The 106,878-nt window shown below is 38.5% G+C and overlaps 12 protein-coding genes across 18 annotated transcripts in view; 7 read left to right on the top strand and 5 right to left on the bottom strand.

Moving 5' to 3' along the window:
• The first annotated feature begins 3,160 nt into the window (after nucleotides 1-3,160).
• LOC116307731 (glutamate receptor ionotropic, NMDA 1-like) lies at nucleotides 3,161-11,673 on the top strand. The gene is made up of 6 exons (XM_031718033.2): nucleotides 3,161-4,100; nucleotides 5,688-6,153; nucleotides 6,721-6,874; nucleotides 7,933-8,932; nucleotides 9,126-9,289; nucleotides 9,674-11,673. The coding sequence occupies exons 1-6, from the start codon at nucleotides 3,690-3,692 to the stop codon at nucleotides 10,224-10,226; spliced, it is 2,748 nt and encodes a 915-aa protein (XP_031573893.2). The 5' UTR covers nucleotides 3,161-3,689; the 3' UTR covers nucleotides 10,227-11,673.
• A 410-nt stretch (nucleotides 11,674-12,083) lies between these two features.
• Nucleotides 12,084-25,398, bottom strand: LOC116307732 (nonsense-mediated mRNA decay factor SMG7). The gene is made up of 25 exons (XM_031718034.2): nucleotides 25,333-25,398; nucleotides 25,201-25,232; nucleotides 24,143-24,194; nucleotides 23,912-23,986; nucleotides 23,405-23,465; nucleotides 22,561-22,632; nucleotides 22,120-22,198; nucleotides 21,358-21,447; nucleotides 19,302-19,373; nucleotides 19,116-19,194; nucleotides 18,710-18,793; nucleotides 17,895-17,974; nucleotides 17,555-17,604; nucleotides 17,241-17,378; nucleotides 16,700-16,730; nucleotides 16,374-16,530; nucleotides 16,061-16,128; nucleotides 15,490-15,550; nucleotides 15,094-15,198; nucleotides 14,838-14,916; nucleotides 14,600-14,704; nucleotides 14,171-14,205; nucleotides 13,720-13,859; nucleotides 13,191-13,495; nucleotides 12,084-12,676 (listed from the first exon to the last, which is right to left on the bottom strand). Exons 1-25 carry the CDS (start codon nucleotides 25,368-25,370, stop codon nucleotides 12,581-12,583), a joined length of 2,184 nt encoding a protein of 727 aa, XP_031573894.2. The 5' UTR covers nucleotides 25,371-25,398; the 3' UTR covers nucleotides 12,084-12,580.
• Nucleotides 25,399-27,272: 1,874 nt separating this feature from the next.
• On the top strand, nucleotides 27,273-29,061 carry LOC116307736 (endophilin-A3-like). Its single transcript, XM_089025274.1, has one exon. The coding sequence runs from the start codon at nucleotides 27,493-27,495 to the stop codon at nucleotides 28,636-28,638; it is 1,146 nt and encodes a 381-aa protein (XP_088881400.1). The 5' UTR covers nucleotides 27,273-27,492; the 3' UTR covers nucleotides 28,639-29,061.
• Nucleotides 29,062-31,378: 2,317 nt separating this feature from the next.
• On the top strand, nucleotides 31,379-34,553 carry LOC148904738 (uncharacterized). Its single transcript, XM_089024798.1, has one exon. It carries the CDS (start codon nucleotides 31,486-31,488, stop codon nucleotides 34,378-34,380), a length of 2,895 nt encoding a protein of 964 aa, XP_088880924.1. The 5' UTR covers nucleotides 31,379-31,485; the 3' UTR covers nucleotides 34,381-34,553.
• A 211-nt stretch (nucleotides 34,554-34,764) lies between these two features.
• On the bottom strand, nucleotides 34,765-37,577 carry LOC148904737 (uncharacterized). The gene has a single exon (XM_089024799.1). The coding sequence runs from the start codon at nucleotides 37,466-37,468 to the stop codon at nucleotides 35,900-35,902; it is 1,569 nt and encodes a 522-aa protein (XP_088880925.1). The 5' UTR covers nucleotides 37,469-37,577; the 3' UTR covers nucleotides 34,765-35,899.
• A 1,966-nt stretch (nucleotides 37,578-39,543) lies between these two features.
• Nucleotides 39,544-42,502, bottom strand: LOC116307734 (ankyrin repeat domain-containing protein 45). The gene is made up of 5 exons (XM_089024577.1): nucleotides 42,228-42,502; nucleotides 41,860-42,027; nucleotides 41,309-41,403; nucleotides 40,820-40,964; nucleotides 39,544-40,447 (listed from the first exon to the last, which is right to left on the bottom strand). The coding sequence occupies exons 1-5, from the start codon at nucleotides 42,451-42,453 to the stop codon at nucleotides 40,416-40,418; spliced, it is 666 nt and encodes a 221-aa protein (XP_088880703.1). The 5' UTR covers nucleotides 42,454-42,502; the 3' UTR covers nucleotides 39,544-40,415.
• Nucleotides 42,503-43,854: 1,352 nt separating this feature from the next.
• LOC116307733 (kelch-like protein 20) lies at nucleotides 43,855-48,775 on the bottom strand. Its single transcript, XM_031718035.2, has 3 exons — nucleotides 47,435-48,775; nucleotides 46,226-46,521; nucleotides 43,855-45,314 (listed from the first exon to the last, which is right to left on the bottom strand). Exons 1-3 carry the CDS (start codon nucleotides 48,649-48,651, stop codon nucleotides 45,019-45,021), a joined length of 1,809 nt encoding a protein of 602 aa, XP_031573895.2. The 5' UTR covers nucleotides 48,652-48,775; the 3' UTR covers nucleotides 43,855-45,018.
• A 6,171-nt stretch (nucleotides 48,776-54,946) lies between these two features.
• On the top strand, nucleotides 54,947-62,088 carry LOC148904736 (uncharacterized). Of its 4 annotated transcripts, none has more exons than XM_089025062.1 (15): nucleotides 54,947-55,103; nucleotides 55,361-55,386; nucleotides 55,499-55,546; nucleotides 55,635-55,682; nucleotides 55,921-55,948; nucleotides 56,370-56,404; nucleotides 56,489-56,557; nucleotides 56,711-56,776; nucleotides 56,908-56,973; nucleotides 57,114-57,213; nucleotides 57,674-57,733; nucleotides 58,028-59,015; nucleotides 59,364-59,713; nucleotides 59,892-60,056; nucleotides 60,522-62,088. In XM_089025062.1, exons 1-15 carry the CDS (start codon nucleotides 55,081-55,083, stop codon nucleotides 61,801-61,803), a joined length of 3,354 nt encoding a protein of 1,117 aa, XP_088881188.1. In that variant the 5' UTR covers nucleotides 54,947-55,080; the 3' UTR covers nucleotides 61,804-62,088. The 4 variants fall into 4 exon arrangements, with proteins under 4 accessions (XP_088881188.1, XP_088881187.1, XP_088881186.1 ...); XM_089025061.1 differs by having other exon boundaries at nucleotides 56,905-56,973; XM_089025060.1 differs by having other exon boundaries at nucleotides 56,708-56,776.
• A 20,305-nt stretch (nucleotides 62,089-82,393) lies between these two features.
• LOC148904735 (uncharacterized) lies at nucleotides 82,394-83,985 on the top strand. Its single transcript, XM_089024492.1, has 2 exons — nucleotides 82,394-82,621; nucleotides 83,348-83,985. The coding sequence occupies exons 1-2, from the start codon at nucleotides 82,394-82,396 to the stop codon at nucleotides 83,876-83,878; spliced, it is 759 nt and encodes a 252-aa protein (XP_088880618.1). The 3' UTR covers nucleotides 83,879-83,985.
• A 334-nt stretch (nucleotides 83,986-84,319) lies between these two features.
• LOC148904734 (uncharacterized) lies at nucleotides 84,320-85,690 on the top strand. The gene has a single exon (XM_089024491.1). It carries the CDS (start codon nucleotides 84,320-84,322, stop codon nucleotides 85,688-85,690), a length of 1,371 nt encoding a protein of 456 aa, XP_088880617.1.
• A 17,983-nt stretch (nucleotides 85,691-103,673) lies between these two features.
• Nucleotides 103,674-105,943, top strand: LOC148904733 (uncharacterized). 2 transcript variants are annotated; one of them, XM_089025227.1, is made up of 3 exons: nucleotides 103,674-103,963; nucleotides 104,243-104,389; nucleotides 104,472-105,943. In XM_089025227.1, the coding sequence occupies exons 1-3, from the start codon at nucleotides 103,948-103,950 to the stop codon at nucleotides 105,806-105,808; spliced, it is 1,500 nt and encodes a 499-aa protein (XP_088881353.1). In that variant the 5' UTR covers nucleotides 103,674-103,947; the 3' UTR covers nucleotides 105,809-105,943. The 2 variants fall into 2 exon arrangements, with proteins under 2 accessions (XP_088881353.1, XP_088881352.1); XM_089025226.1 differs by having other exon boundaries at nucleotides 104,164-104,389.
• Nucleotides 105,902-106,878, bottom strand: part of LOC148904732 (uncharacterized) — a 2,592-nt gene continuing 1,615 nt past the window's right edge. For all 3 annotated transcript variants that reach the window (XM_089025223.1, XM_089025224.1, XM_089025225.1), the window contains one exon: nucleotides 105,902-106,878. This exon is cut by the window's right edge and continues 438 nt beyond it. In XM_089025223.1, the coding sequence (XP_088881349.1) occupies nucleotides 106,134-106,878 (745 nt within the window). In that variant the 3' untranslated portion in view covers nucleotides 105,902-106,133.

Genomic DNA, 106,878 nt, shown 5'->3' with positions numbered 1-106,878 from the left:
TACAATACACCTATCCCGAATTCGCTTGACTGACCACGAGACAATGGCTTGAAGTCGAGATTGAACTTGATTCTTTTATTCATCAAGCTCAACCTCGACTTGAAACCATTGTTTCGTGCCCAGCCAGGCGAATTCGGGATATAGTAGATGTACATGTATATCCCAAAATAGCGCATCAACAGCCCAGGCACCCCAACATTAGTTAAGTTACAATGGTTATCCATTGAACAAAGAATTATGTTCAAAGTGCTGTTGCTAGTATATAAAGGGTTGGATGGGTAAGTTCCTAGTTATATATCCGATCTCCTACATTTTCGCACATGCACGCGTTCCCTTCGCTCTAGCAATAAAGGACTGTTAGAAGTCCGTAAGTCTAGGCTTAAGACGTATAGACATCGTCGTTTTTCAGTCGCCCCGCCCTGATTATGGAATACCATACCACTTTCTATTAGGCAGTCGCCCAATATTAATATTTTAAGAAAGAGTTAAAAACTAATTTTTACATACTATTCATTAGAACTTGGACCATTTGTTGAACCGAATTTTTCCGTTATCCCCTTGTCTCTCTATTTTCACCCATAGCAGCCATAAAACGAGTACCCGCGGAATGTACCCCGGGTCGGCAATTGCCTAATTAAGCGCGAAAATCTGTCGTTCCAAGACTTTTCAAAGCATCATGCAGTAGATAGAAAGGAATGCATTACTGACTATGGCTGGTTATGAGTGGGAAAATATTTATTATATATCTATTCAAGTATGTTTAAATATAAATTATAATTTATTTTTTTTTCAAAAACCGAATTGGGTAATTATAAATTTATAAATTTCGAGTCACCCATCCAAATACCAATTCCCTCAAACGTCCTTGACTCAAAGTCTTGGAAGCCCAAGTTTTTTCCACTGAGCCACGATTTCAGGAAATTAGCACAACAATAGCCATGGCAACAAAGAACCAGATAGACTAGATTATTTTCCACTTAAAATGTGCCAGTGGGTGGCAGAGTGCAAGGGATTAGCTGTAGATATTGTCTGGGGGCCGGCTAGTCTCTCCTCTGATGCTTCGGCTAGAACACTATCCTGCGTAATCCGCACACCCAAGGGCAGAGAGCCTTTATCGCCGTCATGTCCGAAGTCCATACGACGACCCAGCGGATGTCTCGGGGTATGGCATGAAGGCACTATTTTTTCTTCTTCTGTATTTTGGAATTAATTATCTAATTAAAGTTCGTAGACGCGGGGTCGATTCTCACCGTATTAAAAGGATTTTTTTCCTCTAGGCTTAAATCTTTTTTTAAATATTTCTTTATCATTTTCTTATGAGCGACTTTCATTAATTATTCAAGAAAATGAGGATTCTTATGTTTTTCTTTATAAAGGATATCTACCTTTTTTGCTAGCATTCAGCAATAACAGTTAAATGATTTTCATCTGTCGAGCTGTCCTTTCCTGGTTTAAAAAACTGCGGGCAGTTGACGGAATAGAGCTTTTACTAAACTTGGATTCTCAGTCTTATAATCTATACACTGAATTAATTTTGTCAGTGTTGGGTTGTGTACACTTGTCAAAATAAAGTTGTAGTGCACTTTGATGGGAAATTTTTTACTGGTCTGGTTAATTATGGGGGACATTATCTTTATCTGGAATAATAATAAGTTAAAGAATATTTCCCGATTTTAAGTTTTATATAGTAATTGTGTCTAAGTGTTAGGTAGTGCTTAAATTTATGTTAGGCTTTAATAACAAACTCCATATCATCTCTGCTCTTCGGTAATCGGTAATCTCCTTGTTGCTTTAAATCTTGTAAAAAATTTATTTTCGAGAAAATAGCACATATTTCTTCTTTTCAACATGGCCCCCATGATGGGATTGCTTATTTTATTAGATCAGGAAATCATGCTTTGTGCGAGAGTCAGATCGCCTAGCAGTTTTCATATACGTGTATAATTTATTGATACTCCCATGAGGATATTTGTATTTTCATACAGAATAGGGCCTCTAGCAGCATTCGATGTCGACATTATCATCATTTAGTAAATTAATTCCCTTCAACAATATCCCTTAACGTAAGATATTAAATATAGATATTAAGATATTAAATACCGTTTTTTCTACAATTAGTATCAGAGTCAACATACTCCGATGAATATATATTTTAGAGAGATATTAAACAATGTATATTATTCGTTGCAGTACAGTACATAGTTTCGACTGCTGATTAGAATACATCCTTTGGTATAATAGATATAAAAAGTAGTTCATCCACTTCATTGCTGTTGAGTCAAAATTAAAGATTCGTTAACTCATTTCCATGCATTTTGAAATTATATTGGAATTCTCTTTCGGCTTACTTTTCCTCATCTTTTCCTTATCTGTAGTCGAAGTCCTTGCTTAGAGTAGCCCTTTGTTATATCGTCATGAGAATAAGTAGATTGCGCGCCCCACTGGGTTGTTTCAATTTCCTTCCGCTTCTTCTGAATATATAGCAGTATTAAAATTCTGAAAAGTAAATCAACAATAGCGATCACATTGCAATGAAATATTTAACAAAATGAGAAAATAAAAGAGAATTCGAAACCGCAATTACACAGTTTTCAAAAATAATTAACAATCAGGTCGCAATCCCATTTTATGCTTTTCTCTTCAGAAATAAAATTTCATTTCATTTCTTTTTAATTGTTCTCTGTCCTTTTCTTTAATAATTTTTGTTTTGTTGCTCACGGTAAGCACAGTCAGGCAAACATAAAGCAGGTGCTTCGGCGAAACTGGGAGGTATTTTACTTTATCTTGGATTTATTTCAAAAGAACCGCGTTGCTAAAGATCAGAAAAGGCTTACCCATTACTGACACGAACTAATAAAATCAATCTAGCAACTCAAACCTATGAATAGTTATAGATAAATGTATGATTGTATACACAAGATACGCATCAACCGCTGCGCTTGTTTCTATTTAAGTCCTGCTGGTCCATAGGATATTACGTTTCACAACAGCAAATCATATCTCACTTTAGCCACAGCAAACCACGAAGAAAACTGCTGTGTCAGTTTTGTTTGCTGTAAAACTCGTTAACCAAAAATTGGATTTGCTCTTTCAGCTTGACAACTTATAGCTGCGTTATAAACGATGATATAACGATACGTAAAGCACTGAATGTCAAAATGTTTTTTTGATTTAAGTAGCTGATTGGCAAAATGTAATTACTACTATTACTCACTTTCTAAACAAACGAGGCGACAAGATCTGAGAAAAAGCGACTCAAAGATATAACGGAAATGAGTGAAAATGGCAGATGATGACAATGAGGGTAAAGATTTGCCGAGACTTAAGTCAGACAAGCGGAATTGAGTTTTGAAACTATCAATTCTTGACAATGAAACATGAATAACTTGACAAAGACAGCAACGCGACGATAAGAAAAGCAAGACAAGAAGAAGAAAATAAGGAAGCATCTATCTAATACTGCTAAGAAGTTGGACCTATTGACGGCTAAGAATTTCTGTCGATTGGGACGTAGTCTCGGAAGTGAATAGAACTTGAAATTTGAGCAAGAACAATTAATGCTTGAACTTTCCCAAAAATCACTTTTTTCGTATCTCAGACCCTTTTTGCAGAGGGTATAAGAGGTTGCGTGAACCGCGGACATTACATCCATCATATCCAAGGAAAGGCCAATTTGTTAATGTCTTAACATGATCAAACTATCTCTATTTTTAACTTGCCTCGTTCTTTCATCAAAATTTTTGAATGGAAGTGCCAAACCATCGGTAGATATGAATAGAACCGTAACTGTTGGAGTAATATACGGAAATCAGCCCATGCAATGGACTCGACAGCAGATGATACGAACAACACTAAACCGACTCAAGTTGAAATCGTCTCTACTCAAAGATACCGAATTTCTTTTCCACTACGTCAACGGGTCGAATTTAAGGTCAATAAACCACTGCCTTAAGCTTATGTGCGAAGAGTTACTTCCACGAGACGTTCAGGCTATTATTATTACACTTGACGATTTTGAAAGTCAACTCCTGAGTCAGTGGGCCAGTTTGATTGGCATTGCCGTTCTTGGAACTTCGAGAAATAGTGATCTTGAGAACAAGGTTAGTTGATGTTTTACCTAAAGGTAGCTTTATAGGTTCAAATATCCCAAGGATTTTTTCCAATGCCTGGGATGAATTTCCTCCATTTAATATGTCGGTATTTTATTTTTCTAATTGCTGGAAAGGAAGTTTTTTGATTATAATTTTCTTTACTCCAGACATGCTAAATGTAAATGGCCTACTTATCATTGTTCTATTATCTGCTTCCTCGAAACAAATCATTTTATGCAGATTTTCATTCCTCTTGTCGTTCTTTCGGTTGATTTTTCCAAGAAATAGTTGGGATCCTTCTTGACTAAGCAAATTTTGCATGGAGTATCTTCGGCAATTATACAGTTATTGAATTAGAGTTTTGTTTTTTTGTTTTTTTTGTGTATGTGTTTTTTTTTTTTTTTGTTTTTCTTTTGTTTTTTTTTTGTTTGTTTGCTTGTTGTTTTTGTTGTTGTTGTCGTTTTTTTTGCAACTAGTTATACTTATTTTTGTCAATATAAAGAAAGTGATTGTTACATATCTTCCAAAAGGTGTTGGTGGTAACCCAGTCTTATCTAGCTACAACTAAACATAGGTCTTGGTATACCCCTTTCAGTAGAATCTTTCTAGAGGAAAAAAAAACCTGTCAGTTTACCGAGAAGCACCCTAGAATCACTAGTTTTACTATTAAAAAAACTTTTGGTATATTGCGATTGCACTCATGAATAGAACTACGGACAAGTATCATCTTATCAAAGTCAACGTCTGGCAAATTAAAGGAATTATGAATGGATAAATGAACTTTAAGAGGGTAACACAAGACAAATATAATTTAAAAATACTTATAACACACTAAGTGGTCCTTGATTATTTCTAGAGGCGTTCAGTAGATTCACAAAGTTATTATCTTATACCTACAGGCAACCATGCTGTTTCTGTCGGTGACTTCATCTTTTGTAAACAGATTATTTCGACAGTTTGGTTTTGTTGTGCTGTAGGCGTTTTGGAGATTTTCTATTTTTTATTTCAATTATTAAAGGCTTATTTTATGATGGCTGGGCAAGCTGTATCCCTTGGGAATTGTTTTAGCTTATTAGTAGTCAATGCATGAACATTTTTTTCTTTTTTTGAAGCTTGAAGTTTTTTTTTTAGGAAGTGTTTGGGAAAACACTTTTCCCAACAAATCCTTATAAATATCTAATATTTAATGTCGCTTCTCCTATAGTCAACACTTTCTCCTTCGTTCTAACATCAAGGTGTTCTTTTCTTTTCTGGTTTAAAAGAAACAAATGCACAAAGGACCGGTGGTTTTTAATGGTTTAATTCATTTCTTTTCCTTTCTTTTCTTACCTTAATATAACTCTTCTAAAGTTTCAAATCTCAGTCTTATTAGCCATTCCAAGGTTGAGGAAACAACTGGGTCGAGTTGGCATTGCAGTGAATTGTGGGACTATTTGAGGAGACGGAATAGACATCCATATTACAAATAAATTAGCCCCACAATGCACTGCAATGCCAACTCGACCCAGTTGCTTCCTCGACATTGGAATGGCTAATACGGCCTACTATTAGATACTATTATTTAACGGTGTATACTTTTTATTCCCTATTTTGCAGAGACAGTACAAAGATTATCATTATCTTTTGCCTTCTTTCAGTGAAGAAAGCACGGTGTTGCTGAGAATTCTCACCATCTTAGGCGTCAATACGTTTGGTGTAATGAGTCGCGATGGGGATCAAGAAAGCTTAATAGCTGCATCTCATCTCAAAAATGAATCAGATAAATCATATTTAAAACCTTTTATTTTCAATCTAAGAGAGCCAAACGAAAAACACTTCAAAGTAGAAGTGATAAAAGAGCTCGTTAAATTGGAGCTCCATCCCATTAAGGTTATCGTCTGTGTATGCGACGATAGAGCCATTAAAACAATCTTGGAAGTAGCGAGAGATCTTGGGTTTCTGTCTGAGAACTACCTTTGGATTTTCACTGAAAGAATAGTAAAACACTTTCACCATATAGCCAGTAACTTGCTTCCCCAAAGAATGATCGGCATACGACTCAACGTGACGGAAGATGTCATAGGTAAGTCAATATTTGGTTAAATTAAAGTCAAATAAGCTTGTTTGCCCATGATCTGACTTGTAACGTCAATGAATAAATTGTTTTTATTGTTCAGTTAATTCTATTTACAGCTTTATCTTCAAATTGGAAAGTATTTTGAATAAAAATTAAAGGCGTTCAATCTCAAAAGTGCCCCTAAAGTGTTATGTCTAAATACCTTCCTCCCTCCGATTGTGGATGCAATGACGAAACAAGTCTACCCTCTATAGGATGTACAAGGCACGATCAAAAAAATGAACAAATAAATAAACGACCTCGCCACTGATTATGCAAAACGAAACCCACAGCAGAGGAAGTTCATACGGAAGCATTTTCCCCTAGGAAATTCTTAACATATTGCTTCCAAATTTGCTATTTCCTTATTTCAAGGCATATTAAAGAGAAAAAGAAGAACAAGAAGAAGAAGAAGAAGAAAAAAGGAATAAATTAGAAATATAAAGCCTGCGACCCCATCGCCCCTTAAATCCGCCCATATGGATAACTAATGACAAAAAATCACTATACGTTTTCGTTTGATTTGATTGCCAGCCTTAAGAGCAGCATGCCTTTTCGTGAAGATTATGGAATTAAAGTTGCAGAACAACTATAGCACAAGCAACACTTTCTTTGCTCCTTTTAGCAGCTGTAAGGAGCACGCTACAGGAAATACTTCAGGAAATGCATCGCATTACAGTGACTTCAGGTACCTACAAAAACTATCAATTGGCAATTTATTAAGCAATTATTGGGTGAGGTTGAGCATGATATCGTAAATTCGAGACCGAGGCAGTGTTATCTGCCGAAGCCGAAGGCTGAGGCAGATAACACAGCCTCGGTCTTGATATTTACGATATTATGCGATAACCGAATTCAATAATTGCTTTATTATACATTTTGTATAACATTAACATGAACATTAAATTGTAGAGACAAGAATTATGAACGCCATGATGTAGCGTGAAAAACGCAAAAATTCAGTTAATTCAAAAATATTTTTGGAATTCTTCATAAAATACATGAAAATAAGTTAAGGATTCCTTAAATAATTGTTTTGTACATAATTCTGGAAATAAATACACATAATGAATAAAATCAAAGCTACCACAGCGTGAGCTTGAATGAACTTGACATGATAAATGTATTATCTGTAGGAAAACCTACAGATAATACATTTATCATGTCGAGTTCACACAATATCGGGGATTGGCTGAGGGCTCTCGACCAATCAGATTTGAGATACTTAGTAAAATGTATAATAATTTTTATTATTACGGAAATAAATATATTCAGGATGAGCGTAGTCTGAATAGTTTTCAGCATATTTTTATTTTTAGGTTAATCTATAGTCTAGATATCTGGAGAGAAAAAAGAAACTTAAATGTTACCAACAATCCTGGGATTATGGGATTTAGTGATTGTGACTATTGACTGAGGTCAGTATGATACTCATTTTGCTCTCTCCTGATTGGCTGACGTCTTTTATATCTTAAATATTGTTTAAGGGGTCCCGGGTAGTGTGTTTATACAGTTATAGGTCAATAATTTCTCACGTTTTTCAATTGCAAATTTCGCGGAAAAGAGTAAATTAAGGAGGGCCTATATTTTCAATTAAATAATTTTCATTTAGTCATAACCCTTAAACGTCCAGTAATCCGCAAAACAATATCTGCTTGAAAAAAAAATTTAAAAATTGTTGTCAAAATTTTTCCCAAGAATTCTAGTTCGAAATGAACTTGAATTGCATTCTTTTCCCATTTGTAGGAACATTGACCAAAACAACTATGACATCATAGGAAGGTCAGCTTATCACATTAATTCAACGTCCTATCAAGTCATTGCAAACTTGTCGCCTGCAAAAGGAATGTCAATTATTGGCAAAACAAGGCTCCTTAAGGAATATCATATGGATGACATGTCAAATTCGTCACAAAACCGACTTCAAATCGTGACGATAGAACACGGCCAATACACCTATCGCGTTCAAAACGTCTATCCAAAATGTCTTTTAAAGAAATCCGATTGCAAGACCTCTGAACAGACTTGTGAAGTAGGTATTCCGTGTACAAAATATATTTCTTCAGGCAACAATACCTATCGTTCAGAAAGAATTTGTGTTGCTGGGTTAATGATTGAGCTCTTAAACCTGCTTCAAAACGACCTTCATTTCACGTTTGATATATACATAGTAAGAGATTCTAAATATGGAGGATATGACAATGCAAGTGGTACTTGGAATGGTATGATTGGTGATATTATTGCAGGTGATGCTGACCTGGCCCTCGCTACCCTCACAACGACAAGCAAACGATCTAGGGTAGTGGATTTTTCATCTCCATATGGCGAAGTTGGAATAGGTCTCCTCACCTCAGCTGTTAACGAAATGGACTCAACTATCAATCTCGACTTTCTACTTCCATTCACTTTATCAATGTGGATTGCTATCCTTGTTACTATTGTAACCGTTTGGACGCTGATTTGGGCCTTTGATAAAATAAGCGCAAAGTGGCATTTGAAAGGCCGAAAGGGTCTTACCAATAACAAGAAAAAGGCTTTGTTTCTAGAGAGCATGTCATTTGCATGGAGTACGTTTGTGCATGTTCAGGCAGGAAGGGGACTTCCTCAGAGTCATAGTGCTCGCTTTGTGGCCTTATTCTTTGCTTTTGCCACACTCATTGTAAGTTCTGGCTACACTGCCGAGCTTGCTGCCCACAAAGTCAAGGAAGAAGTTAAACAAACAATTACTGGCATATTTGATGAAAAAGTAAGTACAAAAAAATTTATGTCAGTAGCTATAGAAAAATATAGGAAATGTCATTTTGCTGTGTTCGTTTTAGCTATCGGCATAAAGTGCTGTTGTTGTTTGCTCGTTACTATGCTTTTTCTGGGACAAAGACGAATTGAGGGGAAAAAAGCGATTTTTTTTCCCGATAATTAATATGTTATGGACATTTTAGATGCTGAATCCACCGGAGAATTTCAAATACGGAACATTAAAGGATAGCAGCACTGAAGCGTTTTTCAAATTCAGCGAGGATCCTAGATTAAGACAGATTTATCAAAACATGAAAGGCAACAACGTCGATAGAGTAGAGGATGGCGTGAAAAAACTTTCGAAAGGGTAAGAAATACGAATAAATATTACTATCTTTGCAGTCTATAGCTAACTATTCATTGGAGCATGCTAGTACTGTTTTAAAAGTCAAAACCACGCCCTGTTTCTATTGTTTGGTGTACGGTTTGAATTTCGATGGAAAACCTACATTTAACCTAGATTTAAAGTTGGGGGCGACATTGATATTAACAGGGGAGAGCGGGGTTGAATTCAAAACCCGGGACAGGTTTTCTATCGAAATTCATATCTTACATAAAACAATAGAAATAGGGCGTGGTTAGATTTTAAACCAGTTAAAACGCACTTGCTCAGCCGCGGCCCTCGGTCTTGAATTTCAATGCAAACCCTCGTCCTAGCCTTTTAAAACCTTATATAATGTTCCCTTTTTAGAGAATTCCAGGTTTATATCGACGATCGGCCATACCTGGAACATTTAGTATCGTCGCGATTGAACTGTTCACTGAGAGTTGTTGATAACTCGCTTGGAATGTCTGGTTACGCTCTTGCTCTAAGGAAAAACTCCAAATGGACATTACCGTTCTCCCTTAGCATCATGAAATTCAACGATAACAATATTCTACGGGACTTGTGGGCCAAATGGTTAAAAAGGAAGTGCATAGCCAAAGAAGAGTTTGATAAAATACCCTCAGGAATGACTATTGCAAATGTCAACGGTCTATTTCTAGCGATAACTATATCGATAGCTATTGGGGTAGTCTTTTTGGTAATAGAAAATGCAATTTGTTATTTCCGAAAAACGAAACAAAAAAGTATTAATGTCATGTGTTGTCAAATGAACAGTGAGCGCAACACGTGGCCGGCGGTAACTGATTCTGTAGCAAGAGACCCATCGGTACGAGGTGTGCAGCTGCTGAGACATTGTACCAACAAAGCATTTGCTGGAAGTACCGTACTTGTTGATAATAACAAAGATAAACGTTAGCAGTTTTTGCGGATACAACATTTGATTTTCGTGGCAACATTTTAAGGAAGAGTATGTCCAAACGATCATTGGTGTCTTCTTACATGCATGCTATCATGCAGCATATATATTGCAAAGTCCATAAGTTGACATTGTAACCTGCAAAACAAATACTTGTCTCAACTTTAAAAAGTGTAATAGTCCAATAGACCCAATAGCTAGAAAATATTTGGAATAAGAGATTATGACGGAAATCAAATTGAGGAAATCTACTATTTCACATGTTGAGTAAAACTACTCCAATACTTGAAATGTTGCCACTGATGCATCAGTTATGGTTGCAAAGATGGTAAAAGATAACAAAGTGCTGCTATACAAGACACTAGGAGGAAAATGAAAGAAAAACAAAAAAATTGCTGCCCCCTCCTTATGCCCTCCCAAACAGTTAACGCATCCTCCCACCGCCAATTACTAGTGCCATACATTTAATTGTACTTAAATAATGGATATAAATCATTTGTTTAAGGTGCCTCACCTACACAGGGGGCAGAGGGAGGACACTTATCTTTCATTTTTATATAACATAACATGAGTAAGCTTGAGCCCGTCAGATACCGCACGCTGGGATGTGCGAGCTGTGCCTAACACCTAACGGTTGCTAGAAGGTCATGCGAGAGGGGAAAATGAGTTGCACTTGTTTGGCGTAATATCATATTATCATAATATCATTACCCCAAGCAACGGCAACCGTTAGGTCTACTAAGACACAGCGCGATCACTTTCCCTCTCACGTGGACGTCAAGCAACTGTTCAGTATGTGCAGGTGGTGTGCGACACGAGACACGGGAAATGATCGTCAATGGAAAAATGGGGTGTCCCGAGCTTATTTTTGAGATGATCGCTCCGGAATGACATGCGTTTGTACAATTTTGGAAGAAAAAATGGCGAAAATTAAGCTCGGTACAAAAAAAAAAAAAATCATAATTCCGAAACTAAGGAAGAAACATCTGATATTACCTATTATTCTGAAAAATATGGAGTCCCGTGCAGAATTTGAGGGTTTTGCCCTCTTGAAGTTCAAAACGTGTATGGTTCTTCAATAAAATGGTGATTATTCAGCGGTTTTTGAGTGTGCGCACATCGTGGGCTCAAATCGAATGTTCAAAAGTAGTCAGCTACCTTAAAGTGCAAATGAACCCTTTGGCAATACATTCAGTACTGGTTCTGCATAAAGTAAATAGCTGATTGGTAAAATATTTCTTGATTTGAGTGATGCGTCTCTAGGTTATGAAGGTTTATACATCCTTGGGAGCAGAGTTCTTTTTATTAACACATCCTCAGCTTTCAAAGCTTCAAAGGTTCATTATTTTCACACACAAAAAGGCGTATAGAGTGGTTATTAAACTTGTGAAATAGATATTGTACACACTTTAGTAGACTCTAAATAAAAGTGCATCTATTTGACTGACACGTTGATTCATAATTTTTATCATATAGTTAGGACAGTATGCGCGCGCTGATTGGCCCAAGACTGTTTTATTAGTGAACGGAGCACAGTGCTGCTAGATCCTGCAACCGTCTTTCTTTTTGCGTAAATAAATTCAATACCGAAATAAAATTAATAAGCATATAATAAAACGAATAAAACGGCTATTTACGTGCTCCGTTCAATATTAAAACACTTAGGAAGCGCCGTAAGCACACAAGAAGTTTGAGAACGATTCATGCTCCTCCTTACACTTCTTTCGTGCTTTAGTCACGTCCTGCGTGCTTTATAACTGAACGGAGCACGTAAAAAGCTGTTTTATTTGTTAAATATTTCACGGGTTAAATGCCTTCACTCTATCAGGAATGGTAAAAAGCAATTCAAACCAGAAATAACAGACAATGCATTTATTGAAGTGAGCTTTCTAACAATATGGCCTCAACAACGGTCACTGACAATTTTAATTCTTATTCTGAATTCTATCAAACTATTCTTTATCATGCTTCGTGGAGGTGCATAATACGAATCATGCTCGTGCTTCATTGTTGATCGTCTTACAAACCAGCGTGAGAATAGCAATAAGAATATCAGTGCTCATTACTCTAACCTGATTCTCAGAACTAGAGCAAAATGCAAACTATTCGACTATTAACAGAAGCACCATCTTGTTCTAACTGCAAATTTGATGTAAATTGAAAATGATCTGCCAAAGTTTTGCATACTTAACAGGCGGAATGAGATATTTCAAGTCAAAATATCATTGCATGGACCTCAGTAAATTTGGATTGGGATAACCCATGAGTTACTGACACCAGGATAGAAACGCCTGTCGGTTCAGTCCAGTTGCTGGTGTACTTGTTTTTAACCTTTGACACGGGCTGGTTTCTCTTCACGTTCCGTTATCTTTACGTTTCTGTTGGTCGTGAAGCAGCTGTTGCAGAGGTGACATTCCTTGGCTGGGTGAGAATTCTTGACCCCACATCGACTGAAATTCAAACAGAGGTATACAAATTACAAATTGATTGGTTTAGAATAATTTTGCTTTTACCCATATACCAGGGATCCTTTTTATGTACTACGGACAGGGAAAAGGTAGGTTTTCAAGCTTTCATTATGTAATACAGCATTCAGTATTCTTAGCATTCCTTAATGCGAAGTCCTGTTTTGTAGCCTTTCATGGAGTGGGCTTTTTACGAACGAATAAGAGTATTTTGTCTTCTTAATACTATCAATTGTTATACTTATTTCGATAAAGCTACAAGGCCGAGGACCGATAAGTATTATGGGTAAATAAATGGTATAGTACACAATTTTGAAATTAATGTGTAACACTGAAAAAAAAAACGTTTCGACTGCTTGTAACACTGAATTAATATTGAGATCTCGAGCTGCCATTTATGACAAAAACTTAACTTGTTAACTTAACTTCCTTTAAGCGATCTCAGTTTTACTTTAACAAAGTTTGTCTTTTCCCACAACTCAATCTCTTGGTCACGTACCTGCACTTGCTGCGTTGGTGCTGGGTTATTATTTGCAGCACCAATTTTCACAGGTCCCCACACTCCAGATCCCCAGTTCTCACTCAACCCAAACCCATCGAGAGGTCCTGGTGATGGTGTTGAATAGCCTGGGGGTCTGGAAGCGTCTGGAAATGTAGGGCCAACACTGCTGATTGGCTGGCATTCTCCCACCGCACCAGGTAAAGTTCCTTGGTTTAGGAATTTATGCCCTACCGGAGACTGGTCAGGATGGGGAGTTCTTTCATTTGTAAAGGGCTTTTCTGTAGGAGAAGGTGATGTCGATCCTAGATCGAGAAAACAGACGAAGAGAATGTTGACAAATATCATTTTTTTTAAACACAGCATGCATATGGCATTTAGGGTCATCAGAGACAATAAGCCTTCAATGGATCAGTTACATATAGAAAAGAAGCTTAACTCTTCTGCCTTTATGTGAAATAGACCTTTTCGGGCGTAATGTTTTCCCATTTCATTCCAGTGATAACAATTAATGTTATATTAAGCTTACCAGTAGTGCCGAAAGCAGAAGTAAGAGGTGCTTTCCAGCCAGACTGAAAAAGAGAATATTGTGGTACTTGCGGTGTAGACAAAGGTGCTCCCTGAACAGGGCCACCAATAACTCCATGACTTGCGTTATTGAAGAGAGAGCTGCAAAAACATCCAATTATTACTAAGAACTTGGTGTCTCTTTAAGTGTATGTGCGTGGCCGGGAGAAGGGGTAAAAGTTGCACAATCTGAGTGCTATACGTGTATAGCCGGATCTTTATTTACGTTTTTTCCTCATCAGCATAAAAAATTCAAGCTACAAGCAAACCGACTCCAGAAATCGAAAGAGAATGTCTTATTTAGTAACTACTGAATATTTGAGTCTTGAAAGTAATTATGTTCAGTAATTTGATTTTCCTGAGTCAAGCCTGCACCTCAGTGTGCACAATACATTGTATATCGCAAAAGTTACCTTGTCTCGGCGAAGGGTGTGGGTGACGATGCTTTCTGTTGGCATTACAAAATAATTGTACGTTAGCGAAAATACTTCATACAACAGCATACATGTATTAGTTGAAAAAGTGGGAAATCTCGAAATTTATTATTTCGTAGAGGCAGTCGTCATATTGGCTTTCCATTGTCTCTCATTTCGATACGACACTTCTCGCAACGAAAAACCTATACGAGCTAGGACAGAGCATATAACAACCAGCTGCAGCTCGATGATGAGCAATTCCTCTTCCCGAAGTACAGAGGATCGAAACTAAATAATTTCCATTTTAAACCATAAGTCATTTCCTTCAGGGAATGTTCGAGTATCAAACAAACTAAGAATCTTATTCCCAAGAAAATGAAATGCACGTGTGAGCATGGGAAGATAACTAAACAGATGAGCGATTACCTGAGGTAAAAACGTAGGGGTTGGGAGAGAGGGCAACTTTTGTCCAGCTATATCCAGATCTACTTCCCCTGGTAACCTTGTTGCGATCTCCTGAAGGCTGAAACTCTGTTAACAGTAAGTGAGTAACAAATTGAGAGCACGATAATTTTACTGAGGTATACGTAATGTCTCTCTTTGGCTTACGCTGAATATGCACTGTAACCTACTGCACTGCCAGGAGCAAAGCATTATTACTCACGTTTTCAGATGTACTTGATTCAATGCGAGGAGAAAATTTGGAAAGTCCTGTTGCTACATCTTCAACTTTGGACAAGATTCTGTGGTTCGGCAAATCGTAATAAATATGTCTTAATTAACAGACTAAATAGATGTGTCAAAATTACCATTATTTCTATACCAATCTTTTCATCACAAAACACTATCATCCAATGATATCAGATATTTTAGTCCATATTTTGTTCCATTTTAAACTAATTAAATATATGTTAGCATACCTGGGTGAATGGCTAGACAGTTTATTACCAAACTGAAGGAGGCGGTATACCCTATGCATATGTTCATTCTCCACCTGTGTTTTCTTCGTTGTATAATTGAGCTTTCTGGGTACAATAAATATAACACAGAACACCTTCAGTTACTGTTTACTTGCCTGGGTGTATGCTTTCATATTGAGCCAGAGGGAAGAAGGCGTGAGCACATAAATTCCATCAAATTACAGTCCTCGTATGGCAATATTGTAGGTTTTATATCCCAGAAGAGAAGCGCGTGCTTTGGAAAGCGGTCTTTGATTTACAGGCTAATGGTTTTTTGGGGTAAGTTTATTACAGGAGAAAGTCCTTCCAATATTATTATACAGTGTAGTATTGTATATTGTAGTATGGTTTTCTTACTTGTGGAATGAGTTCAAGGGAATGAAGGCATGTAATTCCCAGTCTTCATAAAGTGGAGTATCTGAGGAATCAAAGTTACATATAAGAATATAGCTAAGAATCTGGAATAAAACAACAATAACTTGTTGATGGGTGTTCACACAGCTATCCTAAACCAACAGTCCATGGGTAGGGATGCAGGGAGCTGATGGACAGAAACAAACAAACATTAACACAGACAGCAATAATTGCTGAAAGCACACAGACAGGCAGACAGGTTAGCACAGTGAGAGGCGGAGTTACAAAGACTCAGTATTCACTTGATTGACAAGTTCAACTTTTTATTTTATTTTTATTTGAAATGTGATCCATCATTCAATGTTACGAACCCTCAAGTAAGTAAGGGCTCAGCTAACTCATAAATTACATTGATGGAATTTCATGGATATGATGAGTGTTACATAGGGAGGAAAACTGGTCTAATCAAAGAAAACCCTTGAAACAAAAAAAAATCATTGTTTTCAGGAATATTTGTAGGCCTAGTCAAAGCAGAAAGTGGATAAATCATGCACTTAGAACTTTCTTTGCTTACCTGGTATGTCGATATGGAAGTTTTCACAACTCAGTTGGTTCAAAAGCAATGCAAACTTGTCCCATGCACTGAGAAACAAACAAAAAAATGACAGCATAGGTTTAGTTTTTAGTCAATTCTGTTAACTGGAAGTCCCGTAGGTAGGATTACATTTGTTTCAGTTATCACATACAACTAGCAAGATATTGGCCTGCATGCACAGCCACTTCTATTTGCCTGTCTTAACCACAGCTAAAGTTGCAGGCTACAGTACATGACCATTTCCTTCACGGATTGTGATGGGACAGTGTAGTTATCTAGGTACAAAACTTACACTCCAGATTTGATAGTATCCTCTCTCCAGGCACTAGATGCATTACCAGCAATCCATTGGCAAAACACACTAAGGTAGACCAGGGTTTGGCTTGGTAGAGGATGATCATTGTTGGTTTGGTTAGTTAGGTGGGCTAGCACAGCATTGAAGAAATTGACTAGAAGTTAAAAATATATTAAATATACAATGAGTACACACTAATGCAATAATTAAGTGTTTTTTTAATAAAAAGCAAATAATAGTAGTAAATATATATGTACAATAAATTATAGATTACATTTTATGGCTTGAAAATATGAGTTAAATCTATTAGCACTAAAACATACCTGCAAATTCTAGAGCCAGCTGAAAACCATCCTACAAACAACAAGAAGAAAAAAGAAATAATGTCAGAAGATATTAATTTTTTTCACTGTACTTAACAAATTGACATCAGTTAATGTGTCTGTCCTCTTATTGATGATAAATTCTGTCATCACATTGTCAAAGTAGTGTGGATCCACGAGGTGTAGCCAATACATTTACCAAGAAATTCGTAAGTTAAATTGTAAAAAAAACAGAATTGAAGGAATCTGAGACCACAGGGAGACCAATTTAGATAAAAGTACAATAAATTCAATAGAAGCTAACAAGAAAGTCTGCTAAAATAAAATAATAGAAAAGAGCAGAAAAATCAAGCAAAAACTCATTATAGTTTTCATTTTTTTCACACAATTTTGTTGTGCTAATATATAAATCCACAATCCACTTAATTATCAACCACAAAAACAATTCTAAAGTTTAAGTCTACTTGTCATTGTTATTGCTTGATAATCTGTCATGTGTCTTTGTTTAATGGATGTCATGTTTCATGCCTTTTTACTGTACCTCATCATCTTTGCCGATATAATCAAACTCCTCCAAATCATCTACTCCACTTGATTTAATGTGATACAAACTAAACAAAGTAATGGCCGCTAAATGAATGTAATCATCTAGCTTCAATGCATCTTGCTGGAGTAGAAACTAAAAACATTCAAATATGTAAATTTAATATTAGCAAGAATTATACTGTGAGTATTTCAAGTGTAATGCTTCAAAAAAGAAAAGAAAGTGTAATGCTTCAAAAAAGAAAAGAAAAAAAAAAGGAAAGAAAAAAGAAAAGAATGAGAGAATGAAAGAAACTGTGAGAAAAATCTTACTTTGAAACCCTCAACTATGGTATTCTTCAGCTGTCTTGCTTCACTCAAATCTGCAACATAATGAAAAGTTTAAAAAGTTCCAACAATCCCTTATTCCAATGGCAAAAACCAAAGTAAATGTTTAATATTCTAAAAACATATGCCTTTTTGGCTATACAACACTTAAATTGTGCTTCTATTTTGTGTCACACCAGAGCTGTTACAAATTATACACTCAGTAAGATAAATTTTTTTGGTGCTTTGATTATTAATTAAAACAACTTGTACCTCTTATTCATTTTTTAGGAGCTTCTTTGCTTGCAAATCTTAAGCAGTTATAAAGCTTATGGCCATTACTCACCCTGATCAAGATATATGTGTCCATGAAACTTGAGGAACAGGTGGAAAAATTCTGCATTAGAGATGCCATCTGTGCTGGAACTATTTGTAACATCAAGAAGATTTATTACCACAAAAGAATTTAAAACAACAAACAGTTGTTTTTACTTATAATGATGACACAGCTTTATAATCTCTGTTTAATTGAAGCAAAGATAATAATACAATGATGAAGCTATGAAAAGATGCTGTAAAAACTATATTGAATGATCCTGTTCAAAAAACATTTGAAATAAACTTTGTTTTCATGCACAATCAGAATTATAATAATCTTGGCCATAAGGTAAATTAATTGAGACATTTTAAATATAAGCATATTATTGAATGGCATCTTCATGCATTCTCTGTTATGATACTTCATCAATCTTAATTAAGCTAGCTACATAAATATATACATATTTGTCTTTCAAATTCAATAATAAAAATGTCTTAAAAATGTCTGGGCTACAGAGGTGTTGAAGGTGCAAGGGAGTGAAAGCAACCCCTAAGTGCAAGTGTTAATCCTTTGAATTCACCAAATTGATGAGAGGCCTATATTTTATCACAGAACTACAATTTGATCCTGACCTTCTGATTGCATGGCTAAAAAACGAAGACTAGCGTCCAAAACGTCAGTTCATCTTTTCACGGTGTATAATTTACCCTTTTATCATTACTGTTTCATTAGAAATGCCAACGCAGCTCACACTAGTTTTTAGCTGGTTATCTTTTTATAATCGTCTCATTAATATTAGCAACTAAGTGTACATTTATTATTTTGTCCCAATAATACATTACATTGTACTGTTCTTGGAGCATATTTTGGTGAATATCTTGTGAAGATTGGTTGATGCAGCAGGAAACTGGTTTTTTACTGCAATACTACAATTCAAACAAAAAAAAACATTTCATTTCACAATAACTTACAAATTTCTCTCATGCTGATTGGTTATTTTTTTATCATTAATAAGAGGACAGACAGATAAAGCTGATGTAAACGAGAACGAGTGCGGATCCACAAGGCATAGCCAAGTGGATCCACATACTACTTTGACAATGTGATTGATTGATCCTGTATTAAAAAACTGATGTCTATTTGTTAAACTTATGATGAATAAAATTGAGGGGAGAAAAACATATATGTTTTATATAATTATGAAATTATGATAGAATGATTATTTGTAAAAATATTTAAAAAATATACCTTCTACAGTAGAAATAAACAGTCCCAAGTTGGTCTCCTTTGGCACTTGCTAGAATGGCTAGTTGGTTGTATGGCTGACCTAAAAACATGGCATGGTCATAATTAATATTATTCAGAAGCTGACTAATTGCTGTAAATAATAATCAAGCAAATATACTGCTAAATATTTTCAAACAAATAACTCACCATTAGAAGGCACAAGGACCAGTGCATGTCTGTAAAACAATTCAGCCTGACTGGAATCATCACAATACCTGGCTAAAGAAACATTAAAAGACATTTCATTTTTTTCATTTTACTAAATCACCCAAAGACATGTATTTATTTAATTTAATTTATTCATTTATTACATCCATTTTGAAATCACAAGCAAATCCTGCAATCTGATTGGTTCCCTGCAGCAGTGATTTCAGCATAAATTGCACGATTTTGAGCTCTAAATTGCACGATTTTGCACATCAACTGATATGAACCAATCACAGGAGAGACATGTCATTTTCTAGCCAATTATATCAAGGAATCCATCTGAGTATTGAGCTCACCGCTTCTTGCGAAAAAAAAAAAGTCACGGCTCAAAAAAAAATCTTCTAGAGAACGATTTTACCGTCAAAAGCCTTAAAAAAGACTTAAAAAGCCGTAAAAAGGACTTAAAAAGACCAACTGATCACTTAAAATCGTCAAAAGCATCTTTGTAAAGTAACTGCTTAAGTAAGTTGAAGATATTACAGCGAAAAGCAGTGGGAGAAAATGCAGTCGGCATCTTTTGAATGTGACTTCTTGGCGATTGATCGTGGAAAGTGGTTTCCTTTTCAATCTTTAAAGCATAACAACACATTGAAAATACAGTCATTAAAAGAAGCTTTTCTTAAGAGGAAGATTTTTGCTGAGCTACGTGACTTCTTAAGGACAACCGAAGGACTAAACAACCTTTGATTTTTGCTGTTTTGTTGGCACAAGTGTGATCTAAACATGTTGAACAGAAATCGTAAAAATACAAGCAGTGAGCATTGGCTGTATGGACAACAGCCAGTTCATTACAACCCTTTTGGGCAGGATTGTCTTGCTATTTAATGTAAGTAAATGTTTCTTAATTTGTAAACCTTTTGGTCCTATATAAATTCATTTTAGTTTTGGATTGAAAGTGTTGGTTTTCAAAATGAGAATCATTGCTCGATCAGTATAAACAAGTTCTCTTGACAGCATGTTTGGGTCGACTGCTTTTAGATCGTAAGTCATGTCAGTTTAACTGGAAAAAACGTCTTTTTCAAAAAAGATTTCAAAATGGATATAATAAAGTGGTAATTGAACTTCGTGTCGTGCAATTTTGGTCTGAAATCAAACTTGCAATTACAAATCGCACTCCCGCTACACGGTCATGCGATTTTGTAATCGCGCGTTTGATTTCAGACCAAATTGCACTCCACTCAGTTCAATTACCATTATTAATGCATTCAAGACATAATTATAAGCTAATATATTTTCTGCTCAATTTTCTATTTTATTTTTAAGTAGTTGTAAAAAAGATATCAGGTACATTTGATCATATTCACATGAAAATTTGCACCATATAAGTATTAAATTAATAATAATAATGAGTATTAATAATATGAAATAGAAGAATTGTGATACTAATTGATATTTCACTTGTTATCATTAATGCAATTTAATTGTAACTTCTGCATGCATGTTTGATAACTATTTATTAAATACAAAATGATTCGAAGTTGAGGATTAATAAAATCATGCTTTTCAAAAACTTAAAGTTGTCGTTATTTTTTATTAACTACTACAAGATACTAAGGCCCTGTCCACACGTACGTGGAAATTTTTGTATCCACAATTTTTGTTTTCGGATACGAAAATGTTCGCGTCCACACGCAGTGTATTCAAATCGCTTTCAAACCGTTTTTTCTGTCCACATGTATCAAAAAATTTCTTGATCCGCCCTGATGCACCCTATTGCCTAGCCCCTTTGAAGGATAGTTTTTCTATTGAGCATGCGCAAAATCGTGTTTACGTCATGGTATTCGAAAATTGGCAGATACGATCGTCCAAACGTCGGAGCGTATTTGAAAATTTCCACTCTGGAGACCGTTTTCGAAAATTTCCGGATATGGATACAAAAATTTGCGGACACGTGTGGATGCAACCCGTATCCGCAAAAAAAATTGCGGATACAAAAATGTCTGGATACGTGTGGACAGGGCCTAAATAAATCAATAATTAATTTCCTATTCCTTACCTATATCTCCTAAATGAACCAAGCAGTCTTGACACACATAGTAACATGATTGAGTGTGAGGTTTCTTATTTAGATTATCAACATTTCCATCTGAAGTGAAACAAAATATTAATTATTTTACCTAATACATGTATTTTTTCTGGCACTTCACCTGATTTCTCACTACATGTAAATACCAAAATATAAGCAAGCATTTCAGCCTGACTTGGTAAAATAATAGTCATGATTCTTTTATGCAAGTTTTTACTTTAACCCAGCCTCAGTTTTGGTGAATTATGTCTCTTGCTCAATCAATAGATTATTATTAGTATTAATAATATTAAAATTAGTAATTTTACTTAAGTGAATCTAATATACACAGTATGCTTATTGGTTAGAATTTACATCTTATGCTGTTATATTCACCTACAGGTGAATATAACTTGCATGCTTGTTTTTCAATGTGTGCCTCTTGCAGAGATAAATAAAATTAGAAAAAATAAATAAATGAAACTGTCTCTCCGTTATTTATTAAATCCACTAGTTTAAGAAATACTATTTACCTCAGTCGCCTTGCCACTTGAAGGCATCTCAGTAAATATTCCCGGATATTCACTTTGCCTTCAGTGAATAATCATTAAATGCTGTATTATTAATCTTAGCGATAATTTATTGATTGACCAAGACTGAGGCTGGGTTACAGTAATTTTTTTTTTGTCAGAAAGTGCATGTATTTGACATCAACAGTTAACCCTTGGCATACAAGGTGTACCCTTAGTGTACCTTCTAAGATGCCAAGGTGAGAGGACTTTGTGTGTCCCGGAAGATCAAGATTGTAATGAAGGCAAAATTCTTGCAAGAGCTAAAGAAACAATAAACAAAATAAAGAGTACAACATGAGAAAACCAAAACATACAATGTTTAGAAACTTCAGATATATACTGTATATGATAAAAATATCGCATTGTTGTATTCATGGAAATTCTATTAAAAGAGGCTATAATTGGTAAAAAGTTTGCTATAATGAAAGTTACCCATTTCAGTGTTGCCTTCAACGTTATCAAATAAATATAATTAGCAATTTCCAATTTTTACAGTCATGTATGGGCCTGCAGCAATGCAGCAAAAAAAACATATTTCATTGCAAAACAATCAAAATTACAATTTACATATTTTTGATCCCAATTTGAGAAATGTGTAAAGGATTTAATGTATAGTTCATACCTGAATATAAAAGCCACTGGCTGCTTCAAGAAATAACGATAAAACAGCCTGTATCTCACTTGACTTTGAGCCCTGGTCATACAAAATATTTGATACCATCATATGAATCGTATCTGCCTGGGAGCGCGCTCTTAAAAAAACCTTCAGGAAAATGGTGTGAGCAGGGCCGTACGAACCCGTATGGCCCTGCTCGGAGCTGCGCGCTTTCAATCTTTAGCTTTTATTTACTATTTCTTTCTTTTATTTTGTTAATTTTCTTTTCGTGAGGGTCATATGATAAAATGCTTATTGACTGAGTTAGGTTGGCCCGTACGGGAAAATATTTGGCTCTCAGTCATTGGTACAGACCTTGGTCCGTACGGTATCACCTCAAGCCAAATAAATAAATGAATAAATAATGATTCAATAAATAAAAACCTTAGTGGATAAAAGGAAGTGTCCATATCTCTAGATGAGATTAGCATTTCAAACCATCATGTACATAATCATGAACAATAAACAACTTGTTTACAATATGTGAAAAAAATAACAACTTTGAATAATTTCTGACTACTCTCATGACAATTTGTGAGTGTCCTGGTAAATATTTAATGTGCCTGACATTGTTAATAGTTTTTTTTAAAACAAATCGGAGGAATAGGTTTCTATATTTTCTAAATTTATGTTTGTTGGTCACATTGCATAAGCCTAAAGTACAAAAAAACTGTCTTTAGATAAATAGAATTGGTTAAAAATCAATTTGCTTGCAGAAGTGTTGTGAATGAATGCAGGCAAACCTGTACTATATTTTACATTTTATTCTATTTTTTAATATTTAAAAAATCCCCTTAGAATGGTACAGTACCTTATTATCTTTTGTTTGATGTCTTAAGAAATCGATCTGGCTTTTAAATGAATAATTCCATCTAGAAAAAAATATTATGGACATTAAAGAGAATTGTTTAAATTCAACGATGTACTGTACATGTATATTGACTCTACAATTCTGATATAATCATGTATAGTTTAATAAACGGCCAGGAGTGTTTTATCAGCTAGGTTTAAAACCACGAGATGTAGCCGAGTGATTTTAGACCTGATAACACACAATCTGCATGTTGATTAAACAACTTCGAAATTCATGCATAATAATTAAAGAGCATTTAGGGTCCTTATTTGTGACATGCTCTAGTACTCTTTTGGTCCTTTATAAAGATTTCAAAATCTTTGTATAAAGCTTTCCACGTTGATATAAAAATCCATGCATGTTATGGATTTGAAGGGGTCTTAATGCTTATTAATTATTCATTAATTTTGAAATAAATATACAGGTAATAACAAACCATAATTATGTATATAAATAGTTGCTTACAAGTCTTGTTCTACTTTCTTATCCAGGGCAAACTCCAGGTCATTCAACAGGATATTCTTGTATAAATCCTGTAGCCTTTTGGAAAAAATGAAATTATGGATAAATTTTGAAGCTGAATATTTTGTGATTTTAGAACTGATGAATTCACAACTTTTTATAATAAAGCAAGAATTTATCGAAAAAAGGGTCATTGTTGGTTGATAAACTAAAACAGTTCAAACTATGTCATACATCTGCCTTGAAGACCATCCTGAACTGCCCACATTGAAGTCCTCAAAACTACCTGGAAATAAAAGGTTCAGTCTAGCTTTTTGAAGTATATAAAGTATATAAAGTATAAAGTAATATAAAAATATTAAGATTCATTTCAATTTTGTGTACATGTATGTATGATTCTTTACTTCATTCATTCATTTAATCAATTGTACATTTCCTAATTCATTTGTTTAATGTGAATCAGTCATCCATTGTTACAAATACATTTGTTCAATACAGCATGTCATTCATTCATTCATTCACTCATTCATTTGCTCATTCACTCATTCATTTGCTCATTGCTCAATCATCAATAACATTAAATTATTCATTTTTGCTTTGCTGAAAAGAAAGAGAAGAAAGGGGAGGGTAGGGGCAGTTGTTTGCTAAGAATGAAGATCAAATCTATTCAATAGAGGCCTTGCACCATCACATGATGACAGCCATGACAGGAAGCACAACAATAGTCTTTCCCTCCCCCCCTCTCCTGGGGAAACTGAATTTATTGTTATTCAAATCAGAGTAGACCAGATTCATTTGTTCCTGCCCCCTGCCGTGGCTGCCATCACATGATGGTGCTAAGCCTCTTTAGTAACATATATTACTGTAGCTTGTTATATTTATGGGCAATGTAAAGAAACTAGCAAAAACGAAATTGAAATTATTTTAAAGAAAAACACTAAATGTTGTAGGTTACAAAGAAATATTAAAGATGTTAAAAAAAAAACAAGTAGAATTAATTCCAATGAATGAAACAACTCAATCCCCCTAAAATTACAATGGTGACTCAAAATTAGTTAAGCTTATCCTTAACTTTCTTTAAAAACTACCTTACACGAATGGTTGAAGATTACTTATACGCTTATAATGGAGATTATTTCTAAAATGCAAAACTTTCTGTGCCACATCTATGCCTGCAATATTGATTATTCATAGGCTATCCATGGAAGATTGCAGGAGAAATACCAATCCCGAAGTCTATTGTTGACGCAATTCTAGAAAAATTATTTGCAGTCCACTTGTAAACAACTTACCTTTCAAGCTCGCCCGAAGCACTTCTGCTTGTCTACACGAAGAAAAGTAAATCATTAACCCATGTAAGCATTAAATATTCTATTTTAAAGGTTATTTTACTATTTATACCTTCGATTTGAGCATAAACAAACCTTAAAGCTTGAGGTCCCGGACAAACAACAGCCGCCATGATAAAACCTTCATCTTGCTGTATTGTACTCACACTGCGCACCGCTGATCTTGGTATCGCGGGCATAATAGCACAGGTAACCCGCCACATACATACCTAATGACTCTGCCTAATCCCCAGAGGGAACGCCCGCCCCTTTTTGATTGGAGTCCCCAACCCCTAGGGGGAAGGAACTGAATGACTTTTATTTTTGTCACTTAAGCTAATTATAATTAGTTTCTTTTGTATAAAAAGAAATTTGTGAGGACGTGCAAAGCCTGAAAAACGAAGGCAAAGCGAAGTATGATAAGTTTATTTTTCAAAATCGTGTTCCTTATATCGTTGCTCTAAATGAGTACTGTATAGTCATATATATAACAAATACGAATGCAACCAGGTATCGTGAAATATTTCAACTAACTATCGCGTGCCAAAAATACGGAGTTTATGATTCAGCTTTCACGACCCTGCCTCTCCCGTATGTCGCACCTTCACGTACCTTTGACCTCTATGACGTTATCGGTTATCGTATCTCTTTATGCGTGAAAAATACAATTTACACCTTATATTATCGAATCCTAGTAAATGTGTATTCGCTACAAAAAAATAGCTTTCATGAAATTTTCGAGAAGAGTAAAAGGTAAAAAAAGAAAAAGAAAAAATGCAAATTGTTTTAAATAAATTTTGCTGCTCTGTGTATTCCCTTTTTCGTCCAAGGAAAAAAATAATTTCATCATACGGCGGTAGCCTTTAAAATTACTATATATGAAATCACGAATCATTTCAGCCTTTTTCAAACCATCAGTTAGTTAAATATTTGATGTCGTTGTTACTGGTATTCTAATTATTTATTTTTTCTTGGTACATCTATCTATTCAGTTGTGAACAAGAGAATATGAATATCCCTTGGTTGTGAATTGTTTCCATTTTTTTTATGAGCTTCGACGATCTGCCATATACGCCTATGAAGCTCGACAATTCCTCTTTGCTCTGCCCGTAAAAAATACTTTGTTGGAAACTAGCGTGAACTCCACCACAACGGACAACACTCACTTGCCAACAAAGGTGATCAAGCTGAGCTTGCGCACATCATAAACTATACAAATTACCATCTTTATGTGGCGCAGTGACAGAGATCAATATAATCATCAGTTCCAATTGTGGAAATTGTTTTAGACCTAGCAATCTCGACAAAACTAAACAAAAACTACAAATACGCTTTTTATTTCTACTTAATTAGTTTTCCTATTACACCAAACGGAGCTGGCTTAGCCTTCAAAATATTCCTCTATCAATGGGAGAGCTTTCTAAGCCATGATTGAAAGATGCCACAATATGCAAAAATAGTGAGAATCAAAGGCATGAGTATGGCTTTAAATTTTAAATTTTTTAACTTTTCCGCATTACATATAACGTTGAATTCGTCGAATTCGTTGCAAATTGTTCATGGTCTCTTGGCGGTACGAAAGCATAGCTTATTGACTAACTTCATTTCGCCCAGTGTCGGACAATTGAATAAACTCGCCGTTCAAAACAGTACATAAAGATTGATTGAATAATAAGTCTAGTTGTGATTTTAAATACAGGCCCCTCGCACGGTATGTATGAATGATATATAAAAATACGGAAAAATATAACAGTACAGTAACTAAAGTAACGTTTTAATTGACAGAAAAAAATAAAACTGGAACTGCGTAATTTTACGGGGATATACGAGAAATTTTGAGTGAATAGAATCCCTCTCTTGTATTTTCGCCCACTACAGCTGCTGTCTTCAACTGCGGCGTTCGACAAAACAATGAGTGTTCATTGGTTGGTTTAGACAAAGCGTATGGTCGCTTTCCTTAATTCAAATTGGATAAACCTATCTAGAACATCTAAGGGAATGAAAATGAATAATATTTGATGAATTATACATTTATTGTCACTTGAATAACTAGTGAAAGAGTGTACATAATCCAGCTGCAGTGTTTGAGTCGTTTTTAGTTGGACGTAGAATATCACAGAAGAAAACAGTTCAAAGAAGAAAGATCTTTTGTAAGTCCAACGGACGCTCGTATTAAAACAAGAATTGGCCTTGAGGAAGGTAAAAATCAGGGTAAATACTTGAGAACAAATCAAAGGACGGAACCTAAACAACAAAATGTCGCTCGCGGGATTCAAAAAACAAATCAATAAAGCGAACCAGTATGTCAGCGAGAAGATGGGTTCTGTCGAAGGAACCAAAATGGAAGAAGAATTCGTCGAAATGGAGAAAAAGACGGACGCCATCACTACTCTCGTAAGTCAACTAACAGCAAAAACTAAAGAATTCCTTCACCCGAATCCAGCGATTCGTGCCAAGATGTACATGCATATGGGAGCGCCAGGATCGACCTATCCACAAACTGAAGGTCTTTTGGGAGATGTAATGCTGAAAGCAGGCCATGAACTCGACCCCTTTAACTCCGAGTATGCTTCCGCTTTACTTGATGTGGGTAGTGTACTTATCGAGGTCAGCGACAGCCGAAATGCCATGGATTCCCACATCCAAGAAAATTTCTTGATGCCCCTGCACGAGTTAGAAAACGGGGAGTTAAAGGAATTGGCGCTCAACAGGAAGAAGCTTCAAGGAAGAAGACTTGACTATGATTGCAAGAAACGTAAAGGACCTAAGGGCTCCATCGAAGAAGTTAAAATGGCTCAGTACAAATTTGAAGAATCAAAGGTTGTATGTAAAGAAGGCATGACTAAACTCCTAACAAATGAGGTGGAGATGATACACCAGCTCAGCCAACTTGTCTGTGGAATGTTGGAATTTCACAAGAAATCTGCCGATACCCTCGAAAGAGTTGTAATGTTGTTGAACAAGCGGGTTGTAGGTGCAAAGAGTGGTCCAACTTTATCCAAAGCTCAAACAGCATCGGGAAACGAGGCAGCTTCTGCCAAAGGCACGAATCCTTTGGCAGACGACACGGCTACTGTAGCTGAAACCAAACCTTGCTGTCGTGCAAAAACCGATTATGATAAGCAAAAAGACGACGAGTTAAGCATTAAAGAGGGCCAAATAATCATGCTAGTGAGTAAAGACGATGATGGGCAGTGGTATGAAGGAACTCTGGATGGGAAATTTGGAAGATTTCCTTCTTCTGCAGTAAAAATTGTTGTGGATCTCCCTCAAGAAGAAACGGAAACCGAAGATACTCCTGTAGAAAACAAAGAAGACGTAGAAGAAGAAAAAGAGGCCGAAGAAAAAAAAGAGGCCGAAGAAAAAAAAGAGGCCGAAGAAAAAAAAGAGGCCACAAAATAGCTACGTAGATCCTAAATTGAAAATAATTTACACAAGGATGTTTCTTTAGATTTTAATGTATTTTAAAGTGGAACAGTGAGGGTGTACTCTGGGTTTAATAATAAAACACTCAACATGAAAATCGACGGCTTAAAAAACGACTTATAGGAATTTTTTTACATCCAACAGTAGTAATTGAGGAGGTCTCTTTTTGGAAATTCCGATGCTTGAATAATAATAAAGGTTTGTTCCCAAACTGATTTTTATTAGTACATATATTTGTATAGGTCGTGGCCAACACAATAGTTATGCTAAAAATAATTCAGTAATTGTGAAGGCTATAAATATCATACTTTAAGACCGAGAAATGTGAACGATTTGTAGTGGGTAGTTTGGGGTTTCGTTTGAACGAAAAATATAATAAACCAAAAGCTGAATATTAAAGACTCGTCTTCCTTCTCATAAAATACATCTCATTGTATTCATTGTTTTCAGGCGCATCATCCATGAATAGTAAAGCGACATAAATTACTTCTTCCGTATAACACATGAGTATATAACAATAAGTATTAGCGCGACACTTAACCCGCGGCGAATTCAAACGCATGTTTAGCAAAGCTGACGGTAGGATATCCACCTACACCACCAACGACAAACTAAGGCAACTGCATGGTTTCCATTTCAGATATAACAAACTCTCTTCAATCTTACTGGATCAGAATCAGATACCTGTTGACAATATAAACAATACTAGAGTCACTCATATAAAACCAATATCAAAAAAAAAAAAAAGAAAAAACACTGGAAAAATAACAGTAAATTCATGGTGATCCAGCAATAATCGACTTAATATCGTTTTGCACTAGTATACACATTCTTATATTGGTAATAACATACATCCTACTAATGTTAATTTAATTACGACTGATTCTTCTCCACAATCGGTCATAGTCTACTCGTTATTTCTCCTCCTACAAGCAGCTATTGATGAATTACAACCTGAAGGACGCACTCAGAAACGACTAACTAAACTAAAAAGAAGAAAAAACATATTCAGAACGATGTACTGAAAGCCTACAATATAATGCAAATGCAAGATGCTCGAGAAAATCATTGCTAATGAATAATTAAAATCGTGGAAAAAAATTCTGAATACAAATTAGAAATACTGAATGATTAAAAGATCAAAGCCAGTAGCCCAGTTAAAATTAGTTTGTTACCCGATGACTAACTTACTTCAAACTGAGTTTGATGCAGGATTTGTGCGGGGGGGGGGGGGGGGGGGGGGGGGGGTGGGGCGGGGGGGTGGGGCGGGGCAAACCGCCGATATCAGATTTCATGCAAAAAAAAAAAAAAAAAATCGTATTGGGTAGCTGAATTGTTGTGCAGGGGTTTCGGACGAGCCTCTCTCCTCCCTAGATCCACCCATATCATATCCACATCATTTCATGTGAACACGGGCAGTGTTACCAACGAAGCGGAACTGTAGAGCTTCATGCGCATGCGTTATGCCTCTAGCGAAAGAACCAATATTAAAAGCTTCATTAACAGAATTGTTGACGACTACATATTGAAAAATTAAACAATTCCATCTGAAGATATTTTGCCGAGCATTGCTAAATAAATAATTTTTAATTGAACAACGCCTTCTGGCGCCAGCCCTTCAGCCGTTTCCCTTCTCAAATGGTTCTTTTATTTAAAACCTAGCGGTTCTTTCATCTTATTAGATAACATTAATATTTCACATCCAGCCCTAATCATTATCTATTATCACTCGTCATTTAGATCTAGAACTTGAAGCTGTTATAAAAAAAGAAAAAAACATAACGGACTGAAACTTTTTTTTTCCTTACTAGTACCTACATTAATTCCTGTTTAAAAAATATGAAATTATCAAGCAATGCGAAATCTCGGCACTTTGTATAATGGTCAGTCAGTTTATACGCGCAAATACCAGTGGTCATGAACTGAAAACAAGTCATTCAATGGAAGTTATTTGAGCTTCATTTTCGTGCAAATGGGTGGACTAAAACCTTTTTATTTAATGCTCGTTTTACTCCTTCTTTCTTCAGTTCTTTCTGTCTTAAAAATCACCTATATTTTTTTATATTTTTCCCCCTCTCTTTCTTTATTGATAAAGTAGTTCATCTTTAATTCATAACATTCAAAACTAATTTATCACATAAGTAACACGCTCTGATCTCCATTATTAATGAATAAAGGAAAAACCACGAACTATCGACGTTTAAACATAGTCTACAGTTGTTTCCTACCGTCAGAGCACGTCTGACACTTTAAAACGAATGCTTATGTGACAGAGTCAAAAGACACTATTTTGGACAGTAATTATTTAGTCATAAATCTATATTTTTAATTAGGAATGCCTCGTGTACACATAGGAATGTAATTCTTTAGTTAACTGTTTGCGTGGAAAATGCGTAAGCAAGAAATAATTTCCGTACGTAATTACATTACAGTGAGTCATGCCTAGGTTTGGCGCTTGTTTACGTAAGTTCGTGTTTGGGACATCCTGTTTGCGCCTAGGGCGTGCAACATTGCATAGGATGTGTAAGGTCTTAAGAATGCAGGTTTTTCCATAAAAATAGGCCCAAACTAAGCTTAAATCAGTGTAGTAAAAGTTCTTGAAGACGTTGCACATATCAAGACAAGGAATTCTCTACGATGTAAAGGTATGAATCTTTGAAGCCTTTTACACTTATACCTAGGATAGATTTAGGACAAATCTATGTTAATTCTCGGTTTTCACTTTACGTCATAGGGTATCGTATTTCCGGTCGTCGGCCATATTGGTGTACAGACGGCTAATTTGCATATGTCAAATTGCAATGTTTTGGCTTAGGTTTTAGTATGTTTGAAAGTTGTAGCGAGGAATCTGACGAATCTGCTCAAGAAATATTAGAAAAACCCGATGAAAAATATTGCCCTCTTGTTCCTCTGTTATCGGAATACTCTAAAAAGCTAGAAAGTCGTGTAAAACGTCGTTATGTAGAGAAAATTTCAGTGATTGGTATCGACCCGGCTACGCTGTGGAATGCGAAGTTGGATCCGGAATGTTTACCTCCTATCGAAGCTACGGATCTATTATCCTATTTGGTTTTGGATACCAGCTTTTATACAGCTAAGCAGTTCAAAGCCTTTAAGAGTTTGGAAGCGTATAATCAGATGGTTTCTGGATTTATCACCAGCGTACAAGGGAAGGTTATCGCGGGAAAGTACGTGGTCTTAGCAAAGGTGCGACATTCCCAGCGTATGAATGACCCTCCGATCCCCATTTGGATTATTTCAAGTGAAGAAGGAACTGTTATTTCGGCCCACTGCATGGGATGTAAGGCAGGTTTAGCGGAAACGTGTTCCCATGTTGCAAGCGTGCTTTTTTATATCGAAGCATGGACAAGAATCAACGGAAAACTAGCATGTACCCAAGTCAAATGCACGTGGCTTTTGCCGACCTACGTGAATGAAGTTCCCTACGCTAGAGCTCGGGATATCAATTTTAAATCATCTAAGAAGCTAAAAGCTGAGTTGGACTTTAAGATAGATGCCTGTGTGGGGGAGAAACAGTCAGAATCCAGCGCTCAAGCAAGGCCTTGCAAAACATCGAACGTTTTAAGACCACCAAATGAGGATGAAATGAACGCTCAGCTGGAAAAGTTGAATGGTTTGAATGCAAAACCAGTCATCCTAAGTCTATTTAAACCTTATTGTGATAGATTTATATCAAGAAGCCAACATGTTGCTACAATACCAGATTTATATGACCCTGGTTACCTCAACCTCAGCTATCCAGACCTGCTAAAAAAATGTTTCGAAGTCAACTTAAACCTTGATGATAGAGCACTACATGCCATTGAAGCAGACACAAGAAAGCAATCCAAGGGTAACCTCTTCTACCGACATCGGGCTGGCCGCATTGGTGCTTCAGTCAGTTGGTCTGTGGCACACAGTAATGCGACGCAGCCTTCACAGTCTTTGATAAAGTCTCTCTGCTACCCCCACTTGTTTAAAGTCACCTCGAAAGCTGTTACCCATGGCAAGAAACATGAGGCATCTGCTGTTGAGGCATATGTTTCTCTTATGAAGCAGACTCACAAAGACTTTCAAGTTGGGTATTGTGGAATTATTGTGGATAAAGAACATCCCTGGTTGCATGCCACTCCTGACTTCATGCCTTCTTGTTCCTGTTGTGGTGATGGTTGTGGGGAGGTTAAATGTCCCTATGGAATTGAAAATGGTGATTTTAATTCCTACATTTCAAAGAAGACCTCCTGTCTTGAAAAGGTAAATGGTCAATTCAGGATGAAGAGAAACCACCAGTACTATTTCCAAGTCCAGCAGCAGCTGAATATAACTAAGATGAAGTACTGTGACTTTGTTGTCTTTGCCTTCAATGCTAGTAATCAACCAGTGTTTTATCATGAAAGGATATATCCTGATTACATCCTGTGGGAATCACTACAACCAAAGCTGACCAAGTTTTGGAGGATTTGCATTCTCCCAGAAGTTTTGGGTCGATGGTACACAAGAAAATGCCACATGCCAAGTCTAACACAAGTTTCAGTAGTTTGCAATGACATTTCTATTTGTTATTGCAGAAAAGCTACTGAAGAGGAAACCATCACCTGCTCCAACCCCAAGTGCCCTTTTATAAAGTTTCATTCGTCATGTCTGGGAATAAGTGATCAAGTCCCGAGGATTTGGTATTGTCCTACCTGTCGTCTGCTGCCAGAATTCAAAAGAAGTGCAAAAACCAGGAATGCAGCAGAGCAGGATACATGTAACAAAGCACTCAGCCTGGATAGCATCTGCATTTGTAAGTCCAAGCCAAGATTAGATCAAAGGCTTCTTGAATGTCACAGTAAAGACTGTCAAAATGGAAAATTCTTTCATTTAGACTGCCTTAATTATAAAAGGATGCCAAACAACAGCAAGAGTACATGGATTTGCAACAACTGCAAAGGAAAGCCCCACAAAGAAAATAAACCTAAAGCATCCCATGCCACCACCACACCACAAGTTGAATGTAATGGTTCTACATCAACTTCTTCCAAACAATCTACCACTTGTACTTCTTTGAGTCCACAAGATCTTACTTGCAGTGATGATGATAACAGTGTTTATGATCTATCTGACATCATTGATGATGACCTATTTGATGATCCATCTGACAGTGATGATGCTGTAGAGATAACTAATGTTACTCAGGGAAACACTGATAAGACAGCCTCTTTGGGAAATTTAACCCAGGCTGACTATGATACCATTGAATCCCCAACTGGATGGCTAGACTGCACCATCATTCAACAAGCCCACATTGTCCTGAAACAGGTAAATTCAATGATTGATGGTTTTCAAAGAACCACCTTGGGACCAGTAAGGAACTTTGATGTGTTATCAAGCGAATTTGTGCAAATTCTTCATACAGGAAATCAGCATTGGGTATGTACGAGTTCTGTAGGCTGTTTACCTGGCATAGTAAACTTGTATGACAGTTTATTTCATGACGTCATTGTAGATGAAGTAGAACAACAAGTGAAAGATTTAATGGCAGACAAATTTGTAAGAATAGATATTGTACCAGTCCAGCAACAAAGAAACGGCAGTGATTGTGGTGTTTTCTCTGTCGCATTTGCGACATGTATTGTGCATGGTCTCAACCCTGGTACAGCCAAATTTGATATACCACAAATGCGGCCACATTTATCAAGATGTTTAAAAACTGGAGTGATCACCCCATTTCCATAGAGTTGTACAGCTTTTATAAACTGGTATAAATTTTACATTTTAAATAATATTAACCAGAAGTGTAATAGTGTATACAAGTTTATTATTATCAAAATATAATGGAAGAGTACCCTACCACTAGGATCTAAAGGAGTATTCAAATTTTTTCTAGAGGGGGGAATATGAGGATTTTGAGGGGGGGGGGGGGGGGGGGGTACCATTTTTCCCATAAATGATTTTTTGGGAGGGGGTAACAAAAATTTCCCCAGGAATAAAATAACTTTACCTTGATTGATTGACATCTTTTGAAGGGAAAAATAAAAAATTCATAAAACACCCTCTAGATAAAATATGAACACTCCCTAAGGGTGATCAAGTCATCACCTAAAAATGCTTAAAATATAATAACATGTTATTGTTTATTTTAGTTGAGATATAAGATTATTTATTATTCACTCAATGATAATTATTATGCAATGGTGTGATTAATAATTGGAAACTGTAAAATCTTATGAAAATTTTATTAGCAATCAGCCGAGTCATTTTTCAACCTGTGATAAGCTTATTAGTCAGCCACCATCAATGGTGGAATGGTTCAATGTAACATTCTTATTACTGAGTGCATTCCTGATGATGGACACTTAGCTTGAAATCAATTTATTCAAGATCGAAGGAAGAACTCAGCATTGCTAATATCACATCAAGAATCAATGAAACAATTGCTATTTCATATTTAAAATTTTTTTAAATGAAACTATTTTATTAGCATTTGACTGAAAATGCTGTCAGGAAGTACATCAGAACTACAATAATGAAGGAGAAAGTAGAAAAAAATACAGTTTGTAAGTAAACCATGTAGAGAGAAACTGAAATGAAAACTCTGCTGAAATCTACAAATGGAGGCTGTACATAACCATTTAATTTGAATTTTGATTTAAAAACTGCAAGTCCCTGTAATAATCCATTTATAATAGATACAGCATAGCCCCCTCCACTGTGGGTAATATCAAATAATTATGTCTTGTTATTTTTCCTGAACTCTGGAACTCACTTCCAATATCTCTCCGAAATGCATCAAGTCTTGCCTCATTCAAAACTGAACTTAAAACTTATCTCTTCAAATTAGCATATTCTTTGTAAATAATTTTATTTTGTCGTTGTCTTTGTCGTTTGTTTACTAGCGCTTAGAACAGATTTGTATTTGCGCTTTATAAATAAATATTATTATTATTATTATTAATTGTTTCTGTCAGCAGTGCAGGCACTAAAAGGGGGACAATTTTTAAGAGTAAAAAGAAAACAATGCATTCTCAATAATTGTGGAATGTAGGTTCGTGGAAGTGCCTTAAGCTTGGATCTTTTTTTTAATTAAAACATATTTTTGTCAGGATTAACTCCAAGAGCATGATGCTCATCATTGAAGGGAGTCTATGACAAAAATTGAATGCATTTTTTTTTTTTTATATATAAATTCTGATTGCTCATCACTGCCTGAGTGACCCCAACTAGCTTCATTCCACATGAAAATAACTGAAATTGCCTAGTCAAATGGTACTATAGCAGGGCATAAATTAACCAGAGCAGAGCAAACCTTTATGATTCGATCGAGTGCTGGAATTCTATCTTCAGTAGGTCCATGAGGATTGCTCATTAAAAAATCAGTTGACAGTGTTCCCTGTAACATTGTATACTTGCTGCGCAAAAGACCAATGACTCTTTCCACATGGATGCGAACATTGGCAATTCCCCTTGTGGTTTCAACATCAACAGGGTCAAGCTGCTCTTTGCCTTTGATGAAAGCTGGAATTACCAATATTGCCCTCCTGAATGCCACACTCTCATGTATCGTGAAGCCCCGATCAGCCATCACCATGTCACCAGGAACCAACTTGCTCAAAATCCCACAGTTCTCTGTCAAAAACTTATCTGAGGTTCTACCACCCCATGCCTCAGAAACAAATGAAATTGTGCCTTGTGGAGTTATTCCAATCAAGACTTTGATGGTGTTGTGATGTTTGTAGGAGCTAAATGTTTGTGCTCTAGCAAGTAAATTTGTAGGTTTCTCGATAAAAATCTCGAAACAGTCAATTATTACGGTCGTTTTAGTTCCAAAGCTGAACTTAAAACATTGTGGCATTGATCGTATCAAGCTTTCACGGTCTGGCCAGTGGATAAATGGAGATAATCGTATGTCCATAGTTGTCAACCAAGAATGAAATGTTCTAGATACTGTGGGCACTGAGATGTTGAACCTATAAGCAAGGTCTTGATATGGTACATCCAATCTTAACTTTATCAAGACCATTACATATTCTTGAAAAGGACTAAGGGTTTGGGAGCGACGGGAGGCAAACGGTGACACGAGTTCAAACACAAAGTTCAGGATTTCATAAGAGGGAAGGCCAGTATAAAATAGTACTTTATCATCGCTATTTCTAAAATAATCTTCGTTAAAATCGGTGACTTTCTCGTTTGACTTAAATAAATAATCAAACTCGTCTGTCTGTGAAGAGGCATCATAAGACTTAATCTTAGGCGTACGTGCCAACCCTTCGGTCTGAGTGCTCATCTCGGCAAAGCTTTTGACCTCAGTCTGCGATGATTTTTCGTTTTCATCAATGTTTTGTTCCGCGAACGACACATCAATTTCTTCTGTTGTCGAAGATGCAAAAGCGATATTAGAGACTTGAGTCCCTTCATCATTCAACCGAAGTCTTTTCTCTTCGATCGTCCCTTTCGCGTCTTCAAGCTTCTTCTTTCTTCTAGCTTTGGCTCTCTCTGCTCGTTCCTGGACTACTTTCCCCTTGTCTTTGTTGTTAGTTTTCGTGTGCCCAAGGTTGAGTGTAGGCACCCAATCAGCATTATATTTATCCCACGGTTTTGCTGGACGTCCGGAGATAAAATGACGGCTACAAACACGGTCGTTTTTAAGGATTTGTTCCGTCAAGTCATCTCTGCTTATAGCCGCGATCCACTTCGTTCGACGCTTTATTGAAAGCTCTTCTGCCTCTTCACCGTGATTTCTATCAATTACTGGCACTCTGAAGAAGGAAACATCTTTATCTCGACCACTTCTTAAGTGGCAATCCACAAATAAGCACAGAACCATCTTAACTATTATTATTATTATTAACTTTACTTCATACTACGAGCACTTCAAGTGTTTGTTTGTACACCACTATGGCGGATAGCAACGGTTGTCAAGGATTTGGTCACGTGAGTGAAAACCGAGAATATCGTTAACTAGTCGTTATATTTTATAGCTTAGATTATCTATATATTTGTTAAGCATTCGTTTCATGTTGTAGTAATTCTAGTCGCATTAGCGCGTAATTTAGTACAAAGTTATTCACGCAGTAGTAATTTAGTAATCACGCTGAGTGTATCTTGTCTTTTAAACTCTTTAAGACGTTTACTATAGGATCGCTACCGCCTTACTCGCTTGTTTAACCTTTTTACTACGATAAATAGCCTTAACTGCGGGATAAAAGACCTTTTCTTTCCAACCTTTAATTTGTTCGCTACTTAAACTCTACACTCAAGGTCATTGTCGCGACCGCGTGTTCAGTAAACCGTGTAATTCTTAGTTTGTCATAAACAAAGGTTAAAATACTTACCTAAAGCCATAGTTAACCTCTAGTCAATTTTTCCTATTGCTTTTTTCCATTGGTTTAGTTCATTTTAAACGGTTTACCGACTTGTACATTAAACTTTGCAACCTAGTAATTTTCACTCGCGTATTGTAAACACTGCTAATCAGTATGCAATATTCAAATTACCTGTGACGTAATTTACGTATTTCCGTTTCTATTTATATCTAGCAAAACTGTATTTTATTCATAACTTTTTAGCTATTTAGATAAGCTACAAATTTATTTTATCTCATTGTAAATATTTTTCTTGTTTTCATTAGAGATATCCTGTAATCTCGTTCCCGTTTTTTTTTCATGTATTGTAAAGTTGTGTGAATTTTTCAATAAATTCTTTTGTCAAAACCACTTGCAATCTGATTCATAGCTGAGCGCCTTGCCGCCGGTTACACTTATACTCATCAGAAGTAGATATAAAACCGCTAGACTGTTATCTTGAACCATAAACCTTGTGGGCGTGACTATTGATGAAGCACGATTTCAACTGTTTCAAGAAAGATTTGCTTTTATTGTCAAAAAAGCCATTTGCAGGTCGTAAAGACAGTGGTCAGGCGTACACGACAATAGAATAGCCAACTTTCGATGTTCTGGTTGTGTTCAAGCTCAAAACAATCCAAGTCAAGGCTCCAGGAAAACAAAAGAATAATTACGATTGCATAGTTTCGCCAGAGCCTATTGACTCAAAATGTTGTGGGCTTGATATCGAAAGTTGACTATTGAACAATGATTATCTTGGCATTTCTTTTTGCTCTAGCGCTGGAGTACCTTATATTTAAGGGTAAGAAAAAGAGAAAAAGGCGTTGGTTTAGTCGGGTGGGTGTTATCATTCTATTTACGCCAGTTTTGCATTTGGTTTGCAAATCTTAGAGTGAAGTCATTAAACCCGTGAAATAGATATTTGACTAATACATTTTAGTAGACCTTAATTCCACTGTTTTCTTTTGTGTCTATTTGACTATTACACGTTGACTAGTATTTTTTATTTCACGGGTTGAATGACGGATTCTACTGTCGTTCTACTGTAAAAGTCATTTGATTGGTTGACAAACTCGAGTGTTCATACTTAGTCCACTTTAGATCAATCTAGTTAATTTTACTATCTATAACACACGACTCACATTTTTGTTAGGGGAACACAGGGGCGGATGTAGGATTTTTTTCTTAAGGGGTGCGGGGGAGGGGGGTGCTCCATCTAGGATTTTCATTTAAGGCAGGGGGTGCACTATTTGCTTAAAACACCGATAATGCAGTAGACATCAGCTCATCTGGGGGATGCGTTCCCCATGCACCCCTCCCCTAGGTCTGCCTCTGGAACAACACACAACAAAGTCAACTCACATAGGTCCACATATGCAGCAGTGTGTCACCCCCAGCTTTTACGTTGGTAAAACATGCAAGCTTAAACTAAATGGGTCTATTCCATAAAATATGACTCATATTCATAACCCAATTTATTTATTTGGCTTTACAACTAGTGAAGGGAAATTTAAAAAATAATTGAGGGAAAGAACAACAGGACAAGATACTACAAATAAACGGTATTAAAAATACTCATTATAAGAAACACTAAACAGAGTAATGCTGACATATGAGTTTGATAAACTACAAAAAGCAATGAATATTATATGAGCAGCATTTATAACAGTAGGTCTTCCAGGTTCTAGTTCTGTCAATGTCAAAATCAATGTCAAGCTTGGAATAAAAGTGTCTGTAAAGGTGAAGTTTAAAAAAAGTTTTCACAGACGAAAATGTTTGAATAATAATGTACAGTACTTTATAGAGTTAATAATGAAAGGGCTAATTGATTTTTATTAAAATCAATGTCATTAAAATGAAAAACCAGTAAATTTGGAGTTACAGTTTCCATAGCAACTGCAATTTCTAATTTTTCTTAAGCCTTATTATGAACATAGGAATGACTGTATGTAGGTAAACAATGATAATATACAACTTGCTATTCATTTATTTTGTTAAATAAGGTAATGATGGAATGCCCTGCAATATAGATGGGCTATTTTTTAATTTATTGTCACTGAGTACCACAGACCAATCAGTGGACCCCGTCTTATACACTGAAGCAAGAAGTACAGCTGATGAAAATCTATTGTTTCAAGTATTTATCTTGCCTGATATAGGAGGCTATTTCTTGCCATTTTTTGGACCACCTTTTTTTTGATACCATTGAATAAAAGGACCCAGCCTTATACACAAGCAAGAAGTACAGCTGATGAAAATCTATTGTTTCAATTATTTGTCTTGCCTGATATAGGAGACTATTTCTTGCCATTTTTTGGACCACCTTTTTTTGATACCATTGAATAAAAGGACCCAGCCTTATACACAAGCAAGAAGTACAGCTGATGAAAATCTATTGTTTCAATTATTTGTCTTGCCTGGTATAGGAGGCTATTTCTTGCCATTTTTTGAAACATCATTTTCTGAAACCATTGAATAAAAATGTTAGTAAAATATTACAGTGACTAATGTTACAAAATAAAACAGATTCTTTTTCAAGCCACCAGTGATTCTGAGATGATATAATCCCTGCTGGTGTAGTGATTAAATATGAGGTTTACCAAAGTTTCATCCGCCTCCTTTTGCTTTAAAATTGCATGTAAATGATTTTTGATTAAATGAAGACCACTTTCCATCTGCATATTGTAGTATTGTTAAGAATCACTCACCCATTATTCCTTTTTTTTTGGTTCTGTAATTTTTTTTTTGGTTACCTTTTTTAATTTTTGGTTCTGCAATTCATTGCCTGTGCACCTCCCCTGCAAGATCCCTGGTTACGCCCCTGATTTGCTTACCTGTATCTCCTGTAAGCTTGTCTAGTATTGGTTGCAATAATTCATCAAATTCTTTCTTTTGTTTTAAAACCTCTTCTAGTGTTGATGAATTTCTATTTGCTTCGAGCCATTCATTTTTTTCATCACAATACCGATTACCACTTTGCTAAAAAATACAATTAAAAAACATAGCTGTTACATGTAAGTCTAAACCTACTAAAATCATGATCTATCACAAATCTTGTGCTCTATTTGGCTGGGCTACTAGTGCTCTATTTTTGATAGACCACTTGCTATGAAAAGAGCCAGTTTTGATGGTGGCTAACTACCCTTTCATAAAAGTGTGAGAATTAATCAGTGGACTACAATTAGAAGCACACTGATCCTTTCCTTACTTTATTTCATTTTTCATTTTTTCTATTCTTCCCTTTACAGTCTCCTTTCCTGTTCCCTTTGTTTCTCAGACATTTTTTCTTTCCTTTTTGTTCAAAATGAAAATATTGAATCTACCTTGTCATCCCTAGTAAATCTGCCCATGTTTTTTTCTGGATCAGCTATTATTTCTTTAGTGGAAGTTATTAGTTGCTTTAGCTCTTTCTGGGCCTCTGAAATAATAATGGGGCAAAAATATATACTAATCAACAAAACCAGCTGAGTGGTGAACACAAAGCACAAAGCATTCGGAGTGGACAAAATGACCATGCAGCCCTAAGCATTATTGGAACTTGAAAGACCAAAGCAAGTGAAATTGTTTTGAACATTCATTGTTCTTCCTTTCCATATTTCTGCTTCTTGTAGGCTCAAAAGTTGGGTTAGCCTAGGAATAAGGGTTGGACTCAAAGTTGCTAAATGCGCTGTGATTTACTGAAAAAAAATTCACCGATCAGCTGGAAGCAGGTACATTAGAGATATATGGGGTAAGACATTTTTTTTGGAGGGGAAGGCAGGGAGGGTGGCAAAATTGAAAAAAAAGCCCACAAAGTAAAATCTTAGGTACACAGTATGATAGAGAGGCACAAGACATACAATCGCTTAAATATAAGAAAAAATACAGCACTCACCAGCAATATCAAGTAACTCTACACATGAGGTATTGTTATATCGAGCTGCAGATTCCCTGGCTCGTTCACCGTGTATGTTCCTCAACTGTAGGTCAGCATCATTAGCAATGAGAATGCGCAAACAATCCATTCGATTCCAACAAGCAGCTCTGTGCAAAGCTGTATAACCTGTAATAACGTATAACAAATGGAGAAGTAGTGAGAAAAAACCAGCAAGGTCCGGATTTATCAATATGAAAGCAGATGAAAGCATACTGTACATAGCAGCTCTCTACTCGTAACCCGGATTATAAATGTGTCATAAAAAAAAGATTGTGATAATTCACTTTGATATTAAACTACAGAAAACAATAATAAGAGATTTCTACCTTTTTTCGTTCTACTGTTCACATCAGCACCTCGTTCGATCAGTTCTCGAATGACTTCAGCTCGACCCAACATGGCCGCCATGTCCATAGGCGACTTGCCATCTTTATCTCGTTTGTTTAGCACCGTCGCCGGATCTGTGACAAAAATACTTTCTGGATCGTCAAATAACTGTCTGATGCTTTCAATATCACCCTTTATAGCATAATCAAAAAGTTCTTTGCCCATGTTTTACTTCTGATATTACGGTAAATTATTTTTAAACACTTGATTTTTGTTTATCAGCCTTCCTTGGATACACCGCTGACCCGATGAACTATTTGCATACCGCCTTCAGTCTGTGGTCTCTTTGTTTTCCCCTAAATAATGGAAGACTGAATGGAATAATTTATAAAGATATTCAGCACCGCCTTATGGCGATGAAAACAACATTATTTTTTTGTGGAAGATGGTGGAGTCATAAAAAAATTACCCTACCCACCCCCCTCCCCCCCTAAAAATAAGGGCTACAGATTGGTATGGCTAAGGCTTCAATATGGTCGAGAGAATTTTTCGAAGGGGACCCAAGTTCAAAAATTGGCCATTTTGTGTGAGCCCCCAAAACACCAAACCAAAAGAAAGAAAAAAAATTGCAAAAAAATAAGAAACAAATTTGAAAATTGCAATATATAGGAATGAAATTTCCTGACCAGCCTCCCCTTAGGCTTGGCCAAAAATGTCATGACCATCCCCCCCACCCCCTCCCCCCAAGACCTTCCTCCAAAACAAAACTGAAATAAGACCTATCCTTGAACATATATATATATATCCATAGACCATTAATATTCATAGGAAGTACGAGTGTATGAAAAAGTTTTTTATCGATATCAAGCAACATCTTGCCTTTTCATGGTTAAAACCATGAAGGAGTGGTGTTGGTGATGATGATTTCAATAGCAGTGTTACTGTGATGCTGAGCATTGTGTTTTTGCTAGAGAAAAGTTTACATTGTATTGTTTAATAGCTTTTGTTTTGCTTTCATAAACAAACAAATTAATATTGTCTTTCAGTCAAATTCTGATTGTTCAGGGGGATTTTTTCAGAAGGGAACGTTAAGGTAATGAGTGCCGAAAGCGAGAGCATCTATGGGGGATGTGGGTGCATGATTGATGAACCTCAATCCGGAGACAAAATTACTCCTTCTTCACACACATTTTGATTTTGAATTTTAACTTGATATTTTATAATACAAGCCATGTTTTTTATCATTTTCCAACGATATAGTCATCCATCCAGCAAATAGACAAGATAACACATATGACAAACCCCAATAAACTCTGAAATATCTGTGGAAAATATATTTTAAAATACATATATTTCAGTGTGGACACTTGAACCATAAACACCTTTTTCATAACTATCCAATCACAGCACTCTGTAGAAACAAAGGAGTCAAGGATGTAGGTGCCATACAATCACAACAAACAGCGGAAATTCTGTAAATGTTTCATTTTAAGCTCACTCTATGTGAACTTATGAACTGCTTAATCACATATTCAAATGTGTTAGTATGCAAAACTGTGGCACAAAGTGAAAAATTTCTATAGTTTACAGAAATAAAACAAAAATATCATTCACTGACAAGGTAGCTGTTATAAAATAAAACTTTAATGGCAACAACAACACAAGACTCTGGAATTGCTTGAAAAAAGTTGGAACCTCAGTAAAAATCCCTTTTTGGATGATACAAAAAATATTCAAAAAACCTTGAAGTGTTTATGGTTCGAGTGTTCACACAGAAATATGTCATAATAAGAAAACAAATACATGTAATCCTGACAATAAGCACAAATTGTAAAACTTTTTCTGGTACTTGTGTATGACATTTGTCATCTTGTAGTAACATGTTGCTCCAATAATTTGATTGTGCTACGCAACTGAGGAAACCAAAAGAATTACAATATATTTTTGCTTTAATTCAGAATGGAAATTAAAGTAGACCTCAGAGGTTGATTTTCAAAGAATATGGATAAAATAACTGTACTCCAAGTACTGCCTGGACTGCCAAAGCACCAGGAAGCTATAAACAACATTTTGATCAGATTTAGAAATTATATGATATGATAATGGTACACATGCTTAAAAAAAATACCAAAGTACTAATCAAGTAATAAATCAATAAAATAATAAAGTTCAGTTGATGTACAGTACCAAAGATTAATATTAATTATGTCAGTGGTGCAAAGTTCCTATTAATATTTTTCTGCTATTTTTAAATGTCTTTATATCATTCCACTAGAGTGACCACAGTAAATCCGTGAAACTTTAAAAATACTAAATAGCACAATTGCACGCAAATTCCATTGTTTTCTATTGTTTAATTAGCACTATTTTGTACTATTTAGTAATTAGTGTTTCACGGATTAATTGTTTGCACTCTATAATTTTACTATTGCTACATGTAAATATGTTTTTTTCAATAGAGAGCAGTTTTTGTATGAGTGGGAAACATATAGTACTGACTGTATATTATAAGAGCCTTTTATGGGTTCCTAACTTTAAATAAATACTTTAGTGGCAATAAATGGTACATGATTATTGATCAATATATTTTTGGCTTCCATGAAGTAGTTCTTGACAAAAGGAGTGGTTCAATTGCTTAACACATGAAATAATTATTTTATTTCCATGGTTTTTGAGAAATTTCGTTTCACTGGTAAAATAAAATCACTCTACCATGATAAAGCATGTCCATAACCACAATATAATCACTGTGAAATCTACATATATACCATGATAGTACTGATGGTAACCTTAGCAACCAACAGTATCAGTAAGGGATAACTTGACGACCCCTACTCCACCACCAAGTCTACGGTAGTTCATTCCACCAGACATTTTCCACTGATTTGATACAGAGTCAAAAATTTCTATAGTTTTAAGATATGTTGTTCCATCAAATCCTCCTACTGCTAGTAGCTGGCCATTGACTACTGCCAGTCCAACCCCACTCCGTCTAGAGTTCATGGCTACAACAGGTGTCCATTGGTTTGTTTTTGGGTCATATGATTCAGCACTACTGAGTTCTGTAGCATCATCTCTACCTCCAACTGAAGAGAAAAAAAATAACAACAAAAATCTATCAAATATTGACATTGAAATTCTACATTGAATTATATCTGCCAGGCACATACCAGTTATGATTATAATTAAAATCGCACACAAAAGAGGGACTAGTACAAAAATTGTCCAAATTTTAATCCAGCTGAAACTTTACAGAGATAATCCTTAAAAATATTAATAATAATAAAGAAATTATAGTATTTTTTCAATTTTTAACCGAGTCTGTGACGTCATCTTTATGACACTATTAAACATAGCTCCATAGTTTTCTTTGTATTTTGTGAAAACATATCTGCTAGTCTGAAACTAAATTTCGAAGAAAAGAGAAAGAGAGAAAAAAAAAACGATTCTAGCCCAAGTAATTTATATAAGTCCCTCAGAGAAGCTTTAGGCTCAAGAGAAATGAATCAAGTAGTTATTAACAAACAAATGCATGGAGCAATTTTTAGTGTTGGGTAAATCATTGGATTTCCAGATGGTTTCTTTGAGACTTTCAGTAAAGTTTCTGCCAATTTGAACTTTGGAAGATTTTCATATTTTTTTTTGGGCAGCATTTTGTGTATTGTACTGTAAGAAGGCAATGTTTGTAGAAGTTAGAAATGAACTAATTCAACTATAAAATGGCCAACTTGCATCCCAAGGCATCCAGTGGGGTAAAACTTAAAAAAGATGGTATACAACATATAGAGTTTTGTGCCATGTTTGGCAGAAATATTAGAGATTCATATTAGCTCGCTATATTTGCTCTACCCCTGGACACCCCATTATGCCTTGCATTCCAAAATGGCCAACACATCATTAAAGTGTCTATTCAGCACCTAAATGGTGATGATGATTGATGGCATTGGTTGATAATAATTACAGTACTTAATTATAATCATTCAACCAAAGTACTTACCAACATATAATTTATCTTGAAATACAGCAGCCCCAAGGTGTTTTCTTCTAGTACCCATAGAGCAAACTGCAGTCCACACATTAGAACTTGGGTCATATCTTTCTACAGTACTTAATGGAGATGTACCATCTGATCCACCAATAGCATATAAGTATATGTCAAGTACAGATACCCCTACTCCTAGACGCCTAGTACTCATGGGTGCAACCCTTGACCAACGGTTTTCTGTTGGATCATACTTCTCTACAATATTTAGACAGGATACACCATCTTGACCACCAACTGCATACATAAACCTAAAACAAGTTGTAGATAATATATCTTAATTGTCATGTGACATTCATGTCACAGTACAGTCTGCACGATTCCAAAAATACTTAATTATTGCAAAATCAGTCTGGTTCAAAACTTAGACCATAGAAGATGAGACCAACAAATATCCTGGGAAATTACATTTAAATAAAATAAATTAAATTATGATGCATGTGTTAATTGGGTTTAGTAAAAATACACAGGTGATTATTGAAAATCTTGCACGCTGATTGGCCGAGAAACTCACACTATCACATGATAATCACCTCCAATGATAATACAAAATGGCAGCCAGCCGCTTTGTTGCTGTTACCAGAAAAAACATCTTTATCTTCTTTTTTTTGAAAGAATCACCTGTGTATTTATACTAAAATGATTATTTGCCACAGCCTCAATGAATATCAGAGAATATTTACCTCTCCGCTCGAAGATTCCCCAATATTCACTTCGCCTTCGGCAAATAATTGTTAAATACAAATACCATATCATCATTCTATCAACAGAGTGCACATGCACTAAGCCCTTGCACAATAATTAATACTAATTTGTACTATTTCATACAGAGTCCTTTGTTTTCTATTGTTTAGTTATCACTATTTAGTGCTAAAAATTAGTATTAGTTTCACGGATTTAGTGAGAGCACTCTACACAGTATCACTCATTTCTTTACTAACATCATTGGATGAAAAAAGTGTTATCAAATCACAAGGCATTACAAAAATGAATAACAAAAAGCAATATATACATTGCTGACTAAGAGGCTTTGACGATCACTTCATCCACATTGTAGACTCAAGATGTCTGACTTTAAGTTTGGTCTCAGTTCTATACACTATGAATTTTGATACAGTAGGGTGCAATAAACAATTTTTTATAGGGTGCAATCACCAAACTTACCCATCCAGAACAGCAACTCCAACGCTAGTCCGGCATGTACTAGTGGGTGTCACATCACTACTCCATTGATTTGTCTTTGGATCATATCGTTCAACACTGTTAAGGTAACTACTACCATCATGACCACCGACTGCATATAACAAATTATCTAATACTGCAACACCAACTCCACAACGCCGTTTACTCATAGTTGCAACCATTTTCCAATCTCCTGATTGTGGATCATATCGCTCAACACTGCTTATTGCATCACCACTACACCATCCACCCACTGCAAATATCACCTCTGTGCATTTAGTAGGTTTTCTGGGTCTAGTTCTTGGTCCCTGCATCAACAGACGTTGTTCTGGTAACAATAAATAATTTTTGGCTTCATCAACTAAATCTCTACAACTTTCATCACTTTTTACGTGAATATCAGCCCCTACTACACCAACTAAAAACTTAGGTCCAAGAAGAGGGAGCCGAACATGTTGAAGAATTTGGGGAAGATATGCTCTCCTTTCATTAATATTATGTTTCATCCATCCAATTACAGCAAAGTACACTTGTTCTTCTGATTTCACATTAAGTTCATCGCTAGAAAGTATGTCTACCAGTTGATCAACGGGCAACAACAAGAACTCTTCACTGTCTATCACTTCCTGAAAGTTATGTTGGGCAAATAAGTCGGCAACTCGCAATAAATCTCGACAAGAATGTGTATCAGCGAATGCTCTAATGCCAAGACAATTCGAAGGGTCGAGTTGTCGTTTCAAAAATTCACAACAAATCTCTTGTATTTCTCCTAACTGTAGCAAACAAGCAGCCGGTAGCAGAGCTTGTACGTTATCTTCTCTGATAGTTATTGTCGCAGTATATGAAAAGTTGATAAGAACTTCCATAGCACTTTCGTCCACGTCTAATAAAGTAATTTCGCTTTGTCGACTTTCAGCCATTTCTCCTGTAAACATTGCTCTGAAATAAGGACTACACGCAGCCAATACCACTCTGTGTGCCGCGATGGTTTTCGACCCAACCTTTATCACAACATCGCATAGTTCTTCACATTGTCGAAGGGCTTCCAGAGTATCAAGAGTCTGTTTTGGGTGACGATCTGACATGTGTTTCAACACTGTTTTGTTGATTTGATTTTGTGCTTTGCTTGATGATGAGTTGGGCGAATTGGACGACAAATACCCAAGTTCAAACGCGGCTGAATTCGACTCAATCGCCATTTTCAATTGCAATAAAAATTAGAAAAATTATTCTGCTGAATTGGAGGTGAATATATCGGTCTTAAAAGAAATAAAAACGATGTTTATACCTGATTTTTACCAAACATAACTTCCAAATGTAAAATCCCCTGTCAGAATTCAGCTTAGCATATTGAGCATGCGCAAATTGAAGTCAACTGACCTTAAAATCATTTCCATTTTTACCCGGGGGGGGGGGGGGGGGGGGGGCGGTACTGCCTTATATTCGCTATACGGGTACGTGCCAATTTAGGTCTATTCCCCATCAATTTAAATGCAAAATTAAGATGAGTTAAGTTCTGGCTAAACATAACAAAACTTGAGAACCGCCAAAAACTGTTTGCAATTGTATGTAGAGAATCATTAGCAACAAACAACAATGACTGGTCTAGTAAAGTAAAACCTTTATTAGACCGAAGCGGCTTAGGGAATATCTGGCTTGAAATAAACTGCAATCATTGTTCAAGTCAGAACCCATTCAAAATAATTAAAACTAGATTAACGGATATAGAAATTCAAGTCTGGCGAGGGGAACTCTTCAACGATGAAAAAACTAGAAGAGGCCCACCAGGACAAAAAAATAAATTAAGGACATATCGCCTGGTAAAAACAGATTACTCATTTGAAAATTATTTAATCGAAGTTAAGAATTTTGAACACAGAAAAGCATTAACCAAATTGAGAATCAGTAATCACGACCTTGAAATCGAAAAGGGAAGACATTCAAGGGAGTACAAAAAAACAGAAGAAAGGAGATGCTTCCATTGCCCAGATAGTGTAGAAGATGAGTATGGTTGGCCAAATGTTGCAAAATTCAACAGCATGTATATTTATATTCAACAAAATATAATTACATTCAACAATAAAATTGTGTTCAAATTCAACCTTCGTTATTCATATTCAACACTTATATTTGCATTCAACTACAAAATTGTGTTCAAATTCTACCTTCGTTATTTATGTTCAGCACATCATATCTATTCAACTTCAATGATACATATTTCTATTCAAGGCTGCCTTCGTTTATCTATACACATTATATAATTCGGCATGCAACAACAACTTGTATCCAACTTCAACCTTCGATTTATGTTCAAGACCAAGACCTGAATACTCGTTCAAGACTTCTTACGTAAGTTCCCGGACATTGGCGAATATTCATTCAACAAAAATTGCTCTAGCCTCTCCTCCCTTAAATATGCCCGCCATCTTGGATTCAGCCAATTTTCTTCTCAATACCAAGCTCTCGTACTCGTCGCCATAGAGTCCAACGTGACACGAGTAAGAGTCGAGCTATATCTTTCCAAGTGAAGCCTAGCTTTCTGAACTGCAGTAGGGTGTCTTCTTCGATTTTGAACTTAGGTCTCCCTGGTCCAGTATTTTCACATCTCTCGGGTGGCTGAACTGAGTAGACAGCTAAATGTGTACAGTTCGGGGTGCTTCTTAGCTCGAGTTCTTGCAATTTACGACACCATCTGTGAAACAAAATCTTAGATTCCTAGCAACTTCGCTCATCTCTTCTTTGCGTTCATTTAGGATGGGTAAAATTTGTTCCAAGAACTTCACTGCAACTTCCAATCGATTAATGGTAGATTCAATTAAAGGCTTACTAGTACAGTTTTCCTTCTCCTCGCAATAACTAAGCAATTCTAAAATATCACTAAAGCAATCAATAAACTGTTCCGTCAAATTATCCGCCATTTTGGACGAGTATCGTTCAGGATGGACTGGGTCCGATGACAGCCATCTTGGATTTTACCCAGAAGACAGAGCAGGCCGAGCAAGCGTCAGTTCCACCGAGTACCACCCCTTCAGTGCAGAATCCAAGATGGCGGGCATATTTAAGGGAGGAGAGGCTAGAGCAATTTTTGTTGAATGAATATTCGCCAATGTCCGGGAACTTACGTAAGAAGTCTTGAACGAGTATTTAGGTCTTGGTCTTGAACATAAATCGAAGGTTGAAGTTGGATACAAGTTGTTGTTGCATGCCGAATTATATAATGTGTATAGATAAACGAAGGCAGCCTTGAATAGAAATATGTATCATTGAAGTTGAATAGATATGATGTGCTGAACATAAATAACGAAGGTAGAATTTGAACACAATTTTGTAGTTGAATGCAAATATAAGTGTTGAATATAAATAACGAAGGTTGAATTTGAACACAATTTTATTGTTGAATGTAATTATATTTTGTTGAATATAAATATACATGCTGTTGAATTTTGCAACATTTGGCCAATCATAGATGAGAGGCATTTCCTTCTTCACTGTACATTATATTCAAACTTAAGGGAAGAACTCTTCAAGGACATAAATAACATAAACAATGATTCTCTTTTGTTAAATGAGAACGAGCTGTTTCTGCTATTTATGAGTCCGCCCAAATTGTTAGCAGTTGCAGTAGCAAAATATGTCCACAACTGTTTCATAAAAAGATCACATACAATACAGAACTAATATAGTATGTGGTCTTCTTACCCAGACTAGGCTAAAATAGTAATCGTACTAAATAGATTAAATAGATGAATCTATGATAACTACTTTAAGTCAACAATTATAACCTTTAAATCTTTAATGTTTATTCGTGTAAAATGTCAATGTATTTTATTATACACGATACCGAATAAAAAAGTCTGTCTGTCTGTCTGTCTGTCGTGCCGCCAAACAGGGTATGGTTTTCAGCGATTCTACTCTGGAACAGGGTATATAAAATCGTGCTCGCTCTGGAACAGGGTGAAATCACGCTCTTTCCTCTCTGGAACAGGGTATCCATTTTCGCAATACCGGAACAGGTTATGATTTTCAGCGATCTTGCTCTGGAACAGGGTATGAATTTCAGCGATTTTACTCTGGAACAGGGTCAGGGTTCAGTGGGCTCAGCGGCACATTCCTACCCTAAACAGGCAAGAGAACCCCCCGGGACTTTTACCCTATATGGACCCCCTTCTGGACCCTCATCTGGACCCCATAAAAATTTTAAAAATGAAAAAACAACAACAACAACAAACACACAGACAGACAGACAAACAAAACAAATAACTAACTAACTAACTAACTAACTAAATAAATAAAAGAAAATTCATGAATGGATGGATTGATATATTCTCTACTTTCACATCCCCATAATACTTTGCGTCTTTGCAACTTATTTTGCTGAAGGCTGATCAGACAATGTTGACAATACCTTGTTTGGTCCCCAAAAATAAAATGAAGAAGTAAAAAACAAAAAAAGATAGAAGCTTGAAGGCGTTTAAGGTAAATTTTAAACATTTTTTCGTAACTCAATTGCTATACATTTTCTGTAAGACCAAAACTCTTGATGATCTGTACACGCAAAAAATAACTTGGAATAAACTGATTATCAGTATTTTACAGATAAAAGCAGGTATAGTATAAATTCAATTAAGAAACCTTTCAATTTGGGACAGTTTTTTAATTGGTTACCCCCCAAAGACGCAAGGCATTATGGGGATGTGAAAGTAGAGAATACATTAAAAAAAAAAAGTTGAATTATGAGATATTTATTCATATGTAGCTTTTACTGTGTAGGGGTGGGGGGTGGGGGATTTTGGTGGGAGAGGATATGCGCAGGCTATTCATGAACAATGTCACGCTAAAGGTTAACTTATCACGCAGAGCATATATCGAATCACTAAATTGTTATTATTACTAATATTAAAAAAAACTACAATGATCATATCTCTTGTCAATGAATCGAATTGTTTCAACGTGTAGATTGAATTGTTGTATTCACAACGTTTATGGCCCCGTCAACACGTATCCGCATTTTTTTTTGCGGATACGGGTTGCGTCCACACGTGTCCGGAAATTTTTGTATCCGTATCCGGAAATTTTCGAAAACGGTCTCCGGAGTGGAAATTTTTGAATACGCTCCGAATACGGATACGTGTGGACGGTTGTATCTGCAAATTTTCGAATGCGATGACGTAAACATGATTTTGCGCATGCTCAATAAGAAAAACTATGCGTCAAAGGGACTAGGCACTAGCGTGCATCAGAGCGGATCATGAAATTTCCGGACACGAACATTTTCGTATCCGCAAAAAAAAAAAATTTTGCAAAAATTTCCGGATAGGTGTGGACGGGGCCTAAAACAAGGGGTGTTACTAAACACCGAAACACATAGCAGATGGGGCAGGCAGTGATTTATTTTCACAAAACAGACTGCTTAAGAATTTTAAAGCAGGGATTGCTTTTCTTTTCAACACTCTACCAAAATTGGATGCTGTAAGCCTATATCTTCTTGCTTCAAACCACTGATCTGAATTAGCTTGTGCTTTTGTGCTTAGCTCAATAAGATGCGGACCAATGTTTGTGGAACCATTTATTTAATTCTTGATGTTCAGCTGACAAGCTTACAGGAGAAGTGTTATGCACTGATGTGTTTCCACAGCCTTTGGAATCTGACACTTGTACTATTTTTATGTTTTTGGTCTAAAAGAAAAAGAGCAATAAGCCTGAAGCGAGATGACGTTTTACCCCCGTCTCTAGACCATAATCATTTTCACGCTGCTTTTGTTCTTTAATTATGACTATTGTTCCTGTATTCTCTAAGGAATCAAAAATTTGAATATGAAAGAATTTCAAAAACTATTATGGTCTAGAGACGGGGGTAAAACGTCATCTCGCTTCAGGCTTATTGGTGTATTTTTATTATTGTTGGGATACCTGAGGTATACCAGCTATAAAATGCCTTTTTTTCTGATTCCTGCTCCACAAATTGAACAAGTTGCGCAATAGTTACCCAGGGGTCTTCAGGAACTTACCCAAGAGACCATTGCGGGTATCTGCTATAGGGTTCCCATCTATAGTCCAATCAATTATCATGTACCAGATGTCAGTCAATGTCAATATGTTGTCAAGTGATTATGAGAGGGCGGAGCTAGCAGATCACGTGGCACAGGTTTATGTCTACGCATGCTCTATTTCGTTGACCGCCGTATTTCAAGACAGCCGAGAAGATAGCGATGATTTCGCTTCGAAGCGATTATTTCTAAGAATTTTCAATGAACCCATGGGCAAAAGCTAGTGTTTGGTTAACTTATTCATGATTTAACTACTCGAATAGTATTTTCTGCACGAACAAGCAAAGATCCATGAGGAGAAAAGGGTTTTAAGAGCCAGAATTACGATAAGCGAAGCGATGAAAAAAATTCATTCAGCATGACTCGTTATTCTCTTGAACTTGACAATAAAGTCTTATAGCCTATGCTTGTGTATTTATATTAACTGTTTTGGCTTCAAAGTCTACTCACAAAGGAACATGACGTACATAGCATTATTTATTTTAAGATTCTATTTGATTTAAGAAGCAAAATAAATAATTTGCTACGCACATTCCACTAGGGTTTGGTCTTTTCCGTTCGAAGCGTTATGATCTCCTTTAATTTTTCTTCAAGAAAATGTCGATAAATTATAAAATGTAAAGCAATTATGAGAGAGGTTTTGAGCAAATATTAGCCTGTATTTACGCTTTAAGTGAAGCATTTTGATTTTAAAGCGAGCCGTGCGAATTTGCATGCTTTTGAAACGTGGTTGAACAACAAGCTAATTACGCATGCTAAAATCTGGATCCCGGAACTGGAATTGGAGTTCCAAGTTTTGTAATTTAATGAGTTTGATGAGTATGGCATAAACGCTCTGCCTATAAACGGCTTTTAACACTGTCGTTCGAAATTTTGCAACTCATTTTTACTTCTCCTTTAGATTCCTAGAGACTCTGATACTAGTAAACCGTCCCAACCAGGGTCTGGTTTATTATTACTTCGAGACGTCACGTCACGAAATACTTCATCAGAAGTTTTGAAAGCTCAACCAACTAAGTCCTCCATGCATGTTGAAACCAGGTCCTCCAGGTATCCCAGTGTACCCTGCCACCAGGGTCTTGTTGGATTTTTTTTTTTCTTTTTTCTTTTGCTTTTGTCTCAGGGATATCTCCAATGGATATTCTAGCACCTACATGTGAAATACAGAGCTTAAAGTCAGAAATTGAAGCTCAAAAAGCAACTATAAGTGAACTCAAAAAAAAAAAACAAAAAAAAAAAAAAAAAAAAAAAAAAAAAAAAAAAACAAAACAAAACAAACAAAAAAAAAAAAAACAAAAAAAAAAAACAACCATAGTTAAAAATAAAACAACACTACAACTTAAAGATGATCTTGACAGCAGATCTGCCTTTAGAACTAAAAAGGTTTTAGCTATGCAGCAGAAAATTAAAGACCTGTTTAGGTACTACACACAGCGAGGTTCGCTATTCTTCGAGTCGGGAGCCGAGTCTGGAGCCGAGTTGGGAGCCGAGTTAGGAGTCGAGTTAGGAGTCGAGTTAGGAGTCGATAGGAGCCGAGTTATTTAACTGCTGATCAGTGTACCGCAGGCTCGAAGTTTCAAAATGGAGGACAGCGACTGTGTGAGGTAAGAAAATAAATTATTCAGGAATCTGCTTTTATCATGCAAAATACTTGCCATCGTGAATATATTAAGTTTACAAATAAGTCCCAAGACTGTATAGGTTGTAAGTGCTCATTTCTTTTTCGTGAAAAAGATGTTCGGGTGTAAGAGAATCGTAAGCGGAAAGCTTCGAAATCTCACGGCATGGACGGCACGTATGTTTCAACGATAAAACGTTTATAAAAAACAATATTGAAATGTATTATATTCTTTTTTTTTAGCAAAGAAGAATGCATAATTATCGAAGGTATTTTAAACCTATTTTATGTGGTGTATTTGCTGATTTTTTACCTTCTTTTTACTGATTATGTTTGTCATGTGCGTCCACGTTGTCATCTCGAAACTGTCATTCCATTTAGATTCTCCAGTGAAAACGCCTATAGCTGCACAGTGCATCACAATATCAGGCAAGAATAAATCATAACTTCTCTTGCTACTTCTGAAAACTTTCTTATTCGATTTTGCTATTTATAATTCTGTCATTCCATTTTATAGATTCTCCAGTGAAAACGCCTATATCTACACGGTACATCACAACATCAGGCAAGTATAAATAACTTCTCTTACTTTCTTATTTGATTTTGCTGTTGATTGTAGGTTCTTAATGTGTTATAATATGAGGTATAGTGTTTTGTTTATATCGTTTCGTGCATGTTTTTGCTTGTCCTTTGTTTTTTTCTTTTCCTTTTTTATATTCATGATAATAATAGTACTCCCAGCACAAATATTAATAGAGTCATATTAATATATTTAATAATTGGTTTGTGAATTTGTGCCCTAGACTCTCCAATCAAAGATTATCCACAAAGGTAAGAAAAACACACTTTATTGTTGTTGTTGGTTGTCTCAGTGCAAAATTTAAACCTCAAACAAAATCCTATTATACAAGGCAATACTACATATGACTAATGATTATAGAAAATGATGTACTTTATAGGTTGTTTATAGCATTATTATATAAACATTATTCGATTGATGCCTTTCATGACTCACTTCTTTCTGAACTTCTCTTTGTGGATTAAATGTTTCATTGAGATAGAGTGCTTGCAATAAACTTGTCAAGGCTACTTTAGTAGCAATTAGCACATAGTTAGCTGTGCTAAATGCTTTTGTTTTGACTATTGGTTTCAAAGATTTAGTTTGTGCACTCTATTTGATATAATTAATATTTAGATCTATTAACTATAACTTCCATTTGATGAAATGGTTCCATTGGCTTGATGATTGCAGATTTAAAGAGGATGAAAAGCCAAAGCAAGTTTTAGGTATGTAATATTTTAGATTGCATATAAGGTCTTCCAATAATTGATATTTATATATTATTGATATATTTATTTATATAATTATAGCAGTGTTAGAAGGATTAGCAGAATCAAAGTATATTGGCATGCCTCAATCTGATTCAGAGGACAATATAGGTAAGCTACTGATTGCTTTGTTTTTAAGTTGATGTTTAACAATACATATATTAAATCCACTGTATAATGGTACATAATTATATAGCATAATGCTTACAATGAAAGTGTTCTTGTTGTCAAAAACCAAAAATTGATATTTACATTATTTAGCAGATTTAGAAGAATTATCAGAATCAAAGTATATGGAGTTGTCTCAATCTGATTCAGAGGATGATAAAGGTTAGTAATAAAAATAATATTATTATCAATAATAAAAATAAATACAAATAATATATTTTAGAGTTCACATAATGCTTACAATGCTTATTGTCAAAACAAAACCATTAATTTATGTTTACATTATTTAGCAGATTTAGAAGAATTATCAGAATCAAAGTATATGGAGTTGTCTCAATCTGATTCAGAGGATGATATAAGTAAGCTTAGCTATTGAATGTTATCTTGACAGCTGTAAAGATGTTACATTAAAATCCATTACATGTATATAAATAGTTATAATGTCAATCCATGCAAATGTGATGAAAATTGTTAATGTGAAAATTACTATTTTCTCAAGGTGATCCCAAACAGTGTCCTGATTGTAAAACTGTCTTCTCAAAAATAAGCAACAGAAACAGGCATGTAAAAAGAAAACTGTGCAAATTTAAACAAAAAAGGTATGTATATGCTTATATTAAATACCAGGGATGCTCGTCGAAAATTTTCAAAAAGACCCCTAAAATATACCGAAAGTTTCGATCTACCAGATCAAATAATTTTACTTATAAAAGCCCCCAGGTTAAGAAATATGGATGCGCTCTTTCTCTTATTTTCTGGCACCCTATGAGATACCAGAAAATGCTGATCTTCAAAAATTCCCTAAAAGACCCTAAAAGATACCAAATCACAAATTTTTACCCCTAACAGAAATGACAAGCATCCCTCGTAGTTTTGTACAGGATTCCACCCCCGCCCCCCCCCCCTCCCCTCTTCCCCCCATCCCCGGGCGTGCTGGTCACTGCCATTTACTTGCAGCTGTAACAAAACTTATAAACTTTGCTAATATTACTAATATTACATGGTAAACATAGTTTACAATATACTTGTATAATGAAGCTATTAATAATATGTATTTAGGATGTCAACAGTGAAATCAACTAAACGAAATACTGGCGAAAGCACTTCAACTAAGGATATGTAAGTATCAATTGCATCTTACATAAATATTACATTATGTACTCTATCATGTAGCTTTTTTTTTTAACTTTACAATCACTTTCACATGATACTTCAATGTGATTGGACCATTATCTATTTTGACTTGTACATTTCTGGAACTGATTCTTTGACAGACGTGCATACACAGTAGTGCCAATTGGAAAATTACTGTAGTAGGAGTGAAAAGACTGTTTTTAATTTAACCACAGGAAAGTCTATACAACTGGTATCAATAAAAAGCTAGTGTAATAATAATTTATATTTACATTACAGGACACGAAAAAAGTTGACCCCAGAAATTTGGGCAGGTTGTGATATGCAGGAAGTTACTACATTGCCACATGACATTGATGGGACTTGTTGCTATAAACTCCAGTACGACAAAAATGCCATGATGAAAAGCACAGTTGATGGCAGACCCTGGTGTTCTTGGATAACATCTAACAGATCCAACTTTCAAGGAGTACGTCGTATAGCATCATGCAGCGGAACATATGAATGTGTCAACGAGAAATGCCCATACAAGCACTCATTTACAAAGAACAACAAAGTTAACTTTGAAAGACAAGGAGAAAATGTGAATTGTGCATGTTGTGGGTATGTAGCCAATAGAATTCCGTGTCTTGCCAAGAAGGTTTGGGAGTTTAATGATGCCTTTGTCAATGTATACCATTATGGAAACCATACATGTATCGCAAAGAAGATAACCCCATCAATCAGGAAAGAAGCTGCAGAGTTCTTCAAAGCAAATAATTCAGCTAAACCATGTCAGTTTCCTTATGAAAGTCTACGTAAAATGCTAAAAGAGGGCAAGTCTGTTACTGAAGTGTATGACAATGCATCAAAGATGGCAAAGCTCAAAGATATCCAAAATGTAAAGCAGCAAGTTATGAAGGAAATTAATCCAGCTGGTCATTCATTTGAGGCACTAGCAAAAATCAAATCAGAAAGTGACAAACATGATAAATATTTATTGTGGGCTGTCCAAGATGGCCGATTGAGCAAAAACAAATTGACGTATGTGTTTCGCACTAGCAAGGAGCGTATTGAAGTTGCTGCATTAATGCAACGAGATGGTATGCATCCCCTTGCTAAGGAGTTTTGCTATTTGGATGCAGAGCATGATAAAGTGTTAGGAATGAAAACCATCAATCTAAGTGTGCAACATCCTACACTTAAAGAGATGGTAACTCTTGCAAGTATGGATTGCGACACAGAAAGTAAAGAAACCCTTTGTGAATTTTGGAGTCACCTGAATAGTGTAAGTTTTTTAACACAAACTGCATATTGTTCAGCGCAATCTACCATTTTCTTCAAACTTATACAACCTGCCCAAACATTCCTGCATAATTTGAGTTTTTATAGTGACACTAATTTGGACCCCTTCACGAAAGGCCACACATTATCTTCTAACCCTTTAAAGTACTATGACCCTTAATCATTCTGTTTATATCTGGAATTAATTGTCGGGGTATAAAGGTCATGCATGTGACCAAATTGGGAAATCCTGCTTGGACTGGTAGCTTATGCATTGTTGATGAGTTTAATAATGTAGAATAATTTTTGTGAAATGATTGTTTATTAAGGGATTTTGTTTTCTTTGTTTTAGGCCTTAACAGAATTCACTGGCAATGCTCAGTATATTTTCGATCCGCATGGAATTGTCAGCGATGAGCATGGTGGAAATCGTGCAAGTATTCAGATAATGCTCAAGGAAGAATTGCTTGAGAGGTCAAAGTCTTGTGAGGTTCACTTTTATGATTGTGCTCACAAGGTTTCTAAGGGTACTTGGAGTCCACGATCAAAAGCGGAATTTCTGGAAATGGTTCATGCTATTTACTGTGCAGAAACACCAACTGCATATGAAGTGAAGCGCCGCACTCTGATGGACTGGGCCAAGGAAAAAGATAAGAGAAAGCATGTTAAGAATTGGTTTAACAACTTCTGGCATGCAAGAAGGTACATAGACTTTTATTGATGTCTCTGTAATGTGCTTTTTTTAATTGAGATGTCCACCTTGAGCATAGCTAAGCTTAGCGAGTAATGATCTGAAAAAGTCATGAAACTGCACACATTTTTTGTGGATATACACATGTTTTGATATATGTTAAATACTTTGGTAATATTTCTATTGCAGATTCCATGTGTTCAGAGCATTTAAAGGACCAGATGCACCAAATACCAACATGGCAGAAGTGGGCCATTCACGCAATGCAGTGCGTGGAGCCAAGAGGGATTCGCTGTCAAGAGTAGCAGAGGATCACATTGTTGAGAGTGCCCTTTTGAAGGCAAAGTTAAAAAGGTATGGACATAAATAAAGTGTGGTTGAGTGATATAAGCACTAGTGACTATAGTGTGCCAAACTCACTGATCATGAGTTTCCATGAGTTTTATTTACTGTTTTATAAGTGCATGAACCAGTGGACATATTAGTATCACTTGGGGGAATGGGGGACAAAAGCTATCATATATCAAATTAAAGCTTATCATAAAAAGATTCCAAAATGTATGATAGTATGGTGGGCGTGGCAGATGAGGGCTGTTGAGCTTATTATATGTGATATTATAACTGTCAAAACAAATCAATGATAAAATTTTGGTTCTTTGGTTTATACTGAAAAATACCAAAATCTAATTTTTATGAAATTGAGCTTCGTAACATTGAAGGTTTTGTAAAACATTGTACATTACTTGTTTTAAGATCCCAACTCACCTCAATGCAGTTGAAGTAAGTAAATAATGTTGTGCTTTTGTTTTTGTTTGAAAGGTTTGAGGAAGGGTCCTACTCTGGGGGTAATTGCCATAACCAAAGGCAAAAAGACATGGCCACATTGAGAAGGCAATTGGATAGAGCAAGCCAGTTCGCCAAGGATCTCGGCAGTAACAATTTGAATACAGAAGCATACAAAGCAGGGACACACATTGAAGAAAGGTCATCCCATAGAGTCAAACAAAGGGCTGTTAGTATGCAAAGCATTGTTGACGATCTGAGTGGCTCTGATGATGACAATGATGATGGGGGTGGACAGACACCCCATATTCGCAGCACCCACCGAAAAAGGAAGACGCGTAGTAAAGCATTTCATGAATCGCTTAAGAAGGCAAAATATGCCAATATCATGTTAAAGAATGTTCACCACATTAGTGATTACCATAAAGTGTTCGAGGTTGAGCAAAGTCACAAGACCAGACTTGTCCACATCGGAGAAACTGTTGAGTGTGATTGCTCTTTTGCCGCAGGAGGGGACATCTGCCACCATGTGGTGTGGGTGATGCTGAAAGTACTGAATGTACAAGAGCAGGACACGACTCTACATCAAAAGGTGCATACGAAGGCAAGTCTTAAACAATTGTTGCACCACATGTGCAGCAACCAAAATCCTACCACCACCCACAGTCCCAGTACCTCTGATGGACTCAGCTCCTCCAACCATGACGTCAACATGGTCACACAAACTCTTGGTCCCAGTACCTCTAATGGACTCAGCTCCTCCAACCATGGCATCAACATGGTCTCACGAACTCTTGGTCCCAGTACCTCTAATGGACTCAGTTCCTCCAACCATGGCATCAACATGGTCTCACAAACTCTTGGTCCCAGTACCTCTAATGGACTCAGTTCCTCCAACCATGGCATCAACATGGTCTCACGAACTCTTGGTCCCAGTACCTCTAACCAAGGACAGCCTGTTTCCAGCTTTCAAAGCACTGGTGGTTATCGTCAGCCATGGCATAATAGCCATCCTTTTATGATAACCAGCATCACAAACCGAGTTAAGAAGTGTGCAGGTTGCCCGTATTACTTCCGGGATCCAATGGGACCACCTTTTCTTGGATTAGTAATCCAACACTTGGAGAAGGATGTTTATATGAAGAATGGAGTGAAGCATATATCCACAGAAAGCAACCGCTACTACCACTGTCTGTGGGAGTGTGTAAGAGCACGTCATCCTTACATATCTCCATCTATGATACACTGTGCTCCTGGGTTAATGTTAGATGCATTTCAAGAGGAGTTCCTCATGGACATCAACATGTATACTCCTTAAGTGCGGAATTTATACATTATAAACTAGTAATAATGACAGCAAGTTCTCGAAATTCTGCACTTAAGGCGTATAAAGTCATATAATGTGATCTTTACTACTGTATAGAACTTTATCGCGTTTTTTATTGACATTATTGTTTTATAAGATATACACATCGAGTTAATGTTTGTGCATGCATCTAGCTGTACTGTATTTTTCTATGCATAATTACTGATCAGCAGTTGCAGCAGTTGCCGAACCATAGTGATAACGCAAACAAACATTTTTTTTCAAATAATTTGTTTATGTTCCTAAAAAGATTATAATTAGAATTTTTCAAAAATTAATTTCAATAAAGATGATGATTATACTAAATAATTCCCAAAAAAATTAATTTAAATTTTTAAATAACTCGGCTCCCAACTCGGCTCCCAACTCGGCTCCCAACTCGGCTCCCAACTCGGCTCTCAACTCGGCTCTCAACTCGGCTCTCAACTCGGCTCTCAACTCGGTGTTTAGTTTGTCTCACACACAGCATTGCTTGCATTCCTTGTTCCTGGTTATTCTAGCTTGGTATGTGTATTTCAAGTTGGGCCAGTTAAGAGGCAATGTCCACAAGAATCGAACAAATTCAAGAATTCGTGGCAAGGGTCAAAAAATTAAATTCGCTCTTCTTTTGAAGTTAGGTAGGCCATTATTAGATATGAATCCCTGGGTAGTTGGTTTTCGAAAATATTATTTTATTTCCGAGAAAACGGCCTCAGAAGAGGTTCGACCGAAACCCAAGCAAGAGACGCACAAGAGGAGTGAAAATGGACAAACTTTGAACAGAGCGCACGTCAAAAATATACCATCTATGACAATTTTTGAACTTTCTTCTTAATGTATCACCCTTTTTCGTTCATTGGACTGGATTTCAAGCTTATTGGGAAAGGGACGAATTTTTGGCGAGGGAAAATAGGAGGCCTGTGTTTACATATGCTAATTAGTTGCCTCAAAAGAAAAAAAGATTTAACTATGGGCAAGTTCTCTGATTGAAATAATATTTATGCTGCAAGTTGAGGAAGAATAGACCTTTTCAAACCTTTAAAGATTGATTTGGGGAAACTTATTTTGACTGCATAGAAACCTGTTGAATTTGGTTGAAATACATGCGAAAATCACGCTTCCCGAAACAACGCAGGACTAAGGATTTTCGTAAAGATTGCCATGAAATTTACCCTGAAAACTAAGAAATTATTGTTCGTACCGTTGTTCTAAAGTTCAGTGTGGTTTGGTAAATTTAAAGCTCCATTAGAAAGGTTTTGGGATTGTCGGTATATGAGCAAAAAACGTGATCTTTGGTGATTGCGTGACCGAGGTTCCACTTTACGTTTAGAAGTTTGATTACTGTAAAATTCACGCTAAAAATTACGATAGAAACGTTCTTTAAATAGATTTATAATCTTGTTTTAGTCGAATAAGTTTTTGGGTCGATAAAAAAGCGGCTTCAACAGTTAGTTTATATCTGCATACATCACGCCGCCTAATGATTACTTGACCCAAGGTCAATGATTTTTAGAGCGACTGATTGCAAATGTTGTTGAGTTTGGTTGTGTCGTACACACTAAAACCATGATGTTTAAAAACAAACATGCAAGAGATTTTCATACAGATTTTCATACGGCGTTACTCGTTGGCAAAATTGAAGTTGGTACAGAGAAGAGTAAGTGAATTCGCAAAGTAATATCGAATATACCCAAGGAAAATAACGGGGAGTTGTTTCCGGGTAACAAAACAAGTAAGCAGATTGCGGGTGTCAAGATTCTTAATTTAGATAAATAATACAAGGAATTTTATTGCTATTTGAACTAGAAATCTTAGAAATTTTTATATTGACAAAAAAAGCCATATATTGACCTTTAAAATTTTGAAAAAACTGGTTGGTCAAATGAAATCGAAATAAATGGGCCAGTGGGACCAGCCCAAGGGGTGCCTTTGTCACAACATTCAGCTCTAATTTGGCTTTGCTTCATGGACTGACTTTTCTAGAACATTTCTAGTCGTAAATCTAGTACACAATTATTTTGATAGATGGAAAACTATGTAAATATCCTACTCGAGTTAAATGAAGGAATCATTGATCAAACGAGCAGCAGTAAGGGGGACTCGCGGAATCCAAATCGCCAAGCATCGAATTTCACGGGTATTACCCACGTTTCAGGCCCCTCTAAATGTATGCGTCGGCAGCGGGTATTACCCGCGCGATGATTCCCTTACTGCTGCTGTGTTTGCGAAATCTATGTATTAAGTTAAAATATTTGTGTCGCAAACGAAGGTTAAAATATTTCCTAGATATAGATGGACAACATCGCGCGCATTCAAAACAAAACTGTACGCAAGCTGCAAACCCAGGTATTGGATCGTTTGGACGCCGACTTCGCCTTCACGACATTCACAGAAGGAGACACAGAAGAAATCATGGATGAAGAAAGAGCCGAAAAGATAATAGACCTGATGTCTGAAGGTAACTACCGTTTACAGTTAACGTTTATAAAGTATTACGACGGCGACTGGGTAATAGAAAGAGGCCGTAACCCTATTCGGGCATCTGGTAGGCAGAACCTGTTTGTCTTAAATAAGCAAACGCGCCCCGGAGCGCTAGTAGGCATCGACGCGCTGTTCTACGAGGTTGCTTACCCTGTTACGGTATTTATCTACGGTGCGTATGAGATCAAAGAGCCAGACGTTAGGAAACTCAAGCCAATGCGACATCCCGGCAACTGCGTCGGGAAACTGGTAAGGGAATTCTTTGAAGATTCCGCCCGCGGAGGTAAGTTAACTCCGAAAAGAAAAGAAGCCATCAGGAAATGGGAAAACGCCACCTACAAAGCTGGGGCTACGATAGACAACATAAAGAAATTAGAAACCCTCTTAGAAAGGCGCATACACGTGAAAGACATCACAGACGGGTACATTTACCCTGGGACACATAAATACGGCGGCAGAGGTGCTCCTATAGTCATCTACCAGCATAACGGACACGCTTGGCGAGAACTTCGGTTCCCGCGAAAGAAAGAAACCAAGGTCTACGAGAATTCTCCATTGGTGGAGTTGATTCATGAGAACTCAATATGGTTAATGGATTCGGAAGGAAGCCAGTTTATGACCCAAGACGGCACTTTGTATCGCCCTAAAATCGAACACCAGCGCATCCAAAGCGCCTGTGAAACCCTTGGGGAAGACTTCTCAGACGAGGTCCTTAGCAGCCGCAGCTTGGACTTCCTAGCCGCAAAGAAAAGGAATGGTTGGAAACCTACCCCAAAAGAGTTCAAAGATATCTCCAAGGCCTGTGAAGAACACGGTCATGGAGGTCTTTGGAATATGGAGTACGACGAAGACGAATACGTCTCCTTAGACATGAAGCATTGCTATCCTGCGTCATTTAAAGGTCTTGGCGATTGTAAGGAATATTACGACTGCTACGGGCATCCGGACTCTCAATTCTTTCGTGTATCCTTAGACGGCAGCTACGACGCGCCAGCTACGGGGTTCGTCAGATTAACGTCTTGGAAGTTGGCTAAAGACTTGCACCCCATAATTTACGCATGGTACGGGAAGCATCTACAAGAGAAAGAATGGATACCAGTGCCATTGTTAAAGTTCTTAGAAGAGCGTAAACTCCTGAAATACACAGCGCATGAAGCCATACTTTGCCATAGCGCCTACACGAAGTGGCTCCCAGAGCACAACCCAACCGCCCGAATTGTCATAGGCAAATTTACCCAGGGCGCTAAGGAGGGAGAGAAGCACATGCAACGGCGTTTAATAACAGACGAAGGCGAACTAAGCTTCCTCATCAAGCGCGCCCACGATCAAGGAACGATGGTGTCTGTAGAGAAATGGGATTACCTCGTAGAAGGTGAGCAAACTCGTAAATGGAATGCTTTATGTTACTACCAAGACCATCGACCGCAATATTATCATCTGCGTGCCAGCATGCTCTCTTACGCGCATATTAACCTCTTAGCAATGCTCCTGCGGTTTGACAAAGAGGAAGTACCACGCGTAGCTACGGATTCTTTGTATGTGAAACCATGCGTTTTGGAGAAGATGAAAGAGTATTACACCGAAGATGAGTTGGCGGGTAGTGGTCAATGGCGCGTCAAAGATGAGGAGATAAAAGCTTGGAGAGAACGTGTAGAATATCACGGAGAACACCTCCGCGGTTCCATTACGCCGACGGAAGAGCCACTGCCTTCAGTTGCGGACCCTATTTCCTACCAACGCTTCTCTTACCTCTATGGTACGGGAGGCAGCGGTAAGACGACGCGTGTGTTAGAACTCTTTCCTAAGATAAAGGTGCTAACGCCAACACATCGTTTGGAAAGAGAACTCTGCGAAATGGGCTACGACGCACAAACGTACCACAGCTTCTTTCGCTGGAATGGCCAAAAGTGGGTGCCGGAAGCCATCCACGACATACCTCCCGTGATACTTTGGGATGAAATCTGTACCGTGCCCTTAGAAATCCTGCAGGAGTTCGTAGACTTCCTCCGCGGAAAGTGCCAAGTTGTATTTGCCGGGGATCCATGTCAACCACCTCCTATAGCCGGAGAAATGCCCCATGAATGGTTAAAAGAACTAACCACCAAAGGTGGTTACTGTGAAGAAATTAACACAGACTATCGTAGCAAGGATCAAGTGAGAAAATTGAAGGCAGAATTAAGGGGCCTTAGCGACGCCGAACAATCTAAGGTGTTACGTAAGAGGGTACGAGCAAAGTCTTACGAAGACTTCCTGTATTCTTGGCATCCTGAGGATTTGGTGTTAAGCAGTAAGCGCGCAGCACAGTCGCGCATACAAAACGATCTACTGAGGATACACCAGGAGCGGTTCCCTAGTCATTTGGTGCCCGTTTGTTATAAGCCGCGTGACACCCGCATGCAAAGAAAAGATGTCTTAGTACCCGGTACCGACATCCAACTAGAGAACGCAGTAACGCACGATAAAGCCTGGGTGCCCATAGAAAAGGTGGAAAAAATAACCTCCCATCCAGATTGGCGCTTGGGCTATTGCATGACAGTCCATAGTGCGCAGGGGCTTACCATAAAAGAAACCTTATGGATCATAGACCAGCGGCTGTGTTGGAGCAACCTTATCTACACCGCCGTAAGCCGCGTAGAATATGCCAAGCAGTTGAAAAGAGCCTGGGGGCCGCAACTGCGCTACGATAAGACGCAAGAGGACGTAGCTAAGGAGAACATTGCTAAGAAACTCCTTCGCTACAAGCGGCACGACGAAGAAAAAGATATGACGTTCGACCTATGCGTGGACGACGTCTATAAGAAAGGCGCCCGCTGCGCAAAGTGTAACATACCTCTACTATGGAGGTTTGACCCAAATGACGATCAGCAGTTCTCCGTGGATCGTATCAACAACAGGCGCGGCCATTGCAGAGGTAACGTAAGACTGACATGCCTAGAGTGCAATCGGGCGCGTGGAGCAGCACTACTCTGAGTCTTTGGGAACTATGAGCAGCTCTTCCTTGACAAATCCACGACTTGGGCCATCTAGGTAATACAACACGGGTTGCCCTTCCTTGGTGACGTACTTCGAAATCTCATACGTTTCCAGGGACCAGTTAGGATCCTTGGCTCTCTTACTGCCACCTTCGAGTTCCCCCGTCTGATAGAGGTATCGGACCACTATGTCGCGGGGTAGCTTTTTTTCCTTCAGTCCGACCGCCCTCGAACTTCTGACGTAGGACTTGTGTTCCACGTGTTTCTTTTTTATGGCATCCTTGGGTTTCATTCCTGTAGCCCTGGCCGCCTCGTTGTTTAAAGCCACGACGACCTGGGGGAGCCTCTGAGTCCATTCCCTGTTGCGTCTGGAGGGATCTTCCAGCTCTTTCCAATACTGGTACCCAAAGAGACGCTCGGCCAGGGTCTTATTGAATCTTTCGACAATGCTCTGACCCCTGTGGTACTCAGCTTCGGCTCTCCTAATCTTAGTGCTGTGGTCTTTCAGGGTCTTGGTAACCACGCTCATGAACTCTGTCCCCGCATCCACTTGCAGCAGCTTAGGACATTTCAAGACGCGCTTATAAATCCTACCTAGGGCTTCTGCGACTTCTCCAGAATCCTTGCTGGTTATGGGTTCGGCGTCCTTATATCTGCTTGCGCTATCAACTACGGTCAAAGCGTATCTATAGGTCTTCCTTCGCACCTTGTCGTGCGGTAAGAAAAGCAAATCCGCCTGATGAACTTCATTGGGGGCATTTACGGTAAAGCTGGGCCTGGGAATGTACTTGGGCACGGGAAGATAAACCTGCCAGAGGGTTTGTTTTCTTAGCCAGTTCTTAGCCGTTTCTTCTGATACCCTGGCCGCGGTCGCGAGTTTCTTGATAGCTGACGCTCCTCTCCAATAGCCTTCAGGCCCATAGTAAATCCTTTTAAGTTTGTCCTCTACGCGGCCCATTATATGAATTCCAGGACGAGATTGATCTTGCGTCCGTTGAAATCCACCGTCTTTCCGTCCACCTTAATGGTGATGTTTATGCTTTCTACCAAATTAGACAAGTCATAGCTCAAAGAAATGGGAGTGTATTCTACTGGGTCAAATGGATTACCTTTGGGCAGAAACTTGGACATAAGAGAAGACTTTTCTCCATTGTTGTAACTATGGACCAAGTCGCAATAGACTTCATAAGAGGATGCGACTTTCCATTTCACATCATATGTACTGCCGCTATTTATCGTGGTACTAGTAAGACCCAGGAGTTCTACCAATGAACTGTCCTTCAAATTAGCGCTTCCACTATTTTTCTTGAATTTCATTTCATGGGGTAATCCTGTGGTAAGAGTATATCCATGCTTTGCTAGCTCCTTAGCTAGCGTTATAGGGGTGTAATGGGAATCTGGTATTTTTGGTTTGTTGGCACCCACAACGACAAAGCCGCCAATCAAATTATACCAAGAATTGTACAAAGAGCAACTAACCAGCCGAACCTTATGGGCTTTGATGGGGGGATTCAGATAAGTGGTAAAGTTATTCTTGTCGCTTTCCAAAAAGACGATCATATATTTCAGGAAACACAGTTTCCTTCTAGAAGCAAGCTACGCTTGCTGAATTAGACTAAGTACGCCAAAGCTACGCCTCCCGCCAGCCCTGCAACTCCTACGAATACCAACTCGCTATCTTTTTGTTTCTTAGAAGGCTGGTAGTAATTCTTAAACTGTGGCTTTCTCATTCTAAAGTCGGGGTGTGCTTGCGCATAAAGCTTAAAGGCGTAGTCTGTGTTTTCGAAGTTCTTATCCGCCTGCATTTTGTCTTGGTAGTTCTTGTCCAACCAATCCCTGTAAGCTTGTCTTTTTTCATTCCAAGCTGCCACGTCTCGCTGATATTTCTCCAGCGCTAAGTCGTGTCTCTTCCTTTCGGCGGCTAATTCTCCGCTTTTGTCGCCTCTAACTAATCTATCCAAATACTGACCACCATAATTAGCTCCAGTGAATGCTAAAGCTGCAATGACTCCACCTACGACCACGCTAGCCATTTATATTACAGGGGAAGTAAGCTACGCTTACTGAGGAATGTACTTTTCCTTCCGTAGGTAATCCTTTACCATGATAGCCCCGCCCACGGCAGCGGTCATCTTAGCAAAATTAGCGAAGCTCTTGCTTGGGTCTTCAGTAAAGTCTTCTTTGAGCACTTTCTTACCTACCCAACCAATACCCGCAACGATGGAAGTAATAATGGCTGCCTCTTCAACAGTTTTCAATAACGCGGTTGACATTATATTACAGAGCGAGAAGGTTATTCCATCACGGGTATTTTGCTTCGGGGCTCCTGCACGGGTGCGTGATACGTTGGGGGTTCTACTTTTGGCTTCGTAGCCCGCCATTGTAAGTAGAGGCTGCCTGCTGCTAGAGCAACTCCTAACGCGCCAATGACGTACCCAGGATTAATAAAGGATTCCTCTTCTTTCTCTTCCACCTTTTCCTCTTTCTTTGCTTTGTTCTTCCTGTTCATCTCCGCGAGCTTCTTTCCGGCGGCGACTCTGCCTGGAGATTTAGCCTTGGTAATCTTCTGCTCGGGTTCCTCCGCATCCATTTATATCTAAGGACTTGAAGGACTTGATAACTTGACTAAGTACTTAAGGACGACTTGACTAAGTACTTGAGGCGACCTGGGTAATTCCTGAGGACGACTTGACTAAGTCATCAGGTACCTCAGCAAGTGCCGCCTGGAAGACCTTTTCAACGTCTCTGTCCTTCTTGAAGTCCTTCCAAGAGGCACCAAAGGTGCCCGCAAGTTCCTTCAAGTCGACATGCTGAGCTACGTGCAAAGCCGCAGAGGCGACTGCCATTAACTTACCGCACTTCAAAGACAACCACCCGCAAGTTATCTTAAGTTCTTGGGCGATGACATAGTCTTCGCTTATGTCCTTCCGCAGTTGCTCCACGTCGTCTATGGGCAGCGCAAGTCCAAGCAATTTAGTCGCAAGTCGGATAGCGGAGTTTGCTACGGCGTCCGTGGTTTTACTTGCAAGGGCGGCCTCGTACCTCTTATGGAACTTCTTAACCTCCTCTTCTGACAACTTATTGACCTGCTCATGGGTAAGTTCCTTGCCTATCATTTCTTTACACTTCCCCGAAGACACAAGGATGTTGAGTTGTTCCTTGAGGTTACTTTCATCTAACTGCGTGGGGACTTCATCTAAGAGCTGCTCAATATCCATATACATTAACGTCATAAGGAAACCTCAAAGAGAAGATCATCTTGGAATGTTGGTGCGTTTTTAGGTGCCGCATGTATTCGTGTAACTGTTCCTTGGATATCTCACCGCCGTAGTCGCTCAAGATGGTTTCCAGATCAGACTTGCTCGGAGTATAAAATACTACGAGAGATCCTATGTTTTCCCTAAAAGGCTTAGAGACGCTGGTAAGCTGCTGCGAGAGCAACCAAACGCTAATATTGTCATGTCTGCCGCTAAAGGCGAGCTTCACTAATTCGGAAGTGCGTCTTTTTACGTCGTCCCCGCAGGCAATGTCATCCAGTATGAGCAAGGTTTGCGTATCTTTAGGGAATTGTTTGTGCCAGAACTTAAGATGTCCAGATAACTCGTTAGGGTCCAAAATATCCACAAAGAAGTCGTCATCTTTCACTCCTATGCCCGTCCAGGTGCGGTTATTCACGTAGGTGGGGCAAAGTAGCACTATGTAGTCGAAACGGTATCTAAAGGGTCCTAATAGCTGCTCTACCACGAACTGGGTCTTTCCGCAGCCGGTGGGTCCTACTATCAGAGCGTTACAAGGCATGTGATTTGGTTCCATTATATTTAATGGAACCCATCCATATATTCCAGGAAACAAATTTATTCCCTGGTATATATGGAGCCTACGGAAGCAGTGCAGAGAATCGTTAACGACATTAAAGATAAGAGAGACACCATTGAAATGCAAAGGGAGGAAATTGATCGCCTTAAAAAGCGCGTGCAGGAATTGTACGATGAAATGTGTGGTCTGAAGCGCGCGGAAAGGTTTGGTGCCCTGTTAACGATGGCCTCATGGGCTAAGGAGTCCGTTAAGGATTTCATGGCGTATCCCATATAAGGATTATTAAATTCTTATTATATAGATGGGGTGCAAGCATTGTGGTAAGGAGTTCAGCAGCAAGCAGATGTTAAGATATCACGTGTCAAAGAATGTTTGTAGGAAGACACAAAGTAGGCGTTGTGAACACTGTAGCAGGTTGTTCAGCAGTAAGCAGATGTTAGCGTACCACGTAGAGAACAAAGTGTGTCTAAAGAACGTATGTAAGCGCTGCGAAGAAGACAAAGATGATGACTGGCACATGATGCGCTGCCTGACTAACTACGATTTAAATGGCGTAGCGTGTGAGACGCACGGCGACGTTGCCTCGCGCTGCTGCCCTAAAGAAACAACGACGGCGTTAATACGTCGAAAGAAGAAGATAGACATGCGCTTTGCTATGTTCGACCGCGTTGAAGGTGTGCGCTGTGAAGACAGAGAATATTGGGAGGCGGACTGTCCGCGCTGCGGATGTCGAAGGGATGAACAGCATGTGTGGCAGTGTTTATATGTGCACGCGGACGCACCAAGAACGTTCAAAGAATTCGCTGATGACCTTGAAAGAAGGCGCACCAGAAATGATGAGGAGCGCTCTGAATAAGGATTGAAAAAGTATCAGGGGGGCCTGGAGGACCTCTCATCGAGTTTCGGAAAGTGTTTCACGAAATCCTTTATTATTTATTAACTCTTTATTACCCCCTTAATAGATAATAAAGACGCAATAAATAATAAAGGATTTCCTTAAATAGTTTCCGGGGCATTTAATAAAGACGCAATAAATAATAAAGGATTTCCTTAAGGGGTTTCCGAAAACGCCTTGTACCTATGTATCAGACCCCCCTGATACATAGGTCATATCTTTTATTTAAGGCAGGGGCACATTTCTTTAAAAGGATGGATACATACTAACATCGAGTTTCGGAAAGTGTTTGACGAAATCCTTTATTATTTATTGACTCTTTATTAGGGCTAATAAATACGCAATAAATAATAAGCCCTTCCTTGAAATAGTTTCCGGGGCATTTAATAAGGATCTAATAAATAATAAGGACTTCCTTAAAATAGTTTCCGAGATATATGCTAGCCTACGCAGCCGCCTTCTTAGGAGGATTCCTAACCACCCTTTCAATATATGGACTGTATTACGTGCGAACCCCCTGCTGACTGCGTTAAAAAAGAGTCGCCGACCCTTATTGTCGACGAACCCCACTTAAACGACGCGTTAGACGCGTCTAACCACATAGAGGCGAAGGAAGGACGCACTTTGCGACGTCAAACGCCCAGCGGCCATCCTTCTTCCCATACGACCTCAGATGCGTAAACTCCTGCCCCTCTATCACGTATCGGACGCGATCCGGCGCCCACAGGCTGTACGTGACATCCTCATGCGCCAATAACAACCGTAGCCTGTCTTCAAAGGTTACGTAGTTTTTTATTTCGTAGGTAACACCCTCCTTTAAGTCTCGCCAGTGTATCTGCCTCACAGCCTCAAACGCCATATATTCTATGGAATATCTTTAAGTGCGTCTTTAAAGTGTCTGTGTTCCTAAAGCGCTTACAGCACCACCTACAAGGCAGGCGAATTCCTCGCGCATACTCCGTGATGCTCCTGCAGATGTCGTCGTAGTCGTTGCTTATCAGCACCTTAAATCCATTTTCCTCGTAGCCGTCTAAGAGGCGGCGCTGATCCTCAGACAATACCCCATTGCCTTTCGAAGTCTTTAACTCGATGCAGAATCCACGGTAATGCTTATGGGCGTTCAAAATAAGCAGATCAGGTTGACCGCGTTGATATCCTTTCTGCCAGCACTTTATGCGCTTGCCGTCCGAATCCTGCAGTTCGCCTAGGCCGGGTGCTATGAGCATTTGTGGGTAAAAGCGGCGGATGTAATTTACCACCTTTTTATGTAAGTCAAACTCATTCTCTATTTTGAAGATCAATTTGTTGGGGCCGTCAAAGCGCCGCTCTATCTCGTACTTACCGGTCTTACGCAGCGTGGGAAGGACGTCGCCCAACACCCATTTCCTGAACTCCTTGGCTGCGGACTTCTCAGATCCAAATATTAACTCGTAAAGACCCATTTCAGTGACGTAAACGGAATGTGGCTGCGCATTAAGGGTGTCAGCCAGATTGACACCCTTTATAGACCCCAGAGTTACCTTGTTTTCCTCTGAAACGTGCTCTCTTACTGCGTTTCTGGAGTTGGCATATTCTAGGGCATCTGCCACTGCCTTCGCTTTAAAGTACAGTTTGTCCCCTTGCACTATGCATTGCAGTTCGGTATTATTGTTTTCAAAGACGCGTAACATGGTATATATATACGATATTTTTTATCAAAAATATCCTAGACACTAGGATGAGTGAGCGCAGCGAACGAATCAATATGCAACGCTCTGTAGCTGGTTCCTTTCTACGCTCAGTTGCGCGTCCGACACGACAAAGACGTAGCAGTTTATCTTGTCACCGTCGGCCGCACTGGTGTTCTTGGTGCGCTTGATCTCCAATGTTATGCCATCCTGGGTGTTTACTAGACGTAAGCCCTGACCATGTAGGTCTTCATCGTTCGTCGTGCGCATGTCAATCCATAACGCGTATTTATCCTTAAAGAATTCCTCAGGACTAATTTGGTCGCCAAACTTACGCATTGCCTCTCTGTACACGTCTGCGGGCTTTATTCCCTGGGAGTAGACCTTGTTTGGAACGCCGTTGACATTCACCCCCACGTTAGTAATGTTGGGGTTATGAAAGGCCTCGCTGTCGCGCTTACCAGCCTCATAGGGCTTGGCAAACACCAGCATCAACCCCGTGAGACTTCTTCGGGGGAGGTTAATGCTTTGGTTGATAACCTCGTCCGTCTTATCCAAGAAGCTGAACGTCTTGTACATTACTACGTGGTCGTAAAGAAATGCCTTTCCGTCGCTATATTCCATGCCAGCGCTACGGGCCAGCTCTTCGCTGTACACGGTCTCATACTGCAGCTCTAAGTTGGTAACGGAATAGGGATGAATGCTCCCAGAAAGTGCTGTCCCAGATGCGTCCATCTCTAGGATATTAGTAGTGTCTGCTAAGGTTACTTCAAACTGTAGTTCACTTAACTGCCTGGGATAATACGCGCCGTGGTTTGTAATCACCTCGAAGTCCAGCGGAATAACATACTTAATGCCATAGGCGGTCTTTATTCGCTTTGCGTCTGCTACTGCCGTTGCGTCACCAGAATCCGTAGGTTGTGTCTTAGTGTCGCTGCGAACCTTACGTAAGATAACGCTGCCAATTCCCTGCTCTATTCTTTGTGCGCGGTCAAAGGCCGTTAACCATAGGTCCTTATAGGTGGTGTATAAGTCGTACCTATTTAAGTCCAGCAAGGATTCCCCGGCAAACTTGATCCTCATCTTAGAGACCAAGTTGCGGCCTGCGTTATTAACGACGTAAGTTTCTAATTTTGTGCTTGGCTGTATTGCTAGGTCAAACCTTAACGCCAAGGTGCCGGGTACTAAGACTAGGTTATCCGTTAGGCGGGGCACGCCTACGTACAAGGTTTCTCCTGGTTTTGCGCTGCTGGGGGTAAAGGTGACCCGGTGAAAGGTGCGTTCTGCCTTTAGTCCGCCAACCTGCTTAGGTAATACGTTGGGGTTTAACTTTGAGCTTATCATATATAATGGAAGAAGAAGGAACGGATTTCGACCCCACCACTGAGGAAGGTAAGGAAGACATTAACGACGGCGACGAAGAACCGCTGCTTCCCGCCCCCGACGATTCCCTAAGGAATAGAATCGCAAAGGCCCTAAGACATCCCAAAGCACGCGAGTACGTACTTACGCGCGAGCACATAGAGCTAGAGGACTTAGGCACTGTAAACTCGGCCATGCAGCGGCTAAAAGATGCGTATTTCAACTTTAACTCAGACGAAGTAAGGCTTACCGAGCGCGGCGGTAGAGCCCTCATAAGCGTCCAAGACCTGAGATTTCCTGACAAAAACCGCTGGACGAAACCGCAACCCCTCTTTGATGAGAATGGCGAAATTAGGGGTGACGTGGCAAGATTAAGGGGCTTTCAAGTGGCCACCAGGAGCGACTTAGAAAGGTTGGAAACCCTGAATGAAAGGGTTGCGTTAGAAAAACGCGCCAAGGACCTGCAAGAAACGTTAGAGGAAAGGGAAGCAGAATACATGAAACAAAACCGACTACTTCTCGATGCTCAAAAGAGAGAACTTGACGATAAAAACCAAAGAATGATAGAAATGAGAGAACAAAGAGACAATGCCCTGCGCGAAAGAGACCAAGCCCAAAAGGCCTTCGATCTTGCCCTGCGAGACCTGGACATGAGCAAGGAAGAAGCTAAGAACTTGCATATCACCATAGCCGGCTCTTTGGAGGAACGGCGGCAGTTGGTTGCCGAAATCAACACTAAAGAAGAGCAAATCCGGCAAAGAGATCAGGCCATTGAAGACCTGGAGGGGCAAATAGAGCGGCAGCAAGAAGTAGTTGCGGACCAAACTCGTCCCGAAGAGGAAAGGGAGGCAGCCCAAAGGGAAGTAGAAACCCTCGAAGTAAGAGTTGCGGAATTACGGGCGCAAAAGGACAACCTGGAGCGGGAGTTGGGGCTTACCACGAAGGAAAAAATAAAAAGAGCCCTTTTGAAGTATGGCGTTCCACTGGCATTTGCGGTCGCTATTAGCACCGTAGTAGGAGTTATCCTATCCGCGCTTAAGGCTACAGGCGCGGGCGTAAAGAAATTAGGCAATGGGCTGACGGACTTGGGAAAAAAGATGGCAGCCGGTCTTCCTGGGCTGCTTGGTAGTGTTCTTGGCCTGGCACTTAGGGCTGGCGGTGAACTGTTGAAGTTTGTGGGGAATAACATTTGGATCTTGGTCGTCGCTATTGGGGTGGTACTCCTGAAGAAGATGAAGGGTTAAGCTTATCAGTCTTATCGTCGTCGGGTGCCCGAGGCGTTCTCGGCGGGGGATAAGTAAAGATAGTATTCGCGCCGCCTTGATAATGCGGAACTAGCGGTAGAACAGTCATAGTAGAAATGGGCTTATGACTCCAGACCGCGTCGGGGATGGCATAGCCGCCGACATAATTTATCCTTACGCCGCCATCGTTGGGAAGAATTTGCGGCTTGGCATATTGGCAATTGGCTATCATGTGAAAAGTAAGCGGCGTTAAGTCTTCTCCACTCAACGGAGGGGGCTCCGAAGAGAAATGAGCCGAATCCCTAGTATTAATCTTTGTCCTGTAAGGTGGCAATGGGCGGTTATTCTCGTCAATGAGCCTAAACCCCACGTTTGCACCCGACCCCGTGTTAATGCTAATAGTACATATTATTAATCCTAAACCCCCAACTTCCACCCACATTCCGATATCAAGCCACTCATTCCCTTCTTTATACGTTTTTGGGTCTAAACAGTAAGCATGATGCGTTTCTTTTAAGTGTGGATTCATATATTCCAGGTAACAAAGTTACCTTCTAGAGGCTAACCACCGTAAGAGTGCTAATGGTGGCGTGATTATAAGGCTGATCCCTTTGGTCGTGTATGCTATTCACCGTGGCCGTTCCCGTATCGTCTACTCTTATCTGCAGCTTTACCTTCCCATGGCAATCAGCAACCATGTGGAGGGTCCAAACCGATAGATTCTCGACGCTGGCTGGGTTGGGCTCTACGGAAAAATGTACAGGCTCCCTGTTGTCTGTCTTATTTCTCATAGGCTGCAGTATGCCATTGTCATCCAGGAACCTGAAGCCAACGTTGGCGTGACTGTTCGCGCCAATGCAAATACTACAAAGGATTAACTTCTTTCCCGAGTAGTTCAAGTCTACAGACATTCCGGTGACATCAACCCAAGCCGCCTGGTTGTATTTTTTCTCGCCTGTGTAAGTCGTATAAACACAATCTACTCCAGCTACGTAGGGGTTATTCATCGCCATATATAATAACTCAGACCAATACTTGCAGCTGCTAGGCCGGCTTTTAGTAAGTTATGGTCATATTCCTCGGGTATCGTAGGCAGGACCTTCTTTGATGGTTCCTTAACTACGGGTAGCTTCGTTTCGTGTGACTTTTTTGGCTCCTCTACGAAGTGAGGAATGCCCTTGGTAGTATCAGAGTTCACGTCATTCACCCCAAACTTCATATCCTTAGTAGCTCGTTGAAGTTTGTTGTTATAACCCACAACGGAATTAGTGTTGATGACCAAATTACTTGGCATTAACCAACAACCAGGCGACAAAGCGTAATCCAGCCGCACTTTAGATTGCTGCACCGCTAATTGATATCTCTGCACCGACTTGGATATGTCATTTTCTATTATTGCGGACTCAAACAGGGTTAGGAATTCCTGTTGCGTTTCCTGTGAAGCGCCTTGGGATCCAACAATGGGGCTGCGGGTATTTACCTGCGCTCCCAGGATGCAGTACACGAATGCCTCTATGCTGCGGTTAATCCTAGCGAAATTCCTTAAACCTTTTCCTTTCATTAACACAAACGGATCCCAAGTGCTAGGAAAAATCATTTGAATCCTATCAATTAGCGTGTTATTATCCTTGCGACTGCCCATATCGTAAAACTCTAATTCCTTCCCGGGGTATTCTTGGTGATCCATGTCTGCCGGACGCGCAGCATTAATACCCCAAACGTAAACAATGCCCAACCCATGCGTCTTACCCTCCTTATAACGAAAGTCTCTTTGCTGTGGCTTAAACTCGTTAATTAACCTTTCTAGGGCAGCGGAGTCGTAGCGGTTATTCATCGAATTAAACACCTCATCTCCTGGTAGGGGTACGTTAAGCTCCTTCAACAACCTCCTCACCGTAAAGGCGACGTGAAACCGCATAAATGAAATATGAAACATGTCCGCGGCAACACCACAACCTTTAGTGGCAGCCCAAATAGCAAAGTTTAACTGCTGCGGCCAATACCGCATGTTGGGTCCTGCTAACCATTCCCTGGCCTCTTTACCCGACGTATGCTTCAACATCGTCTCTTTAAAGATATCCCTTACTACTACGTCAAATGATTGCTGACCCACTGGAATCTTCAAATGCGTTACCAATTTATCGAAGTCGTTTATACCACCTTGGGCGTCGTAAAATGGGTAATCTTCCTTGGCCATTAATAGATTCCTTGGAAAATTGGGTGGTACTTCTTTATGCTCGGGTTTTGGCGGCCTTTCTCTACGAAAGGGCTTTGGTGCCTTCAAGTCCGCATTACTGTACATTCTTTCGCCGTTGAAGTAAATCCCATCGGGTCTTCTTTCGAACTTACTGGGGTCTGCATGCGGAAACATCTTCCTAAATGCTCTCCAGTTGGCATAATCCCTGTTGCCGTGATGTGGCTGCTCCTCAATATCATTCCCAAAAGCGTCGTACATTAGTATATATAATGGATGTTATACCATCAGCACCTCAGTTGTACCCAGACGTTCCCAATTATCACACTACGGCACCAATAACGGATGCCAAAAACTTCAGGCTTAATAAAGCAAATTTAATCCTGGCTTACTTGGAAGGGCAGACAAAACACTACGAAAAAGTCCGAAAAAAGTACGTCAGAGCCCGTAGTACGCTACATAAGATTTCGATAACTTCAGGGTCCATATCTGTTGTGTTAACGGGCTCCGGCGTTGCTACTTCGCTTACTGGACCGGGAATAATTGTTGGAGTTCCTTTGGCCGGCGTTGGGGCAGCCTGTGGTATCATTTCGGCTGTTGCTACGGGCATTATGAAACAGTTGTCAAGCAAAATATCCAAGCATGACACGACAATAGCTCTGTCAAGGGCTAAAGTAAATACAATTACCGACCTTGTCTCAAAGGCTTTGCGTGACAGAAAGATAGACGACGTAGAATTCTCGCTTATTCTGGCCTGAAGAGGAAAAGTACGAGAAATTAAAGTCGGACATAAGGAACAAAAAAACAGTCGTAAAAGATCTTTCCGAGGAATCTCGCAAAAAGATCTACCAAGAAGCGAAAGAAGAGCTTCAAAGAAAACTCGCTCAGTAAATATTTGCTTTGAAAAAAGCGAGACAGGGTTTTGTTTACATATCGAACGTCAGTCTGGAAATTACGCGTAATCAACGTCTTATGCCATAAGATTTATGCTAATTACTCATCTTATGCCATAAGATTTATGCTATTCGCTTATCTTATGGCATAAGATTCACTATCTTCTTGGAATCCATCCTAACAGGGGGTGGTTGGGGTCTATTTCGTAAAATATTTCATAGATTACGTCAGGGTAATAAGGAATATCCTTATTCAGCCGACAAAACATCCACTCGGCTTTTGTCATATCAGAAACCTCGGGAATAGACTTACCGGTAATTTCAGACAAAAGATAGGGAATAGCTTTGTAATATTTCCCTAGCTTTAATTTTTTCAGCGTTTTCCGTAGACTTTGCGGGGTTGGCTCTTCTAAGTGGTCTATGATTTTCTTCTTTACTTCGTTGTCTAAGTATACCGGTCGATAACCTTGGATATGACTCATCCAGTCCCTAAAGTATTTTATTCTCTTATAAGGTGTTTTCTTACGACCTCCATTGGCGTAATACTGCTCTCTGGTAGCATTTGGTACGGCATTACGAATGTTCTTACCACACTCGTAACACTGTGCTGACGTGTCGTCTTCTATTTGCATTTTTTTTACCACAACAAATATACTTATTTGGTTTAGTGGGTTTAAACTTGGGTTTCAAGCACTTTACACAGAAGTCATAAACAAACTCTTTACATTCATGCATCGTATATGAGACAAATGTTTTAACCTTTGTTTACGACGCAAACACAGCAGCAGTAAGGGAATCATCGCGCGGGTAATACCCGCTGCCGACGCATACATTTAGAGGGGCCTGAAACGCGGGTAATACCCGTGAAATTCGATGCTTGGCGATTTGGATTCCGCGAGTCCCCCTTACTGCTGCTCGTTTGATCAATGATTCCTTCATTTAACTCGAGTAGGATATTTACATAGTTTTCCATCTATCAAAATAATTGTGTACTAGATTTACGACTAGAAATGTTCTAGAAAAGTCAGTCCATGAAGCAAAGCCAAATTAGAGCTGAATGTTGTGACAAAGGCACCCCTTGGGCTGGTCCCACTGGCCCATTTATTTCGATTTCATTTGACCAACCAGTTTTTTCAAAATTTTAAAGGTCAATATATGGCTTTTTTTGTCAATATAAAAATTTCTAAGATTTCTAGTTCAAATAGCAATAAAATTCCTTGTATTATTTATCTAAATTAAGAATCTTGACACCCGCAATCTGCTTACTTGTTTTGTTACCCGGAAACAACTCCCCGTTATTTTCCTTGGGTATATTCGATATTACTTTGCGAATTCACTTACTCTTCTCTGTACCAACTTCAATTTTGCCAACGAGTAACGCCGTATGAAAATCTGTATGAAAATCTCTTGCATGTTTGTTTTTAAACATCATGGTTTTAGTGTGTACGACACAACCAAACTCAACAACATTTGCAATCAGTCGCTCTAAAAATCATTGACCTTGGGTCAAGTAATCATTAGGCGGCGTGATGTATGCAGATATAAACTAACTGTTGAAGCCGCTTTTTTATCGACCCAAAAACTTATTCGACTAAAACAAGATTATAAATCTATTTAAAGAACGTTTCTATCGTAATTTTTAGCGTGAATTTTACAGTAATCAAACTTCTAAACGTAAAGTGGAACCTCGGTCACGCAATCACCAAAGATCACGTTTTTTGCTCATATACCGACAATCCCAAAACCTTTCTAATGGAGCTTTAAATTTACCAAACCACACTGAACTTTAGAACAACGGTACGAACAATAATTTCTTAGTTTTCAGGGTAAATTTCATGGCAATCTTTACGAAAATCCTTAGTCCTGCGTTGTTTCGGGAAGCGTGATTTTCGCATGTATTTCAACCAAATTCAACAGGTTTCTATGCAGTCAGAATTAATTTCCCCAAATCAATCTTTAAAGTTTTGAAAAGGTCTATTCTTCCTCAACTTGCAGCATAAATATTATTTCAATCAGAGAACTTGCCCATAGTTAAATCTTTTTTTCTTTTGAGGCAACTAATTAGCATATGTAAACACAGGCCTCCTATTTTCCCTCGCCAAAAATTCGTCCCTTTCCCAATAAGCTTGAAATCCAGTCCAATGAACGAAAAAGGGTGATACATTAAGAAGAAAGTTCAAAAATTGTCATAGATGGTATATTTTTGACGTGCGCTCTGTTCAAAGTTTGTCCATTTTCACTCCTCTTGTGCGTCTCTTGCTTGGGTTTCGGTCGAACCTCTTCTGAGGCCGTTTTCTCGGAAATAAAATAATATTTTCGAAAACCAACTACCCAGGGATTAATATCTAATGATGGCCTACCTAACTTCAAAAGAAGAGCGAATTTGATTTTTTGACCCTTGCCACCATTTGTTCGATTCTTGTGGACATTGCCTCTTAAACATCTAGCCTCACAGAGTTGACATATTTAAGAATATGCCAAAAGAATTTAAAGCACATTTTCCTACAACCCTAGTTATCATTGATGGGACAGAGCTGAGAACCCAAGTCCCTCGTGGACGTGCTTTACAGAGTGAAATGTACAGTGATTACAAATCAAGCACAACACGTAAGGGTTTAATAGTCGTGACCCCAGAGGTGCTGTAGTATTGATTTCAGAATTATTTACAGGATCAGTGTCTGATACAACACTCACAGAGCAAACTGTTTTTTATGATGTTCTCAAGACAATCAAATCAAATGGTTATGTCAAAGAAGGGGACGCCATTATGGCAGATAAACCGGGGGTTCACCATATAGATGATGAGTTCCAGAAATTAGGCTTATTATTAATTAAATATTCCACCTTTTGCTGTATCAGGGAGTCAATTGCAGACTTCTGATACTATTCTATCTCATTAAATATTCATCAGACATCCTGATTACGTCATTAGTATTATTTAAGAGATCATTAAATATTCAAGTATGTCACTTGGCGTGAACCCTACTGGAGAAAGAAATCCATTTATCAAGTCGTTCGTTCACCCAGCAGCGTTTCACTATGACTTCTCCGGCTGAGATTATTGAAGAATTGAATCCAACCGATGTGGTTGTTAGTATGGCTGATCCACCAACTTCCTCTACCACGTCTCAAGTGCCTTTAAACGTCTCGGCAGCTTTGGCCGTACCGGGGATAGAAGATTCGGTGGTTACGGTGTCTTCGGCGGGAGCGCCACGTTCTTCTGTGGGAAAGTCTTTAAACCAAACCGAAACTCAGCAGGTTTCGGAGGTATGTTTTGCCGAGCTGCACTTAGTTTTATCTTCGTCAGTGTATATCTCAGTTTTGGCACGGTCATACGCGTATGTTCATCAGTAGCTACTCCCTGGCCATGTGCTGTCTTATGTTTAATTTTAATAATATCTTTGGGTTTCACCTTAGCTATTTCTAGTATGGTTGTGTTTTATATTTATGGGTTTTATATTTATTGGAATGTTTTACGCTATACGTTTAGGTCACAAGCGTTGGTTATTTAAGTTTTAGTCCTATTTGCATGCTTAATTGTTTCGTTCTATTGTTTTGCTACATATGGTATGCTTCTTACGTGCATATCTTGTCTCGCTTGGTTATTGTTCTATTTTATGCTGTGCATCGTTAGTTTTATAAAATATTGGGATTAATTGGTTGTGCGGACCAGTACCCGATACGGGTCACAAATTTAGTGATAAATAGCTTTACACACAGTTTTTGTCCCGAAAGGTCGGGTAGAGGTTATATAATAAAATAATAATTAAAAAAAAAACAAAAAAAACAACAAGGCCTGGACCCGGAAGGCCGGGTAGAATCAACTTAAGAGGCCGCTAACCCGAAAGGTCGGGTAGAGATTAAGTTAACGAAAGGACTGAACCCGAGAGGTCGGGTATGAGTTAAATGTAGTTGGCACATTGACAGGGAAAAATAACTTGGCAAAGAGTCTCAAATGTAAAGTAATAATTCTTTCTTGATCCTCTGCTATAGATAGAGAAATTAAGGAAAGAACTTGAGGAGATGAAGAAAAAAGCGGGTGTTAACACGGTAGATGGGGCGATAAGTTCTCTACAGGCTTTGGTGGGTCGCCCAACGGCTTTATTCGATGCTTACGCCGCGATAGCGGCTTTAGAAGAGGTTGTCTATACGGCACAGAAGCTAAATGACGAGAGGGCTACAAAATTTAATATCATCTTGCGAAAGTGTCGCCCACTTGTGGTAGAGCCGTCTTTACAACCAATCTTGACTACGTTGGTAGCAAGTAAAGAAGAAGCGGAAATAGCTAAGACGATCGATAAGGCTATAAGGCTTCAAAACCCGACTCAGGTGGCCCAGGTAGCTCAAGTACCACTTTCTGTTCTGACACCGCCATTCCGCTTTCCCGCTGCTGGGCGAACGACTAGGGCTACAGCACCGTATACCCGTCGTAACCGAGGCACGAGGAGGTGTTTTGTCTGTAACGCGGAGGGGCACATTGCACGATTTTGTCCCACTAATTCACTTAATGTAAAGCGCCGCTAGGTGGCACTAGGTTCGAATTGATTTGTGAGAACGGACTTTGCGAGGAAATGGATGATCGAATGAAATAATGCGTATATTACTTTACTGCATAAACAAGTTGCATCAGATATTTTGTTTTGTTTTTGTTTTAACTCGGGAAAAGAACCTCCCGCAAGCGTATTGCCCATTAGGGCATGCCCTTGAGCCCGCTTTAGCGAGCTGTGTGGTGGTCGCCTTTTTCCTGGGCTTGGGTTAAAATTTCACCTTACTCTCGTTTTACGATCTTATTTACAGTTGGAAATAGTTTTCAACCCCTTGTGTGTAGAGGGAACAGCCCACGATAAAGAGATTAGATGGGTCCAAGCGGATGGAAGCCCAAGTTCAGAAAGGGTGACTAGCACTTCCAGTGCTGTGCTCGCTGACATAGACCGAGTGATAAGTGGGGAAAAAGCGGATTTCGGCATGCTTCAGTTTCGTGACCCTGAAAGCTTCAGGGCGGGGGAGATTCATAGGCATATCCCGATGTGTGGAAAAATCTTGGAGAACAACCTAGTAGGTGACCAGATCCTACGATGGCTCCAAAATGGAGTGAACGTTAAAGATTTTATACAACCATTTAAGGGAATTTTTAAAGGCATCAAGTGCGACTCGCCATCGCCCCCTAGACAAATGTTCAAAAATCATCGATCTTGTGACCGATTTCAAGAATTTATCTCGATAACTCTCGCTGATCGCATCCGTTCAGGCGCTGTTCGGAAGGTCGATCCCCCTTGGCTGGTCTTACCTTTAACGGTCGAACCTAATAAGCCTTGTTTGTGCGTGGACGCAAGATTCCTAAACTTGTGGATGAGGGATACGCCTTTCAAGCTCGACATCCTGGTGTCAGTCCCCCAGTTTGCGTACCCTGGTTCATACCTTTCGAAGATAGATGACAAATCGGGGTATGATCATGTTCTTCTGTCAGAGGACTCCCAACAGTACTTTGGGGTCGAGTGGAAGGGGTGGTGGCTTGTTGGAACCACACTCCCGTTCGGTTGGAAAAACTCTCCGTTCGTCTACCAGTCCATTGGTCTAAGTTCAACCACATTCCTCCGGGAAAGAGGCATCACCTCTTGCCTATACATCGATGACTGGTTGTTAGGCGAAATCTATAGTGAGGAGGGAAGATGGTCTCGCAGATTGGAGATAAGAGATGATGACTTTAGCCGGGAAGCGGCGGTGGCGGCGTTGTACGTGACTTGCGCAGTGTTGTTAGGTTTAGGCTATTTTCTTGGCCTTAAGAAGTGCATACTTTTACCCACTGTCAAAATTCAGTTTCTCGGAATGATCATTGATACACAGGCGCAAGCATTCTCAGTCCCACGAGATAAGCGTGTTAAGTTTGCAGAGTTACGAGAGGCCATCTTATCGTTCAAAGAGTCGACGTCTCCGAAATCTATACAAAGACTTATGGGAAAATGCTCATCGTTTTCTTTGGCATTCCCCGGGGCTAGATTTTACATTAGAGAAATGGCTGCGTCCATCGGGAAGGCAAATCGTGGCTCAGAGGTGACTTTATCAAGGGATCTAAGGAAGGAGATAGAATTCTGGCGATTCTTAGACTCCTGGAACAGGTTCATCCCTTGGAGACAAGAGAGACATGTGTCGCTAAGGATGTCAACTGATGCTTCCTCTTTCCGCTGGGCTGCAACATTGCATCTTGCCTCCGGTGACGAAGAGCTAGGCGATTACTGGAGCGAGGATTTGTGCAAGGAGCATATTAATGTGAAGGAATTTACGCTGTGTTGCAAGCGATTAGGTCTCTTCCCGACTCAGTCACTGACTGCAGGGTAGATGTGAATGTCGACAACCAGGTGACCCTAAATATCTGGCAGAGACGTGGCCCCAAGTCACTCAAGTTAACAGAGGTGGCTCGCCAACTGTTTCACGCGACCACGGAAAGAAACTTATCACTCCATATGGTTTACGTTCCTTCAGGTGCTAACCCGGCTGATTATTTCTCCCGTCATCTTTCACGCTTAGATGCTATGCTTTCCCCAAGTGGCTGGGATGCTGTGCAGCGGGCGTTTGGAGGGCCAGAGGGTCATAATCTGGATTTAATGTCACTTGACTCCAACGTTCAGAAAGATTATCAGGGCACACCGTTGCGTCATTTTACGCCATTCCCAACGCCCCTTTCAGGAGGGGTGAATGTTTTCACCCAGGATCTCACAATTTGCGACGGAGAACGAGTAAATGCGTACGTTTTCCCGCCTTTTTCGCTAGTCGGTCCTTTATTGCGACTGATACGGTCTTCTACGTCTACGGTTACGATGGTGGTGCCAAAGCTCTCAACTTTACCCATATGGTAGCCTGTAATTAATTCAATGTCCAGGGGAAAGCTGAAGTTAGCACAGAAAGGTAGCCTAGATACTGTACTATTTCCTTCTAAACAGGGTTTTCAGCTACAAAGACTTCAAACCGAGCTTTGGGTGTTCCGCGTAGGGCCATGCTAATTTATGCCCTCCCTTTCATTTAGGCCCTTCCTCTGGTTCCACGATTATTCGTTCCAGCGGTCTCCTGCCCTGAATGCAGCTACCCCAATGACAGGGACTTTCATTTCTGCCAGAGGTGTGGATATAGACGGCGAGTACAGATAGTGAACCGTCGGCAATGCCTAAAAGCAACTACTAACTGGGAGGAGATTCTTCGAAGGAAACAAGCCTTAGTTGAAAGAGCAAGTTCTACCTCTTACTCTAGACAGAAGACAGCCCTGGAGGCCGAATTTTCGGCATTCTTAGGACAGGCAGTCCCTCCGACAAATTTAACTTGTGCGACACCGGATGATATCATTATTTTTTTAATTTGGAAAGATACTTTTGGCAAAACTGTGGTGCATAAAGATATCTGCTCACATTTTGGCGACAAACGAGACTCATCTTGCGCATGCCCAAGAAGGTTAGCTTTTACCACGGTTGATACTTTAATTGGCAAACTCCGCTCGATCTTTAATCAACTGGGCAGAAATTGTGATGAATCTACTCTGCCTGGTTATGGGAATCCTGCGTCAGATGTAAAGGTCAAGAAATACCTTTTGCTGGTTCGGGAGGAGCAGTTACAGGCAAGAACACTACCCTCGCAAGCGCAACCACTATTTCTCAGCGATTTAGCCGCAATCGCAAGGAAAATTCTGGAACATCTTAAAAGAGAATCGAATACGTCAAGTCAGTTGTATATTTATGCTCGGGATCAAGCTTTCTTTAAAGTACAGTTTTTTGCTGGTGACAGAGCGGGGGATTTGGGTCGGACGAAGTCCAAAGAATTGTTGTATTCCCCTGGTAAAGAGATGTTGCTGTTTAATCACATGATAACGAAATCGCTGCGGGACGGAAGTTCTAATCTATTTGCTCTTAAGAGGTATAAGGACCCCGGTCTTTGTCCGGTTGTCGCTCTCGAAGTTTATATGAAGATGTGCGCCTATTTAAAGATCCCCATAAGACTGGGTTATTTGTTCAGGCCGACTAGTCCATCTGGAGAGGTTTTACCGGCCCCTTTCGACTCTTCTGCTGCTCAGGCTAGACTTTCCACCTATGTCAGAGGCATGAAGGAAACATTTAAAGGCCGTCATGCTACATTAAACGGATTACGAAGTGGATGCGCTATATCGTTGGCTTTGTCGGGAGCGGACATGCAGGCGATAATGGGTCATGTCGGCTGGAAAACGATTACCACGGCGCAACATTATGTTAAACTCCAACTAGTCATGTCCACTGATGGAGTCGGTGATATCTTGTCGAGATTGCCTGAAAACTTGAGTGACGCTTATAGCGCTAGGAATGCAATGCAAGGGTTTACTCAAGCGCTTTAAGTTAATGAGCATAAGTTTTGGGTAGATATGTTTACAGCATTGTAAGGGCTAATTCACTAGCTCGATCTATGTCGTAGGTGCAAATTAGAAAATGTGGCCATCCCCTCTAGTGGCCAATATAAGCGCTTGTCAGAGGTCTGGGTTAGTTTTCGTTGCATCTGTATAACTTTATTTTGGGGATGAGTTTGGGAAAACATTGGGGATATAAGTAGAAGATATAAGGCTGGGGGAATTATTGGTGATAAGGTTGGGTAGGTGTTCTATGATAAAAGGTTTGGCATTTCGATCGATTGTGCTATGACCGAGATATATGATTTGTGATATGTGAACAAAGGTTATTATCGAGACAACGAGGACAGGGGTGACTCTCCATATCTTAATTAATGTTAATGAGTAAGCAGGATGGATTATGTACTATTTTGACTTAGAAAAATGCCAAACACAGAGTGCATATTGCGAGGGTAATTGCAAAGGTAAAAACATAAAATTCTTTCTTGTCATGTACCAACATCCCTTTTCAAGAATATAAAGAAAATTAGGTCTGTATGTATGTTGTCACTTGACCATATTCCAAGATGTTTTCATTAAAAATAAGGATACATAAGTAAATGTATCTTAAGTGCGGAAGCCAAGTTTACTGTTGTTATAGGTCCACCACGTTTGTATCAACTTGGCATAAGTGCGGGGAAGTCGAAGTGAGGAGTAGAGAAAGTAGGAGTTGACTGTTATTAAGGAAGGAGATCGAGACTTTTTTAGATTACCTCGGGATAGCCAAAAAATGTGTAAGTTATGTTTTGAGTTTGGTAGACGTTAGATTCACATTTTAATGCCTATAATTTTTCATCCACAGCGAATCGTGTATTAGTGTAAACTAGCAAAATGGATAGAAACATGTAATTGACCCTCGAACTACGTTTGAATAAAACTTTGTGAAAAACACCCGCATCTCGACATCGACCGATTCCCGAGGTAGAACCTTCGAAAAAGCCTACATTATCACTGAAAATGGTGGTCAACACCCTACAAGCTCGAACAGAGTGCTCTATTGCCAAGAAGTATGGGCGGTAGAGGTCTTCAATCGGTGGAGCTGGAGTACAAGCTGGTTAAGATCAAGGCAGCTTTGGAGGTTTAAGAGAACCCTGATCCAATGATTGGAACGGCCCGAAGTTTTGATGAGAGAGCATTCGAGCGAGGCCACCATTCCTTAGGCAAAGATGCAGTAGAGTATGCAAGAGAATTGAATTTGGAACTGAAGTTATTATTTCCTCGTTCTGTGTGCTCTACAGCAGAAGGTGAAGAGATTCTACACAAGCAAATCAAGAAAGCCCTTAAACCAACACGATTCAACATGCTAACGAAAGAAGTTGAGGACCAGAAGTGGGAAGGCAAGTTGTTCGTCAACAGATGGAAGGATGAGGATCTTCATAAAGCTTGTTTCAGCTGGATGCGTGAATGGAATACAGCACACCTACGCACACAATTGCTGGACTTTAAGAGCTGTATCAACAACTATATTACCAAAAAAGCTGTACCTGGCAAAGAAATTCAAAACACTGAACATCCATGACTATACTTGTCGAATGTGCGGAAAAGAACCAGAGAGCGTCGCACATGTTCTCGCTGGATGTGGTGCGATAGCACAAATTACGTGGAGAGACATAACAACGTCCTAAGAATCCTGTTTTTTGAGATCCTCGCCAATTACAAGTTACTACCAAGGGAGGAGTATGCTTGGTATAAGCCAATCAAGTCGAAACCAGTCTATGAGAATGATCAAGTGAGAGCCTTATGGGACGTCCCCCTTTACCCTGAAAAAACAGAAGTACGAGCAAACCGCATTGATGTACGGATCATTGACAAGAAAGTGAAGTTATTCTAATAGAGATGAGCTGCCCATGGATCAATAACCGTGAAGTTAGATCACAAAAAAAGACAAGTACGGACCATTGAGATTGGAATAAAAGACACAGGTTCCCGGGATACAAAATTACACAGCATAACATCATCATGGACGTACTAGCCGGGTATCCGAAAAATGTAATGAGGTCAGTACAAAGCTTAGTAGGAGAAAAGAGCAAACTAGTGCATTCGTGCGTAATATACTGCCATAATAATAGCGGAGCTCCCGCGAGGGCCGAAACGCGAGCGGAGCACCATAGGTATAGAATATTGTAAACTATCCAACTCAGTTTTCGTTGTCATCGTATTGGAACCCTGTGCGTAACGCTAAAAGTGTCGCCCGCCAGGTGTACATCGCGTTTCTGATTGGTCGAGCTTTCGAATCACACGTCACTTGGACCATGACGACTTTTTTTAGCTTTTTTTTTTTTTGTAAAAATTATAAAAACGAAACAAAAAATTATGGAGGAAATCATGGACGAAAAGAATTCACCACAGTGTGAAGATAGAGGTTAGGATATTTTCTATTTTGTTTTATTTAGTGTAGATAACATAACAACAATATTACCAGAAAACGAGCAACAACATGGCGAGCGAGCGAAAAAAGTCTACTTGTTTTGTTATTATGGTAAGAGTACTCTTAGTTCTTATATGATATAAAGTAGTCATTTGAAAAAGCACTTTTTAAATTCCACAAATTAAACAAATCTAAGTGTGTGACAAAGTTTATAGCCAAATTTAAACATAACTAAAACGAGCATCAAACTAGCATGTCGAACGAGCAAAACAAGTGTCCTTGTTTTGTTATTTTAGTAAGAGTACTCCTAGTTCTTAGATGATATAAAGAAGTAATTTGAAAACGCACTTTTTGAATTCCACAAATTAAACAAATCCAAGAGATTTTTGACAAATTTTAAAGCTAAATAACATACCTAAAATTACCGACAAACAAGCAACGAACTAGAATGTCAAACGAACGGAAAAAAGTGTACCTGTTTTGTTATTATGGTAAGAGTACTTTCATATTAACTTTCATTCAATAATTTTATATCTTTCTACAGATAATTTATTTGAATATTGAATGACATAAAATTACACCAAATATTCAACTGTTTATTGAGCTTTTCGACCTAGTATAAGATTATAAAAATGAGCTTAAATTTGTGTTGTTGAGAGATATGTTGAAGAAATAGAAAACGCGCGCGCGTGCTGTGTGCTGTCATGAAGCACGCGGGGGTTGGAAGAACACGAGAGAAGTGTTAGGACAAGCACGACGCGTAGCGGAGTGCTTCTGGACACTTCTCGAGTGTTCTGCCAATCCCCAAGTGCTTTATGACTGCACACATCACAGCAAGCAAGTTTTTAATTTCTTTTATAAAATACAAATTACAGTAATAGATAGGAATGACGCAACGGAAAGTGCGCGCGCGTGCAATGTGCTCTCATAAAGCAAGCGCTCAAAACCAATCAGATCGGGACATTCATAACAGTTATTTTATAATACTGTATAAAGAGCGGTACCTTGTCTTTCACTTTAAAAAGCTAAAAAAAATTCAAAAACGTTTACAAATGCTAATTTACAGACAAAGAAAATTGTTATTTTGTATTTTGCACTGCATTTTGCATTATTTTCTATTTTGTCTCAGCTGTTCTTGTCAAGTTTAAATAAATGTAAACTTTGTTTTAAATTGAATTTCAAAATCTAGTAAGCTTATGTTTTCAAGCTTCTCGAAAAATAGTTAAGGCTTTTATGAATGAAAATAAGGTTCTTGTAAAACATAAAACTTTTCATGTGGATAATTAACCAAACTTCGTTATGTAAAAGAAGTAAAGGTAAGCTTTTTCCCCCACCTTTTTAAGCAGTTTTCAAGTCTGTTTCATAGTCTTGATTTGTTCATAAAAAGTTCGGAAATCTCCAAAATTTCGATTTCAATAAAAGACAAGGTAAATTTAACTAAACCTGATATTGTATTGGATTATCTACTGTAGTTATCTTTCGTTTTTCAAGTAAAATTAACCAGAAATCCAAAGCTTAAAAATATCGGTCATGGAAAACTTTGTCGAAGAATCCTCAAAAAACAAAACTAGCCCCTGGGGTGGCTGTGGGTGAGTTGTGTACAAAATTCCTAAGTGGGAGAGCATTCTCGCGCAAGGAAAACGATGTAGTGCATTTTGCTTTGGTTTCAGTGCATGGTTTTTATTATGGGGGACATTATCTTCATTTTCTTGACCATGCTTGTAAATAGCCAACTGGTTTGCCTCCTTGCCAGTTGGGATTCTTAACACAATTTATGTTTCTTTGATCATTTCATTTCAGTTTATTAATTGTAGGAGGGCCATCATGGAAACTACTGGGTTACCAGTAATGTATGTCACCCTCGTTAAATAAAGTCAATTTATTTATTTTATTTTTTATCCTCATCTCGAAAAAAACTTTTTTTTCTCGATTTTAATTTTATCTTCCAGATTCATTCAAATTGGGCTCCCTGTGATTTGCGTATCGGGAGCTCCGCTTTTAGGCAGTGCATTAATATATTAGCGGAGTTCCCACGCGGGCCGAAGAGCACCACACTTGAAAAAATGGCGAACCATCGAGTTGATTTTTCATGGCTTGGCTGATGTCACTTCCGTCCGTCCGTCGTGTACACGACACAGGAATCTCGCTTGGTGTCAAAGCAAAACTACTCACAAATGACAGCTCTGAAATGCAATTAAAACATCGCTTTAGGACAAGTTATAGACCAAAAACAATTAACAAAATGCTTTTATGTAGTCAAAGACGGATCAAGAAGTGTTCTTCAAGAACTCAGGTGTGGTTTTCTTTAGCAAACAATCGTATATTATTTGGTTTTTTTTGACAAGCATTTTTCTCGACGAATCGACAAGTCAAAGACTTTCTCTCAAAACTTTTTATATTTCTATAGATAAGCTTAATTTATTTCAATGCTGGAGAAAATATAGCACGGAGAGCATATTACGACAACAAATGTTCGTCCTTTATTTAGCTTTGTAAATTTTTAACAACTCGGTTGTTTTTAAACAACTATCGTATGTTTTTCGTTTAAGAAAAATGCAGCTTTGCTCGCCTCCTATCGCGGGGTCCCATCGGCAAAATAAAGAAGACTTTCATTCAATAATTTTATATCTTTCTACAGATAATTTATTTATTTATTGAATGAAATATAAATTTACACCCAATAGTCAACTGTTTATTAAGCTGTTCGAGCAAATATGATTATAAAAATGAGCTTAGATGTGTATTGTTGAGAGATGTTATTGTGTCTGTGGTGTATTTGTGTTTTATTATGCAATCGTCATATACAATTACAGGTGTCAATCAATGCAAATATAACATTTCCTCCCTTCTTAGTTATGAATCACTTGATAGAAAAAATAACTCAATAATAATGTCTCTGAATGTTCATATCTCTTATGACTGTCCTAATATTGTTCATACATATAACGTTTTGGTGGGCTTCTGTGCCTTGTTGGGTATCGATGTCCTTTTCCTTGTCCTTATTGCGTCATGTTGCTCTTAGCGGGGGTAAATGTCTTGCTTGTCTGGGTTGTGCTGACTGATGGCTGTTCTACTTCTGCTGGGCAGACATCTTTTGCTGGTCTTGGTTGAGGGTCGCTATGATTTTCATCATGCTTCCTTTCTTGGATTTGGTCTGTGTGCCTTCTCCAATAACTTCCAGCGTCTGTTTTGACTTCATACATCAATGGTTCTAGTTGTGTGTTGATGGTTCCATTAACCCACTTGTCTTGTTCTCTGTAGTCTCGAACTGTCACTGGCTGTCCATTATCAAACAAGCGTATAGGTGTCTTCTTCTCGAGTGCTTTCTTCATTTGTTTCTGCTGCACTGTGCTTTTTACATCTGGCTTCTTCAAATCCAGACGGGAACGTATGTTTCGACTAAGGAACATTTTGGCAGGTGTTTTGTTAGTGGTAGCATGAGGTGTGTTGCGGTACATCAGTAGGAAATTTGCTATCTTCTTGTTTAAAGAGGCTAATTCTGATTTCATTGCCTTCATACTCTGTTTGAAGGTTTGCACGAATCTTTCTGCTTGTCCATTCCTTGCAGGATGGAACGGTGCTGATCTAAAATGGTGAATTCCATTGCTCTTCATGAATGCTTGAAATTCCTCTGACATGAATTGCGGTCCGTTGTCGGAAACGAGCTGCTGTGGTACGCCTTTTCTTGCGAATACCTCAATAGTGCTTGTTGCTGTGATCTTGTTCATTGGAAACACCTCTGGCCATTTAGAGTGTGCGTCGACTATAATCAAAAACTGTTTGTTCATAAATGGTCCAGCAAAATCGATATGGATGAGTTCCCACGGGTGGACCTTTGTTGGGTTGTTTCCTACTTTGTTACAACCAGAGCAGGTTTTGGTTATCTGTTCAATTTCGGAGTCGATTCCTGGCCACCAGATGTGACTTCTAGCGAGGGCTTTCATTTTCACTACGCCTAGGTGTGTTGAATGGATGACCTCTAGTACTTGTTTCCTCAGGGTGTCTGGAATGATTACTCGTATTCCCCACATGAGACATCCCTGATACGTTGTGATTTCATCTCGACGATTGTAGTACGCCAGTAGTACCTTGTCGTCTGGCTTAGTTGACCATCCAGACATGGTCTGTTCACAGACTCTACTTAAGATCTTGTCTCTTGTTATCTCTCGTCTGATTGTTGCACTTGTCACTGGTAACTGTTCAAACTGACTTAAGTGAAAAATGTCAACAGGTTCTTCCTTTTGATCCTCTGGGGTTACTTCGAACGGTAGTCTTGAAAGGGCGTGAGCGTTAGTGTGTCGCTTAGTGTTCCTATACTCTATGTCGTAAGTATAGCCTACTTTCGTCTACTGCCATGCTTTACCTTGTTCCAGTAGCTGGTGGAGTGGTCTCATTACCGAGGCTAGGTCTGGTAGGAATCTGTGGTAATAATTTACGAGGCCAATGAATGCGCGAAGCTGAGTTACGTTCTTGGGTCCTGGAGTATCACGCACTGCTTTAATCTTCTTTTCTGTCTTGTGTATGCCGTGCTTGTCTATCTTGTGTCCACAGTATTCGATCTCATCTTGGAAGAACTGGCATTTGTCTAGGTTGACCTTGAGTTGGTACTGTTGCAGACGGCTCAACACACTTTCCAGATTGTTAAAATGTTCGGTATTGTCCTTACCAGTTATTATCATGTCATCTAGGATGCATTGGACTGATGGTATTCCTTGCAGAATCTGTTCCATAGTCCTCTGCCATATTACTGGTGCAGACGCGATTCCAAAGAACATCCGGTTGAACTAGTATAGACCCTTGTGCGTATTCACAGTTAAATACTTCTTTGGGTTTTTCTTCCATCTCCATGTGTAAGTAGGTTTGTCTCAAATCGATCTTTGTGAACTTTTCTCCATCTAATAACGATGTGAACACATCTTCTATCCTGGGTAACGGGTACTGGTCCACTGCAAGCTGGGGATTAACTGTGAGCTTAAAGTCTCCGCAGATTCTTACTCTTCCGTTTTTCTTGAGTTTGGGAACTATGGGTGAGGCCCATTCGCTTGTTTCCACTTTGGATATTATTCCCATTTTCTCTAGCTCGTCTAATTCTCGCTCCACTTTTGGTCTCAAGGCATATGGTACTTGTCTGGCTTTCAGAAATACTGGTTGCGGTTCCTCTTTAAACTTTAATATCGCCTTGATGTCCTTCACTTTTACGATTCCTTCTTCAAAGACTGTTGGATGTTTGTTTAAGATATTGTCTAGTGCGTTGTTGGTACTTGCAGGTTCCTTATTCAGTGTTAACACGTTTATCTCTTTCCATTCTAACTGTATCGCTGCTAACCAGTCTCGGCCAAACAGTGCTGCTGTGCCTCTCTCGACTAGATATAATTCGAGGTTTTTCTCTTGATTGTTGTACTGTACCTTGACGCGCGTGATTCCTAACGGATGGATTTTCTCTTCTGAGTAGGTTTTTAAAACAACTTTTGTGGGCTCAATTTTAGCTTTGCCGACTTGCTTCTCAAATTCAACTTTAGACATAACTGAAACTGCTGATCCTGTGTCAAGCTCCATTGATACTTTCTTTCCATTAATATTCAATTATAGTTGAATGGGCTTAGTTTTCTTCTCTTTTATCGAATTAATGTCTAAGCTTCCTACGGGAAGTTCCATTGTCACTGTCAGACTCGTCTTCCCTGTCCGCATTGTTATCGAGGGCGTGTACATTCCGGCGTGTATGGCGGGGTGTTTTTTTTCTGCGTTTAGCTATACATGCTTTCTCGATATGTCCTTTCTTCTTGCAAAAATAACATGTAGCTTCTTTATGTTTACATGAATAAGATGAGTGACCTGGTTTATCACATCTAAAACACGTATTATCACTTGGTTTAAGTTGATTTTCGGTTGGTTTCCTAGGCTTTGCTTTAGCTATCTTGTTTACACCAACTTCTTTGTGCTTACCTTGTAATTCAATGGCGTCTTTCGCGGCCATTTCCATTATTGCTACGGATATTGCGATAGCTTTCTCCAGTGGCCTCGTCAAAGTAGTGTAACTGTGTCATGTTTAGGGATTCAGAAAAGTGTAAACAAAAAAAAAAAAAAAAAAAAAAAGAAGCAAAAACACTACAAACGTATACGTGCACGTTTGTACCAATAATACCAAGTTAATATACTCCAAAGCATTTGATTGCTTACGCATGCACAATATTTCGAATATCAGTGAAATACTTGTTGTTACAAGGCCGTGAAAGTGCAAAAACACAACACATTGGCGGTAGTTAATTTTTAAAGGTACCCTTTCTTTAGACCACGTTTCTGATAATAACTTTTTATTTTCTTATTAAGGACGACATCACAATAGAGACTGTTTCCAGACTTACTCGTTCTATTACTATAACAGACAGGGTGTTTTTCACTGCATCGGTCTCCAATAACTCCACATCCGTTATGGAATCATTTGATTGGGATAAGATCAAACCATCTCGTTCTCGCCGAACGCATCTGGCCAAAGGATGGACTGATATCGTTTACAAATATCTGAACAAACTCAACCCATACTGCCCTTTTGTATTTAAAGGGCACAAAGCTAAGCGATTTTCTAGTCGACAGGGCACTGCCAGTTATTCATTTATTGCAAGTGGCCGCTGTGCTTTCAAAACCTGCCCTCTCCAATTTAAAGTTTTCACGTTATGCAGTGAAGAGAGGCTGCGTATTTTGCATATTACTTTTAACGGCGATGTGAAGCACGACCTGAGCATTAGAAAGGCTCGTCCCATCAACGGCGAAACAAGGCAAGAAATGGTTCAACATTTAAAAAAAAACATCTGAAAAACCCTCCACTGCTCACAATGAAAAAGTAGACAACATTAAGAATTCGTCATTTAGTGCTGGTAATTGGTCAGGTGCAGGTACAAGTGTTAATGTTGTTCAGCAAATTGCTAGAGAAGCTAGGCGTTCGTTGAGACTGAACGACAATGCCATTGTGTCATTGGACTCAATGCGCAAGGCATTCATTAACGAAGGATTTTGCTTAAAATAAACGGATATGTGCAATATATAGCTGCCTCTCCACTTGTCATTCATCTTTGGACCGAAGGACAGATTCGCCTTTGGCACGACACCTGCCGCAACATGGTGGCAATTCTTGACGCTACAGGTACCATCATATCCAATTGGGATGACAATCGAGTTTTGTTCTACACGTTGGTCGTTCCCAGCCCTGTTGCCGAAAAACCATCTTTACCAGTTGCAGAAGTGATAGCGACCGTCACAACGTGCCCACTATTCAACAATTCTTGCAATCCTTTAGGTACGCTGAGGGGCTTGTGTTTGGTCACAACAATGTTCTAACGCCAATGCAAATAGTCAGTGATCAGGGAAAAGCCATACTACTAGCATGCCTCCAGGAATTTAATAAAGAAACTGTGCTATCGTACCTGGAGCGAGCTTGGCGAATAGTTCACGGCAAAGGAAGTGAGAAGGATTTTACCTTAATGACACCTCATATCTGTTGTAGGCATTTGATGAACAACGCAAGCACCATCTGCAAAAAAATATGTAAAACTAATAGCAAATGTTGGTATTCTTTCTTGCTGTACTCAATATCTATTCTTGTAAATGCCTGTACATTTGATGAGTTCCAACAGATTCTTGAAGACATATCCCTTCTCTTTCTGACCTCCCACAACTGTCCATAAGTTCAAAAAGCATATACACGAATTCAACAAAAAATTGAGAAATTAAACAAAGAGGAACCTCAGATAGAACACAAATGCACAGATGACTGTGCTAACATGGACGAGTCTTTTACAAAACCTGATGCTAAAGGTCCATTTGCAAAGAAGCTGTTTGAGATAACTGTCAGCATGGAAGAACGTTCCAGTACTCTTGTCATGGGAAAAGACGAAAACCGATGTTATTCACCAGAGTTCATGGAATACTTAAAGCGTCTTCTCCCAATTGCACCTTTGTGGAGTAATTGTTTCCTCTGTAAAATTTCAAAATCAAGATTCCAATCTAAAAAAAATTCAAAAGAAGTAACAACCCAAGGTACGATCGAGAACTACATGAAGTTAGTGAAAACAGACGACTTCGATGGAAAACACCATCTCCGCGTCGATGAATTTGTGTCTCTTCAAAAAACGTTTATTCAAGCTAGGTGCCGTTTATATGGCGACATAAAGTAAATTTAACCAACAACACTTCTAGAAATTCAAACAAGTCAACGACAACAACTATGAAACCAATAAAAAAACCATCTTCAGCGTACTCAAACTATTTGACCAAGAATTTTAAATCATTTTCAAACAAAGGTAAAGATCTCCCAGCAGTCTCTAAAATAGCTTCAAAAAAGTGGAAGCGACTCATTGCCGAGGAAAAAGATAGCTATGATATGAATGACATAATTACTGGTTCTCCCAAATCCAGAATGCGAAAGGGAAAAAGAACGCCACCATCTACCAGCCCAAGTTGTCCTATTTTTTCAACAGGAATGAAAAACAAACACAACAACTGTTGGTTGAACGCTTTGTTGCAATCTTTCTCAGTTACCACTTTAGGTGATATTACAACAGAGGACGCAAAACCACTATTTCCAATGATGTTCAATTACTTTGCCTTGATTTTTACAATACTTAAGGAAAGTGCAGATTATACAAGGCCATTGAATCCCACTGATTTACTCAAGCAGTTACACAAAAAAGGTCCTAAGATTGGTAAGCAACACGATGTTCATGAAGCTTTCTCCAAAATTATGGAAATCTGCTCTTTCGACCTTGGTGGAACACCCATTTCTTTTTTTCTACGTTTTGGGGCGCAGTGCAATACAAGAATTCCTGTTGCACTTGTGGAAATTCAAGAGAAAAGTGAAGAGGATTTATTTCATTCACTTGCTGTGGAGCTCCCCAGAAACGGAATGACATCTTCAGTAAAGGACTGCCTCTTTGAATATTTCAAGGAAGAAGTTCTTATCGATGACAACAAATTAGAATGTGAGATTTGTCGTCAAAAAACTTGTTAAACACGACAGGGCTTTTTTAAAACCTGCCCCCAGAACTTTGTCTGTGTACTAAAACGTAATGATGTCACCGCAAACACTAAAGATCATTCTCCATTGACATTGGACATCACAATCGATGTATCAAAGTTGAAGCACGAGGGCTCTCCACCCACTGAATACAAATTTGCAGCTGTAAAACTCCACAAAGGACAGGCGTTGAGTTCAGGTCATTATGTTGCCCTACAAATTTTCCCTGACAATGATACTGTAGTACTTTTTGATGACGAAACGGTCGAACATAAAAACCTTGCATACTTGTCTAAAAGAATAGTCACAAGAGAAGTACACATGCTGTTTTATGTTAGAGTTGATGGAGAAAAAGACAAAAACACTGTACACTCAGCGGAGATCGAGGACGCAAGCAAGTATACCGATTTCAAAAGTGAATTCTCTAACAATAAAAGTGGTTTCGACAGTGTAAACAACATACAAAGCGAAGACGGAGTGCAAAACGACAACGAACACAAGATTGAAATTCACGATACAAATATTGACGACGGACGTACAGCTGAAAATGAAAAACAGCAAGAACACAAATATATTTCACCCTATGACGCACTAGATATTACCAAAAGAAAAAAGAAATCGTTGGGACAGTGAAATCACTTAAAATATACGGACGGGATTTGAAATCCTTAGAATATCTTCCTTTAAATAACACATATGTATTACCGGACAACCCTGGAGAACTCAATGACACTATTATCTTGGCATACCTATATTTGATCAAACAAGCGTTGCTTTTGGAAAATAAAGAATGTGTTGTTTATGATACAATTTTTTTTTTCGCAGCTTAGGTCAGTTTTGTCCCATTCTCCAACAAGTCCAAAGACAACGTCTGCTGGAAGCTAAAATGATTAAATGTTATCTATCTGCAATTGCAATAGTAAGGGGATAATGTAATTTTTTTGACGATTTGAATATTTCAATAGATACTCACCACCCAAAACAAGAAGATGCCGTTAACTGTGGTGTTTTTTGTTTAAAATTTTGTTCGAAACAAAATTTTTGGGTCATCCTTTGACGCCGTTCATCGAGCATCAATCATGGATGATATTTTACAAGGCGGTATTAAACATGACCGTAACATTGGCGAAAAACTGACAATTAACATTGACTTACCCAAACGAAAACGGTGCGAATGTGGCTCCAAATGTACTCTCCGCTTTCTTGCAAAAGATGATGCTTTTCTAAGGTACACTTGGAAGAAGGAAACGTCAGAAGGAGAAATCATCACACTTGAAGAAACCAGCAATAAGCTAGTCTTTACTGTTGATCAAAGCAGCGATGGATCATACTTTTGCGAAGTGGAAAGTAGCTTTGGAGACATCATTTGTACAAACACCTGCATCATAACGTCAACAACCTACTCAACCTCTATTGCGTAAAGAATATCAGTAGTTGTCCGTGAGTGGAAATTTTTCCGAATACAAATAAAAGAGGTAGGGCAAACAATCCAAAACATCATCCCGTTTGCGTTAGAGATTATAAACACACCGACTTCTAAAGAATCACTGGACAAATGCCAGCAAAGGCATCTGATATACCTAAAATCATCGCACAAAGAACGGCTTGTAACAACTTACACATTTCCAACCATCTACATCAATATAATTAAATCCAATGAAACCATTTACCAAGCAACAACACAAAAGCAATCAAGAAGAAAAGAAAAACCAAGAAAAGTTATTAAACAGGCAAAATAAACCCATACACAAAAAACGTGGCTGTTCCTCACTCTTCACAGCTTTCTTTACAGAAACGAGATAAGTGGCTGCTATTCCATCTACAAAGCTCGATTGTCACAGTACCCATGGCTGCTAGTCCATCTACAAAGCTCGATTGTCATAGTAACGATGGCCGTTTGTCCTTCTACAAAGCTCGATTATTACGAGTTCTTTGAGTTTCGTAATTTTGTTTGTTTATAAATGTCACAGTTGCAATTGCAAAAGTTAATAATTAACTTCGTTAGAGATTTATATATTGAACATTTTTAGTTGAGAGGTTTTTTCATTAATAAATGCTGTGATGTGTTTTTCTTATTTTTTGAGTTTATTCAGTGCGTGACATAGAGAAAGACCCAGGCCTAAAACGTAATAAGTAATATATTAAAGATATTAATATTATCTTGATAGTTGTGACTCAATCTTTATAAAAAGCTTTTCTTTGGATATACCATTCATAATTTATAGCATTCGAGGCAATATTTCGAAATATTGAGTTGGCTGTCGAGTTGGCTGCTAATTTCGGCGCGGTGCTTTAACTACCGGATATTTTCCTAAAGACTGGAAGGAGGCGCTGGTGAAATCTCTTTTAAAGAAAGAGGGACTTGATGCTGTGTTTAGTAACTTACGTCCGATCACCAATCTTCAGTTTTCTCAAAGTTGACTGAAAGGGCTGTCTATGAACAAACTTATAACTATCTTGTAGAGCACGATTTACTTCCCGAGCTCCAATCTGCGTCTAGAAAACGCTATAGTACGGAGACAGAACTTCTTAAAGTACAGAATGACATTCTTGTGAGTATGGATCGCCAACATCGATACTTGTACTTCTTGACCTTAGTGCGGCATTCGACACAGAGGATCATAGTATTCTTCTTTGTCGCCTGGAGTCATCGTTTGGTATCCCAGGGAAGGCGCTGGAGTGATTCAAGTCCTACTTATCAAACCGGTCTCAACGTGTGGCATTTGATGATGGGATCTCTGACAGTTTTCAGTTATCTTGCGGGGTACCACAGGTTCCTGTCCGGGGACACTTTTATTCACATTGTATGCAAGTAAATTGTTTGATGTGATCAAGGGATATCTGCCGACCGCGCACGCCTATGCTGATGACACACAGCTGTATTTGTCTTTCAAACCAAGGACTGGGATGAGCGAAGTGGAGAGTATTGCCGCCATGGAGATGTGTATGACGGCTGTGCGGGCTTTGATGATTACCGACAAGATGAAACCTTAATGATAGCGAAACAGAATTCCTGATTATCGGAACCAGGCAACAGCTGAAAAAAGTTTGTATCGACAAGTTAACAGTTGGAGACGTTAGAGTAACGCCAGTTTCAGCAGCCAGGAATCTAGGAACTTTGTTTGACTGTTATATGAGTCTTGTCCCTCACATAATAATATATGTAAAGCTGCATTTTTCCATCTCTATAATATTAAGAGGATAAGAAATTATCTTTCTTATGATACAACAAGAATGTTAATTCATGCTTTTATTATGGGCAGAATAGACTATTGTAACAGCCTGCTTTACGGTCTCTTTGCAAAGTCTATTAGTAAATTACAACGTGTTCAAAATGCAGCGGCTAGGCTCGTAACAGGAACGCCTAGGTACAATCATATCACTCCAGTACTATATTCACTCCATTGGTTACCAGTTAAGGAAAGAATACATTATAAGATATTATACTTACTTTTAAGGGTATGTATGGTCTTGCACCAAGTTATATCAGCAGCCTAGTTGAAGTTAAGCGTTCTAGTGCAAACTCTCTTCGGAGGAACAACGATTTATATCTCCAACCGTTTTTAAATGTTAGAACCAAGAAAACTCTTGGTGATAGGGCTTTTGCTGTGGCTGCCTCGTCTTTGTTTAATGCCCTACCTCGTCATATCAGAAATGAGAGTGATTTTAACAGTTTTAAGGCAATACTTAAGACATCCTTGTTGCAGACTGCATATGTATCTTAAATTATATTATTTAGATTAGATTGGATTGTCTTTATTTATATATATATTTCTAATTAATACATACCATATACACTACACACACACACACCCACGCACCCATACGCACATACACCACCTAAAAATATTTAAGGGAAAAGCCATTAGTTATTATCAATAGAGTTTTAACCACTGCATAACAATTTGTTACTTCACCTTAGGAAATTACATTTATTTAGATATATTCTTCTTTCATAATTCATACGTTATAGCTAGTTGTTTTTAGTGATGCTTTATATTTAATCTTTTATATTTGGTAATATTCTTATTTTATTGTTACGCGCATTTGATCATATACACATGCTAATTTGCGCGTTATAAGTAATAAATTATTATTGATTATTATTATAGAGGTTTGTCCCTCTGGTTGCATCTTAAGCTTCAAAACGCTGGTTGACTTTCAGTATTTTTAGCCTTGTTGCTATGACAATCAAATGTTGACAAACTTATTGTTTGATTTGCTGTTTGTCAGTACATAACATTCTGAAGTCTCAAACCTCCTGACATTCCGATTCCTTCTGATTCATGTCGGGAGGGTGGAATGATTGCAAACATAACCTAGGAGGAGTATGAGAATCGCACATACAACAATGAATCAGAGATGTATGAGGTTATAATATACAAAAACAAAATTCTGGAAACCAGGGCTCTAAAAATGTACCTAGCTAACGATGGAAGATGATCGGATGGTAAAGGCCTACATCCACTGTGTACGTGCTACTGGGGATCCAGGAAAGAAGTGCCGTCAACTGTTCCTTTCTTACACTGATAAACCAATAGGCCCTTTGCAGCTAGTGGTCACGTGCTTGGATACCGCTTAGCAACACAAAACTGGAGAGCAAGCCTTCCAGTAAACAAAAGTTGTAATAGGTCAAGCACGCGTGGTTTTATACGATAGTTTCATCGTTCAAAACGCTTAATCCTTTTGCCCTATCTACAAACACAGTAAGATAATCTTAAATTCTCTCCTTTGGACTCGATTTTTGGTTCGAAGTAACGATATTCTTCGCGTTATCGCGAAAAAATTGTCACCGCCGGCCCGCTCGACGGCTGAAAAACATGGCGACTTCGCAAGGTATGTACTTCAAAACTCTCCTTTTTTTTGGTTTCTTTTCAATTATTGGACTTCTAAAATCTCTAAAATAACAGTTTAGATTGTGAATGGTGATCGATTGTAATTGGACGGCATTTTAATGGACGATTTGTTTATTTTTTGTGAGAGTGATTCCACGTCTAAAGTCAAGACTAACCCATGTTTACATATATTCGCTGTAGATGTTAGAACTCCCGACGAGCCATCACATACCAAGAAAAATTCTTCGTACTGATATTTTTATGTTTATTTTTGTTTTAGATGAAGTAGAAACTCAAGACATCTCTATCTTTCCTTCCCTCACCTTCGATGATGTAGGGAGCTACGCTATAGAGAAGTCTGGCTGCACAAGCACTTCGAAAGCGTACAAATTTATGGCGGAACCAGGCTATTTACATGACGTTAAAGGTACTTGATAGCCAAAATGTTTTTTCTATTTCATTATGATATGAATGGCAGACAATTCACACTAATTTTTCCAATTTTTTAGTGATATATACCGACCAGTGCGTGAGAGTTAAATGCAAGTGTTACCGCTCAATGAGGAAGTCTGAACCACCGCACATTTTAGAGGTGTCAGTCCAGAACAACAATTTGACATTGCTGTCTGGGCTGTGCTCATATGTAGCCGGGGCAGGTGGATACTGCCATCATGTGATCGGGCTTCTTTACTATTTAGCCCTTCTTAAGCAACTGGGACATCGGACATTGCCTGATGAGCTAACATGTACCAGCATGAAGCAGCGTTGGAGCATACCTAGAGGATCCAAAATCGCACAAAAAGAAATACAAGACGTGCTAGTGAAAAAACCCCAACTTGGCGCTTCGTACAGTAGATATATCAAGAGTAATTTGTATTCCCCATCTACCCAGTATCCTACCCTCACAAAAGAGCACTTTAATGGCTTCCAACCACCTTATCCTCTCTTTACAACCATTCTGCCCAATCAAGATCAACTTGGCAATATCCCATTTGTACAGAGCAAGTTTGGAAATGTCCCAAAAGGCTGTGTCCTGTCATATCAACAAAAGATGTCAACTGACTACATCATAAATGATTTTACTTGCACTTCTTTCCCAGAGCTTCCCCTCTCAAGTGCAGAGGACAGATTTAATAACAATGTGTCAATCTGTCTTGACAGTCGTCAACAATCTATATTTGGAACATTGTCTGTGACAACAGAGTCATCACTGAGAGTGCAGCAGCAAACAGTCACTCAAAGTCAGAGTGATGTATGGCACCTGCTCAGAAAAAAAAGGGTAACAGCAAGCAAATTTGGCATTGTCGCTCGCCGGGTGTCACATTTTGACACCCTTGTCAATCAGCTAAACCCCACCAGATTTGTACAAACTGCAGCAATGAGAAGAGGCATTGAACTTGAACCACATGCTGCCATGGTCTATGCTAGCAATGCAAAGGGTGGAAGAGTAAACCTCTTCCCATCTGGGCTGATTGTCCACCCAAAGTGCCCATGGCTAGGTTGTAGCCCAGACAGGAAAGTTTATGACCTTGATGCCGTAAATAATGGTCAGAATCCCTTTGGCTTGTTAGAAATAAAGGTCGTTAAAGAGGGGGAAACATCATTTGACAATGTGAGGTATCTCACCAAGGACCAGAACACTAACCAGTACAAACTGAAAACAACAGACATTTATTATTACCAGATCCAGTGCCAGCTTGGACTCACAGGATTAGAATGGTGTGATTTTTTCAGTTACATTGACGAAAATTTGTTTGTTTGCTCTAGAATTAATTTTGATTCAGTGTTTTTCCAGCAAGCAAAGGACAAAGTTGATAGTTTTTTCTTCAATTACTATTTACATTAATACACTAAGATTTTTGTTGTTGTTCTCAAACCATGGCCAGATTTCTTATGATAACAAATATTATATTATTTTTATTAATGACAAATCAATTCATAATCTTAATTTATTTTTTATTATATTTATATCATATTAGTATTATATTTATTTGTGCTATTTAGATTTTGTGTTTGTTCATTAGTTGTTTTTTTTGAGTTTTCATTTACAAACAAATTGAAATAGTTACAAAAAGCAATCCAAGACACATGATAAACCAACCTGCATTAAAGATTATCTAATGGGTTATGTAAGCCACATTAATCATACATTCACCAACTTCTTACAGACACTATGCCTCATTATTACCATTGGATAAAATAAGTGGGCCTTGAAAATTTGTAAGGAGGCAGGCTACAGTATATAACTGATTGACTGAACCTAAAGTGGACAATGGCACATCTGAATCAAAAAAGTGGTACTCTTTGACTCTTCTTATTGCCCTCTCGACATGAATTCTAAGACTTGCTAGTGTCTTTGTTTTTTGAACATCTGCGGCAGAGAATTGTTCCTGACTTTCAAGAAACGGAGGAATATTTAACTCTACCCGCTTCTCCCTAAGTAAATCTTCAATGTCAAACCCTTTGTCTGCCATGACTGAATCACCAGGTTCTAACAAATCTAGAATGCCGCTGCACCTTGTGATTTCCTTATCACTAATCCCCCCTGTGTAAAGGCTAGAAACGAAGCTAATAGCTCCATTAGGGGTAATGCCTATCAAACCCTTGAGTGTAGTATTACTCTTATAACTAGAATAAAGCTGCGACTGAAGTAGTAGGGAGGTAGGTGTTTGAACAAAAATCTCTGTACAATCTAAAATGACACGTGTGCTTGCATAAAGCTTTTTAAAACCTTCTGGCATAAACCTATCAACATCTTGCCTTGAAGGCCAGATCACTTGACTACCAAGAAGAAAATACAAAAAATTAGTCCATGTGATCAATTTCCTGCAAACTGACGATTTATGTATTCGGAACCTATGAGCTAAATCCTGTCCGAATAGACCTAGTTTGAGGCGTACACAAAACATAAACAAT

This window comes from Actinia tenebrosa, unplaced genomic scaffold, assembly GCF_029948245.1.
Source record: "Actinia tenebrosa isolate PJP-AT-01 unplaced genomic scaffold, QUT_ActTen_1.0 PGA_scaffold9__36_contigs__length_13948895, whole genome shotgun sequence".
Lineage (NCBI taxonomy): Eukaryota > Metazoa > Cnidaria > Anthozoa > Actiniaria > Actiniidae > Actinia > Actinia tenebrosa.
The sequence above is the reverse complement of the archived record's forward strand: the minus strand, read 5'-3'. Positions and strand labels throughout refer to the sequence as shown.

Bases quoted from the DNA above. Each gene is read 5' to 3' on its own strand.
- LOC116307731 (XM_031718033.2), top strand. From the start codon at position 3,690: ATGATCAAACTATCTCTATTTTTAACTTGCCTCGTTCTTTCATCAAAA. The intron at 4,101-5,687 runs GTTAGTTGATGT...CCTATTTTGCAG, and splicing joins ATAGTGATCTTGAGAACAAG to AGACAGTACAAAGATTATCA. The intron at 8,933-9,125 runs GTAAGTACAAAA...TGGACATTTTAG, and splicing joins CTGGCATATTTGATGAAAAA to ATGCTGAATCCACCGGAGAA.
- LOC116307732 (XM_031718034.2), bottom strand. From the start codon at position 25,370: ATGGCGGCTGTTGTTTGTCCGGGACCTCAAGCTTTAAG. The intron at 23,987-24,142 runs GTATGACATAGT...TTTTTCCAAAAG, and splicing joins GGATGGTCTTCAAGGCAGAT to GCTACAGGATTTATACAAGA. The intron at 13,860-14,170 runs GTAACTTTTGCG...ATGTTTTTGCAG, and splicing joins ACACCCTTCGCCGAGACAAG to CTCTCTCTTCAATAACGCAA.
- LOC116307736 (XM_089025274.1), top strand. From the start codon at position 27,493: ATGTCGCTCGCGGGATTCAAAAAACAAATCAATAAAGCGAACCAGTAT.
- LOC148904738 (XM_089024798.1), top strand. From the start codon at position 31,486: ATGTTTGAAAGTTGTAGCGAGGAATCTGACGAATCTGCTCAAGAAATA.
- LOC148904737 (XM_089024799.1), bottom strand. From the start codon at position 37,468: ATGGTTCTGTGCTTATTTGTGGATTGCCACTTAAGAAGTGGTCGAGAT.
- LOC116307734 (XM_089024577.1), bottom strand. From the start codon at position 42,453: ATGGGCAAAGAACTTTTTGATTATGCTATAAAGGGTGATATTGAAAGC. The intron at 42,028-42,227 runs GTAGAAATCTCT...ACGTTATTACAG, and splicing joins GAACAGTAGAACGAAAAAAG to GTTATACAGCTTTGCACAGA. The intron at 41,404-41,859 runs GTGAGTGCTGTA...TTATTATTTCAG, and splicing joins AGAGTTACTTGATATTGCTG to AGGCCCAGAAAGAGCTAAAG.
- LOC116307733 (XM_031718035.2), bottom strand. From the start codon at position 48,651: ATGGCGATTGAGTCGAATTCAGCCGCGTTTGAACTTGGGTATTTGTCG. The intron at 46,522-47,434 runs GTAAGTTTGGTG...AACTTGTTTTAG, and splicing joins GGAGTTGCTGTTCTGGATGG to GTTTATGTATGCAGTTGGTG. The intron at 45,315-46,225 runs GTAAGTACTTTG...TTTTCTCTTCAG, and splicing joins TCAAGATAAATTATATGTTG to TTGGAGGTAGAGATGATGCT.
- LOC148904736 (XM_089025059.1), top strand. From the start codon at position 55,081: ATGGAGGACAGCGACTGTGTGAG. The intron at 56,777-56,904 runs GTTAGTAATAAA...TACATTATTTAG, and splicing joins TGATTCAGAGGATGATAAAG to CAGATTTAGAAGAATTATCA. The intron at 59,714-59,891 runs GTACATAGACTT...TTTCTATTGCAG, and splicing joins AACTTCTGGCATGCAAGAAG to ATTCCATGTGTTCAGAGCAT.
- LOC148904735 (XM_089024492.1), top strand. From the start codon at position 82,394: ATGACTTCTCCGGCTGAGATTATTGAAGAATTGAATCCAACCGATGTG. The intron at 82,622-83,347 runs GTATGTTTTGCC...CCTCTGCTATAG, and splicing joins AAACTCAGCAGGTTTCGGAG to ATAGAGAAATTAAGGAAAGA.
- LOC148904734 (XM_089024491.1), top strand. From the start codon at position 84,320: ATGCTTCAGTTTCGTGACCCTGAAAGCTTCAGGGCGGGGGAGATTCAT.
- LOC148904733 (XM_089025226.1), top strand. From the start codon at position 104,164: ATGTTAGAACTCCCGACGAGCCATCACATACCAAGAAAAATTCTTCGT. The intron at 104,390-104,471 runs GTACTTGATAGC...CCAATTTTTTAG, and splicing joins CTATTTACATGACGTTAAAG to TGATATATACCGACCAGTGC.